This window comes from Rhinatrema bivittatum, chromosome 3 (assembly GCF_901001135.1).
Source record: "Rhinatrema bivittatum chromosome 3, aRhiBiv1.1, whole genome shotgun sequence".
NCBI lineage: Eukaryota > Metazoa > Chordata > Amphibia > Gymnophiona > Rhinatrematidae > Rhinatrema > Rhinatrema bivittatum.
The window spans coordinates 543763893-543908071 of record NC_042617.1 but is presented as its reverse complement, the minus strand read 5'-3'; positions in this window follow the sequence as shown (position 1 = coordinate 543908071).

Below are 144179 nucleotides of genomic sequence, written 5' to 3'. Positions count from 1 at the left end.
TTGTTCTGAACTCTCTCACTTCTATGTTTTCATTGTTCTGAATTCTTTCACTTTTATGGTAATCTGTTCTACTGTAAATGTATTACTTTCTATCATTTGGGATTTCTTGTGTAATATTCCTTTAATCCTATGTTCAGAGTAGCTAACCAGCCACAAAAGGCAGAATATAAATCTCAAATTATATTAAAAAGTCAAAGACTTAAGTTAATTGCATGCATAACATTTGCAGTACAATATCCTAAGCATGGCACTATTGGAAGAAAAAGGATTTCTTTGCACCGATTTTCAGCTTCATAATCCTCCAGTATATTTGTTTGTACAATTACAGGGGTTTCTTTTATTACATAAAACGATAGTGTAGCCCCTTCTGAAGTACACTCAATAACCTCACACAAGCAAAGCTTGCAGCTGTGCATTCCAATATATTGCAAGGAAGTGGAATTTCAGAAGGTTGTGGGTTCCAAGAGTTTATGAAGTCATTGGAACTCCTGTCCAAGAGAGGTATTACATATGATTAAATTCCAAAAGCCATCTTCCATGGTGAAGCGGCTTAATTGCAGCCTTGAAGGTTTTTATTTGGATACAGTTCCCACCGGATATCACCAGCACTGTGCAGTATCAATTCTTTACTTTCTGAAACATTTTGAAAGAAAGGATTGCTCTATCAGTTCAAGACAGTTTGGAAGCATTTTGCTTATGTAGATATATCCTCTGTGAGATCAGCATTTATTTTTATTTATTTATTTTATTTAAATTCTTTTACTATACCGATACTCAAGATGAGGTCTTATCGTACCGGTTTACAATAGAACAGGGGGAAACCAATTAACAATTAAGTAGAAGGTAAAGTTACATTAAACAGGGAGCGAGAACATGGGAGATGGAAGACAGGAAAGATTTTTAACGCGTTAACTGGAGAGTGATAAAATAATCAACGAAAAACAATATAGTAGCGAGACATAAACAGAGATTTATCCTAAGGAGATTATTAACATAATATATCCTGTGGGAGGAGGAGACATGGGAAGGTGAGCCGGGGGAGGGGGTGGTGATAGGGCAGGGACTGGAAATGGGGAGGGGGGGAGGGATTAGGGAAGAGGTCGAAGGGTGAGAGTCAATGTTGGTTGATAGAGGATTCCTTCATTCACAGAAAGCTATGGTCTTACAGTATAATCATGGCTTCAGTCTCTCATGATTCCACAGCTGCAAGAAAGGTCACAAAATCCAGGTCATCCCCTCCAATTTCTCAGATTGCATGGAACTGCTGCAGGTTGTCAGGGCCGGAGCATTGATGAAGGCCATAGCATGATTGCAGCATCAAGAGCAGTGTATCAGTCCATCTTTCTCTTGCTTCTGGCTCTCCCTACCCTGCCTCAATCTTAAAGCTACATTTACTAAACTGTGATAATACAGCCAAAAGAACAATTTACGCACATTAAATGCTATTTATCATACGATATCATATCATTATAATTTCAATATATTCCTCCCCCTATGGAAATAAGCTACTTTGCTTGCATTTGCAAGCATAAAATTGCCTAATCCATGCAAATCAACTTATGCATAGGCAATTCAATATAAATAAAATAACAGTTGACTTTAAAAAATAGTAAGCTCAGTGATTTTATTGCATTTCAGGGAGGTGTAGATAAACAAATGTAGGGACGTGGGGATGCTAATGCACCACCCAATGCCCTGGTGATGTTAGTTAAAGGGCCAAATGGTCCAAATCTACACCCCCTAAAAGGTAGCAAAAGCCCTATGGGTCTTTTATGATTCTCACCCAGCCATCCCCACCACCTATAGAGGCAGAAGCAACCTCCACCCCCACAAATAAAACAAAAACATGTTAAGTGTGCAATGATGCCCTGCCCCCTGCCCTAAATCCTCCCCTCTGAATGCAACCCACCTCTGCCTCACTTTGCACGTTAAAACTTTTTTAAAATGTAGTTGTGGGGGTTGCCGCTGCCGCCACAGGTGATCGGGGTAGCAAAAGACCGTTTAGCAAATTTGAGGGGGGGGGGTGGAATTTTTAGGCCTCAGGCCCTTTAAGCCATCGTGCCTTGGTCAAGGTAGGTCACCATCACATGCTTTGGCCTAGTTTCACTGCGATTTGTTTTTTTAGCATGCATGTCTCCCACAATAAAATATCATGCTGCATGAATGCCATAATATTTTGCTGGGGAGGGACAAACTATCATGGGATGGTTCCCCTCACAATAAATTGTGCCTCCCATGATAAAATACCGTGGCATAGTAAAAGATCCTGTTAGTTTGCAAGAGGAGGAGGAGAAGGAGCACAACTGCACTGCAGCACTTCAGGTTGCAACAGCCTCCTCTCTTGCCAGGAGCCAGTGTCATGCTTTGAAACGTGCAGAATTATGTTGTGCTGTATGGTTCAGAATACAACACTGGTCCTGGGCAGAAAAGGAGGAAGATGCAGCCTGAGGCACTGCCCTGAGACATGACCCCATTATGTGAGGCAGAGGAGATGGGAGGCAAAAGTGAGTGAGAGTGAAGAAAAATTGAGTGAGGGAGGTGAGTGAGTGAATGGATTGGAGGGCAGAGGGAGTGCAGGGGAGCAAAAATATGTAAGGGATGCAGATAGTGGAGGAAGAGTGAAATAGGGATTGTGGGAAGCATGAGTGAGGGTGTGGGGACTGGAGGAGAGTGAATGAGGGGGCAAGGAGGCAAGAGTGAATGAGGGTATTTGAGGGGTTGCAGGGAGAGGGCGTGAGAGAGAGTGAAAGAAGTGTGGGGGCAATACTGAGTGAGGAGTGGAGGTGGGAGTGGAGGAAGAGTGAGTGTGGGGATTTGATGGTTGTGAGGAAACAAAGCAAAGAGAGGAGTGCAGATGAGATTGGATGGGAGTGAGTTGAGACATGGAGGCAAGAGTGAGTGAGTGAGGGGATCGTTGGTGGGGTATTAATGAGGGAATCTAAGGGTCTGCTCTGTGTGAATGAGGAGATTAGAGGGGTGGGTGTATTTGAAGAGACAGTGAATAAGAAGCCTGGAAGGATTATGGGTAAAAGTGAGGGAATGAAGGATGTGTGAGTGAGAAGAAAGATGAGTAGGAGAGTGGTGTATCATTCCTTCCTCTCTGACCCTAGATCACTCTTCCCCCTTCTTGATTCCTCTTCCATCCCCTCATTTCCTTTCCCTCTAATTTTCCCATCCTCTCCACTGTCTGTGTCTTTACAATCTTTCATCCCTTTAGTCCCGCTAATCCTCCTGCTGAAGATCCCTTCTTCATTTCCCTCATTTGAGACCCCCCCTGTCTCCCCATCTCCAGATCCCTTTCTCTTCCTCCCCGGTACCAATCATTCAGATCCCTTTTCCTCTAATGAAGTAACACATACATTACCTGGACACAGAAATGCTGGAAAATTATTTTTTATAAAGCAAAACAAAATTACAATTATTTACATTTCAAATATATGTACAATTATGCAAATTAGCCACATAACTGTAGCAGAATTTTGAAAATTCTGCCATAGGTTTTGTTACCTCTTGCTACAGAAATTTGAAAAATTGGCCACAAGAAACCAGGGGCTCTGGATGTGTTTGCTGCAAAGGAGTGAATGTGGGAGAGCTGCGAGAAGTGTAGACTTAACAGAAGAATGCGTGTTTCAGCTTTGAGATATAATATCATATTAGACATAAAACAGAACCTGGATACAGTTGAGCAAAACAGCACTACACTTCATTTATTCCACTTCTTGATTTTAGTCCAAGTGCCTAGAAATAATTGTGCCAAATGGTCTGATCCATTACTCTACAGGGATTATTGATGATTGTCTGCAGGAGGACACCGATTTCAGCATTTATTCAGCTTTCACCTCAACTTGATTCAGAAGTATCACTCAAACCATGTCAGAGAAAACGATCCTATCAAAAACATTAGGTTATCCATAGACCACCGTTAATATTAAACAAACATAACAGATTACTTAAGTAAGAGCAGTAACAAACAGTGCAAAAATCATTATTGGACTTCTTAATGATCAATGATTATTTTGCTCACAGGTTAGTTAATTTTCAAAGCCATGTTGTCTGCAGATAAAACAAAGCTTTACTCACAAAAAATAGACTTTTACAAAATTACCCAGCTGACATAGGATTAAAAGTAGCATGTTGGAGCATACTTTTACCCCCAGCGAGCAGATGTGTTCCCAGGGACTGGGTTGGGGAGGGGTTTGGAATTACAGGCATGCTCTTATATTTTTAAAATATTATGCATGGGCTTTTCTTCCCAATAACTATTCACACATATTAGGAGGAATAAGTGTTTATGGTTGGATGATTTTCAGAAAGGGAAAAGTGCTCATATACCAGTGGTGTAATATCTGCAAGTTAAATGTACCCACAGACTTTACGCCAATGCTGGCAGTTACAAAATTACCCCTTAAGAAGACAATTTCCAAAAGCTATTTACTCAGGCAAAAAGCTTTTTGAAAATTGCCCATCCTGTCTATGCATAAAAGGTACATGTATTGTACCAAAATGTGCGTACAGTTACCCTCATTGAGTAGATGCAGGGATGGGACAAAGATTGCAACAACACTCCTAGGTTGGGTTTTTTTTTACCTTTTCAAAAGTAAGCATGTTGTTTTTTAGGGAAAAGTGTCCAGAGAAAATGCAGGTGCAATTCTTTGCAGATAGTTTTTCCCTAGACAATTTTCAGAGGTAATGTACATACGTATTTTCTCCATGAGAAATGGTGCAAAGCCCAAGGGTGAAAAGTACATGCAGACTTTGCAACAAAATACAGAAAGATCAATTTTAAAATGAATGCATGAGCAGAGTTACACAGCAATTTTATATTGTGCGTGCAAGTAAGTGCGTATCATTTAAAATACTCCTACTGCGCGCAATCTTAAGAGGCGGCTCCGGTAAATGTCTCACAAATTTCTGCTAGGGCTTTAGCGCCTTTTATGCGCATTATGGGGCGGATTTTAAAAGGCCTGCACGCGCCGGCGCGCCTATTTTGCATAGGCCGCCGGCGCGCGTAAAGCCCCGGGACGCGCGTAAGTCCCAGGGCTTTCGAAAAGGGGCGGGAGGGGGCGTATCCGGGGCATTCCCGAAACGACATGGCATTTCGGTGGCGGGCCACGGCGTTTTGGGGGCGGGCCCGGGGGCATGGCGCCGGCCCGGGGGCGTGGTCGAGGCCTCCGGACCAGCCCCCGGGACTGGAGGACGGAGCGGGGCTGCCGGCCGGCGCACGCAAATTTACGCCTGCTTTCAGCAGGCGTAACTTTGCCGACAAAGGTAGGGGGGGGTTTAGATAGGGCCGGGGGGGTGGGTTAGGTAGGGGAAGGGAGGGGAAGGTGGGGGGAGGGCGAAGGAAAGTTCCCTCCAAGGCCGCTCCGAAATCGGAGCGGCCTCGGAGGGAACAGGCAGCGCACGCTGGGCTCGGCGCACGCAGGTTGCACAAATGTGCACCCCCTTGCGCGCGCTGACCCCGGATTTTATAAGATACGCGCGGCTACGCGCGTATCTTATAAAATCCAGCGTACTTTTGTTCGCGCCTGGTGCGCGAACAAAAGTACGCGATCGCGTATTTTTTAAAGATCTACCCCTATGTAGGCAGATTTTAAAATATGCTCACGTGAGAGAAAAACCAGTTATTTAAATTAGTCCACCACTTTGCCCAGTTGATAGTGAGGTCTTCAAGACCCCTCCTGTTCTTCATCCTGTAAGCCCCCACTTGACCCTGTCACGCTGTGCTGAAAGCCCTATAACTTGAGATCTCCTGACTTGCTCCTCATCTGAGCCAGCAGTAAAGTTATGCGGATAATACACCGACATGTGCCATTTGAAATTATGCACACAAAAGTCTTGGCCATGCCCCTGAATGCCCATTCCCCACCCAAGCCCACCCTTTTCTGCCCCCTTATTCTTGACGCGCGCTTGGTTCTGTATGCACGTACTTCGCGGCTTCTTAAAATTTTGGTTGCTTGCGTGTGGCCTGCATATGCGCGTATGTAGCCATTTTTGCACAAGCAACACATTTTAAAATTGACCTTAGAGTTTTGAAAATTGCCCCCTAAAAATCTCTAAATGTCTTAAGTGTAATTTTTTCTCTAGTTTATCTAATATTCAAGGATATGGGACAGAGTGATTGAAATGACCTCATTAAATGTCAATTTTCATCCTGTTCACCCCTATTTGGCCTTCCATACAATTTCTGCTCAAGTTCTGAATAGCACATATTTGGATTCAGCAACTACCTGAATAGCTTTTTGCCTTAACCTCCTCTCCAGCTGCAAAATGGGTGAATCGACCAACTTAAGCTTTGGCAACTCTTTCAGGCCGATACAGTACAGTGTGCTCCGACAGAGCGCACTGTTAGCTGGCATTTGGACGAGTGTTTTCGACGCGCTAGCTTTACCCCTTATTCAGTAAGGGGTACTAGCGCGTTGAAAACGTGCGTCCAACCCCCCAAACCTAATAGCACCCGCAACATGCAAATGCATGTTGATGGCCCTATTAGGTATTCCCGTGCAATTAAGTAAAATGTGCAGCCAAGCCGCACATTTTACTTTAAGAAATTTGCGCCTACCCAAAGGTAGGCGTTAATTTCTCCGGGCACTGGGAAAGTGCACAGAAAAGCAGTAAAAACTGCTTTTCTGTGCACCCTCTGACTTAATATCATGGCGATATTAAGTCGGAGGTCCCAAAAGTTACAAAAAGTTAAAAAAAAAAAATTTGAAATCAGCCCGCAGCTCGCGGGTTGAAAACCGGATGCTCAATTTTTCCGGCGTCCGGTTTCTGAGTCCATGGCTGTCGGCGGGCTTGAGAACCAATGCTGGCAAAATTTAGCTTCGGCTGTCAAACCCGCTGACAGCCGCCACTCCTGTCTAAAAAGAGGCTCTAGGGACACACTAGTGTCCCTAGCGCCTCTTTTTTCCGCGGGCCCTAATTTAAATAAATTAACTTAGTGAATCGCGCGCACAGAAGAGTGGCCTGTGCGTTCACCGGGAGAGCGGGTGTTTGCCCGCTCTCCTGCGACTTTTACTGTATCGGCCTGTTTGTTATCTCAAATATTATATATACTGTATGTCTAAGGGCTACCCAAAGGCACACTGATACAACTCACCTGATATTAATCAACATAATCATTCTTCACGCTAAACACACCACCCATTCATTACCTGTGCGTCCCCACGCTCTCAGCGCATCAAGGGCTACCCACCAACATACGACGTATGTCATAACGTCCCCCTACGTAGTGCCTCTGATGCATCGTAACTATTTCATCTATGCACTAAATATTGACACACACGTCGGGAAACACCGATCTCATAATACCCGTGCATATTATTCAACCAATTCCATACACATACTATTCATACATAGAAGACACGGATTATTAAATACTATTTTTCCCAACCACATATCAGTCATCCATGATTATGACACGTTTTACCAAACATACCATCTTATCTCTACATTATAAACATTCAAACCTGCACATTAACTCTCACAACCTGACTCAAATCAACACCAAAGTCATTCAATAGAAGGCTTCCCACTCAATATCAACCAGGGACCCCCTTCAACATAGGCCAATACTTCAAAATAATATCATCCAGGAGTATGAACATTAGAGATATTATTTTGAAGTATTGGCCTATGTTGAAGGGGGTCCCTGGTTGTATTGAGAAACCAGTCTTTGCATTTGAGAAACGGAAAAATATACAGACACTAGTATCAGGACATTGGGTATCCCCCCAGAGTGCTGAGATACAGTATAAATGAAAGGGGTGTTCAGTAAATGAGAATTGGTTGGATATTCAATATTTCCAATTTTCAGAGGATAAGACCTCCTATGAGATTCGGGGCAGATATTCATGTGTAACTGATAAGGTTGTTAACGCGGTGATATGCCCTTGTAAGTTAATCTATATAGGCCATACTAAACGGAAAATACAGAAGAGGATTATCGAACATAAAAGTAACATACGTACTGGTAAGGAAGGGGTGCCTTTAGTTGGGCTTTGGAGGGAAGCCCACCATCAAGTTGAAGATGGGAAGTTTTTTGTGATTACCAAATTGAGAGACACCTTTGAGGGGAATGTGACCCAGGCATTGTGGAGATTAGAACAGAAATATATTTTTTGGTGCGGTCCTATAAACCATGAGGCTTAAATATTGATATTGAGTGGGAAGCCTTCTATTGAATTATTTTGGTGTTGATTTGAGTCAGGTTGTGAGAGTCAATGTGCAGGTTTGAATGTGTATAATGTACAGATAAGATGGTATGTTTGGTAAAACATGTCATAATCATGGATGACTGATATGTGGTTGGGAAAAATAGCATTTAATAATCCGTGTCTTCTATGTATCAATAGTATGTGTATGGAATTGGTTGAATAATATGCACGGGTATTATGAGATTGGTGTTTCCCGGCATGTGTGTCAATATTTAGTGCACAGATGAAATAGTTACAATGCATCAGAGACACTACATAGAGGGATGTTATGACATACGTCGTACTTTGCTGGGTAGCCCTTGATGCGTTGAGAGCATGGGGACACACAGGTAATGAATGAGTGGTGTGTTTAGCATGAACAATGATTATGTTGATTAATATCAGGTGAGTTGTATCAGTGTGTTGTTGGGTAGCCCTTTATATGCTGAGAGCGTGGGGAAGCACAGGTAATGAATGGGTGTTGCGCTTAGAGTGGTGAATGATTTAGGTCAGGTGAGTTGTATGGATGCGCATCTGGGTGTGGTATGAAAGATGAGCGGTGATTGGTGTTGAGATCTTTTAAGAAGGCAGTTGGAGTATGGTTAGAGTGCTCCTGGTTGGATCAGCCCGTGAGGAGAGATGGTTTGGAGAAATTCCCTACAAGTAAAGCTGTTTGCACATGGCTATTTGGTAAAGATTTGGAGGCTTGGGAAACATCGGGTTTAAGCTTTGCATGTTCTCGTGTTGAGAGTATAGAATCTTTGGAAATGTTAGATTGGTGGGAATTTGAGAGTAGATTTAAGTTAATTATGGTTATATGTTTTAGGATAAAGATACAGAAGCATTTCAAAAAATTGGTGATAAAGTTGGAATGGAGTTGGGTGAAGTGGTTTGAATAGGTGGGTAGCATGCCCTTCTATTATATCTGCGAGCAGTGGTTTGAAAGGTTAAAATGTATTAGATATATATACTAGAAATAGAGCCTTCTCGATAGCAGGACCCATAGAATGGAACTCTATTCCAATTACCTAAGCTCCATCAGAGATTCCAAAACTTTCAAAAAAGAATTAAAAACATGGTTGTTTAGACAATCATTCATAGACTGATTCGAATAACTTCATTCCTCATCTTGAACGCTAATACTTCTGTAATAAAATAAATATCTCCTAAATTAAGATGTAAACTGTAATTTTATATGTAAATTGTATACTGCTAACATGTTACACCCTGCCTCTGCTGAGTTGTTTTCATATTTCTATGTACTTACGTTACAAGTTTAAACATTGTTACTTGTATGAATTTGTTACAATGTAAACCGGGGTGAAGGCTTTCTGCTATACTTCGGTATATAAAAGAATTTAATAAAATAAATAAAATAAATAAATAAATATTGAGATGTAATGTGGATTTGTTATTTGTATGCATTTGTTTTAGTGAAATTATAAGAGACTGATTTGACGGGGATTTGTGGATATACACGGGATCTTTGAAGTTAGTAAGTATGATCTTAAAGGATACATTGGGAGAGGGGTGGTTTTGGAAATGAGTAAGGAGGTCATTTATATATGTGTATATTTTAGGTACTTGGTCATGAATAGGAATATCTTTCCCCGAGGAGATTAAGTGTGTTAAAGATTTCCCCTGAAGAAGCCCTGGTAGGGTGAAACAAGGCACCTTGTTGGGGTGAACATCGTTGGAACCTGGGGGGTGGGGGGGAGGTGAACATCATTGGAACGGGGTGAATGTTGAAAAAATATTTTGGTAATAGTGGAATGGTTAATGTATCAACATCTCTAAATAGTGAGTGAGTATTGAAATATATTTTGTATTTTATGGGGGGGAATTAGGTTTTTATGAGTATGAATGAAGTGTGAATGTATATGGGATATGGGATATTAAAGGGACAGGGTTAGGAGATGTTTGTATTGTAATATATAGGGATGCAAATCGTTTTTTGACGATTTAAAAAAATCATCAGATATTTTTTAAATCATCAAAAATCGTTAGAGTCGCGATACAATAGAAATTCCCCCGATTTATCGTGAAAAATCGTAAATCGGGGGAGGGGGGAGGGCAGGAAAACCGGCACTCCAAAACAACCCCTAAACCCACCCCGACCCTTTAAAACGAATCCCTTACCCTCCCCCACCCTCCCAAACCCCCCCCCAAATGTTTTAAATTACCTGGTGGTCCAGTGGGGGGGTCCCGACGCGATCTCCCGCTCTCGGGCCATCAGCGCCATTTTGGCTGCCACTAATAAAAATGGCACCGATGGCCTGATAAAAAACCCCCCACCTGACCCTTTAAACTGACCCCCCTTAGCCTCCCCCCCCCCCAAAAACCTTTTAAAATTACCTGGTGGTCCAGTGGGGGCGCCATTTGTAAAGATGGCCATCTTTAAACATGGCGCCGGCCATCCAGTGCTCCTGCCATGTGACAGGGGCCAGCCAATGGCACGGATACCCTGTCACATGGTAAGGGCAAAGGGCCATCGGCGCCATTTTTATTAACGCAGCCGATGGCCCGAGAGCGGGAGATCGCTCCCCGCGCCCCCACTGGACCACCAGGTAATTTTAAAACCTTTTTTGGGGGTTCGGGAGGGTGGGGGAGGGTTTTTGATTATCGGATCGGGAGCAGCCGATAATCAAAAATCCAATCGGCTGGGCGATAAAAATTTTAAGATTTGGATCGGAACCGATCAGATTCTGGTTCCGATTCACATCTCTAGTAATATATATGAACTGTGTAATTTGAATATGACATTTCCACAAACACAAGAAGGATGAGGATGTCCATTATGTCTGATTAAAGTGTATACTACATATATTGTGTGAACTGGAATAAGTGCAATATAAAAACAAAAAAATTTAAATAAATTATGTTTTTTGTATGGAATTATACATATGTTGCTGTATGCTGAATTATATTGTTTTAGAAATTTATCATAGTGACAAATATTGATTCCCATTGTGTGGTGATGTTGTAATTATTGGGGGGATCTGGGATTTCTCTCGTAGTATTGTCCTAGGTAGTACACTAATCAACTCACATGAGCTCCCACCTATATTAGTAGAACCCTTATATTTAGGGTGCCACAGTAGGCATCCTGTTTGTGAGCCCTGTGGCTGTACCCCAATGAAGCACAGAAGGAATGTAACCTTGATGTTCTCTCTTATGCTACAGGTGACAGAGGCAATCCACTGAAACCTGGCTCATGATTCCCATGGCCACCCCCATCACTGCAGCTGAGACTCGCTACAACAGGGCACACCGTAAGACTAGGGCTGTCATAGAGAGATCGTTTGGCATCCTGAAATCCCGCTTCCACTGTCTGGAAAGATCTGGGGGATGCCTTATGTACTCCCCCCCCCTAAAGAGATCTTCCTAGCCTGCTGTATGCTACATCATCTTGCACTTAACAGACACATCCCTTTACCAGAGAGGCCCCGGAAGAGAATGAGGAGGATGAGGAGGCCGTGCAGCTGACTCTGGAGGAATTGGCAGAAATCCATCGCTTGAGTCAAAGGCGGGCAATATAACAAAGGAACACTCTCATAGAAAGCCATTTCAGTAGGTGATAATGCATTTATTTACAAGTGTGTCACAAAAAGTTCAAATAAAAGAAAAGTGAAAAATAATAACAGAAATAAATATAGCAACAGTTCACTTCCTTGGCCGTCCTCTCTTTCGGCCATCAGGAAGCTTAGACTGCCCCAACCGGGCGCTCAGGCGCAGTGGACTCCTCCCACTGCTCACACTACCGTCAGAGGGCAGAGTGCAGAGGAGGTTGGGGCAGTTCCAGGTCATGGCTGCAGGAAGGTACAGCCAGGGGCAACAGCAGTTCTGGTGGTGGTGGGGGAAGCAGCACAGGAGGTGCAGGTGGGGGTGGTGGTGCCATCCACGGATAGCCTAGAACAGGCTGAGGCACAGGTGGCGGTTCCACACTGGGCTTCTCCGCACGGGCAGGTGCCATCCATGGGTATGGAGGCCCATAAGATGGAGGGTAATGCATCCAGGGCCCCATGAAAGCCCATGGAGCCGCTGGTGGCTGCGGCTGCACAGGAGGCAACCGCTGCAGCTTCTCCCTCCACACCTCAGTTTGATCCTCAGTAGCCCGGCAAAGGTCTTGGAAGCAAGCCTGAATCCCATGAGACTCCTCCCTGATGGTATCATGGAGGGCTTGTGACTCCTTCCTGATGGTATCACGGAGGGAACTAGCTTCCTGCCGCACCACATCAGGCAGGCCAGAGATAGCGTCCAAGAGGCTGGCGCCCTGCTGTAACAACAGTCTCTCAGCCTGACTGGCATCCAGGTCAGGTTCGGGCTGGTCCGACGCACTGCTGTCCTGCCACCGATCACATAGCAGTTCAGGCAGTGGGTCCTCCGGCTCCTCTTCCTGCCGCTGCTGCTCCTCCTCCACAGGCTGTTCCATGTGTTCACAGGCTCCCACTTCCTCCTCTTCCGAAGAGTCAGTGATCACCTGCAGACACTGGTAGAGCCTTTTGGGCTCTCAGATTGGGGTTTTCTAATAATTTCTAATGAAACTTGTGGGTAGATATCATCGGTAGGGAAAAGGCACTACAATTCATCAAGACTATGTTAACATGACACCAAAAGTAGCATGGACCTGTAATAAGCAAAATTATGCCAGCAGGGGCAGTAATTCTCCACGGCACTATCAGAGGAGACAAGCAGCTGCAAGAGTGGCCAGAATACCCCAAGGCTCCAAAAGTGGGACAAAGAGCATCAACAACAGTGGCATAAATCCCCCAAGGCTGCATGAAAGGAGCAAAATGGAACCGTGTAACAGCAGAGCAGTACAGCAAGAAAAGTGGCAGCAGGGCTCCAAGATTTTCAGCAAGGGCTGAGATGGGAAGATTGGCATCAAAAGTCCAAGACACCAAGAAAAGCAAAGTGATACCAGAAGTGGCACGAAGAATCCAAGGGTCCAATCCATGAGTTGTGAAGCAAGTGTGCAAATTATTGTATTGCCAGGGAAAGACCAAGATTTGGCAAGTATCATAAGGGAAGCTAATATGAAAAAAGCCTCAGGCGGAGTGACCCATAGGTACCAAGAGTGGCTTGGAGTAGTAGCAGCAGAGTTAGTGATTCTGGAGTTTAAAATCACAAATGGTAGTGTGGGAACAAACCTGGAGACAAACCTGTCTGATTCCAGCCTTTAATAAAACAGTATGGGCCGGATTTTAAAAAGGTTACGCGCGATGGGCCTATTTTCAAAAGTTACGGCGACACGTGTAAAGCCCTGGGACGCGTGTAAGTCCTGGGGCTTTACTAAAGGGGTGGGGGTGACAGCAGAGGCCTCTGACATAGCGGCCATTTGCCGCTGTGTCGGAGGATCACATGCTGGCAAGCTGCTGGTGCGCACAACTTGTGCCTGCCTGGAGGCAGGCGCAAAAGGTAAGACAAAGGTCGGGGGGGGGGGGGGGTTAGAGTAGAGCCGGGGGGGGGGGAAGGTTAGGGTAAGGGGTGGGAAGGTTAGGCTAGGGGGAAGGGAAGTCTCCACAGCACCACCCTCTGGGTTCTACATGGCATCTTTTGCTTGCCTTTCCATACCCTCTCTCTCTCTGGGCTTCTCATGGGAGTTGTCTTTGGAGTGCCAGTAGTGTTTGGGCACCCTACAGGATCTTCCCTGGGCCACCCTATAGTGCTAACTTCCAACGTCTCAATACTGCCTCCTCCTAGGAGGTCTGTGTTGCCCTCTCCAGGGATCTCTCTGACCTTTCTCTCAGGGTTCTTCACTATCCCCTTCTCAGAGCTTCTCATGGGAGCAGTCTCTGGACTCCATGTAGTATTTGGACACCCTAAAAGGTTTTCCCCAGACCACCTGTAGCACTATTCTTGGACCAAATGATGTTACAACCCACTGACCACTCTATGGTGCCCCCTCCTGGGCTCTCTGTGTCACCACTTCTTGACAAGGCTATGAGGCTCTACTCCAAATAGAAGTTGACCACAGCCCAGTGTGCTTCCTGGTTCCATTTTTGCACAACCCAGACCCGCTGACTCCTTGCAAGGCTCTCTTGTAACTTCCTATTTCCCTCCTGAAGTTTCTATGTGAAACTTTTAAACTTTGGGTTTTTTTTTTCTTTTACTGCAGCTTCTGAGGTACACCCTTTCACAAGTTACCATGCTCTGTGCACCACTTATTCTGTACTTTGTTTTAGAGCCACAGACCCCTGTGTTCTGTACTATGTTTAGAACCACTGGTCCTCTTTACAACTCTTTCTTTACTCAAATAGACACTTTTTTGGAAGCTTTTTTTTTCTGTGCAAATCTTTAGATAAAATCCCATGCATGACACCATATGTGGGAATGAGCAGTGATTCCCACAGGCCTGGGGACAAACTAGTCTGATTCCAACCTTTCTTAAAACAGTATATCTTTATTACAGCTTCACACATGCACAATAGACTGTCTTCCCTTTAGAAAAGTGTACTCTTTTTACTTACAGTTCAGTTCTGCTTCTCTCAGTACTCACAGTTCAACTTCGTCTCAGCTCAGTTTTTAGACAGTGTTACATTACAGGAAAATAAAATTCATCACTTAAAATGTAATTCCAAAGTTCTTTTAACTTTTGTGCAAAAGCTTATTTTGCCTCCAGTTGAGAATTGTTATGCGTGCCATCCACAGAAGACCTACGGCACAACCCCCTCACCTCTCTGCAGTAACTCCAGTACCTGGTTACTCAGCCCTGGCAGAGGTAGGCCACCAGCTGCATCCTTGGGCCACCCCTGGTGCCTCTGGTTCAGCCTCAGACCCTGGTGTTCCGGTTTAGCCACTACTTCCACTGATCCACATCAGGCCTCTCTGCGTGGCCCACGGAGAGACTCTGCTACTCGGCACCACGTGCATCACTAATCCTTAAGTAGAGCCCGTGGTGGGAACTGAGCCGCGGTCCCGGATGATGACATCAGGGAAGCACCGGTACTTAAGCCCGGGCTCTGCTCCCTAGCTTTGCCTTTGTAACAGGTACCCTCACTGGTCGAGTACTCGATGCCTCCTGAGAGTTTCATCTCACTCCCGTGTTCCTGTTCCTCACTAGCCCGCGACATTTTTTAAGATGGTACCAACCGTCCATTGCTCCTACCATGTGACAGAGGTCGGCCAATGGCACTGATAGCCCCTGTCACATGGTAAGGGCAAAGGGCCACCGGTGCCATTTTGTTTACTGGCAGCTGGCGGCCCGAGAGCGGGAGATGGCTCCCGGGACCCCTGCTGGACCACCAGGGACTTTAGGCAAGTTTTGGGGGGTTCGGGAGGGTGGGGGATTGTAATTCATTAAATCTTAAGGGTTGGGGTGTTTTTTATTTTTCGGTTCGGGACAGCCAAAAAACAAAATCGGCCCGAACCACGGGAAACGAAATTTCCTGCAGCGAGATGATAACAAAGGCCGAACCAAAAGGTCGGCCAAATCACATCTCTAGATCAGACCTCAGCCTTGCTTGCCACTGCTTCCAGATTGCCGCCAGCCCTGACTCAAGCTTGTTCCACGACGCCTCTTCAGCCTACGTCCTGGACTTGGTCTATTCAGGCTTCAGCCTGCTCTTGCTCGGGCATCCCCTGTCTTCATTCCTTTGGTGCCCGAGTCTCCGGGACACTACCTTGTCCATTGCAAGACTGTACCATCTCTCGCTTGCTGTCTCTGGGCTGACTTCGATCTCCTCATCGACAACATATGGAGGCCCACCTATGTCTAGCCACCACCAGCACCCAAAGGCTCAACCTGCGGGGAATGAGGGCTGGTATTGGTGAAGCTCCAGCTGGCCTCTGTTCATCAGCCCACTCCGCCTGCCAATGGTAGGGACCCGTAGGTCCCTACCTATGGGTTGCGTCAACCCCACCTTGGCCCAAGGGTTCACCTCCGGCACAACAAGAATCTAATCCTTAATTCAGAAAACCCTCAGAAGAAATGTGATTATCTTGCCAACTTTTTTAAGGAAAAAATTTCTAATCTTTTAAAAAGTTTTCCCATAAATGTAATGCAAAAGATTTCATTACCCAGAGATCCTACCAAGTCTTGGTCCTCTTTCGAACCTGTTAGTTCTTTAGAAATCCACTCAATGTTATCTAACCTTGGGATCCTTGGGATCCTATTTCGCTCAAATACTTTAAACCTTGTCTTGACTACATTACTCCGACCATCACTAAAATAGTAAACTTATCTCTCTAAGAAGGAAATGTTCCAGCCCCTTTGAAATGTGCTATTGTTAAGCCAATTTTAAAAAATAATAAAAAAAAGAAGTTACAGACTTCAGTAACTTCAGACCAATTTCAAATCTTCCTTTTCTTGCTAAAGTGGTGGAAAAATCTGTCCAGAAATAGCTCTCAGAATATCTAGACTCACATGAAATTTTATATCTTTCTCAATTCAGTTTTAGAACATTTTTTAGTACAGAATCCCTTTTATCAGCATTGTCCAATATTGTTCTTAGAGATTTTGACAAAGGCCAATCCTATTTATTAATTCTTTTAGATTTGTCTGCTGTCTTCAACACAGTTGATTTTGAAATTTTGACTCTAAGACTGGTTGAGATTGGCTTGAATGGAGAAGTTCTGACTTGGTTTAAACCATTCCTTTCAGATCATTCCTTTCAATTAAAATTAAATACTTGTCTATCTAAAAAAATTAGTATTGATTCAGAAGTTTCACAAGGATCTGTTCTGTCCGTCGGTCTTCGATGGCTTCACCCCGCCTTCCTCTCTCTACTTGCGGCTCCTCCCGTTCACCTTGGACTGATGGCCACCATGGCTTCTGTTTGCCAACCTCTCTGGTGTCCCCAGACTGGCTTTGGTGCTGCCTCCCGCCATGGTCCTTCAAGGTACCTCTAGGGCGCCCGCGCACACGCCGCCCTCATCTTTATTTCCAGGTTGGCGTGAACCTCAGGGGTGTCCCCCTGTTTTGACGTCACGACTCCAGGGTATATCTGCCTACTGCATTTACTAGCTCGTTCAGTTAGCAACCGGAACTTTACGGATGGGATTCACTCTCCATTCCTAAGCTACTCTGCCACTCCAGCTCTACTGGAACTCTTACTACCCTTTGGGGTCACTAATGGGGTACCCGCTCCTTGGGGGCCTCTCTGCTTCTTTCAGGTGCTATCAGGAAACTTGTACTCGCTCCTCCAGGGCCCATGTTCCCTGTGTCACTGCCTGTAACTTCCACTTGGAAGAACTAACCAGTCATCATCTGTGAGTACAAGAAACATCTCTCTCTACAGTACCGTTTCGCCGGAATCAGGTACTCACTCCACGAGTGCCTGCCCTTTGCTCCGGTGCCAGACCTCTCATCTAGTGGAATCTAGGCTACTGCTAGTGAGTACAATGCTACCGAGTCTCTCTGCTCTAAGGGATCAGGTACTTGCTCCTCGAGGGCCTGCTCTCCCTGTCTTGGAGCTCTCCTATTCTACTTGGGACTATGTATGCTAATTCTATTGTGTGTTCATAACTCTCAGTCTCTTTCCACTACAGCACTGCTTACAGAGGAACCGTTCCAGCATTCTGTGAGAGACGCGCCCAGCCAGGCTCTACAACTACTACTCACTACTGCCACCTCTGGTGGTTCCATATACTGTTTAATAAAAGATTCAAATCTGTGTTTGTCTGTCCGGAGTTTAGCCTGACACTGTGGTCCCTCACAGGACTGCCCCACGTGGGCGTGGTCAGCTGCCACAGTGTCCAAGGATCCACCCAAACACCAACAACCATAACAGGATCATCCCTATCAGTGACATTTTTTTACATTTATTTATTACCCCTCTGTAAACTGCTGTCTGGACTTGGTATTACTCACTTCATTTATGCCGATGATGTACAGCTTCTAATTCCAATTAAGGAATCTGTTGATAATACATTGAGAACAGTTGAGGTTTACTTATCCTCAGTCAGACAATTACCTTTACACATGAAGTTGATTTTAAATCATCAAAAAACAGAAATGATTTTACTGAATAGAAAATGGAACATTGACAGAACTTTCCTGTTCAAAACTGATTTCATGCAGATCAAATCAACAAGCCTGGTTCATAATTTAGGGGTCATCATTGATCAGGAATTTAAAATGAAATCTGATATAAAGCGGAAAATTAGGGATGGTTATCACAAATTGCATGTATTAAAATGCCTTAAACCATTATTAGAATTCAACAATTTCAGAACCACATCACTCCCACCTTGATCGACCTACATTGGCTTCCTTATTAAATCCAGAATTGGCTATAAAGTTCTATGTATAATACATAAATCATTAAACTGTGACAGAACCGAATGGCTAAATGCCACCCTCCATTTACATATACCTGAAAGGAACCTCAGGTCCGCAAATAAAGGTTTACTCACAATCCCTTCTATAAAAATAGTCCACGTGTCTGAAGTAAAGAGAGAGAGCAATCTCTGTTGTAGGCCCTAAACTGTGGAACTCATTACCAGAAGAGTTCAGGCTTCAAAAAGACCATGGAATATTCAAGAAAAACCTTAAAACTTGGCAATTTAAAAAAGCCCACGATGGTTGAAAATTATGGTCAAGCACCATGTAGTAGTCAAATGCACCTTTTTTTTAACAAAACTAATTTCAAGTTCAAATATTATTTATTATTTTATTTGACTTTTCAATATTATTTTATTCTATTATTTTACTTTCTTAATTTTTTTTAGTTTATTTTATCTCTCTACTATGTTTTATTGCAATGTATTATTTTACTTGATTATTTATTTATTGTATCCTAATTTGCATTTTAGCTATTGTATACCATTATGATTGACTACAGATTGATGGTATATAAAAGTAATAAATAAAAGTAAATAAATAATTACGAGGGAGAGCCTGTGAATGAGAGACCGTATGTGTGTATGTGTGTGTGTTTGTGTGAGAAAGAGAGAGAGAGTGTATATGAGACTGAGTGTATGTGGATGTGTGTGTGAAACCCTGTGGGTGTGAGCCTGGATGCATCTATGAGATAATGAACATGTAAGTGTATATATGTGTGTGTGTGTGTGTGTGTGTGTGTGTGTGTGAGAGAGAGAGAGGGAGACAGGATAAAATTAGTGCAGTTCCCCTCTCTGTTGCTTTGGACTTCACTTCCTCTTCTGGAAACAAAGTCTTCTTCTGCTGGGCTACCCTCCCCCTCTCCAGCTGTATGCTGTCTGGTGTGTGTGACAGAGTATGAATTGGCAAGTTCTCTATCTCCTCTTCTTCCTCCCTGACAGGGTGGCGATGCTCGGGTGATGGTTGATCATCAGCTGATCCCTCATCACCTGTGAATGCCACCTTGCCCATCAGCTGCCACTGGGTTTAGGAGGATCTGAGTCCTCACCTGTCTCCTTCCCTGAAAAAAAGGAAAAGTGTATGTATTTTCAATATACATGCATTATGGGCTTTTCTCTTCATAGTTACTGGACCTTCTTTTTTGGTTTCAACAAAAAGCAAGACCACTGAAGAAAAAAAATCCGATAAACCAATACAAACCATAAACATAAAGGTTACCTAATATTCACACCATGCCCAGCCTCAACCCAGTTGCCCCCAATACCTACTACCCCACTCCCAATTACTCAATTGCCCCCTAACACCTCTTAACCCATCTCCAATCCCCTACCCCACCTATGTTCCTAGTTCCCACAGTTTACCTGAAGGTAGGAAATCAGTCGATTAAACCTGGCCTAGAGCCTGCCTCATGCACCGGTTAGCACTTTGTACCCTCCCAGATTGGGAAGAGCTTGTTCTTATCACTCACCATCAGAGATGCCAGTATGCAGAGCCCTGGTGGTAAAGTTCAGCTGCCTTGCTGGTGGGACCATTTTGGAATGAGCTTGTCCTGGAAGAACCAGATGACTGTGTGCATGCAGAAAAACATACACACTTACATTCAAAATTTAGCAAAAATGTACGTGCTCATGAGTTCACTTACGTGCAAACATTTCCACAATTAGCAAATGTACGTGTATATGTTTTCTATAAAAGTTACACATATTTTATAATGTATGCAAATAAATATGCATAGATTATGAAATACAAGCATAGTCCCATATATGCATACATATGGGGTCGCGTAAAGTTCTTTGAAAGTTATCCTCAAAGTCTTTACTGAGCTGAAGGCAAGAAGAAAATTCCAAAAACAGTACACTCCTAGACAGTGCACCTCTGCAACACAAAGTCCAAAAATCACAACAGTCAAATCCAGTAACTTTTCACCTTCTCACACCTCTTCCCCATCAGTAAGTACCCATCTACTCTTGGCCCTCTCATTACCTGGTGGTTAGGAGAATTCCTTTCCTTAAATGTTCCTTGTCTCTTTCTGTCTCTGGTGTCTTGGGGTGATGGTGACTGAATCAGTCTTTGACTTGGTGAACTTTCCCAGCCACTTCCCAGTACACTTGTCTTCAGTTTCTAGAGATTCCCCTTCTCCTCAGGGTTCCAAGCTTGATCTGGCAGACTTTGTCAAGCAGAATCCTTCTCCTCTGACCCTTTCCAGTACACTGGTCTCCAGGCTTCAAAGAAGTCCTTTTCTCTTTTTCATACTCCGTACTCGCAGGAACCCCTTTTCTGTACTTTTCTGGTCTCTCTCTGCATTCAACAGGACTCTAGATCTTAGAATCCCACCTCAAAAATATCCTGCATCCTATGGGAGCAGGGAATTTATACCTTTACAATACCCCATCCAAAAGGGAGTGGTTCTCCTCCTTACCACAATGACATCACATGTAGGCAAGGTCTAGTGAGACTTCTGTCACAGTTAGGGGAATCAGACCAGTTGAAGCCTCAAAACGCATTTTTAAAAAGGGCAGTGATACCTTTCTAAAGGCAGAAAATGGGCATCCCCCTACAAATAATATAATTCAAAGTGGAATCCTAATAAATCCAATATTCAACTATGCAAACCCCTAACAATTCTATCCTGAGTGAGCCTGAGCCACTCAGATCATGGCTGCTAAGCAAGGTCAGGCTTAGCTAGTATTTATATGGGAGACCGCCTGAGAAGACTACATGCTGTGGGCTACAGAAGGCAATATCAAACCTCTGCAGTATCTTGCCAAGAAAATCAGTTGAGGCCCTGATTGCCAAAGTCTAACAAAACAGATATGCTTTACTATAGAACCACTATAAAAGCACGTTATGTTTTTCACAAATAAGGCCATCATGAAGTTCACTTAATCACATAAACTCAGTAAAATACTGACTTACTTATAACAGGCTCAAACAGAATCTCGCAAAAACTAAAATAATACTCTTATCCAGTAATAAAACAGAATCTTCCGTTCTCCCAAAGGACAATGCATCCCAATCACACACAAGGCCTGTAACTTAGAAGTAATACTTAACTGAGCTCAAACCTTTCCATACAAACTCACATATCTGCTGATGTTAAATCTTTTTATAAATTGCATTTTTGAAATGGTTAAAACTATTCCTCTAAACTTAAGACTTTCATACAGTTCTACAAGCACTAATCTTAACCAATCTAGACTACTGTAATTCTCTGAACCTAGGACTACCAACATATTCAATATGACCACTACAACTGATTCAAAATTCTGCAGCATGCATTCTAACTGGGGCACCATTAAGAGATCACATAACTCCTGTTCTGCGGTCTCTGCACTGACTTCCTGTTGCACTCCTTATAAAGTACAAGCTACTCTAATTTTCAGTTTGTAATATAATGAACCATCTGTATGATTAAGTACTTTCCTCCATATTTACAGACCTGCTAGGCAGGCACTTGTGATCCTCATAGTGGATAATACATTGAAACTGTCAGCTCAGTGTGCTGCGGCAGTCAAAAAAGCAAACAGAATGTTAGGAATTATTAGGAAGGGAATGGTGAATAAAGCAGATAATGTCATAATGCCTCTGTATCATTCCATGGTGAGACTGCACCTTGAGTACTATGTGCAATTCTGGTCGCTGCATCTCAAAAAAGAAATAGATTCAATGGAGATGGTAGCAAGAAAGGCAACCCAAATGATAAAGGGGATGGAACAGCTTCCCCATGAGGAAAGGCTAAATAGGTTAGGGCTGTTCAGTTTGGAGAAGAGACAGCTGAGGGGTATATGATAGAGGTCTTTGAAATCATGAGAGGTCTAGAATGGGTAAATATGAATCAATTACTCTTTCGGATAATAGAAGGACTAGGGGGCTCTCTATGAAGTTAGCAAGTAGCATATTTAAAACTAATCGGAGAAAATTATTTTTCACTCAATGCACAATTAAGCTCTAGAATTTAATTCCAGAGGATGTGGTTAGTGCAGTTAGTGTAGCTGGGTTTAAAAAAGTTTTGGATAAGTTCTTGGAGGAGAAGTCCATTAACTGCTATTAATCAACGAGACAAACACCAGTGATAAATGTGAAGAACTAGCATTGTATTTCAAGAATAAAATTGATAACATTCTACTTCACTTCCTCACCAACCCCTCCCCCCTCCCCCCTCCCCCCTTGCCCCGCTACCCAACGACAACAGGAACAACCTTAGAACTTTTGACCTCACCACCAACATTGAAGTCGAGGCCGTTCTAAAAAAGAAACCAGCCACTCACACCTCAGACACTATTCCCTCAAAAACCCTCCTCTCTATCACCTCCACCATTGCTAAACCCATTACTGACCTAATCAACTGCTCCATCACCTCTGGCAGCATCCCAGACCCACTTAAACTTGGCGTAGTAAGGCCACGCCTTAAAAAACCTACACTTGACCCCACAGACCCTGCTAACTTCCGACCAATCTCCAACCTGCCCTTCATATCTAAAATCCTAGAAAGGGTGGTTAACAAGCAACTGACTGACTTCTTAGAAGACCACAACATCCTCCACCCTTTACAATTCGGTTTCCGTAAAGCTCGTAGTACTGAAACCCTATTATTGGCAATGACAGACACCATACTCAAAGGTATGGACCATGGAAACTCGTAATTACTTGCCCTCCTAGACATTTCAGCAGCCTTTGACACCGTCAACCACCAAATTGTATTGGTGACACAGCCCTCTCCTGGTTCTCCTCCTATCTCACACACAGAGAGTACCTAGTGAAAATTGACAAATATGAATCCTCACACATCCCCATTACACAAGGTGTCCCCCAAGGATCCTCCCTATCCTCCACCCTTTTCAATATTTAACTCCTGCCACTATGCCACCTTCTCTCCAACCTAGGCCTGAAATTCTTCTTATATGCAGACGATGTGCAGATTCTCATCCCGATTCAAAAATCCATAAATGAATCCTTGCAATTCTGGGAATCAAGCCTTGCCTCTATAAACTCCTTGCTATCTAACATCCACCTAGCTCTAAATACATCAAAAGCTGAATTACTTGTCATCTCCAATCATCCTGACCGTTTCTCCCTCCCCACACTACAGAATACTCTCCAGAACACAGCTACAGCCCACTCCCAGCTACAATCCATAAGAGACCTAGGTGTCATTATAGACCGACACCTAAACTTTAAACCCCACATCAAATCTCTCCTAAAGGAGGGTTTCTATAAACTATATATCCTTAAAAAACTCAAACCCCTCCTCCACACCCAAGACTTCCGCACTGTTATACAGACTACTATGCTCACGAAACTAGACTACTGCAACTCCCTCCTACTAGGCCTTCCCGCCGCCACTATCAAACCCCTCCAGATTCTGCAAAACTCCATGGCCAGGGTCATAACCAATACATGTAAAAGGGACCACATCACCCCCATCTTAAAGGACCTGCATTGGCTGCCTATTTCCTTCCGCTCACAATATAAAACTCTTACCGTCCTTCACAGCTCATTACACAAATACAATCACACCTGGCTAGATGAAATGTCTCATTTCCGATCCACCGACCACCCTACAAGAACCGCCCATGCAGGCACTCCACACCCCATCCCTCAAATCTGTGCATCTATCCCTTACCAGGGAAAGGGCTTTCTCTATCGCTGGTACCACCCTCTGGAATTCCCTCCCCACCTTCCTCCGTCTAGAGCCATCCCTACACAACTTTAAGAAAGGAGTCAAGACATGGCTCTTCAAGTAGGCCTACCCTGATGCGAACCAAACATAGACTGTCTCCCTTAATCAGATCATCCATGCTCAGCTTCCTATTTCCATCCTTTATGCCCCTTCCTCCTATCTCTAGCTCCTCCCCTGCCCCACCTTTCCCCCTGCCTTCCACCTCTGAAATAATTATACTGATGATAGCAACCTTGACTGATAAGATGTTTACAGACATATATAGTGCTACATAAAATGTATGTAGATGTACATAATTCTATTGTATATAGTTCCTTTTTGTACGCAGTTCCTATGTATTCAGTCTTTATTGCCTTTCCATCTCCTTCCTTTCTCCACTCTCTTCTCTCATCCCTCTTCCCTTTCTTGCCTGCCCCACCTCCCCCTCCCCTGTTTTTTGTAATTTTCCTCCTTTCTGTTCATTGTAAACCGGCATGATGTGTTCCACGAATGTCGGTAAAGAAAAGTTCATAAATAAATAAATAAATAAAATAAATAAATAATCATGTTGACTTAGAGAATAGCCACTGCTAATACTGGCATCAGCAGCATGAGAGCTAATTAATATTTGGGTACTTGCCAGGTACTTGTAAATTGGATTGGCTACTGTTGGAAACAGGATGCTGGGCTTGATGGACCCTTGGTCTGACCCAGTATTACAATTTCTTATGTTCTTATGTTTTTAAATAAGAACTTGCTGGAAACTCCTACTGTAAAAGCAGCAAGACTTGACATTACTAGAAACCTTGCCTTTGTAGTTGCCGGTCCTAGATTCTGGATCGAGATTCCTGAGTCCCTGAGAGAAATCAGCAATATAAAAGATTTCAAACATAATCTGAAGGCCTTTAATGCCTGAAACAATAATGTTTTTGGTCAGTGAATTATCTATTATTCAATGCCTGGTGTCATGATTAGCAAATATTGGTAATAATTGGCATTAGTGAGTTACCCTGAATAGATGCTGTGTATGATTATATTATAATGCTATTAGTCATTGAATGTCCCTTGTTTTAACTGTGTATGCTCCCTTTAATATGTGAACCACATTCAGCAAATCATGTAGTGAGTGGGATATACAATTGTATAAACATATAATAAATACACCTTTTTTTGCCATTTGATAAAAATCACAGATATGGGGGGGAAAAAACAACTAACTGATAAGCCCTCATAAAGGACTTTTAGAAGAAACAATTGTAAATATCTAATTCTCTAACAAGGAAAATGTTTTCTGAACCACAGCCCCCCTGAGAACAACATAAGTTGTTATGTGGAAATCAAGTGACAGACTGTTTTAGCTGTTCCTGCTGATGCTGTAGAGGAAAATGCTCCAGTGACCACAAGGCCTACACGCAGACTTCCAGATGTTTACAGGGCCTCTGCATCGCTGCTGACCGACCTCTAATAAAATGCTCTCTGCCGGATATACCCTTGGGACTGGCATGCTACTAATTAAAACCAGCAGTTTCTGATTTGTACTTTTCTCAATTTTAGCACTGAACTTCACTGAACTCGTCAATTTTTGCTTCACTAGAATGCAATACTAGGATTCCCAAAGTAAATTAATAGAAATAATATTAATCGTCAGGATTTGTTAAGCCACCTGCTAGTACAGATCACAATGTTTTTTTTATTGGGTTAGTACTTTTTAAGGGTTATCATCCTATTTCTGCTTGAGTTAACTTTACAACTCAGTAAGAGGCTCTCTTAGTCTTACACAATAAAAAAAATCTCAGACCCTAAAGTTTCCTTGTTTTTCTGGCGCAAATGTGATAAGGAACATTCTAGTGCACAATGAAATGCTCATAGAAAGGAGAGCTGCGTCCCAAAACAGATACTGGGGTACTGGAGAAGCACCAGGGGAGGAGGATGCCTTCCCTGTAGAGCTTACCTGTCAAGGAGGAATAGCATGAGAGACTGAGATTTTTACTTGTACTTTATTTTCCTGAACTGTTTGGTGCACTATCCATTAGTATAAAATTTTGGACTTTTGTTTTTCTAACTTGTCATCAGTACGAGTACAGAATTATATTCTGGAACAACTGCTCTGGAGTCAGTGTGGTGATTTTTTTTTTTTCTGGACTAATATGCAGAGGAGACCCTGAGGCAGAAAACTATAAGGGAGGGAGTTGAAGAGGGTGACCTCCTAGCCCCTTCCCCCTCCCCCAAACCCATGTGGGAATCCTGGGATGTCATAGGGCCATGCGTGGTCTGTCGTGCTGCCATGTTCAAGAGCTGACTGGGACAGGGGATCAGTGAAACAGCAGGAAAAGTTTCCTATCAGCATCAATGAATGCCTTATGACTATTTGTATCCAGTTGCTTAGCAAAGTGCATGCCACTATCATAAGTGCACACATAATAGGTGTATGCACAGAATGTTTTTATTTCAGTTAATTTGTTTCTTTTTGTTTTGTTTCATTTATTTGTTTCATTTTATTTCAATTGAAAAAAATAATGACATTTGCAAAAAAGAAATGAAAAACAAACATACTTTTTTTAAATGTCAGGTCTGGCCCACCATGAAAAAAAATAACTCTCCTGGTCACTTTTCCAGTTTCCATAAGCCTCCCCCCAGCCTCTTACCTCATGTTAGCCATCTTCAAGAGATAGGAACAATCCCCACTCACGCCTGCCACACTAGTGCAGTCATAGACAATGACACTGGTCGACCGAGTCCAGTGCCTTTTTGGAATTCTGCTGCACAACAAAATAGTGCTGATCATTTGTTCATTTTTCTTTTATTTCATTTTAAAAATGAAATAAAACAAAATGGAAAATTTAGTTGCAATTTCCTGTTATGTTTTCAATGAAAGCATATCCCTAATATGAACACATTGTTACTTAGGCTGAATAAAATCAGAAATAATCCTTTTACGCTGAGCTTGATCAAATTTTGTTTTCTATCCCAAAATCAGACAAGATAATTCTTTTAGGGAATTTTAATGCTAGAGTTGACTGAAATGCAAATTTATGGAGAGGTATCATTGGAAAGAAGGGTGGGGGGATCGATGCAGGAGTTGAAGGAGAGGGTACATTTGTTCCTTTTGTGTTGCCCAAGGAGTTACTGCTCAATGTGTTCTCAGCCAGGGGGGTAGATGCTTTGACCCAGCCCAGATTCCATCATCCATCTGCGGCTGATCTTGCCACATAAGAATCATGGCTTGTCACCAAAGATTCATGCCAATGGGGCATGCCCATTTTAAGCCCCTTGGGGAGCACAGGAAAATCTTGAAGATTCACATATGACTGTGAGTGCAATTGTGCCCACCACATCCTTGTGGTATTCTTTAGGCTATGAGGGTTCTTTTTCCGGAGGGGGGCTAGGCTATTTATTGCCTGCATGGGCATGAAATCGAAAGGGTGTGTTCGGGCAATCCCTTCAAAGCCCGATCCATTCTCTCATCCTGTTCAGCCAATCTTAGATGGATTTATGGCTTTTTCTATTCAAGAAGGAAATTGCATGGCTGAAAGGGCTGGGCACTTGCTCTACTGCTTTCAGTGGGACTTCAGTTTCACCAACCCTGATAGCCTTACTCCCTCCAAGGACTTCTACAGGGTCTTTGGTTATAGAGTTCTTGCCCAAAGTTGTCAATAGCACTGTTTCAACTGATGAGAAGCTCCCTGCTGAATCTCTGGCCTAGGGCTGGAGGGTGACAATTTAGAAGCTGCCTCTCAGGGTACTCAGGGAGTGATTATTGGGCCTTTCCCTGTCAAAATCATCTGTGGTGACAGCTATTGTAAATATGGAAAACTCCCCAACTGCTAGTTGATAAAAAATTGTCATTCTTTCTTGAGCTACACATTCAGGTAAACTCCCAAGCACAGGTAATTGGAGAGTATGAACAAAAATTAATTCAGTTTGAGACTGCAAACTTATGATGTAGCTTTGATTAAAGATAAAGAGTGCTTTGCATAGTAAGTTGAAGATTCTCGGAAAATCAGTCCAGAAGGTTTAATTTGCAATTGTTAAAATTTTCCAAAGTTTTCATTGATATCTCCTTTAGATACATTGAAATAATTCTATCAAGAAATATTGAAAATTCCATTCAAATCTATTCCTCCTGTTGCTGAGGTATTTTATCTTCCTAGAGCACAACCTGCACTGAGTATACCTGAGAGGTCTGAGTTAGCTGTGCAAAGCTTAGATCTCACTGCTTTTCTGCAGGTCTCACAAGTAGAAGTGATTTCTAGGGTGATATTGTTCATTGCTTTTGCTCTAGAACAGGATAAAAACTGGACTATAAATTTTTTTTTTCCATATTAAACGAAATACTTTTCTTGGTCATGGAGTAACATTATTGCCTAATTTATCTAGGCCTATGCAACAAAAAGGTGCAAATTATTTTTGAGTAGAAAGCAGGAATTGCCACAATTATGCTAAGATTTCCTTGTAAATGAGAGATAAACAAGGGGAATATTAAATATTAGGGATGTGAATCGTTTTTCAACGATTAAAATTATCGTCCGATAATGTTTATATCGTCTTAAATCATTATAGAACACGATACAATAGAAATTCTAACGATTTATCGTTAAAAATCGTTAAATCGTGTTAGTGCGCACTAACTCCCCGTTAGTGCGCACTAACTCCCCGTTAGTGCGCACTAACTGAAAATGATACAAATAAACACTTTCCAGGTCACTGAAGGTCAGTTAGGAATGAATATGTGTTCCTATTGGCTGGCTGCCCTCTTATCTATTGATGTTACCAAGGTTACCACTGAGGTGATGGTTGGGGGGATGGGAAATGGAACTGGAAACTAACGAACACCAACAGAAAATGAAACAAAGTGTTCACACTTCCCAGGTCAGTAAAGGTCACTTAGGAATGAATATGTATGTATGTATTCCTATTGGCTGGCTGTGCTCTTATCTATTGATGTTACCAAGGCTAATACTGAGGTAATGGTTGGGGGGATGTGAAATGGAAACAGTTGGAAGCTTGACAAAAAAAGTAATGTAATGATCAGCACTCACGTGACTAGAACTTGTTTGTTTATTATTTTTGTTAGCAGGCACCTGAAATGCTAGTGCATGTTGAATTTGCCAATCACTGTGCATTTTAGAAAGGTGGTCCTGGCTGGAACTGTACACAGTTCAAATATATGTAATTGATTGTTGGTAAGTGTATTTTTTAAGTAGCCACACTGGCACAAGTATGTTTACTTTTCCTCCTACTTAACTCACTAGCTCAGCTTTGTAAGAAGGGCTTCTCTGCTTGTGTGTTGTTTTTGTTTGGTGTGAGGAGAGCAGAAACATCAGATCTTTATTCAATCTACTACAGTCATCTCTTACAGTGCCCTATCCCTATTAATACCAGGAGTGTTGTGATCTTCCTGCACACAGTGCCCTAACCCTGATACCAGTCTGAGACAGCTCCCTCCCTGCATTACTAGTGAGAGGCTGGCTTCACAGACAGGGGGGAGCTGCCCTGACCCTCACCCCTGACTTCCCCCATGTCCCAGCTAGTGAATGGTGTGTGGGTGAGGGGGGGGGAGGATGGTGAAGTCTGAGACAGCTCCCTCCCTGCATTACTAGTGAGAGGCTGGCTTCACAGACAGGGGGGAGCTGCCTGACCCTCACTCCTGACTTCCCCCATGTCCCAGCTAGTGAATGGTGTGTGGGTGAGGGGGGGGGGGAGGATGGTGAAGTCTGAGACAGCTCCCTCCCTGCATTACTAGTGAGAGGCTGGCTTCACAGACAGGGGGGAGCTGCCTGACCCTCACTCCTGACTTCCCCCATGTCCCAGCTAGTGAATGGTGTGTGGGTGAGGGGGGGGGGGGGGGAGGATGGTGAAGTCTGAGACAGCTCCCTCCCTGCATTACTAGTGAGAGGCTGGCTTCACAGACAGGGGGGAGCTGCCTGACCCTCCACTCCTGACTTCCCCCATGTCCCAGCTAGTGAATGGTGTGTGGGTGAGGGGGGGGGGAGGATGGTGAAGTCTGAGACAGCTCCCTCCCTGCATTACTAGTGAGAGGCTGGCTTCACAGACAGGGGGGAGCTGCCTGACCCTCACTCCTCCGGGGTATTGTGATCTTCCTGCACACAGTGCCCTATCCCTGATACCAGGGGTGTTGTGATCTTCCTGCATGCAGTGCCCTATCCCTATTAATACCAGGAGTGTTGTGATCTTCCTGCATGCAGTGCCCTATCCCTATTAATACCAGGAGTGTTGTGATCTTCCTGCATGCAGTGCCCTATCCCTGATATCGGGATGTGTGCAAGAAGATCACAACACCCCCCGGTATCAGGAATAGGGCACTGTGTGCAGGAAGATCACAACACCCCCAGTATCAGGAATAGGGCACTGTGTGCAGGAAGATCACAACACCCCTGGTATTAGGGATAGGGCACTGTGTGCAGGAAGATCACAACACTCCTGGTATTAATAGGGATAGGGCACTGTGTGCAGGAAGATCACAATACCCCTGGTATCAGGGTTAGGGCACAAGTTCTAGTCACATTGACTGATCACATTACTTGTTTTGTCAAGCTACCAACTGTTTCCATTTCCCATCCCCCATATACTGTCAGTAGGAAACTTGGTAACATGAATAAATAAGAGGGCAGCCAATAGGAATACATATTCATTCCTAAACTGACCTTAACTGACCTGAAAAGTGTCAAATTGTATCATTTTCAGTTAGTGCGCACTAACTCCCAGTTAGTGCGCACTAACTCCCAGTTAGTGCGCACTAACTCGAGTTAGTGCGCACTAATCGGAAAAAACGATTTTTAACAATTTTTTAACTAAAAAATCGTGCCTAAGACGATTTTCTTGCCCTGCCACACGATTTCTATCGTTAAGACGATATGGAAAACGATTCACATCCCTATTAAATATATTTCCTATGAACCAGATCAACTTGATGGTTTTTTGCTGTACAGTGGCAAACCTAACAGTAGTTTTGTTCAGATAGTCTTGAAAATTGCCCTGTTGAGATGTTTATAAGATGCATTTCCTTTATTTTGATCCCCTTCATGAGATCTAAAGACATGGTAAGAATTTATAATTCTGTTAATTTTTTTTGTAACTCTTTTTCATTTCTTTTTCTAGACCATAGTATTGCATTTTTCAAGAGTTGTCTTGATTTTGTTTGTATGAGTCTGAAAACTAAAACAAAAAAAAAGGAAAGAAGGGTGGAGTCAGGATAATTCCATTGATGCTCTTCTACTCAGCATCTGTGCAAAACCTTATATTGCGACAACAAAAATAATTCTCACAAAGAAATATAAAACAACTGGCAACATTCTCACTCAAGACAGTGGCATCTTTTGGACTATGTTATTGTAAGAACAGGGATCTAACAGATGTCCAAATTAACCACATCGTGGCAAGAGCTGACAACTCCTGGACTGAATTAACCAGTCTAGTAAGATCTGTCATGCTTGTAATGATGATATTTAAATATAGAATAAAATTGCCCTGTCTAAATGTTAGGATAACATTTAAAGGCTTCAATCTTCAGTGCCCCAGGAAAATTTCTCAACACATCACAGAAAGAAAATAACCAAATATATACCTGGGAAGGACAACACACATGTGGAAGAAAACTCAGAAGCCTCAAAAGGATTCATTTATGTAGCTAGTGAGGAATCTGTTGATCTCACTTCTCATTTTTTATCAGGACTGGTTTAATAACACTGGAATTATTGTTGTCCTGGATCAGAAGGCTTTTTGTGATTGGTAAAACCATCCATTGTCAAGCCAGAAACATAGTCACTGGCTTAAAGCAGAAGCTTAAAGAAGGATTTAAGAAATTAAGAATAAATGGTGGATGGATAAATATAAACTTCTGATGACCTACATGCTGTGGTGCTTCTTTTGTGAGATAAAAACTATGTATGAACCTAAATCATATAGCTCCACAGCTATAATTGAAAATGAAGATGGTTAGAGTCCTTCTTAAAGACAATGAATCTATTAAGGAGCCATGGTGAGAACATTATCAAAATCTCGTAATTAGAAAATCATTTATGACTGACTGGTGGAATCATTTCTATTGCTCAACATCCAGTCTGAGAAAATCTTACTAATCTACCACTGCTTGGGGTGGTTTATAAAGCAATTGAGCACCTGAAAAATAATAAAGCATCTAGACTTGATGGCATACCTGCTGAATTACTGAAAATGGGAGGAGAACACTGGCAAGCAAGCTTCGTATACTATTTCATAAAATTTGATGCACTGAAGAAATTCTCACTGACCGATAATGTCAACATCATGACCATTTTCAAAAAGGAGGATTGGGTAGTATTATGCAGTACTTACCAAGGAATTGACCTCTCTACTTAGTCAAATGCCTTCTGAAAATCCAGCTATATCTACTGGCTCCCCATTATCCACATGTTTATTAACCTCTTCAAGAAAATGTAGTAGACTGGTGAAGCAAAATTTCCCTTGTGTAAATCCTTGCTGGCTGTGTTCCATTAAACCATGTCTTTCTATATGTTCTGTGATTTTGTTCTTTACAATAGTTTCCATGATTTTTACCAGCACTGAAGTAGAGAGTGCATTGTACAAATCAACTCCTCTTGTACCTCTGATCAGTTTAAACAGCAGAAATTCTTCAGTAATGTCAACTTTGCTGTTTGTACCTCCAACTGTGTATGTAAAACTGCCTCCTCAAACCTACCCCACCCCCCAAACCCCACTCCGAATTAAAAGTGCCCCTCTTACAGTGGTATAAATAGTAGAGTGACATGGTGTTCTCTACAGTCTCTCTCTCTCTCTCTCTCACATTCACTCTCCTGCCTGAACGGCATATGCAATAAAAGCCTTTTCCCGGTAACGCACTCCGGTTCAGAGCAGGGCTACAGACTGTTTAACAGCACGCAATGCAATTCGTAAACGTTGTCACAGTGACATAGGAGCACCACATAAAATGTAAGTCTCTCTCCAATATTGGCGCCATTTTTTAGAAAATATATGTGGGTAATTTTGTACACTTATCTATCTCAAACTTACAGTCCTTGTACCGGCAAAAACTTCATCCGACTCCCTGACGAAGGAGGTTTCTCAGAAACACCGAGTGTCGGACAGCGTCGGACATCTTCACCTGGCCGGATTTCCAATTGGTGCACGGACTCTCCTTAGAACTTTAGCAGCAAAAATTACACTGGAAAGCCCACAACAAAAGATAAGTGTACTGTATGATAGCTCCATATAAGGAGCATCTCATAAACTATCTCTAACGTGACCAATGATTAAAAAAAGACTCCTGCTGCTGAAAGCTCTTTACTGAGCCTGCAGCTTCCGTAGCCTGTTTCTCCTAAGGCACGGTATATGAGTTCACATAGAGAAATATTATAGAATTTTTACCCACTATACACATATTCAGGATTTTCATATTGTGTGGGTTTAAATATCCTGCAGCATCTGACGTCATCTGAAGGCCGTCCTCCCGTTTTCCCGTGCTGGCCCCTTTAAGATTCGAGCCCCTGCACGTGCGCGTGCCTAAGGGGTGGGGCCCAGTGCGTTGGATCAGCGGCATCTCCCTCATGAAGGGAGAGCCGCAGCGGGAGCCATGTCAGGCCTGGATGGCCGAAGAGGAGTTCCTGCAGCCTGGGCCAGTCCCCCCCAGTCCCCCCTCTCCTACGCCTCCTTCCCGGGGGTCTGGGTTTAGCAGGGTGATCCACATGGAATTGGTGAAGGAGGTCTTTGCCCAGGATGTTGGAGGCCGGCTCCCAGGAATTCTCCTCCGGACCATAACCCTCCCAAGAGAGCAGGTATTCCCAGCGTCTGAGGTGGAATCGTACATCTAGTACCTCCTTGACTTGATAGACCATATCCTCTTGCGCCTCCGGTGCGGCCGGTGCAGGGGTATTCCTATGGAAGATGGACAGAACCTGTGGATTCAGCAGAGAGACGTGGAAGACATTGTGCACTCTGAGCATTGGCGGGAGGCAGAAGCAATAGTAAACTGCCCCGTCCGTTCCTCGATAGAGAATGGCCCAATGTACCTTGGGGCCAGGCACATTGAGGGAAGCCACAAGCAAAGGTGTTTGGTGCTTAACCATACCTTATCCCTGGGGAGAAATGATGGAGCTGGACGTCGTAGACGGTCTGCATACTTCTTGGCAATAACCGCAGTGCGTCGAACTTTCTCTTGGGTGGTTCTCCAGAGATGATGTAATTGTTGGGCCGTAAGTTGTACGGCTGGAGATGGCACTACCAACAGCAAGGGCAAAGAGGGTTGGAGCCTTTTCCCATATACCATATAGAAGGGAGAACTCCCGGTGGAGGAATGTTTGTGGTGGTTGTATGAGAATGCCCATGGAAGCAGGGCCACCCAATCATTCTGCAAGTCTCCCACGAAGGACCGGAGGAAGGTCTTTAATGTCTGGTTCGTATGTTCTACTTGACCATTAGCTTAAGGGTGGAAAGTGGTTGTGAAGTCTAGCTGGACCCCAAACCTTTTACAGAGTGCCCTACAGTATTTCACCGTAAATTGAGAGCCTCAATCCGAGGCGATGTGTCGGGGGAGTCCATGAAGGCGAAAGATGTGGTGGGTAAACAGGTTCACAAGTTCAGTTGCTGTAGGCAACTTGGCGAGGGGAACAAAGTGGGCCATCTTGGAGAACCTGTCAATCGTAACCCAGATTGCCATCTTTCCTTCAGAAGAGGGCAGATCGACAATGAAGTCCGTTGATAAGTGGGTCCACGGCTCAGTGGGGATAGGCAGTGGCTGAAGAAGCCCACAGGGGCAGCCAGTAGGAGTCTTCTGTCGAGCACAGGTTGGGCAAGAGCTGACATAGAGACGAACGTCCTTCTTAAACTGGGGCCACCAGTAGAACTCGGAAAGCAATTCCTGGTTTCTAGACACTCCTGGGTGACCTGCGGTCAGGGAATCATGGGCCCAAGATTCCCTTCTTCCGGAGGCACACTGGTACTACCGTCTTCCCCATAGGAACCACATCGGAAGCCGCGAGGAGCACCTTGACCGGGTCGAGGATGTACTGTGGCAGAGTAGGAGTGTCCTCCGTCTCGGCCATATGGGAAAGGGCATCCGCCTGGATGTTCTTGGCCGCTGGTCTGTAGCGGAGAAGAAAGTTGAAGCGACTAAAAAATAGGGACCACCGAGCCTGTCGGGGGTTGAGGCGCTTGGCGCGGCATAAACATTCTAGATTCTTGTGGTCTGTATACACAATCACTGGGTGCTGGGCTCCCTCCAACCACTGGCACCATTCCTCGAAGGCCATTTTGATGGCCAGAAATTCCTTGTCTCCATAATTTTTTTCTGCAGGTGAGAATTTCCAGTAAAAGTAGGAACCCGGCAGGGTTTTACCATTACTGGATATTTGACTCAGGACGGCTCCAACCGCCATGTTGGAGGCATCAACTTCCACAATGAACTGACGTTGGAGGTCCGGGTGATGGAGACAAGTTTCCTGAAGGAAGGTTGTCTTCAGCTCTTGGAAAGCTCATAGCGCTGCTGCAGGCCAGTTCCTGGTGTCGGCCCCTTTCTTGGTGGCTGTAAGCGATGCCACCATCGAGGAGTAGTGAGGTATAAATAGCCGGTAGAAATTGGTGAAACCAAGGAAGCATTGAAGCACCTTGATTCCCACAGGCGGAGGCCAATCCTTGATGACCATCACCTTCTCAGGATCCATATGGAACCCCGTGGGGGACACAATATACCCCAGGAAGGGTAAGGACTCCTGCTCAAATTGATACTTTTCCATCTTAACGAAGAGTCGATTATCCCGAAGCTTTTGCAGTACCCTGCGGACGTCTCGGCGGTGTGTGTTCAAGTCCTTAGAGTATATCAGCACGTCATCCAGGTAGACAATGACCGACGTGTGTAACATGTCCTTTAGTACCTCGTTCATGAGGTTCTGGAAAACTGCAGGGGCATTGCAGAGGCCAAAGGGCATGACCAAGTATTCGTAATGGCCATCCCTTGTGTTGAAGTCGGTCTTCCACTCGTCACCTGGCCAAATCCTCACCAGGTTATATGCCCCACGGAGATCCAACTTCATGAACACCTTGGCTCCTTGTAGTCAGTCCAGAAGTTCCGGAATCAAGGGCAAGGGGTAGTGGTCACGTCGGGTAATACTGTTCAGGCCGCGATAATCTATACAGGGTCAGAGGGACCCATCCTTCTTAGCCACGAATAAGAACCTGGCTCCAGTCGGGGAATTGGATGGTCAAATGAACCCTTGGTCTAGGTTCTCCTGGATATATGCGGATATGGCCCGTGTCTCTGGAAGTGACAATGGGTATACCCGTCCTCGTGGAGGCGTGGTACCCGGGATCAGGTTGATAGCACAGTCAAAAGGTCAGTGCTCCGGGAGAAGCTCAGCCTTCTCCTTGGAGAAGACATCAATGTAGTCTTGATAGTGAGGCGGTAGTGCTAAAGGAGCGGTCAGGAGAGGTATTGAAGGTCGAGGAACCGTGGTCAAGCAGGTGTCGAAGCACGACGAACCCCAGGACGCCACCTGGAGGGTGTCCCAACATATTATCGGTGAGTGCTTACGCAACCAGGGTAGCCCCAATATGAGTGGATGCATGGACTTTTCCAGGATGAGGAATGAAATCTCCTCCACATGCAAGAGGCCTGTGAATAGCATGATGGGTTTGGTACAAGTAGAGATGATCCCGGGAAGAGGGATCCCATGAATGGAAGACACCTGGACGGGTGGTCTTTGGGGATGGACCCCAATCTGAAGTTGTTGGACTAAGTCCCTGAGGATAAAATTCCCCCCAGCTCTGGAGTCAATCAAGGCTAGCGTATCAAAGTTCCCTTCGGGAAGGAGTATGGTTACTGGAACGGTACATGGGGAGGCAGAACTGGAGTTACCTAGGGTTTGCTCCCCGATTATCCCTAGGTCCGGGCGTTTTCCGGACGCTTGCCACACCGAGTAAGGAAGTATCCCTTGCCACCACAATACAGACACAGGCCCTGGGCATGACACCTTCTCCTCTCTTCTTAAGAGATGGGGCCCCGGCCCAACTGCATGGGTTCTGCATCTGGAGTCCCTGTAGAGACAGCCAGGGAAGGCACTGGTCGGGAAGGTGTTGTTCCTGAGTTCCCGGGTCTTTGAGCGGGCCTCCTCTCCCAGAACCAACGTTGGATGCAGTGGTCCACGCGGCCCACCAAATCGATGAGACTATTCAAATCCTGGAGGTCCCTGGCTGCCAACTCGTCTTGGTCTTGAGGAGAGGCCTTCCAGAAATATGCCGTGCAGGCTGTCACTCCCCCAGTTCAACTTGGCTGCCAGGGTCTGAAATTCTACGGCATACTCGGACAGAGGCCGGTTACCCTGGCATAGCTGTAGTAATTCTGAGGCGGCCGTAGACCCACGGGAGAGCTCATCGAAGATCCATTGGAAGGTGGTGACAAATTGCACCAGGTTGGCCAGGCGGGAGTCCTGGTGCTCCCATAGCGAAGAGGCCCATGCCAGAGGTTTCCCATCCAATAGTGAGATAATGTAGCTAGTCTTGATCCAGTCCGTGGGAAACTGGGCTGGCAATAGGTTAAACTGAATAAAACATTGATTAAGGAATTCACGGCAAAACTTCACATCCCCCGAGTACTTACATACATAGAAACATAGAAACATAGAAGTGACGGCAGAAGAAGACCAACGGCCCATCCAGTCTGCCCAGCAAGCTACGCAGTTTATCCTTTCCCCCCCCCCCCTTTTTCTCCCTCCCACCCGTCTCTATTGGCTTCCAGCACTTTCCAGCCCCAATTCCCTTCCACCCCTCCACCAATGCAGAGAGCAGCGCCATCCTAGTGAACATCCAGCTCAATCAGGGGTAGCAACCGCCGCAACCAGCAGGCCACACCCCTGTTTGCTTGTTTGTTTGTTTTTTTTATTTTTTGAGATGGCAACCCTCCATCCTTCCGCTCCGTGAAGGTGGAACACCAACCACTGGCCACTGGCATCCCGCTCCGTGAATGCCTCTGTGGCTACTGCCGCTCCGTGCAGTGTTTTGTTGCATGAAAGTGGAACACCAACTACTGGCCACTGGCATCCCGCTCCGTGAATGCCTCAGTGGCTACTGCCGCTCCGTGCAGTGTTTTGCTGCCTGAAGGTGGAACATCAACTGCTGGCCACTGGCATCCCGCTCAGTGAATGCCTCAATGGCTACTGCCGCTCCGTGCAGTGTTTGCTGCCTCCTCTCTATTTATGCCCACTAGACTTGATGGATCCACAGTGTTTATCCCACGCCCCTTTGAAGTCCTTCACAGTGGCGTGAGGGTGCTGGCAATTGTATGGGCGTGGTCGGTACGGCATCGGCTCCGGCTACCGGTACCGGAGGGCTAGGTGCAGTGGTTCCGTCAAACCGGTCAACTAACCTCTGCACGATCATCATCAGGGAGTTGATGCATGTTTGTTATAGTTGCAACATTTGAGCAATACCTGGAATGGCTTTCAGGGCCGAGAGATCTGCCAGGTCCATGGCCTTGCAAACTGTTATGGATGTGGACCCTTGGGCCGGCTGAGACTGATGGTGTTGCGCTGTGGGGGCCCACAGTGTACATCGCAGCCAGGAGGCGGCACTGAAGAGGTGTTCTGGAGAAGGCTTCACCACTGGAAGCCCGAAGTCCACCCAGGAAGAGCCCGTAGGGACCCGGGCCTCTTGGACTGAGGTGTGATCCTCTGCGACCAAGGACCAGAAGAGTAGCTCGAGTAGGTAATCCAAGGCAACGGCTGAGCCCAGGAGGCAAGAAGAGACTTCACCCTTGGAAGCCCGCGGCCCTCCCGAAAAGAACCCTTGAGGGCCCGAGTCACTGGGACTTAGGCGAAACCTCCAGGCAAGTGAAGAACCGGATACTTGCAGAAGGGAAGGAAGCTGAAGCCGGAGTCGTGGACGGAGCCGGGGTCTGAAGCCAGGAATCAGAAGACTGAGTCAGAAGCCAAGGGTCAAGCTGAAGCGGAGTCATGGATGGAGCCAGGGTCAGAAGCCAGGAATCAGAAGATGGAGTCAGAAGCCAAGGGTCAAGCTGAAGCAGAGTCGTGGATGGAGCTGGAGTCAGAAGCCAGGAATCAGAAGCTGGGGTTAGGAGATGCAGGTCAAAGCAGCAACTAGACACTCTTAGTTTTTGAGTACTTGCCAGGTTCTTATGGCCTGGATTGGCCACTGTTGGAAACAGGATGCTGGGCTTGAAGGACCCTTGGTCTGACCCAGTATGGCATTTTCTTATGTTCTTATGTTCTTATGTTCTTAGAGAGAGCTAACCTCGTTGCAAGGCAACGATTAGGCCGAGCTGCAGGGTTTAAATACCCTGCAGCATCTGACATCATCTGAAGGCCATCCTCCCGTTTTCCCACTCTTGCCCCCTTAAGGTTCGAGCCCCCACGCACGCGCGCCCGTGTGCCTAGGGGGCGGGGCCCAGCGCATCGGATCGGCGGCGTCTCCATAGTGAAGGAAGAGCCGCGGCAGGAGCCATGTCGGGCATGGACGGCCGAAGGGGTGTTCCTGCAGCCTGGGCCGGCTGCAGGAACAGCAGGTAGGCGGAGGTAGGCGGAGGGACCGGGGCACAACCCGGGACTGTAACACTAAATCAGTTATTTACTCTCTTAGATAATAGAAGGACCAGGGGGCACTCCATGAAGTTAGCAAGTAGCTCATTTAAAACAAATCGAAGAAATTATTTTTCACTCAGCACATAGTTAAACTCTGGAATTCATTGCCAGGGAATGTGGTTTCAGCTGTTAGTGTTACTGGGTTTAAAAAAGGTTTGGATAAGTTCCTCGAGGTTAAATCCATAAACTGCTATTATAGTAATTAATAAGCAATAGTAGCTTGTGATTTATCTAATGTTTGTGTACTTGCCAGGTACATGTGACTTGGATTGGCCACTGTTGGAAACAGGACTTGATGGACCCTTGGTCTGACCCAGTATGGCATATTAACAGCTAAACATGCTGGCACACCCTATCCCCATCCTCAAACACCACAGTTATAAACTCTGGAAACCACTCTTAAACATTCCCACCCCATACCCAAGATCCCTACTATCTATCATGCTATCCCCCTTCACTCAGCTCCTAGGACTCACTGCATTCTCCCTCTTACTCTTCAACTCACAATTGTAAAAAAGACTCCCATACACAATTGTAAAAAAGACTCCCATACTCAATGACATCCTACTAGATTCCAACCCTGACATTTGCACTATAATAGAAACCTGGCTCAAAGAAACTGATTCAGTCCTCCTGAACCAACTCCCCACGCACTGATACAACATCTTTTCCATACCTAGACCAAAAGAAAGAGGAGGAGGTCTCCTTCTTGCAGCTAAAAAAGAGCTCAAACTTTCACCTCAGCCAGCTAATACTGCACCCAAACTTGAAATTGGTCTCTTCAAATCACCCCATCTACAAATCTGCTTAGTCTACACCCCCCACCCCCCCAGGTCTCCTTGAAAACAATCCCTCCCCCCTTATCGAATTCATAACAGAAAACATAGAAATGGATAGCCCTGCTATTATTCTCGGGGACTTCAACCTCCATATAGACTCCATCCCCCTTTCCCCCTACATGCAATGCCTTCCTAGCCTCCTTCAATGATATGGGTTTCAATAAAATTAAAACAGACCCCACTCACAAAGCTGTCATTCCCAAGATTTAATATTCTTAAACTCCCACATCCTCTCTACCGTTGCTCCCTCCTGCACCCCTGTCTCTTGGTCTGACCACTCACTCATAAAAACCATCCTATCTATAAAGAAGAAACCCACTCCCCATCACACAAACAAAAAAACTATCCAATTCATAAAACCCTGCAGCAGAGACGACCTAAGTACTTCCCTTACTAACGCCCTTGAAAAACTTGATCTAACCGATACTGAATCCACACTCTCCTCCTGAAATGAGCTCACCATCAACATTGCCGACATCCTCTGCCCGCTAGCCACAAAAGAAATAAACCCCTCCCTCAACACTAAAAAACCTTGGTACTAAAGCATACTGAACTGAAAAAATGTGAACATGTATTGAGGGGCAACGAAAAGAAATAGCGCAAAGACCCCACCCAACTTGCAATTTACAAATCCTCCCTACACATCTACCAAATGACTATCCTTAAAACAAAACGAGATTTCTATGCCCTTAGAATCCACAACCTACAATACAATGCCAAAGCCCTTTTTGCATATGTCTCTGATCTCACAAAAACATCCACCCCTCCCATTCCTGATGATGACACCCAAACAAAATGTGATAACCTCGCACACTTCTTCAACGACAAAATCTCCAAAATTATGCTACATTTTCCTGCAATTACCCTACCCACCAAAACCCTCCCAATAAAACCTCACGCCTCCCTGAACTCCGAGTCCACCTCTTCCTCTGAGATAGAAGCAATATTAAAGAAAATAAAACCTACACTGCACCCATCCGATACTATCCCCACCAAATCCCTCTTGTCCATCCCAAATACAATAGCACAACCCCTAGCCGATATCAACTGCTCCCTCACCCTCAGAAATGTTCCTGCTCCCTTAAAACAAGCCACTGTCAAACCTTTACTTAAAAAACTGAATCTCGACCCAACTGACCCTGCTAACGTTTGGCCTATCTCAAACCTACCCTTCCTTGCAAAAGTACTCGAAAAAGTTGTAAACCTACAACTTTCTGACTACCTAGAAAAACATAATATTCTTTTCACATCCCAATTTGGCTTCCACAAATTCTTCAGTACACACAGACTCTATACTAAAAGGTTTAGACAAGGGCCATTCATATTTACTTGCTTTGCTAGACATATTCTCTGCCTTTGACACCATAAGCCACAACATCCTATTAAACTGTCTCACAGAAATTGGCATCTCAGGAACCCCCTTCACTGGTTTGAATCGTATCTAAACAACAGACACTACAAAGTCAGAAGAGCCAACAGGGAATCCAAAGCTATCAATCTATCCAGAGGTGTTCCCCAAGGCTCCACACTAACCTCTACCCTCTTCAATATCTACCTACTACCTCTCTGCCATCTACTTTCCGACCTAGGCCTCACCCACTTCATTTATGTGGGTGGTCTCTTGTGAAGATTTGATGGCCTTCAGAGTGAGGAAACTCACCCAAAGATGAGATTTGTGCAATCTTCTCTCCACCTAGCTTGATGGACTCTCTTCCTGGATAAAATCAAGCTAGGTGGAGAGAACATTGCACAAATCTCATCTCTGGGTGAGTTTCCTCACTCTGAAGGCCATCAAATCTTTACAAGAGACCACTGTTCTGTTCGTACATCTCACATTGACTGTCAAAGTGGCCCCTAACCCCCTACACTAATACCTAATACCTAATACTAATACCTAAATCTCACCTCGAGCTACTAGGTAGGCCTATCATAGGGATACAAATACCTATCTAAGAGAGAGGACACTATGGTTATATTATCTCTCTCTCTCTCTCTCTCTCTCTCTCTCAGTGGTTGCATGCAGGAAATACAACAGGTATGGCACTTATCACAAAATCTGAAAATGTTATTGCAATTTGTGCTAACTTAACTCTTTGCATAGGTAATTAGTGCAAATTGTGATAAACTGTATATTAGTATAATACATACCCCTTTTGCTATCACATGCGATACTTATCGCATTTTGATAACTCTGGGTTTCAGAGTACTGAGATTCAGAGTTAGCTGCATGCTTAGCCAGCTAAGTCTGATCAAGTCAAAGAGCTGCCTAAAGTTAGTTGGCTATAGTTAGCCAGCTAACTAATTAAGATAGCAGGCTATATTCAATAGTGTGCCTGCACTACTGAATATACATTCAAAGTTAGCTGGATAAGCTTATCCGGCTAACTTTGCTATCCAGACTGTGTCTGAATTTAGTCTTCTAGAAGTATTGGTAGCTGAAGTTGAAGACATGGGGGTTTTGGGCCACAACTGGAAGCACAGATCAGCTGGTTCGTGGATATCTGAGAGCCAAATTGGGGTATGTGGAGAATGGTTGACTGGTTCCTTCACTTGGCAAACAACAGATGGGACACAGCAGGAACATTTTTTACATCTCTGTGTCACCAAATTTTAGATTCCTTAATCTCTATTAGCAATTCATCGTCCTTCTGTTCATTTTGGCCAGATGGACAGTAGTATACCCCAACTGCTATACTCTTCCCAACCATACATGGAATTTCCACCTATAAAGATTCTACTATGCATTTAGTCTTCTGCAGGATCTTTATCCTGTTAGACTCTATGCCATCCCAAAAATAAAGTACACCCCACACCAAGTGGATCCATCCTATCATTGCAATATAATTTGTACCCTAGTGTAGCACTGTCCCATTGCTTATGCTCCTTCAACCAGGTTTCTGAGATGTAATTAAGTCTACAACTTCATTCAGTACTATACATTCTCACTCTCCCATCTTACTTTTTAAACTTTTGCCATTAGCATATAAGTATTTCAAGGTACATCTTATATTTGTATTAACACTCTGCTTATCAGCCAACAAGTGTAGTTTGGAATCTTTAAACTCAAGTAGCTTTTTACCTATAGGGCTACTTTTACTTTTATTGGAACCATTCTATTGGGATGCCCTAACTCCTCTGTTATTTTATTATCCTTCAAAGATACCTCATTCCTTACCATACACTGCTGAGCTACTGTTGACTTTCCCCCATGTTCTAGTTTTAAAGCTGTTTGAACTCCTATTTGAAGGTTAGTAGCAGCAGCATGGTTCCACCCTTGCTACGGTGGAACCAATCCTTTTGGAACAGGCTAAACTTCCCCAAACTATTACCAGGTTCCTAACAAACTTAAAGTCTTCTTTCCTGCACCAATGTTTCATCCATGCATTGAAACTACAAAGCTCTGCCTGCTTCTGGGATCCTGGACATGGAACAGGGAGCATTTCAGAGAATGCTACCTTGGATGTTCAACTTTCTACCTAAGAACTTAAATATGACTTTCAAAACCTCCCTTCCATACTTTCCTATGTTGTTGGTTCCCACATCTTCCATGACAACCAGCTTCTCCCCAGTATTGTCTAAAATTCTATCTAGGTGATGCATGAAGTCCACCATCTTCGCATCAAGCAGGCAAATTACAAATCGATCCTCGCAGCCATCAGTCACCCAGCTATCTATATTCCTAATAGTTGAATCACCAACTATGAGGCCATCCTAATCTTTCCCTCCTGGGCACTAGCTCTTGGAGATTCATCCTCAGTATGAGAAGATAATGCATCGCTCATAGAGCAGGTCCTTGCTACAGAATAATTTCCTGCTATACCAGGGTGATGCTCTCCAACACAGATGCTGAAAAAATTATCTGCCTTTCCTAGTTTGTTTTTTTTTATAATCAGGCACATACACAAGCTAAAATAAATATCCTCTCTTTCCTAGCCTTTTTTTTTTTTTTAAATCAAGAATGAAAGGAAGCCAGGAATTCAAAAGAAACACTTTAAAGATACATTGAAAGCAAATCATATCATTAGTCTTCTGCATTGTGAAATGTCAGTATAAGATAGAAGTAAGGGGCAAAAATTAACTAAGGGCAGTCCCGACTTTGAGGAAAATTGTATTGTCATGGTTGTGGAAAAAGCAGAAAAGGAAAGATAGACAATTTCTGTTCCACCACCATTGTTTAATATTTCTCTCTAGCACTATCTGTATCATTTGTCTGCGGGTTTGCAGTTGAAGAATTTAAATTTTCAGTCAGTTGCACACTCACTTAAAATAATTGCTTTCTGGAAGATGATCATCTGTATTTTCAGAGAATGCTATCAACTGGGTGGATTAAGAGAGAGAGAGAGAGAGAGAGAGAGAGACACGGTGAGTAGTTGCAACTACTCACCAGGCTTCTAGCTTCATTCCATGACTTCTTCTTGAAGGAATAGTCATAGAACACCTTCAAAATAAACAACTGATAACAAAGCATCACATACACCATTATGACATTCATCATGGCCTTTCACAGAAATTTACTGTGTACACTGAAATTCTTTAAGTTGTTTTAGGAGTAGAAACTAATCTGGTAGGTTAATGATGATAATGCATTCCAGTGACAGTATATCAAGGCCAGAGAAGTGATAGCCTTACAATTTTTCTGGGATAGGATGGTCATAAAACCATCAGTACATGTATCAAATTGCTTTTTGAAGACTATTAAAGTAAGCATGATGACCATGAACAATTTGTCCTAGTGAGAGAAGAAAAAATTATCCCATTGTTATTGTTTCTAAATCTGTGTTTCATTTTAGATCAGCTAGGAGCTGTATTCTTCCTGGTTGCAATATAATAGTAAGGGCTGTTTAGTTGCTTAACATTCTCTTCAAGGACTTCACTCCTGTCGTTTAAGAACATTATTTCCTTGGGATTTCAGCAAGTAAGTCTCTTGTAAAGGTTTTGTGACATCATTTCTCCTGTCTTTGAAATTTATATTGAATCTTACAGCAGGAAATAAAGATAACGAGGCTCATTTTCTGGGGCCTCTTTAGGGTTTGCATGTGCTGATTTTGTACCCATGCATTTAAGCCCTGTAGAAAAATGGAGCAAAAGGATTTGCTAAGTAGAATTTGTCAAAAATGTAGTTATTTTTTGGGGAGAAATCTGGACTGTGAAGAACATTTCATGCATAGTCTTATAATGCTCTAATAGTTAATGAGCTGCTTTGAATGAATTTTCATTGCAGCAACTCATTAATTATTAAAATAACATTTTTCATGCATAGAACAACATTCACATTTTTACTTTATGTGAAGAGAAAACATTTTGTTATGTCATCTTCACATGATAATATGGAAAATAGTGCATTCTATGGCACATAATGTATACTACCTGGTAATTTTGCATGCTAAGTCAACTTTGTGAAATTTAGTTTTCAACAAAATGTAACACTTCCAAGATATATATATATATACACACACACTTTTATATCTATATTGTGATGATATTATATACCCCTGGCCAATCCAAGGAGGCAGGCTGTAAGGAAAACCTGATCAATAGAGCCAGAAAGGACAATGAGTCAGAATCGGAGGAAGACTTCAATTCCCATAAGACACAGGGACTTTGTAGGGGGAGAAACTACATGGGTCTTACATCACCAAGGAAAAGAGGGAGCTCAGGTGGGTTGGGAGCAGTTTGAGAATTTTCCAGAAAGTGGGGTGGGACAAGAATAGGAAAGTGATCTACTAGAACCAGCAGAAGAGTTAGAGACTAATAGCAGTAACTATGATCCGGAGCACACACCTATCACAGATAAGAGATCACATATTCTCCCTAAACTATGGAATTCAATATCAGAGACAATTCAAATGATCCCAAAAAGAAAGACATTCAAACATGAACTAAAAACCTAGCTTATAACCTAACTTAAATTCTATCAGAATGCTGTGAAAAAAAGTACCTACAACCTTGTAAATTACTAAACAGATTCTCTATCCCTCTAACCTTTGTCCCCTTCCTCAGTTGAGACATATAAAAACATCACCCCAGATTCAGGTGATCCCATAAAGTTCTTCCAATGAATCTGTCATACCTAAATATGTATCTTACAAAAAGTGGGGTAGATTTTAAAAGGTGCATGCGGGAGTAGATTTGTTCGCCATGTTCTGGTCCGGGGGCTGGTCCAGAGGCCGTGACCACGCCCCTGGAACGCCTCTGGGCCGGAACCATGCCCATGGCCCTGCCCAGGAACGCCCCCTGATGACGCGCCCCCGTGACACGTCCCCGACACGACCCCCAGGAAAGCCCCAGGACTTACGCGCGTCCCGGGGCACGCGCAGGGTGTGGAAGGGGCAGCTTTTTGGGGGTTCCGCGTGTAATCCTTTGAAAATCTGCCCCTATTTGTAATACCATAGGGCCAGATTTTCAAAGGGGTACGCGTGTAAGATACGCGCGTACTCCCTGAAAACCTGGCGCAAACTCCCCCTGCGCGTGCCAAGCCTATGTTGAGTAGGCTCGGCGGCGCGCACAAGCCCCGGGACGTACACACGTCCCGGGGCTTTCCTGGGGGGGGGGGTGTCGGGGGACATGTCGCAGCTGGCGCATCATCGGGGGCATGTAGGGGGGCATGTAGGGGGGCGTGTTGTGGCCAGCGCGTCATCAGGGGCGTTCTGGGGGCATGGCCGCAGCCTCCAGACCAGCCCCCCGGACCAGACCATGATGCGCCGGCAGCCGGCCCAACACGCACAAGTTAACCCTGCTTCGAGAAGGCGTAACTTGTACAACAAATGTAGGGCGGGTTTAGATAAGGCCGGGAGGGGTGGGTTAGGTAGGGGAAGGGAGAGGAAGGTGGCGGGAGGCTGAAGGAAAGTTCCCTCCGAGGCCGCTCCGATTTCGGAGCGGCCTCGGAGGGAATGGAGGCAGGCTGCGCGGCTCAGCGCGCTCAGGCTGCCGATTTTGGGCAGCCTTGCGCGCCGACCCCGGATTTTAATGGATACGCGCAGCTACGCGCGTATCTATTGAAATCCCGCATACTCTTGTTCACGCCTGGTGAAAAACTTACCACACATTTAATCAACTTATTTTTGGACATTTTTGAAGCATCAAACATGGAACTTCATCAGTATAACATTTTCCCGATGAAGCACTTCACCTCTTGTCATTATATGCCAGCCTTTTAATTATACCATTAGTGATTTAGATTTCTTAAACATGAAACATGGATGCTCCAAGTATCAGTCAATGAAAGTCAATGAAAGATAATAACTTTACTTGATATTCTCTCAAGATTAGCGTTCATTCCAACAAAAATTTCTTTCAAAAAAACAATTAAATTGTGTTACAGGTTCCAATATTGATGTTTCAAGAATTCTTCATCAGGAGCCCTGCACCGGAAATGGCAAAAGCAAAATGAATATCAAGCCTTTATAACAAGAAAATTCAAAAAGATGACAACTAATATATGTGACCAAACAAAGCAATCTTGTCAAGGCACCACAATGATGTCATCCCATATATGATGTGCCCAGGACATAGGTTAATGCTCAATTTAATTAAAAACCGACCAATCAATCTCTTGATTTAATTCATGTGGAGAGAGAGTCTAAAGGGTATGGATCCATTTCTGCTCCAGACATAAGTTGTAAATCCAAATTACCCCCACATATTGACGGTAGGATGATATCCAAGATCCCCCATGTCAATGAATCACAAGAATGTTGTAAAGCTGTGCAATGTTCAACAATAGGAAACACTGAATAGAGAGACCCGGCCAGCATTGTAACATAATCTGGCAGATGGCATTTCCTTGGGTAGAAAATAGAATAACACACAACAATTTATCCAAGGGTTCCTTTTCCTTGGAACGCAACAACCAGTCCTGATTTGCAAATAGCCCACATTTATAGTCCTTTTTTAAACAAGAGACAGAATAGCCTCTGTCCAAAAAATTAGAAACAATTTTCTGGGCTTGATGTTTGCAATCGCTAACTATGGAGCAGAGTCTACGGAGCCTCAAAAATTGACTCATGAGCAAATTCCACATTTGATGCCTCAAAAAATGTATATGTTGTTCGATTAAATACATGGTTTTTCACTCATGTTACAATTTGGGTATTTATATTAATAAATACCTATAAAAAAATCTATTTTTATAGGTGTATTTTTATAGGAGTATTTTCTCGTTTTTGTATTACGTTATTGTTTTACTGACAGGGTCAGCTGAAGCACTGAAGGAACTAGGTTTGGGCATAGGGAGCCAACCATTAGGGGGCGCAAGCCATGTGGGACCATGATTTAAAGGGACCATGGCCCTCCTTAATGACTTATTTGCTGGAGCCGTTAAAATGCCACCTCTGCTGTTGCTCCACACCTCGGCAATAGGTGTTCTCATCTGAGAAGTACTTTGCCACCGCGTTCCTGCTGCCTGCTTCCTGCTCTTCATTCTTGTCTCCAGTTCCTGTTGTGTGTAGCTCCTGTGTCTCTTTGTCATGCTCCTGGGTTCCTGGTAGTCTGGTTGTTCATCTTCGTGGTCAGTTCTCTCTTGCCTGTCTTGAGCATCTTGTCTTGCCTCTATGGTCCTCTACTTGTTCTCCTTCCTGGATTTTACTTCTGGCTTGACCTCGGACTGGACCTCCATGCTTCTTGGCTTCTGCATGAACCTCATTACCAACCAGATTCCGCCTCTTTCTGACCTATGTCCATTGTTGACTCTGATGCCTGCTGCCTGCCCAACCTGACTCACTCTTCATCGCTAGCCTTCCACATCCTTTCTTCTTCGGATCTTCATCTTTACAGGGGCCTGTGCCTAAATTCAGTCCCTGCAGGTAGTGCCAGCTCCACTTTGGCTCACATTCTCTACAAATTGCCGAGACTATGGACCTGGCAGATTTATCTGTGTTGAAAGTCAATCCCGGTTTATCCCAGAAACTGCAGGCTTTCCAGTCAGCCTTAGAAATCGTCACAGATATGAACCATTTTGCTGCATGCCTAGACTCCTTGAACCTACCCACTGCCCAACCACCACCCGCCACAGTTTTAGCGCCGGTCCCAGGAACCTGTCAGCCAGTAATTCCATTACAAGCTCCACCCCGGTATGCTGGGGGATCCAAAATAGTGCCGGAGTTTTCTCAACCAATGCCACATGCATTTCTCCCTCCTGGTAGCATTGTTCCCAGGTGACATCACAAAAATGACATTCATTCTCTCCCTCCTCAATGATAAGGCTCTGGCCTGGACGTCCTCTCTGTGGAAGTGCTCAGGCCCTCTTTTCGCCAACCTCCAACAATTCATCTTGGCCTTCAAGCAAGTCTTTGTTCAGCCTAGCCGGCTGCCCATAATGGGCTTGGACTTCTTGCACCTGTGCCAAGGAAATGGACTGTTAATGGAATACATCCTCAAGTTCTGAACCCTGGCCACGGAACAGAGCTGGCAGGGAGAGTGTTTACCGCAATATTCCTGAAAGGTTTAGATCCCAAGATTAAAGATGAGTTTGCAGTGTGGGAACTTCCCACCTCTCTTGAAGGCCTCATCAGTCTCATGGGGAAGACTGAAAGATGGCTCCAGGAGACTACAGCAGAGAGCCTACTGGCAGGATTGGCTAGCAAAACGAGAAGGGGAGTAGGCCTTAGTTATTAATAACATTGAAGTTCATTATTCATATGGCAGGTTCAATATAATCACTGTCCCTGCAAGTAACTAATATTGCTTGTATTAGCTTTGATATGAAAATAGAGGGAAGCAAGAATTTATTTACATTTTGCTTTTATTTTAAGCTAAATTACTCTGTGTATCCATACTTGGAGATTTCCAAGTCTTTGCAAGTGGAAATGATAACAAAAACCTCTATATTTTAAAGGAAAAATAACTTCTACCTTATGATTTTTTTTTATAGGTTTTTATATGTTTGGAGGGATGGGGGCAGGAGTTGGGGAGGGAGGAAGGTGAAGGCGACAGATTAATTTGGTTTCCCTACCCACACAGTTCTTTTTTTTTTTTTGGGGGGGGGGGGGGAGGGAGGGCTTCTCTGCTGAGAATTATCACTGTGATAGTAGTTGCTATGATGTGAACACTTGTCCAAAAGAAAACTGGACTGAGATCACCAACAAATTTCATGCAGGTCACACATCGGTTTTCAGATGACTTTTATACCAAACCAGACTGAGTTTAAGAAAGGAAAAGCTCAGTATCTCCCTCGCAGCCCCCCAGCAGAGGTTCTTCAGCCCCCAAACATTTCTGGTCACCCTCGGGATGTTTGATGTTTATACCTAAGAGACTTTAAATTACCAGACACCTATTAATAATCAGCAAAAGTCTAATTACTGAGTACCTCCTAAATGGAGGTTTCATTTATAAATACAGTAATCAGTTTAATGTATAGAAACTACAGTTATTTAAACTCCACATTTGTCTTTAAACTACAGCTTTTGTTTGAATTCCAAGTGTTATCCATCCAATTCCCACCAACACACGGGGGGTCTAAAAGAAATGCCATTTAAGCAGTGCAAGTTTCTGCTTGAATGTCTGTGAGAGAGATGGTAATTGCAGTGAGAACAGCGAAAATGACTAAACTACAGGTTGGGGTTTTTTCTTTTCTATTTTTTTTTTTATAAATGTAATTGATGCTTTGGTGTCAATAATTACATACCAGCTGGGATTGTAGGACTTTTCATAATTCCTCTATTTTTTTTTTCTGTCTGCGGTAATTACCTTGATTCAAAAATAATTCTAATCACTATAAATACACTTGTGGCAACTGGCAAAAGTCAATACTTATTTTTGCTGATAACTGCACATACTAGCCATAGGTAGACATAACAGGGGTTGCTTTCCCACTTTCTGATCTACTGGTAAAATGGAAGGGGTATTTTAGTACATATACACTGCTCCCTCTGTAGTAGGTGGGGTAAAAAACGAATGACTTTATTAAAAAATGCAAAAGAACTGCTTTGTTGGACAAGAATTCAGTTTGCTATTATTAGGACTTTTGATTTTTGATTATAACAGAAATATACCATAAAAGCCCTTTGCTTCCCCCCTCACCCCGATGAGGAAATTATGCATTTTAGTTCAATCCAAAATATCCTGAAAACAGACCTGACTCAGAACTCCAGTGAGGTTATCCTGCCATTTCCTCCTGGATTTGTGAGCAGTGGCACACTCTTCCAGTGGCCAACTCTCCTGACATTGACATCATCAAGTAGCATCCACATCTGCCCCATGTGGACTGGTACCAAGCTTCCAATGAGGTAGGGTCAGCATCTGCATGATGCAGGCAGTAAGAGACAGAGGTGGCTGCCCAAGCAGCAGTGGCAGGGTCAGTAGCCCAGCAACAGGCCGGACATGTGCTCTGTAAGATGTCACTGGTCAGTACAAGACTAAGAAAGTCTTACAGGTAGATTTTTAAAAGGCTTTCGTTTGCCAAAGTCGGGAGATACACCCGTGTCTCCGGCCAGCATGGGCCACATGTATTTTAAAAGCAGTGGAGTATGCACATAACTCCCAGTAAGCATGTGTCTCCTGGTTAATGCATAAATCCAAAAAGCAAAAAATGGTTGGGGCATGGGTGGTTTGGGCATGAGATGCGTGATTCGGATCCGTAGGTAAAAATGTGCACATATGTACTTATGTGCAGAAGCATGCACCGGGGTCCCCTATCACGTAACTTTACTTCTGCTATGGAGGAAATGTAAGTAGATTAAAAAAAAACTAGGCTACTCAGCAAGGTTTTAAGGGTCAAGGATAAGGTCAAGGGTTAAGGGATAGAGTAAAGGAAAGGCTAGTTAGCTTGGGCAGGGGTAAGGAAGTCCTATTCTTTCTGGCTGAACTGGGAATAGACTGGGGAAATGAGTATTGAAATTGGCACGCGTATCTTACAAAATCCCCTCACTTATATGGTAGACATGGCATTTGGTGCACCCTTATAAAATTGTGCACACATGTACGTACATCCTGCTGATTTTATAACATGCACACATATACATGCATATGCAAACACGAGAACATGTGCGCTCACATTAGAATGAAAAGGAAAAGGAGGAAAAGAGAGGTTTTGAGAGAGAGATTGCAGCTGAGGACAGGATGAATGAAGACTAGAGAGAGAGAGAGAGAGAGAGATTGCTGTTGGAGACATGGTCAGGGATTAGAGAGAGACTGTTGGCTGGGGTGAAATGAGAGACTAGAAAGAGAGAGAGAGAGAGATACTACTGGCAATGCTGAGAATAGGGTGGAGAATGAGAAAGTCTGCTGGGAAGCAGGGGTGTTGAGAGATACTGGGGACAGGGTTGGGCATATGAGAGAGAAAGACATCGCTGAGGACAGGGTGAAGGAACAGTGTGTGTGTGTGTGTGTGGGTGGGTGGGTGGGGATGTATGTATGTATGTACTAGGGATGTGCATTAATTTTTCACGAATTAGACAATGTCAACGATATTGTCTAATTTGTCATGGTTTGGTAGCGCCGATATACAAAGCAATTTTTGCCGAAATTTCAGCAAAATTTGTATTTTGTGTTAGTGTGTAGTTACTGTGCACTGATATCTCTTAGTATGCAGTAATACCAATTAGTGCACACTGTTTTTCTAGCTAACGAACTCCTCTGAATTGATACTTTTTAATTTTTAAGTTGCATTTTTTAGTGCACACTAACATTAGTTACAGCGCACTACTACATACTTAGTGCGCTGTAAGTTCTATTAGGGCACACTAACTAACCTGTTAGTGCGCACTAACTAACCGGTTAGAGCACACTAATGGGCCTTAACGCGCATTAACATCTAGCTAGTGTGCACTATCTCGTTTGGTGTACTGCACACTAATGCTGAGATAGTGCGCACTAACTGGTTGCTAGTGCACAGTAAGGCCCATTAGTGCACATTAACACACTTCATCGAAAATTGCCAAAAAAACCCAAAAAAACGAACAGTGGGAAAATGAAATTTTCCACGGAGCACCCGATCCGAAGCCCGAATCGATATCTTTAAATGAAGCACATCTCTAGTATGTACATGTGTGAGAAAGTTCGTTCCCCTCACCCCCTGTTCTTTGTAGTGCCTGCTCATGTTCACCTTGTGCCCTGCAAAAACAAAAACAAAAAACTTCTAGCTAGGCCATAGGTAGAAACACTAAAGACAGCAGCATGGGCAGGATGAGGGACAGAAACAGAGCTTTGCATACTGTTCCCATGCCTGTTGTTCCTCTGCTGCTCCCTTCTCTGTGGCGCATGCTATCAGAGCAATGCAGGTAGCTGCCAGGATCACAGTACAAGTGTACTACAATCCCAGTACCGGAAAGAGAATTAAAATGATACCAAGTGGGAGGGAGGGAGAAGAGAGGGTATTGATATCCAATTTTGACTAACTGGGGAGGGGGCAGGTAGAGGACAATAAGCGGAGTTGTACCAGTTTTATTTTTAATGTGTACTTGGATGGGTGGGTGGGGGGTTGACCCAGCAGGGCCCATTTTTTAGAAATTGGATTGGGGGGGGGGGCGGGGTCTGAGAATCGGGCTGCCAGTCCTTACTCCACATTTTTGTTTCAACCTATTGCCACTTAACCAGTTACCATATATTCTTTAGACTTGCTCCTGAGGCCAGCTAGAGTTAGCCTTAAAACTTATTTGGCTAACTCCTAATAGTTAATTGGATAAATTTCCCGGCTATCTCATCCCTGCCCTGGAATGCCCCCAAAATGTTTATAACTTATTATGCTAATTTTTAGCCAGATCAGTGCCAGCAATATTGGAAAATCAGAATTTAATCCAATAATTTGTGAGTTATGGGGCTAAATCCCTTTGAATATTAGTCTCCTGGTGTTGTCCTGAAAATCCACTCATGTCAACACCTGGCAGACCAATGATATTTATTTATTTATTTAACTTTATTTCACAACCGTACACTCCAGAAGATTGTGGAGGCTTACAATATTAAAAAACAAAAAACATAAAAATATGGCAAAATCACACAAGAGCCAATCCAAATCTATGAAAATTAACTCCAGAAAATCATGGCAGCTTGCACAGAATCCATTACAAACCAATGAAAACAAACAGAAGATTGCTGAGCACACAAATAATAAGAAGGAGTGCCATCAGAAAACTAATTCCATTACTGCTGATCAACATCAGGGAAGAGCATGTTAACTGCTGATGCTGGAGGCTTGCTTAAAAAGCCAAGTTTTTAAGGCCTTTTTAAAAAGCACTGGTATTTGACATAGTTTGTAATTACTCAGGCATTGAATTCCAGAGTGTGGATCCTGCATCAGAGAATGCAAGCTTCCTGATCTCCATTAGAAGTGGCTAGTGAATAGCTGAAATTTTCAAGAGCCCATTATTGGCAGATTAAGGAGTCCACATAGGCATGTACATGGATAACAGAGAACCTGACGAAATACTGAAGAGTTGTTAAGTAAATTATGAATCAACATTAACATTTTACATTTTAATTGTCAAAGACACAGGCAGCCAAGGTAGAGAATATGGTGTTGGGGGTTATATGGTCATGAGTACTTTTAACAGTTAAAGTCCAGGGAGCAGAGTTGAGTTCTGAAATATTTGCAGAGATCTAAGAGTGTTTTCCAGAAGACCAAGCATCAGCACACTACAATATTCCATCCTTGAAAATAAAAGAGTTTAAAGGACAGTACTGGAAATCCTCTAATAGTAAAAGAGGCCTCAGACATCATAATATTCATAGCTTAAATAGCCAGCTTTTATCAAGCTTTTAAAGGTTGAATTTTAGAAGCCCAGCGTATGCCAAAATTGGGAGATGCAGGCACAAGTTGGTCCCACCGAATTTTAAAACCTGGCCAGGTGTGTGTGTATCTACCGCTGTGCGCGCACTTCTCACTTGATTTCAAAAAGGGGTGTGCTCTGGGCAGGGTGTGGGCATTTCAGGGCATGGCCAAGAGATGTGCGCATAATTACTTATGTGCCTAGGTCCGCTGCCATATAACGTTATTTCTGCTCTGGAGCAGATGCAACTTAAAAAATAAAAAAGAAATTCACCATTTCTGCTGGGTTTAAAGAGTCTGGCTGCTCACTTAAAGCGGCCAGGCTATTTTATAACAGGCACACAATTTATAAAAGGGCCGCCTATCTGAGTATGCGCCAACGCACACGTGCCAAATGCACTCACACACTGGTTGAAAATTACCATCCCTGTGTGTATCTTCACTGACAATTTTGAATCTAAAAGCACTCCAAAGTTCCGAACATAAAGGCTAGGTTTAGTATATGTCCTTCAAAGTTAAAAAAAATGGTAGAGTTTCAGGGACTCTCCCCGCCCCGCCTACTCTCTGCCCCTTTTTTCAAGCCCTGGGACATATGTGCGTTGCCGGGCCTATGCAAAATAGGCTCGGCGCGCGCATCAGCGGGTTTTAAAGGGTTACGTGTGTATATTACGCGCGTAACCCTTTTAAAATCCGCCCCTAACTGCATAACCTTGCAGAGGTTCCAAGTGCATATATTTTAGTAATTTGTCTCCTCAAGTAACACCTTCAATACCTGTGCTTCTCTTGGGCTTACAGTTGCCAACTGGCTCCAGATTTTCAGGACAGGTTGATCCAGTCCTGGTTTTATCCCATTTATACTGTGACTTAGTATGAGTTGCCCTATTGCATTCTTTAAGAAAAGCAAGACTATAAGTACCTGCATGCAGGGGAGTAAAACCAGGACTGGATTAACCTGTCTTGATAATCTGGAGCCAATTGGCAACCTTACTTGGGATGCAGCAAGATAAGCATAGGCTTTGTTTCTCTAATTGAGAAGAATAGCAGCAGGGAGACTACATCATCAATAGGAAAAGGTCATCCTCTAAACCAAACAGCAAGACGTTAACATTTCCTGCTGCATCACCTAAAATTGAGAAGGAGAGGGGCTATGAGGATTACCTGGATAGCTGGTAACCTGAATTAGTCAGTCTGAGTCTGCTCTTTCTCCCTGTTTTTGTCTGATCACACAAGGACAATCCCTATGAATAGAACCAGGGAACAGTGTATAGGGAGCCCAACGTTCAAAACTGTTCACATTTCACAATTTGTGTGCATAAAAGGGTCTGCAAAGATTTATGCTGGTATTTGCATAAATTGTGTGATGGCAGTCTCCCAGTTTATAAACTACTGTGTATTTCTACCCTGACATTATGCACCTATGTTTCAATACACGCATATACTTGTAAAGCAGGAATGCATTTACTTTATCCATTTTCTAAAAAATTGCACACATATATTTTAATTGTGAAATAATTGTAAAAATTCACACATAATATCCCATAATTAAACATGGAGGCAAATCTATTTTAAAATATGCACATATAACTTTCTGAAAATACTTAGCTGAGCATTTACTTGGAATCATCAGAACCCCTAAAGCTTCAGCTTTTCACATAAATCCTCTAGCACTTCACCCTGAACCCCTATCAGTTCACCTAGACCTTCTTCCCAAAATCTGCAGACAAAAAACAAGTCCAATTTCAATTGTGTGAGTCAATTAGCAGGTATAAAAGTGTACAAATAAGTTTGGTAATACATCTGTGCATATCTTTTATAAAAAAGCAACTTGTGCGTTCTTCAAAAATCTACCCCAGAATGCCACATAGACAGCTCTCTTTCTTCCTCAAGCCCCAAGGACAGACTGGAAACTTCTTCTTTATTCCAAACACAGTATAGCTCCAGACACCCCAGCGGATGTCCCTGTGGGTAAGAGATCCTTTTCTTTCCAGAGAAACACTCTCCCCTAGCAGATCAACAAAACCCATGGCCATGCATCACATCTTATGCTCAAATCATTCTATTTGAAGCTCCTCCCCAGTGCCAATTGAAAGCACCATATATAGTACCCCACACTGCTCATCCCTTTTAGGGGAAGAACCCTCCTATTACTTACTCTCCAATGAATGCCCCTGAACATCCCATTGATGGAGATTTATTCATTGTAAAGTATAGTAAACTCTAGAGAATCCAGATACAGATCACACATAGACTATGACAGCCCATCAAATCTGCCCATCCACATCTACTGCTAAGCAGCATAGTTCCTTCTTCTCCCTTAGAGATGATCTGAGCTTGTCCCATGTTCACTTAAATTCTGATCTTATTTTTGTCTCCATCCCAACCACCATAGGGAGGCTCTTCATTTACCTTTTCTGTAAAGAAATATTTAGATTACTTCTAAGTATACCTCCTTTCACACTCATTCCATGACCCCACAATCTAGGCTTCCTTTCCATTGAAAGAGATCATTTCTTGGAGCAATGTGTTTCTATCATATTTTCCCTTTCCCTCCTTTCCTCCAGAGTATATACATGGTTAGTTATTGAAGAATGTCCCAAAATGCTTTATGATGAAGAACACTGACCATTTTAGTAGCTATCCTCTGGACCGACTCCATTTTGTTTATTTATTTTATTTATTTATTTGAAGATTTTTTTATACCGACGTTAGTGGTAGCCTGTTTATATCCTTTTGAAGGTGTGATCTCCAGAATGCTACATAATAGGGATGTGCTACATAGTAGGGATGTGCAAAACTTGACAAATAAGGCTAATTCATTTCATTTGGGGATCCATGAACTGAATCAGGGGCCCCCTGAATGAAACAAAATGTATTTGTTTGTTTCATTTTAAACAAATGCATCAGGCCTGGGTCTAGGCCAGAAGCCAGGGCCTCATCTAGGACATAGACTGAGGCCTAAAGTAGGGGCCATGGCCTATGCTGAAACCCCCCCAAAATTAAACGAAAAGAAACTTAACTGATCGTTTGGGTATCCGTTAAAGGCCAGGTCCGGATGCCAGGGCCCAAATCCAGGCCTGATGCAAGAAACCAACCTGAAGGCTGGCTTCTGAAGCCAGGACCTCGGCTCAGACCCAGGCCCAATACCACTACCCAACCCAGAAGCTGGTCTTGAAACCTAGGCCTCAGTCAAGGCAGAAGCCTGAGCCCAGGCCCGACACCACTACTGGACCCGGAAGCAGGTCCTGGCATCTAGATCTTGGCCTAGGTCAGAGCCTAAGCAGTGGCCCAACACCGCAACCCAACTCATAGGTCAGATACCAGCGCTGGGGCCTTGGACTGGATCCGGGTCTAACACCACAACCTGATGTGGAAGCCGAATCCCGGTGCCGGGGCCTCGGTCAAGACCCAAGCCCAACACTGTGATCTGACCCAGAGGCAGAATCCAGGTACCTGGGCCTCAGACTAGGCCAAAGCCCAAGCCCAGGCCCGATTGTATGACCTGTACCAGAGGCCAGATCCCAGTACCGGGGCCTCAGCCTGGACCCTGGCTGGATGCTATGACCCGACCCGGAGGCCAGATTCAAGTACTTGGGCATCAGCCTAGGCTGGAGACAGAGCACAGGTCTAATGTCATGATCCGACCTGGAGGCTGGGTCCAGGTGCCAGAGCCGCCACAACTTGACCTGGAAGTCAGGTCCCAGTGACTGGGACTAGGCTGGAGCCTGAGCCCAGGCCCAATGCCACAGCCCTTCCCAGAGGCCAGGTCCCAATGCCTAGGCTTCAGCCTAGGCTGGAGCCTGAGCCCAAGTCTGATGCTGCAACCTAACTTAGAGGCCGGGTTCTAGCTCCAGGGCCTCAGTCCATACCCAAGCCCATCTCCTTGACCCGACCAGCCACCAGCCTTGGCCTTGACCTAGACCAGAGCCTGAGCCCAGGCCTGACACCATGACACAATCAGGCCTCCAAGCTTGGCCTAGGACTGAGGGCAGGCCTGGGTCTGAGATGAGGCTCACACATTGGAATCTGGCCTCTGGGTCCAGTCACAGTTTCAGGCCTGGTTCCGGGCCTAGGCCCTAGCGCCAGGCCTGGCCTCCAAGTTGGGTTGCTTCTTCTGGCCTGGGCCTGGCCTAGCCTAGGCCAAGGCCCTCGTGCTAGGACTCATATTCTGGGTTGGTGTTGTAAACTGTGAGGTTTGGGTGGTCCCTTGGACACTGTGGCAGCTGACCACACCCATGGGGGGAAGTCCCGTGAGGGGCCACCGGTCAGGCTTAGCTCAGGACACACAAACACAGAGTTTGATCTTTTATTAGGCTGTGTAAGGAAGCCACCAGAGGTGGCAGTAGTGAGCAGCTGGAATAGCCCAACAGGGCTGGTATCCCTCAAGCACTGGAACAGTGACTCCTCCAGTAGCAGTGCTGTAGTGGAAAGAACTGAGAGAATGAGTACAGTGGACAATATACAAGACCCCAGTATGGAGAACCCTAGGGTAGGGAGAGCAGACCCTCGAGGAGCGAGTATCTGAACCCTGAGAGCTGGGAGGCTTGTAGATGATGTACTCACACAGCGGTTCCACGGAGATGGCACTGGGGCTGGAATGGAGGCAGGCCCTTGAGGAGCGAGTGCCTGGTTCCAGGTAACAGCTCTGAGGTGAAGATGGTAGTACTCACTGATGTTGAAGATTAGCGAATCCCTCCAGGCAGAAGAGAAGGTAGGAGTAGGCAGCGAGTCAGGGAACATGGACCCTCGAGGAGCAAGTACCAGTTTCCTGATAGCGACCTGGAAAGCAAGTGAGGCCCCCGAGGAGCGAGTACCCCGTTAGCATTAGAGAGTCCAATAGAGATTGGAGAGGCAGAGTAGCTGGGTACGGAGAGCGAATTCCATCTGTAGAATTCCCGTAGGATTACCCCCTTGCTAACTCAAAGGCTAGCAAACATTGTAGGCTTTAAATATCCGGGCAACATGACGTCATTACGGGGGGACGCCCTGGAGGTTCGCGCCAAGTAGAAAATAGGAAGAAGGGCTGCACGGCGGGCGTACTCTAGGGTACAAGCGGAGCATGGCGGGAGGCAGTGCCCAAGCCAGTCCGGGGACGCCGGAGAGGATGGCAGGCAGACGCCGCGGCAGCCAGGTGCCCATCCGCAGCATGAGGAGGAGCAAACAAAGAGAGGTAGGCGGAGTGAAGCCGTCAGAAAGGGATGGTTACAACAGTTGGATCGCAGCGTCAGGCCTGGGCTCTGGCTCCAGCCTAGGCTGAGGCCCAGGTTGCGGAATCTGGCTGGTAACAGAGACTATTATCCCTTTTTAGCATAGGAGATCCATGCATAAATTTCAGTAATGCACTATCTTGCAGATTCTAGCGAGGACATGGTCTCAGACCTATTGGCATGCTGGGCACTCAAGGCCATCGCTTAATAAGACCCATGCCAAAATGGCCTTGCATTTCCTTTTCTGTCTACCAGCCAGCTTGCCTAGTAAAAGGGTGTTCTCATTGGCAGGGGACTTCATTAGTCCACATCATAGATAGCTGGTACCAGAAGCTGGTGGGAAAATCGGTCTTCATAAAAATAAAACTCCCTATGCTAGGTTTCCCTGAAATTCCAAGCAAGTGGAAGGAGGTCTGATTGTACAGCTACAGTGGACAGATTTTGTCCTCATTGTGTCATTATTTGCTACCCTTGCTGCTACAATCTGGCTCACTCCGCATGCCCTGCTGCTCTCTTGATTATACTAGTGTGTTTTGACATAAAAAAAAACCATGTAAAAAATTCTTCTCTTCTCCTGCCCCTCACTGAATGCCTTGTCATCCTGCATCATTGTTTCTGCAGTTGCCTGGCCTGCTTCTGCTGTCCTTCTTGTTTCTCATGCCCTGCCTCTCTCCTGGTTCAATCCCTGCCTCACTTTTGGTTATATTGAAATATTTTGTCTCCAAAATCATAAAAGAAAAAAAAAAGAGAATCCACTAATTCTCTGTCCTGGCTCAGCACCTTGCTAGGTTGTTCTGCCACTCTTACTGCCAGGCCTATTTCTGCTTCTCTTATGATGCCTTGGTGTTCTTCCCATTGTTGGTGCTGCTTTATCACTTTCACAGTGGCTTGGGCTGTTCATGTTACTGTTGTTGTTTCCCTTTGCTCCTCTTTTGCCTTTCTTTGCTTCTCTTTCATTCCACTTTTCTTGCTGAGCTCATTGCGAGCTCTGCTCCTGGGGATGGTGATGCTATGCTTCTTGAGGTCTACCCCTCACTTAGGCCAGGGGCACCGAGGAGTGGACTTTTATGTTATTCCGACAATGACCGTTTTCCAAATCCTCCTGGTGCACTGCTCATGTATCTACTTGTCCATTTTTTCCAAACCCTTCATACATCTGTAGCAGTCAGCTTGAAGTCAATCTGTTCTTCAATGTGGATCTCATTTTGAGTAACCCTCTCCTTTAGGCTTTTGATCTCAACTTTAAGGTCATTGATGGCACAGCTCACATTTAAGGTATAAACACTGGGTGAATAGAACTAATTCCTCTATAGATACAATATCATTTAATTCAAAAAGAGGATAGCATACATCTTTTAATCATTTATTTATACAAAACTTTATTAACAAAAATGTGTCCAATTTAAAACAACACACATCCATACATACACACTCACACCTTAAAAATGTACATTTCAAGGAAGGTACACGTAAAAGCCCACTTATTACCCGTATTTACTTAATTCAAAAATTATTATTCCCTGTGGGAAAATCCCACTTACAATCTATCTTCACACTTTATATTTTTATACAATATTCATCTACGACGGGCTGACTTCTCCCATGTGTCCTCCCTTCTTGACGCTTGTTCTTAAATTTATGTCTGGCTTGTCTCGATGTAATCAACCCCAACAAGCGGCCCCTGTTTCGCAATCGTTTGCTTCCTCAGGGGGATGAAAACCTCTGAGAGAACCAAACGAAACATAAAATTAAAAAACCTAGGACACATCCCCGTATTGCAAATTGCCTCTATATTATTACAAAAAATCAAATGACACCAAACCATTTCCACCCTAACACTTACCAAACCAGTACTCTTCTGTGCTCAATTTCAAAACCTCTCCAACGCGATCTTCTTCATATCAAACGTAATGTCGTGACAAGGGTATTCCATCTATAACATATCCATACATATCGCTATAAGATACTATTGTTTCAATCCTCCTATACAATTTAACTATACCCCTATTGAAACTCACATACCTTACAAACACTTTTTCAATTGTCCTTAAACGTCCAAAAACGCCCAGAGGCGTACCACCATCTTGCACTGCGTCAATGTTTGTTAACCCTATACTGACAACTCCAAACTTTATTGTCCCGCGTCGACAACCACTCCCATCTACGTCCTCAAATTTAAAATCACGTGATTACGCAACCATGCGCCCCGCTGGATCAAAAACAGCAAACAGACACACACCGTCTCCTACCTATTCAAACAGCATAGTAGAGGGCAGAACGCTTAATACCAATGACAAAATTATATATCAACCCTAATGCATCCCAAAAAGAATACTTCACTAAATGAACCCACTTCCAACCTCCTTACTCCACCACCTACTCCTCAGATATAAACAAAAATCACCCCTACCTTGAAAATCTATCGCCTCGATTTTTTACCATGACTGGGATACACTCTAAAAGCAAGCCTGCCATTCGATTTCAGCATTCAAACCAGTCGGCATCAAAGTCTGCCACTTAAATATACATTGTTGCTCCCATTTAATCAGTAATCGATGAACATCGCCCTCTTTACTAACACATTGTCTTATAACAAAGTATTTAACATCCTCCACAGTATGTTCCATCTGCAACCAATGTGTTACCAATGGGGCAAATTCCTTTTTTGTTCTGATGCAACTTTTATGTTCTATTATCCTCTGTCTGATAGTTCTGGTCGTATGGCCAATGTATATCATGTCACAAGGGCAAATTATTGCATAAACCACTTGCTCCGAAGAGCATGTGTAATGACCTCGCAATTCATATGGAGCTGGCAACATTTTACATCGGTATTGCTTAATTAGTAAAACATTGTTGCATACAGAACAATGTCCACATTGGAACTGACCCATGGCGGCAATATCTATATCCACTGGTTTTCTATGCTTCAATCGTTGTCTTAAGTTTCTACCCTTCTTGGTGGCAAATATGGGTAACTCTGAGTTACCCATATTTGCCACCATATGGTGGCAAATATGGGTAACTCAGAGAAACCCGGTAATGACGATATAATTCTCCATTGTCTCTTGATACTCTGTTTGATAGCTGTAGTTTTCGTGGAGTATGGAAGGGTACAAACTACTCTGGAAATTTTATCCTTAGGCTGCACTGATAACAAATTATCACGGTTGGCAAACAAACCCCTTTTGTACGCTTTCTTGATAATCCTTTTGCTGTAACCTCTCTCCATAAAGCGATTAGATAATTCCTGAGCCTTGACTTTGTACTCCTCCACTGAAGAGCATAACCGTCTATATCTAAGAAATTGGCCAGCTGGAATATTATCTTTTAACCTGCGGGGATGAAAACTCTTCGCATGGAGCAAGGTATTCCTATCTGTGGGTTTCTTAAAGACTGATGTCTCAAAGTTGTTCCTGTGTCTAGTTATGGCTATGTCCAAAAATGCTGCTTTCGTTCTATCTTTCACAAATGTGAACTGTAGATTAACATCACACATATTCATGTAATGACAAAATTCAGCTAATGTCTCCTCATCTCCGATCCATATAAAAAAAAGGTCGTCAATATACCGCTTCCAGGTTGTGATGTGTATGAAGAGGTCAGAGGAGTATATATGAAGATCTTCATATCGGGCTACATAAAGTCCCGCTACAGTTGGTGCCAAAGGGGATCCCATAGGGATACCCCTCACCTGTTTATAATAAACCCCCTCAAAACGGAAATAACTCTCAGTTAACACAAGTTTGACTAATTGCATTAACAATTTATGTTTCCGATAAGAAAAACCCATATCTTCCAATATAGTTCTCACTATCAGAACCGCCTCTGACTGGGGTATGTTGGTATAAAGTGATGAAATATCGGCTGTAACCAACCATTGTGCTGAGAATGCCAATGTGTCAGTTAAACTGGATAAAAAATCCATAGAGTCCCTCACATAAGACTGTACCTGAACTATTCTTCCTTGAAGTAGGCTATCAATATATTTAGCAATGGGCTCAAAGATGGACCCAATACCCGACACTATAGGCCTACCCGGAGGCCGCTCCAAAGATTTATGAATCTTCGGGACCGTGTAAAAATACGGAACAGAAGGATGTGCTTGAAACAACCATTTAAATTCCTGTTTAGAAATGACATGCTCTTTTAAGGCCTGATCTAATAATTCCTTTATTCTAGTACATAACATGCCAGTAGGATCCTGCCTCAAAACGATGGACACATCTACGTACATCGTTTTGAGGCAGGATCCTACTGGCATGTTATGTACTAGAATAAAGGAATTATTAGATCAGGCCTTAAAAGAGCATGTCATTTCTAAACAGGAATTTAAATGGTTGTTTCAAGCACATCCTTCTGTTCCGTATTTTTACACGGTCCCGAAGATTCATAAATCTTTGGAGCGGCCTCCGGGTAGGCCTATAGTGTCGGGTATTGGGTCCATCTTTGAGCCCATTGCTAAATATATTGATAGCCTACTTCAAGGAAGAATAGTTCAGGTACAGTCTTATGTGAGGGACTCTATGGATTTTTTATCCAGTTTAACTGACACATTGGCATTCTCAGCACAATGGTTGGTTATAGCCGATATTTCATCACTTTATACCAACATACCCCAGTCAGAGGCGGTTCTGATAGTGAGAACTATATTGGAAGATATGGGTTTTTCTTATCGGAAACATAAATTGTTAATGCAATTAGTCAAACTTGTGTTAACTGAGAGTTATTTCCGTTTTGAGGGGGTTTATTATAAACAGGTGAGGGGTATCCCTATGGGATCCCCTTTGGCACCAACTGTAGCGGGACTTTATGTAGCCCGATATGAAGATCTTCATATATACTCCTCTGACCTCTTCATACACATCACAACCTGGAAGCGGTATATTGACGACCTTTTTTTTATATGGATCGGAGATGAGGAGACATTAGCTGAATTTTGTCATTACATGAATATGTGTGATGTTAATCTACAGTTCACATTTGTGAAAGATAGAACGAAAGCAGCATTTTTGGACATAGCCATAACTAGACACAGGAACAACTTTGAGACATCAGTCTTTAAGAAACCCACAGATAGGAATACCTTGCTCCATGCGAAGAGTTTTCATCCCCGCAGGTTAAAAGATAATATTCCAGCTGGCCAATTTCTTAGATATAGACGGTTATGCTCTTCAGTGGAGGAGTACAAAGTCAAGGCTCAGGAATTATCTAATCGCTTTATGGAGAGAGGTTACAGCAAAAGGATTATCAAGAAAGCGTACAAAAGGGGTTTGTTTGCCAACCGTGATAATTTGTTATCAGTGCAGCCTAAGGATAAAATTTCCAGAGTAGTTTGTACCCTTCCATACTCCACGAAAACTACAGCTATCAAACAGAGTATCAAGAGACAATGGAGAATTATATCGTCATTACCGGGTTTCTCTGAGTTACCCATATTTGCCACCATATGGTGGCAAATATGGGTAACTCAGAGTTACCCATATTTGCCACCAAGAAGGGTAGAAACTTAAGACAACGATTGAAGCATAGAAAACCAGTGGATATAGATATTGCCGCCATGGGTCAGTTCCAATGTGGACATTGTTCTGTATGCAACAATGTTTTACTAATTAAGCAATACCGATGTAAAATGTTGCCAGCTCCATATGAATTGCGAGGTCATTACACATGCTCTTCGGAGCAAGTGGTTTATGCAATAATTTGCCCTTGTGACATGATATACATTGGCCATACGACCAGAACTATCAGACAGAGGATAATAGAACATAAAAGTTGCATCAGAACAAAAAAGGAATTTGCCCCATTGGTAACACATTGGTTGCAGATGGAACATACTGTGGAGGATGTTAAATACTTTGTTATAAGACAATGTGTTAGTAAAGAGGCCGATGTTCATCGATTACTGATTAAATGGGAGCAACAATGTATATTTAAGTGGCAGACTTTGATGCCGACTGGTTTGAATGCTGAAATCGAATGGCAGGCTTGCTTTTAGAGTGTATCCCAGTCATGGTAAAAAATCGAGGCGATAGATTTTCAAGGTAGGGGTGATTTTTGTTTATATCTGAGGAGTAGGTGGTGGAGTAAGGGAGGTTGGAAGTGGGTTCATTTAGTGAAGTATTCTTTTTGGGATGCATTAGGGTTGATATATAATTTTGTCATTGGTATTAAGCGTTCTGCCCTCTACTATGCTGTTTGAATAGGTAGGAGACGGTGTGTGTCTGTTTGCTGTTTTTGATCCAGCGGGGCGCATGGTTGCGTAATCACGTGATTTTAAATTTGAGGACGTAGATGGGAGTGGTTGTCGACGCGGGACAATAAAGTTTGGAGTTGTCAGTATAGGGTTAACAAACATTGACGCAGTGCAAGATGGTGGTACGCCTCTGGGCGTTTTTGGACGTTTAAGGACAATTGAAAAAGTGTTTGTAAGGTATGTGAGTTTCAAGAGGGGTATAGTTAAATTGTATAGGAGGATTGAAACAATAGTATCTTATAGCGATATGTATGGATATGTTATAGATGGAATACCCTTGTCACGACATTACGTTTGATATGAAGAAGATCGCGTTGGAGAGGTTTTGAAATTGAGCACAGAAGAGTACTGGTTTGGTAAGTGTTAGGGTGGAAATGGTTTGGTGTCATTTGATTTTTTGTAATAATATAGAGGCAATTTGCAATACGGGGATGTGTCCTAGGTTTTTTAATTTTATGTTTCGTTTGGTTCTCTCAGAGGTTTTCATCCCCCTGAGGAAGCAAACGATTGCGAAACAGGGGCCGCTTGTTGGGGTTGATTACATCGAGACAAGCCAGACATAAATTTAAGAACAAGCGTCAAGAAGGGAGGACACATGGGAGAAGTCAGCCCGTCGTAGATGAATATTGTATAAAAATATAAAGTGTGAAGATAGATTGTAAGTGGGATTTTCCCACAGGGAATAATAATTTTTGAATTAAGTAAATACGGGTAATAAGTGGGCTTTTACGTGTACCTTCCTTGAAATGTACATTTTTAAGGTGTGAGTGTGTATGTATGGATGTGTGTTGTTTTAAATTGGACAGCTCACATTTAAACAGAGCAACTTGATTTCCCTGACAAAATCTGCAATAACAGATTCCACTACTGTAATATCTAGGCTCAGCTGAGGCCTTAACCGCTGGATCTTCCAGGGATAAATCATCATGGTCCGACTGACTAGTATTTATTTATTTATTTATTTATTTTTAATTTTTATATACCGGAATTCCTGTATGCAATACAAATCAATCCGGTTTACAAGTAACGAAAGGTTGCCCTGGTCTGGGAGGTTAGACTGGGGTTTTTTACATAGAACATTGAACAATAACAATCAACCATTGAACATAATTACAAGGAACAGTGAAAGTAACAATAGTATTTAACAAATAAATAATATTATTATAAAATTAACATTATTCGTGTTTTTAGCTGAGTGTGTGTGTTTGTGATCTGCTAAACTTTGTGATCTGCTAAACTTTGCAAGAGTTGCCACATATGAGGGTGTCTGATTCATGGTGTCAGTCTCAAGGGACACTGATTAAGAGAACATTCTAAGAAAAAACAGGAAGATAGCAATGACAAAAGAGAAGAGAAGTTGTGGACTAAAACACAAAACTCTGTTCACTGTAGTCCCTAAGTCAGGGGAAAAATGTAAGATATGCAGAAATAAAAGGGCACTCAAACACAGATGAAGGAGAAGTCTTTCAAATTTAATAGATCATAAAAAGGAAGAACAAAAAACAAAGTATACAGTCTCTGGAGCTACCAAAAACTGTCCTCCAGCTGAGGATCTCTGAATACAACAATTTCACAGCTTTGCACTAATCTTAATGTGGATGCACTAAGCTCCCTCTGCTACCCAGACAACAGGCACTGTAACTGTCACTCTGAGGTCTCCTCTAATGCTCTCTCACCAGACTATAGATTTTCCAGCAGTAACAGCACTGAGCACATGCAGCATTCCCCGGCTTGGTCTACAGGAACAATCTACCTGCTCCCCACTGCCACTCTGCACAGTGGATTTGCTGACCTGCTGGATACATACTCAGGTGACTTCACACTAGGGTTGACAACTGGCTCCAGATTTTCAGGACAGGTTGAGCCAGTCCTGGTTTTACCCCATTGCATGCTGGGATTTATTCTGATTTCCCTAAGCATTCCCTAAGAAAAGCAAGACTATAAGTACCTACATGCTGATTCAGTTTGCCTCCAACAAGAAGATTCCACAACATATTCCGGGTAAGGGCAGGATGCAAGGGACACCACTTTTCCTAGAAAAACAGCAGGATGTGACATTGAAAAAACTTAAAACACCCCAGGGAGCCAGAAAGAAAAGGGAACACACTGTCATCTTTGGCACAGTGCTCTAGTGCCCCCCTCATCCCTAGTTTTAGTGTCTTTTTTCATTTTAGGTGTTTGTTTTTGACTTGTGTATCAGTTTGTTTAATATTTATTGCAGTTTTTTTTCACTTACTGCACCAAAATAAACATTACATAAAATAAAATAAAACCAGAAAGAAAAATAAAACAAACTGCCTCCCTACCTACCACCCTTGGTGGCAAAACCTCAAAATTATCCCGCCCCCCCCCCCCCCCACTTCCCCCATAAGCTCCCCTCATAAGTCTCTTACGCTCTTCCTGAGATCTGTGATGTAGAAAGCAGCAGAACAGAATGTTGCGCAGGAGATGGACCCTTGGGCCGAGGTGGGGTTGACGCGACCTGTAGGAGAGATCCTATGGGTCCCCATCATCGGCAGGCAGAGTGGGCTGACTGACGGATGCCGGCTGGAGCTTCATCAATACCAGTCCTCGCTCCCCGTGGGTTGAGCCTTTGGGTACCAGGGCCAGCTGGAGTTAGGTGGGCCTCCGTGTGTAGTCAGCCCAGAGATGGAGTTGACTACACACAGAGATGGAGAGGTCAGCCCAGAGGCAGCAACAGTGAAACTGAAGAGTCTGTACTGGACGAGGCAAAGTCCCGGAGAACCGGGCACCAATAGGAACCAAAGTCTGACAGGGGCGCCTGAGCAAGAACAGGCTGAAGCCTGAAAGGCCAAGTTCAGGACGAAGACAGTGGAGGCACCGTAGAACAAGCTGAAGTCAGGGCAGGCAGCAATCAAGGAGTGGTGGCAAGGCAAGACTGAAGTCAAGTCCATGAGAGAGGCAATAGCGTGGTCAGGCAAAGCAGAGGTCTGGACTAGGAGACGATCAGTAGTGTGTTCAGGCAAAGCAGAGGTCTAGACTAGGAGATGATCAGTAGCTTAGTCAGGCAAAGCAGTGGTCAGGTCAGGAGAAGACCAATAGCGTAGTCAGGCAAAGCAGTGGTAGGGTCCAGGAGAAGATCAGTCCGTAAGGTAAGCTGGGTAGCACAAACACAAGAAAGAAGAAGACAAACCAGGAACAGGAACTAGAAGGGATCAGGAACCAGGAACACGAAGGAATTACCAGGAGGCAACAAAGTACATGACCAGTGTAGAAACCTATTGCAAAGGCGACTAACAGGAACTGAGCTCAGCCTTATACACCAGATCCTCAGTGACATCATCATCTGGGGCCGCGGCCAAGTTCCCGCCGCGGGCCCTTTAAAGGAAGCAGAGATGCACACGCGCATGCCTAGGGAGGGGCGCAGCACTGGATGGCAGCGTCTCTCTGCGGACCACAGGAGTCCGTCGTAGAACCAGGAGCGCTGGAGATGGCCCAGGGAAGGAGCCGGCGGCCTACAGCCGCAAGGGAAGTGGAGTCAGATGCTGGAATAGGCAGCAGAGGGTAAGAGGGCCTGGCCGCGGGCCTGCTGTGGCCAGCACACGCAACACAGAAACCTAATCAGATTCCTGATTTTAAAATATTGCCAGTAGACCTTAAGACTGGCATCATTTTTTGTACAATGCTGTACAGCTGCATAACAAAATGGTTTCAGCCTCAAAGCTTGCCGGTTCCATTTTCAAACCAGGACCTGATGGGGGAGTTTGGACTGAGGATTATTCCTGCCCTTTCTAATTTGCAGACCCCAGAAAGAGGGTCAGAGACCACTGAAGGTGGTGAGGGGTCTTATGAAACTGTTTCTCAACCCGGGGCACACCTAGCCAGTCAGGTTTTCAGGATATCTACAAGGAATATGCATGAGAAAGGTTTGTACACACTGTCTCATGCATATTCATTGTGAATAACCTGACTGACTAGGTGTGCCCCAAGGGCGGGGTTGAGAAGCATTGGCTTATGGGAAAGACCTGGGGGGCTAATTTTGCAGTTTTGGCTGCTTTCAGTTTTCCTTTTGTTGACTTTCTGAAACAAAAATCAATAAAAAAAAATACCAAAGGTCTTTTATCACATTTTTTTGTTTTTCACCTCCAACCCCTCCCCCCCCCCCCTTCACCCCAGTCAGCAGGAGAAGGCGGACACAGATAAGTGTGCTCTCCTCCTGCTGGCTGGGGAGTGAGATGAGAGAGAGGACCAGTGGTGGTGACCAATCAGGTCATGAGGAGTGGGGCTCGTAAGAGTGCTCTGACAGCAAGTTTATCATTGTACATTTCCGGTGTTGCTGTCAATGCAATACTGAAGGTGTCTGGGAGCGGGTAAGACACTACCATGCTCCTTGCTTGTGCTTCTGGGGGAATCTGGGGTAGGGGAGGGAGTCTGGAGGGTACATTAGAAGTTGCAGATGAGTGGGGAGAGTAGGGCTCAGTAATTTCTCAAAAGATATTCTGGAAGGATGCGGGCCGGGAGCTGGCACTGGGGCATTATGTTTTTTGTTTTTTAAATATTTGATAGTTTAGTGGAGGTGAGGGGTAGGAATCAGGTGCTAGCTCACAATTATTTCTAAGTGTTTTGTGTGTTGGGGGAGCCTGTGGAATTGGGCCTAAAGGCACACTGACTTTTTTTTTTCATTTTCCAGCCACTTCACTCGTTATATATTGAATATAATCAGCTAAGGCTAAGGTCATCCGGATACACAATCCCAGATAATTTTGAACTGAACAGGTTATATTCAAACACATCAAGTTAGGTTTAAAGTTATCCAGCTATATGTAACCAGATATTTTTAGGCAAGTATTTTCAGCAGAATATCTGAGACCTGTTATCTGGCTAAATGTAGCCCAATAGCTTGTTTGATAGCTGGCTTTCTGATTATGGACTGCTTTAAGTGTCTTCATAAAGATTACACATAACCAAGCATAAAGCCTCTACTATTAACATAGATACCCTACTTTTAAAACTTTCCAGTCTCTAATTTTTTAAAATACAGTAAAAATAATTTTATAGAAATTATTTATTTTTATAGGTCTACCAGCATCATAATATATGTACAGTATATCTGTCTATCTCTCTCTCTCTCTCTCTATCTATATATATGAAGTGAGTCATGTGATAGAGTAGCACATAATACATCAGGTCAATCTCACCAATCTCAAAGAATATGCAATAGCTGATCAAGGTAATGAGCAAAACAGATTGCTAGCGACTTTCCTTCTTTCTTGGCTCAGAAGAAGTCAAATAACATTCTGTAACCTCCCCCACTAGCCTGGAGCACCAGACTAATTGCCTCAGATTGGCCAGTTACTCAAATATAGTGAATGGGTGAAAGCAGATACCATTATTCTCCAAAAGTAACATTTTACAGGCATATTTACTAACAGGTGCTATCATACATTAGAGTGTGTTAAAGTGCATTGGCAGAAAATAGAGCCCATTGATATTAATGGGGCTTGATCCTAAACAATGTACATTAATGCATGGTGCATTTTAGTTAATAATGGCCCTAAGTAAATAGTCCATCTCAAAAATGTAAAAATGCAACTAGCAATATATACATTATCACAAGAGCATTCACAATTCAGCTGGGATTAATGCATAAAAATTATGTACCAATCAAAAGGGGTGATTAGTTGATCCCTGTCAGAAACACACAGGAGTTAGGTTGAGTTAATCCAAAATTCCTCCCATGTTGGGATTAAGAGTTAGTCCCAGACAAAACCTACAAATCTCAAACATTCTCAAAAGAGTAATATTTCCTCTGAGGTGGCCATATAGCCATCTACATGCCTAGGAGAGGAGTTAATCAGTCAAGAAAAAGCATTAAACAAAATCAAAAGAGCTCAGGTATATACAATTCAGATGAAGTCCCCAGTTCTGAGCACTTTTAGATCCCCTTGTGTCCACAGGAAATGTTCTCTGTCTGAAGGGTGATAGTGGCAGACCTCTTCATCTTAATTCACATCAATAAACATGCTTCAACCAAGATAACTATCTGTCTCTAAAAATGAAACACAATTACAAAAGCAAAACAATTATCTATCTATGTTTTGCTCTTGTAATTGTGTTTCAATTTTATTGTTTTATTTTATGTATGTTTTTAATGATGTAAACCATCCTGATCATATCTGGAAGGCCAGTATACAAATATTGTAAAGAGAGGCAGCCATCTGGAGAGTTCTGCCCTAAATTCTCAAAGCTCTATCTAAGCTAGCTTGACCTCTCGGGATGTCAAGGCCATCGTGGTTACTTATATCATTCCAAATGTGTTTCTTTGATCAAATTCAGTAACAGTGAAAAAGTTCTGCTGCACTTCTTTTTCTTTTTCTGGAATTAGTCTTTGCTTTTATACCTCTAAATACTAGAGCCCTCTGCTGGCCAGTTGCCCACAAAGTTAACAAAACCTCCTAATACATTGGTTTAACATTTCTCCAACACTAATATATTTGCAACACAGTTCTGCAACAGGGCCATACAATTACTCTGTCACTCTGAGAAGTGTGCTGAATCAATCCATACTTAAGGACTGCTAAACTTTCTTAGAAATAACCCATCTCAACAAAATGGAAGCCTCAATACTGGACTATTAGTGGGCAACAATTACCACTATAAATACAGATCCATAACACAAGAAGATTTTATTTAAAAAAAAACAAACAAACTGATTCAGAAGCCCCAGTCCAAACTGCCCCCACCAGTGAAAAAGATTTCAGACAGACATCTTAACATCTTAAATTGCAAACCTACTCCTCAAGTGGTAACATTACACTTCGCTCATTCTACCAACAGGGTATCAGGGAGGAAGGACTACTTTTCCAATCAGGAATCAATAGGGATGTGAATCGTGTCCTCGATCGTCTTAACGATCGATTTCGGCTGGGAGGGGGAGGGAATCGTATTGTTGCCGTTTGGGGGGGTAAAATATCGTGAAAAATCATTAAAAATCGTTAAAAATCGAAAAATCGAAAAAACCGGCACATTAAAACCCCCTAAAAACCCCCCCCCCGACCCTTTAAATTAAATCCCCCACCCTCCCGAACCCCCCCCAAATAACTTAAATAACCTGCGGGTCCAGCGGCGGTCCGGAACGGGCTCCTGCTCCTGAATCTTGTCGTCTTCAGCCGGCACCATTTTCCAAAATGGCGCCGAAAAATGGCGGCGGCCATAGACGAAAAAGATTGGACGGCAGGAGGTCCTTCCGGACCCCCGCTGGACTTTTGGCAAGTCTCGTGGGGGTCAGGAGGCCCCCCACAAGCTGGCCAAAAGTTCCTGGAGGTCCAGCGGGGGTCAGGGAGCGATTTCCCGCCGCGAATCGTTTTCGTACGGAAAATGGCGCCGGCAGGAGATCGACTGCAGGAGGTCGTTCAGCGAGGCGCCGGAACCCTCGCTGAACGACCTCCTGCAGTCGATCTCCTGCCGGCGCCATTTTCCGTACGAAAATGATTCGCGGCGGGAAATCGCTCCCTGACCCCCGCTGGACCTCCAGGAACTTTTGGCCAGCTTGTGGGGGGCCTCCTGACCCCCACGAGACTTGCCAAAAGTCCAGCGGGGGACCGGAAGGACCTCCTGCCGTCCAATCTTTTTCGTCTATGGCCGCCGCCATTTTTCGGCGCCATTTTGGAAAATGGCGCCGGCTGAAGACGACAAGATTGAGGAGCAAGAGCCCGTTCCGGACCGCTGCCGTTCCGGACCGCCGCTGGACCCGCAGGTTATTTAAGTTATTTGGGGGGGGGCTCGGGGGGGTGGGGGGATTTAATTTAAAGGGTCGGGGGTGGGTTTTAGGGGGTTTTAGTGTGCCGGCTCACGATTCTAACGATTTATAACGATAAATCGTTAGAATCTGTATTGTATTGTGTTCCATAACGGTTTAAGACGATATTAAAATTATCGGACGATAATTTTAATCGTCCTAAAACGATTCACATCCCTAGGAATCAATAATCCAGCACCACTTTATATAATTAAAATAAAACAGTAGAAAGTATGACATTTTGGATAGCCTCAGTTTCATTTTTATAAAATATTCCCAATGGATGTAAAAATCGATCTAGCAAGACATATTCAGATTTTCCATATACAATATAACCAATTTGGAAAAATATTCTGGAATACAAAACAGCACAGTTAGTCAATCACTCAGAAACATGACATATCCCTTCATACTTCTAATCGTTTTCATATACTCAATTTACACCAAGCTTCCACTGTGCATGATCAATACTAATCAGGCTTAGGCTGGTGATAATTTCAAATTGATTCACAAGGAAAAATATGGAGAACAACTTCATTTAAAAAATGATATACAATAGAAGCAATAATGATTGAAACCATTGTATGCTCATGTAAATGACTGGTATCTAAGGAGTTACCAATATTCCAATTAATGACAATTGCACTGGATGGCCGGATATAACATTTCATAAGAATCAGACCAACAGTTCTCAAGATATTTTGTATTGAAGTTAACTCCTATGCATTTCTTATGATCACATTTTCAATTTTGTCAGCCCTTCTCTTTCATGCTTCCTTCCCCCAATTTCGCTCACCAACTTGGAAAGATACATTAGTCAATATTCCCCTAAGAGTCTAACAATGCACACAAAGTTTGATCCAACTCAGTCTAGCTCTTCAGAAATTGAAAGAGGGGACCCATCCACACAGACATACTCATCCATCTAATAAGCCCCTTTTCCTTAAGGAACTCATGCTAAAGAGAAAAAAGTACATTTAATACTGGACAAGGCAGCAGATGTCATAGGTGTTGAAATGTAGGGATGTGAATCATTTTTTGACGATTAAAAAAAATTGTCCAATATTTTTTTAAATCATCAAAAATTGTTAGAGTGCGCGATACAATAGAAATTCCCCCGATTTATCGTGAAAAATCGTTAATGGGTTAGTGTCCATTAACGGGAGTTATTTGGGGGGAGGGTGGGAAAACCGGCACACCAAAACAACCCCTAAACCCACCCCGACCCTTTAAAACTAAACCCTTACCTTTCCCCACCCTCCCGAACCCCCCCCCCCCCAAACCTTTTACCTGGTGGTCCAGTGGATGCCCCGGGACTGATCTCCTGCTCTTGAGCCATCGGCGCCATTTTGGCTGCCACTAATAAAAATGGCGGCGATGGCCCGATAAAAAAAAAAATCACCGACCCTTTAAAAATTACCCCTTTGCTTCCCCCACCCTCCTGAACCCCCCAAAACTGTTTAAAATTACCTGGTGGTCCAGTGGGGGCGCGGGGAGCGATCTCCCGCTCTCGGGCCGTCGGCTGCCACTAATAAAAATGGCGCCGATGGCCCTTTGCCCTTACCATGTGACAGGGTATCTGTGCCATTGGCTGGCCCCTGTCACATGGTAGGAACACTGGATGGCCGGCGCCATCTTTAAAGATGGCGCCGACCATCTTTAAAATGGCCAGTGCCACCAGATCTCTTAAGTGACATTACTCTACAATCCTTCGAACCCATCACTAATTCTGAAATACTGTCTACACTGAAGAAAATGAAACCTTCATCTCACCCTTTAGACCACATCCCATCCAAACTTCTCCTGCTAATACCAGACACAATCTCCAATGCTCTGACAGACATTACTAACTGTTCTCTAGCACAAGGAATCTACCCGGACAACCTGAAAATTGCATCCATCAAACCGCTCTTAAAAAAACCCAACTTAAATCCTAATGATCCTACCAATTTCCGTCCTATATCCAATCTCCCTTTCATAGCTAAGGTAATGGAAAAATTAGTTAACTCCAGACTCTCCGACTACCTCGAAGAACATAAAATTCTGTTCCCATCTCAATATGGCTTCAGAAAAGCTTTAAGCACCGAATCACTACTAATTTCACTGACCGACTACCTCATCATGGGCCTGGACAAAGGTCACACTTATCTACTGATCCTCCTGGACCTCTCAGCCACCTTTGACACGGTTAACCACTCCACCCTACTAATCCAATTAGCAAACATCGGAATAACAGGAACAGCACTATCATGGTTCTAATCGTTCTTAGGGAACAGAAAATACAAAGTCAAAATTCACAACAAAGAATCTCAACACTACTCTTCATCTACGGGAGTTCCACAGGGCTCCTCCCTTTCACCAACGCTCTTCAATATCTACCTGCTCCCTCTTTGCCAACTGCTAACCAACTTAAACCTTAAACACTTTCTGTATGCAGATGACGTCCAGATAGTCATCCCCGTCAAGGAATCATACACCAAAACTCTAGAATTCTGGGAAACCTGTCTTCAAAAAATTGATGGACTCCTCTCAAACCTTAATCTAATACTAAACTCTTCAAAAAGCGAACTCCTCCTAATTTCATCTGAAAACAGTAACATCGACACAAACCCTCCACCCAATTTACAAACTCCACAAGTAAGAAACTTGGGAGCTATCATGGATAACAGGTTAAACCTAAAAGCATTCATAAATCAAACTACTAAGGACTGCTTCTATAAAATCCAAGTCTTAAAAAGAATAAGACCACTCTTCCATTTTCATGACTACAGAACTATTCTACAATCAATAATTTTTTCGAAACTAGATTACTGCAACTCTTTGCTATTAGGTCTTCCATCATCTCACACCAAACCCCTTCAGATGGTCCAAAACACGGCTGCTAGAATATTAACTAACACACGGAGAAGAGACCACATATCACCAATCCTCAAAGATCTGCACTGGCTGCCAATTCATTACAGAATCATATATAAGTCCATAACCATTATTTACAAAGCTATACATCAACACTCTCAGCTCACCCTTCAAATTCCTCTCAAAAAATTCACGTCCAAAAGACCAATCAGAGAATCCTATAGAGAAACCCTACAAGTACCACCCTCCAAATCTATGAGGCACATAACCGCCAGAGACAGGGCTTTCTCCACTGCAGGACCAACATTGTGGAACTCCATCCCACCAGATTTGCGACAGGAACCCTGCCTTCCTACATTTAGGAAAAGACTTAAAACGTGGCTATTCACGAAAGCCTTTCCTGAACTAAACTAAACCTATTCCATTATTACCTATTCGCTCAGACTTTGCCTTAATCATAATAATTAATATCCCTACCTCATAAGGGCAATTCTTCAATGCTATAAGCACATTGACTGACATATATGTTATATATATTTAAACCCCTGCTTCTTTTCTCTGATCCAAGTTATATTACTCCCTTGTTTTATTGTAACTGCATTCCTTAGCCTTCTCTTGTTTAACGTTTTTTACTACTATTACTATTATTTTATTATTATTATTACTTAGATCAATGTTATTTATTGCCTTTTGTTCCCTATCTACTTGTTAATTGTAAACCGACATGATGCGATTTTTATCGCGAATGCCGGTATAGAAAAACTTAAATAAATAAAAAAAAAAAAAAGTGGTGTGTCCAGAAAATGTTGAACTATAATATTCTGCCTTTTACAGTATACTGCCACTACACCATTTTGGATATGCTCTCTCACAATTCCTTGAAAAGAAAATGAATTAAATAATGTATCAAATTTCTGACATTATACAAAAACATATCAATAACTATTTATAATTTATTTATCTATCACTTCAGAATAAATAAGCTGGAAATCTTATTAGATGTTCATTTAATATAGAGTACTCTTTTTTACTTATTATATTCCATATTTCCTCTGAGATACATTTGCAAGGATGTACCCATTAAAAATATAGGTAATCAATATATTATAGATTTTATGTTTATATAATCACTTTTCCATATAAACAAATCCATGCATTTCAAGAGGGTTGCTCTGGAGAAAATGAGGAGCACCCTATAAGAAGTACTTGCTGCCTTCCTTCCTGCTTTGCTTCTGCCACTTGCTAATTTATATGGGAGGTATCCAAAGCTGCTGCTTTTTTATTTTTTCATTCTTTTAGTCTCTGACAGCATAGCATGGAGGAAATGGTCCCCAGGAGGCATGATCTTTGTCCTTGACTGGAGGTTCCTGGCTGTCATGATGTTTATTATGGAAAAAAAAGCACAGCTCCTGCTTACAAATTCTTCTTTTTGTACTGTGTGGCATGTTCCTAATTAATTTGCTCTCTTATCTCATACTCAACGCTAAAGTACAAGACACAAAATGTTTTGATATGATTAGTTTCCAGATGAGTCAGCACCCCATGGCTACAGCATTTCGTGTTCCCCTGACAAAGTATTCAATCGCAGCATTTCATGTTTCCCTGATGCAATATGTCCTCGGCTGAAATATGCATCAAATCATTATACAATTGGGAATTACTTTATGTGTAAATGTATCTTTATATGATATGATATTCATGTGTATTTGCTATCATTCTCTGTAAAAAAAAAAAAAGTTATTTGTATGTATATTATTAAATGATTTTTGCAATGCCTTTCAAATATATTTTATCATTGTTACAGTAAATTTCCCTAAATTGTTTGTTTTATTTATTTAAAAATATTTATCCCCCATCCTTCCTACGTTCAATTTTTATAGTCCGGCACGATTGGTTTTTTGTTTATCTTCTGCGCCCAAGCCGATAAACAATATGGTTCATGATGTCTCCTGATTCAGTATGATGCAGGCTCAAGAGAGAGAGAGAGAGAGAGAGAACCTTACTGTAGTGCATCCTCCCTAGACAAGTATTTGTATCCCTATGGGAGGCCCACCTAGTAACACGAGGTGAGGGTTAAGTATTAGTGTAGAGGGTTAGGGGCCACTTTCACATTCAACATGAGACGTACGAACAGAACAGTGGTCTCTTGTGAAGATTTGATGACCTACGGAGTGAGGAAACTCACTCCAAGTTGAGATTTGTGCAATGTTCTCTTCACCTAGCTTGTTGTTACCCAGGTAGAGAGTCCATCAAGCTAGGTGGAGAGAACATTGCACAAATCTCATCACAACTTGTCACTGTACAGCCTCGGACACACCTTGATGACTCTATCTCTGACGTCCGAATGGAGCAGGCTACTGCAAACAGTGCTGTGTTAGAAGCTGACCCACTTCTAACCCACTTAGAGAAGATGTCACGGAGGCCTGCATTGTTTCCTATGGTAATTTTTCTTCTGTTACTTCTGATGGTTTAGTTGGGCTTTCTCGATCTACAGGTGAGTCAGCTGTTTCTCAGACTGTTTCTTCTAATGTTAAACTGGAGGTGGTAACACTTGATGCTGTATGGTACTTGGTGGATAATTTCTCTCAGTCCTATATTGACCATTCTCAAAGGGCCAGATTTTTAAACCTACGCAAGGGCGTATATTTGTGCACGCAACCCGGCAGGCACAAATCTACGCTCGATTTTATAACATGTGCGCGCAGCCGTGTGCATGTTATAAAATCTGGGGTCGGCAAGGGGATGCACACTTGTGCACCTTGCGCACCGAGCCACGCAGCCTTCCTCCGTTCCCTCCGAGGCCTCTCCAAAATCAGAGGAGTCTCAGAGGGAACTTTCCTTCTACCCCCACCTTCCCCTCTCTTCCCCTACCTAATCCGCCCCCCCAGCCCTACCTAAACCCCCCCTTACTGTTATCTGCTGTCGTAATCCACTATGTTGATGGGAGGAGCAATCAGATAGGAGTAGCAATCTGATGTATTCCATAGGCAGAGTAGCAATCTGTTGTTATAGACTGCTGGAGAGTAGTGGGTGGATCCTTGGGCCAGTTGCAGATGACCACGCCCCCGGGGAAAGATCCCGAGAGGGACCACCAGCTAAGCTTAGAGAATGGAGACAGAGACACACTAGTTCTTTTATTAAACAGGTCTTGAAACCAAGATACTTGAATATCACCAACAAGATGGTTCCGTGGTCATTGGTAAGCTGTAAAGAAATAAATAGTTAAGTACAATAGTACAATTAGGCAGTCACAATCAGTAGTCAATACAACTGAAATAAAAAGTGATAGTATATATTAAAAATGAATTAGACCAAGCAGTAAGTTGGAAACTTTTTTTCTAGTATTTTATTATTTTTATAGCAAGGATTTTATTCATTAGTTTTCTTTTCAAACACATTGGATTCACATCATCATCAAAATAAAGCATGAGCATTTTGCATGAAAACTGTTGTGTCCCGCGGCTGTGGCAGGCCACGACCGTGGTCCCCTACCTCATCCGCGGTGGCGACCCGCCGCGGCAACCTCAGGGAAAACCCCTGACCGGGTGCTCGGTGCCCCGGCGTGGATCCCCGGCCTGACCATCGGGGAGAGAGCCGTCCCTGCTCTGCCCCCACGCCATTCCTGCAGCCGTTCCTCCACGGAGGAAATCAAAGATGGCCACTGCCATTTTTAGGCATGAGGCCGCACCCCCTTCACAAATTTAAAGGGACGATCCCTTTAACAAGCCTCACCTGTCCTGGATCAGCCTGAGCAGAGGAAGTATAAAAGGGAGCTTCCTCTGCTCATTCTCTGACTTGCCACTCTGCAGCTGTCCTAAAGTTATCCGCATAATTTAACCATATAATTCTGAATGTATGCATTATCTGGCTAACTTAGGGCTACTGCCAGCGATAATGTTTTGAACATTATCGCTGGCAGTAGCATGGGTAATGGCACCACCTTTTACGGTGGTGCTATGCCTGAGATAGTCTGCAGCGGGCTGCACCGCGGCTGGTGAAACCGCACCACCATGGTGCGGTCGGCTGCAGGCTATTGCCAAACCACCTCCCTGTAGCGCAGGGTCCAACATTCTGCACGGAATGATGAATCCTGACCTTAACCAGATAAATCCGTGCCACTTGGGAATACCCTGCCAGAATGCCCCTGATTTATTCGTCTCTTCTCCAAGCTGAAAAGTCCTAACCTCTTTAGTCTTTCCTCGTCCGGCAGCAGGCCGGATGGAGGCCAGGGCAATGAAGACCGGAACATGGAGATTCAGACGAAGACTCAGGAACAAGGTACTTGGACAAGGTTCGCTAAATAGGGTAGAGATGGGAGATGAGAGTCCTCCTTCTTAGCTGAATGTAACCTTTTGTTTGTGTAGTATGTGCAGGAGGATTACATGACAATGGAGACAAATGGTTTCAACAATGTAATAAATGTTCAATATGAGTGGTTTTATAATATGTTTTGTCTTTTAAAGAGGTATATAAATCTGCGTCAGTGAATGCCTATACCACGTGTAGAGCCTGTTGTGTCTAATGCGCATAGCCACAGTACAAATGGCTTTCCTTTTTATTCTCTTTATATGCTTGATTGTATGTCTTTTTATAATTGTATTGTAAATTTGAGATTCCATCCCAAATTTAAAAAAATCCAGGGGAGAGTTTAGGGATCCTGTTAGTTCCCTACTAGGATTCAGTCAGGATGCATCATTGGTATAGGAAGGAGATATAGTAGTAGCCTTGGGGGTGTAGAGCTCCCCCATGTGGAAGCTAGCAAATAGTAAGCTCCTCTGACATTTAAAGCTTTGCCACCATTTCAATGTGGGGATTTCCCATCTGTAGCGAGTCTTAGCTGTCCTCTGATTTCTATTAATTGAATTGTTACATCCATGGAGCATTTTAGTTGGATGGGAGTTTCCCTTCCACCCTCACAATCCATTTTGTGTTTGTGCATTGATTTATATAAGTTTGGAGTACCCATTACTTTGGGACTCAGTTAAACTAATTTAATTTCTGCTTTACCATCATCTGGGAGAAGTTTCCTTCATGCAAGAGGAACTTGTGATTATCGAGATCCAAGGTGAAGATGACTTTTAGCCATCCTAAGGACAGTACAGAGGAAGGGAAGAGAGGAGAGTATCCCATCCAGTGCACAAGGTATATCTGTTGGAGTTAAGTCAAAGGGGAGCTTCAGGTATCGTCATGATACTAGAAAGGAGATGAGGAGAAGGATGTGTGGCATCATGTGCTGTGACAAAACTAACATGTTCAGAAGAGAAAACTACATGGAGAGGTAGGAGATAAAAGGCTGTATAATATGAAATCCATCTTTGATTCCTCACCTACATTGAAAGAGAAGCCACCAATTTGCCTTATGGCAATGGGAGGGAAGAAACTACTAACTTAAAGAGTAAATCAATTGCGCTTTACCATCTTAAACATTCACAAGACTATGAGAAGTCACAAATGTAACTTGTATCATCTAAATCAATCAGCTGTAATGAACTTTATTCCTTCTTCTTACAATCTATCATTAAAATATTATTGGAAACCCCAAAAGCCATCAGAGTGTTTCATTGGTTAATGACCTTAATGACCATTTATGCTGTTATCATCATTGCTGAATACAATAATGAAGACTGAAATTTAAATAGTGTAGTGCAAAGGGACTTGAAAGAGATCTTTCCTCCACTCACGGAACCCTGTGATAATGTCTTTAATCATCTGAAAGAGAACTGCTTAAACTGTGATTTGAGATATGGCCTCTGGTACCTCTATCCAGGTCCCACCCACACTTATAAACATAAAATCACATTTCATGAGCAGTGAAAAAATACCTAGGTGCACAAGCTCCTGAAAACATATGGCATGAATGCACATCCCTACAAGGTTTTAGGGTTTTTGTTACATATGAACATATGCTGGTCTTGTATGCCAGCCGTTCCTTCTGCCCTGCAACTTGCTAAAACATGATGGTTTCTTCTGAAACTTCAATAATGAAAACAGAGGATCATTTAATTGCATTTTGTGATATAACTGCTATGCTAGACCTGACAATGGATCCGATATCTGAAGATTAGAAGTAACTTTGATTCTCTTCATGTTCAGAAGTAAGGAAGGGACATTTCTTAGAAGACACATGTAACAAGACACAATCTTCCTGCTCATTAAAATTCAATGCTCAGCTATTATAATATGACGACTATCATACAAGCTGAGCAATAGTACTGTTAGGGAAGCACTAGGAGAGCGGATCCACTTTCCAGGGGTTTGGGTGTCCTTGGGCCACGGCTCGATCCCAGAGGAACTCTGAAGAGGTGATGAGGCAGGCAAAGCATGCCCGAGCATGGGCTGAACAGGGGCGAGGCTGGATTGAAGACAGCGATGGAATCCGGAGCATGAACAAGACTGGAGGGAAGACAAGGATGACTGAAGAGACTGACCCTCCACTGGACCTGCACGCTTCAGCAAGACCATCAATGCAATGGTGGTCTTATGAACAGTCCTCCGACCGTTCCAAGCCCTTTTGGACCTGCCGCTGGGTAATGGCAAGAAGCAGCAGGCCGGATGGAGGCCAGGGCAATGAAGACCGGAACATGGAGATTCAGACTCAGGAACAAGGTACTTGGACAAGGTTCAAGGTAATCAGACAGGTCAAGCAAGGTTCAAGATATTCAGGAGACTCAAGCAAGGTTCAAGGTATTTAGGAGAGTCAAGCAAGTACTGGGTTGAGACTGAGACGCAGCATGCCCTACAGAGCCCACCTGCAGGACTGGTCGCGGACCATGCTGGACTCAAAGTAGCCTCTAGATGAAAAGTGAAGTGAATGAGAGGAACATGTCTCAGAAGCTGGAGAGACCTGCACCGGGGCACGCCCTACACAGCCGCCAGGGCTGGTCGTGGACCATGCTGGAACAGCACAGGTTCTGGCAGAGTCTTTGGCATGGGTGGAACAGGCGCAAGGAACTCTGTAGACCAGGGACAAGAATTCAACAGAAGTCTCCCGGAGGCTTGTGCTGCGGTAGTGAGGAAGGCAATGTGTCACGAGGCACCCTACTCAGCCTGCCCAAGGGGCTGGTCGTGGACCACGACATGGCACGCCAGGAAGGGTGGCGATGAGGAACCAGGGGTTTAGAACAACTGGACTGGATCATGGACATCAGGAACTGGATCACGGACATCAGGAACTGGAAGACAGACAAGATTAATCGTGGACATCAGGAGCGGAAGACGGACATCTGGACTGGAACAGATCACGGACTTCAAGACAAGACATGGAGCTCCAACAGAAACAAAGAACACAGGACCTTGAAAAAGAGCTGGAAACAGAGAAGACTCCTGGAGCGAAGGACAGGAACATCCAGGAGCATCTAACTCCTTGCGAAGGCAAAGCTGGAATGAATGCTGGGCCCTTTGTAGGGCTGAAGAGGACAACACCCAGGGAGGAGCTTGCAGGGGGCCACACCTGGCTGGCCCTTGAAATACAGAAGAGAGGCGCGGGCCCGTGCCTAGGGAAATCTAGGAAGGGCAGAATCGTTGCTGGCGTTCTCCCAGCCACGTGGAAGGCCCGAAGAACAAGGCAGGCAGCTGGAGCAGCCCTGCCATGGAGCTGCAGGAAGGCAGGCTGCAGGAGCGGCTTCCAGCTGCGAAGAAAGCAAGCAGGGAGAGCAGGAGGGCTGCAGGCACCGGCAGGGATGGCTTCCCTGCTGGGCAAGGACCCCGGCATCAGCGAGGATGGCTCTCTGCCATCCAAGGACCTCAGGGGCAGCAGCGAGGAAGCAGGAGAGGCTCCAGCCATGTCGAGGAGAGCAGGAGTGGCAGCAGCGGTCCCAGCCACATGGGAAGCCTCCCAGCGGCTCAGCCCTGCCACGCAGGGCAGAAGACTGCCGCGTTCGGGGGAGGAGCGTCAGCGGCCCGACTGGCTACGAAGAGGTAGGGAGCCTGCCTGCGCTTGTCGTGGGCAGGTTCACAACAAGTACATGGACTTGTAAACCATATCACTTCTCATCATACAATATAATCATGGGGCTTGGAACAGCTACATACAAATGCTTCTTCATTGGGCCAGGAGTTTGATTCTGAATGACTGACTGTTGACTGACTGTTGTGGGTTCCTGAGTAGGCGAACTGTGGGTGGCGATGACACCATTCCATTGTTGTTCTGGGAAGGAGTGGTTTTAGGAGAGGCAGGGGGATCAGGGAGGGGTAGAGGATGGAGGGAGGGTAACGGCAACGCACTGAACTCAGCAGTTTGATGGCTTGTTGTATTTCTTTATTATAAAATTAAGGTCATGTATTGTTATTCCCTGCAAAAGACTCAGAGCGTAAGTCTCGCAGGATGATGTTATTTAGTATTGCAAATAAAAACTGTTGAAACATAAAGTAGTTTCAATGTTTTTTTTAAGGTTTTGTATGAAATAAAATGAACATTTAATGAAGGCATGCTTATACGAAAAATTGCTTGAACACTGTCCTCAGACCTCCCAAACATCCCACACAAACCCTTCATCAGAGGCACTGCAAAATTCTTATGTTTAAATATTAACTGGGATCTATTGTAGATGTTTAATATTAATTAAACAATAGAAACGAAGCTTCCATTTTATAAAAATTCAGGAGCTGATGAAAACACCAATCGTATTGCACCACTTGAATCCTTTAATTAGATAATTGTATTCATGGAAACATCAATAAAGAACTTCTCCAAAAGCTAAATTCCATGAATACAATTACCCAATCAAAGGATTCACATGGGGTGATATGATTATTGATTGCTGTTTTCGTCAGCTCCTGGATTTTTATAAAATGGTGGCATGGTTTCCATTATGCAAATAACAGTGTCGGCATGTTTGGGAGGTCTGAGGACAGTGTTCAAGCAATTTTTTGTTTATCTTCATTAATTGTTCATTTTATTGCATACAAAAAACAAAAAAAAACAAAACAATTGAGACTCATTTAGAGATTAATGATTATGTTATACACTGAGATGTTATATAGTTTACAGATCCATGCAATATTGCTCAGCTTGTATGATGGTCTCCATATTATAATAGCTGCATATTGAATGACAACAAGTAGGAGGATTGAGTTTTGTTGAATATTTGCTTTTTCCACCTACAAGGGTTCCTTTGGGTTATTTGGAAGTGTGCACCTGCCAGGGGCAGCAGAATGCCTTTTTGTTTGAGGGGTGCCAAGCCAACAAATTGATAATACTAATCAGGCTTAGGCTGGTTTAGCTGCTCCCCCCCTAACTTGTCTCTCTCTCTCCCCCCTCTGCCCACACACTCTTTCTCTCTGACTCCTACACTCTCTCTTTTCCCCTGCTTCATCTCCCTCTCTCTTTCTCTTCTTAGGATCCCCTTTTCCGCTGATCAGAAACAGAAGAGAGAGTGGTGGTGCCTCTGCCACATCCTCCTCCTCTTCTTCTGCCAGACCTGGTGCTACTTTGAACTGCGCAGCTGTACAGAGTCCCATGTAGTTGAAAGCATCAGAGAGGTCCAGAACTGCAAAGGTGGAGGATGCAGCCCATGCATGGTTCCTCTCCTTTCAATGCAGCCAAACAGCTGCTGTCTCTCTGACCTGGGCCCAGAACTCCGTCAATGATTCTGAAGGAAGAACCAGATTTTGGTGGGGCCATTGCCCCTGTAGCCCACCCCATTTCAATAGAGATGTGAATCGGAACAAGAAAACACACATAATACAATTACATAAAATTACATAAGAATCAATTGACAATGACGAAAATCAAACAAAATCACAGACATTGACAGCACTGATAGACCCAACTATTGTCAAAATAGATGAACGTTTTAGTGCTCAGATGGAAAATGCCTTTTGAAATAAATGGATTTTAGGAGCTTTCCGGAAACCCTTTGGTTCTGCTATTGTTCTTATCACTTTTGGGAGAGAGTTCTAAAAAAAAAAAAGGCCACCAATGGTGAAAACATTTTCCCTAGTCTCTTCAAGATGGACTGTTTGAGGAGAGAGTACCTAGATGGCACCGAGAGTAATGAAAAATTGGAAATCCAAATTAACACATATATCTTTCAACTACTTGTCAGCACAAGACGTCTCCACTGGAATCAGTAGGGGTGTGCATTCGGATTGACCGCATTAGTAAAACGCAACTCATATTTTTTTTTTACTTAAAAAATTGATTCGACATAAACGATCGGATTTCCCACATATCGAACATAGATATGTTCGATATGTGGGAAATCGCGATTGTTGAGCCAAAATAAAATATAAACCCCCTCACCCTCCTTAATCCCCCCCCCCCCCCGACTTACCACAACTCCCTGGTGATGGAGCGAGGAGTGAGGACGCCATTTCTGCAATCCTTGGCGAGAAGCAATGTGACGTCGGCGGCACGTCGAGTGACGCCGGCGTCACGTGATTCCCGGCTCGTTCGCGCCGGACGGCTCGTTCGGCCCAAAAAGAACTTTTGGCCAGCTTGGGGGGGTCAGGAGGCCCCCCCAAGCTGGCCAAAAGTTCTTTTTGGGCCGATCGAGCCGTCCGGCGCAAACTTGCCGGGAATCACGTGACGCCGCGTCACTCGACGTGCCACCGACGTCACGTGATTCCCGGCAAGTTCGGCCTCCTGACCCCCCCAGCTTGGGGGGGTCAGGAGGCCCCCCAAGCTGGCCAAAAGTTCTTTTTGGGCCGAACGAGCCGTCCGGCGCGAACTTGCCGGGAATCACGTGACGCCGCGTCACTCGACGTGCCACCGACGTCACATGCTTCTCGCCAAGGATTGCAGAAATGACGTCCTCACTCCTCGCTCGATCACCAGGGAGTTGTGGTAAGTCTGGGGGGGGGATTAAGGAGGGTGAGGGGGTTTAAATTTTTTTTTTGCACATATGTACATATACCCAACTCATTGGATTTTTTTTATGTCCATATTGGCCGCAAGTGGGACCCCCTTTCGGACATAAAAAATATGAACATAAAATTTTGCTCTGCACATCCCTAGGAATCAGTTCAGATTTCCAATTTTTCATTACTCTCATATTTAAGCCCCTGAGGCAGCCACTAATTGTGGCGAAACTCGGCCAGAGTCGGGCAACTTTTAAATAATTTTACACGTCTCCTTTATTAAAGAATTGAAAAAGACTTCTCTGTGGCATCCACTTCTTTGTTGTTTCCTCACGGCTTTATTGGATCACCTACCTTGTTGCTTTTTGGGCCCAAGAAACAGCCTGGACACTTTGAGGTGGATATTTTGCATAGGCTCAGCGACAGGCGCAAGCCCCGGGACGAGCGTATGTCCCGGGGTTTGAAAAAGGGGGCGTGGAGTGGGCGGGGCTGGAGCCTCAGGGGCACAGAGGCCATTTGCTGCTGTGCCTGGGATCACGGGCCGGCTGTCAGCCGGCGCGCGTAACCTACTCCTGCCCAAAGGCAGGCACAACTTAGCAGATGTTGCGACCGTCGCTGCCCGATGTGTCCACTCCGCCCTCTTTACCTCTGTGGCAACTCCCTCCAGGTCTGAAGGATGGCTGGCTGCCGCAGCGTCCTCCTGTCTCCGGCATCCCTGGACCGGCTCGACGCTGCAGATCCGCCATGTTGTCTGAAGCCTAGGGTGCGCGCTCCGAGTGAAGTACCAGGAAGGGCGCGAACCTCGGGGGTATCCCCTGAGATGACATTATCCGCTTCCGATATTTAAAGGTCTCTGATATCGCTAACAAACCGAGTTAGCAAGGGTTCGGGTTAGGACAAGGTTTACTCACGTTACCCTGCCTAAGCTACTCTGCCTGCTCGGACTTAACAGAGGTACCCGCTCCTTGGGGGCCTCGCTCTCTTTTTGCTTTTCAGGTTACAGACAGGAACTGGTACTCGCTCCTCAAGGGCCCTCGTTCCTGACTCTATGCTGATTCTCTTCTGCCTGGAAGCCATCACTGTCTACATCATTGTGAGTTACCATCGCTCTCTCAGAGCTTTCCCTGGAACCAGTACTCGCTCCTCGAGGGCCTATCCTTTCCAGCTCCTGAGCTCCCTGAGACCAATATGTGAGTGTTGTCATCTAAGTTCTGTTCATGAACTCTGCATACCCTGTCTACTCACTGTCTATAGTTTCTCAACAGCTCAGCCATCGAGGGATCACTGTTCCATTATCTGAGGGACTTCAGCCCTGCTGGGCACTTCAGCTCACTACTGCCACCTCTGGTGGTTTCAAGACCTGTTTAATAAAAGAACTAGTGTGTGTCTGTCTCCATTCTCTAAGCTTAGCTGGTGGTCCCTCTTGGGACCTTTCCCCGGGGGCGTGGTCATCTGCCACTGGCCCAAGGATCCATCCACTACTCTCCAGAAGTCTATAACAACAGATTGCTACTCTGCCTACGGAATACATCAGATTGCTACTCCTATCTGATTGCTCCTCCCATCAACATAGTGGATTACGACAGCAGATAACAGTAAGGGGGGGTTTAGGTAGGGCTGGGGGGGTGGATTAGGTAGGGGAAGAGAGGGGAAGGTGGGGGGTAGAAGGAAAGTTCCCTCTGAGACTCCTCCGATTTTGGAGAGGCCTCGGAGGGAACGGAGGAAGGCTGCGTGGCTCGGTGCGCAAGGTGCACAAGTGTGCATCCCCTTGCGCTTGCCGACCCCAGATTTTATAACATGCACACGGCTGCGCGCACATGTTATAAAATCGAGCGTAGATTTGTGCCTGCCGGGTTGCGCGCACAAATATACGCCCTTGCGTAGGTTTAAAAATCGGGCCCTTTGAGAATGGTCAATATAGGACTGAGAGAAATTATCCACCAAGTACCATACAGCATCAAGTGTTACCACCTCCAGATTAACATTAGAAGAAACAGTCTGAGAAACAGCTGATTCACCTGTAGATCGAGAAAGCCCAACTAAACCATCAGAAATAACAGAAGAAAAATAACCATAGGAAACAATGCAGGCCTCCGTGACATCTTCTCTAAGTGGGTTAGAAGTGGGTCAGCATCTAACACAGCACTGTTTGCAGTAGCCTGCTCCATTCAGACGTCAGAGATAGAGTCATCAAGGTGCGTCCGAGGCTGTACAGTGACAAGTTGTGATGTAGGCGGTGGTGGTGTGCGACTGTCAAGTGGGCAATGTGATGTTTCCCCAGGAGGTAGTGCTTCTCCACTTACAACTTTACTAATGGGGTTCAGTGTCCATCCTTTGGAGGATATGGGAGATGAAAACTCACAGATGGAATGCTGGTTGGGAAGAGAAGAGCCCACAGCAAGAAAGACTCTCACTCATCCTTTTCTCTTGGAAGCAAATATCATCAAAAACCATGAAAAACAGGAGGAAACAAGTAACCAGCATGAAAGCTATGGCTAAGCTTGTGCCTCCATCTTCATCCTCTTGTTTTAAAATTATTAATAGTTGTCTCTTTTCTAAGCTGAAGAGGCCTAACCTGTATAGTTTCTCATCATAGGAGACATGTCCCATCTCTTTTATCATCTTCCACTGCACCTTTTCTAGTTCTGCTATGTCTTTCTTGAGATATACACAATACTCAAGGTTTGGTTGCTCCATTGCTCAATATATTCCATTTTAGATCATTCCTAGCCTTGCTTTTTTGATTGCTGCCTTATATTGAGCCAAAGATTTCCTGGGTAGTGATTCACAGTACAGAACCCAGTTGGAATTATCTTTCTGTATGTGCATCACTTTTCAACATTATATTTCATTTACCCAGGAGGGAGGGGGAGAGAGGGGAGAGGGAGAGGGGGAGGGGGAGGGAGGGAGAGGGGGGAGAGGGAGTAGGGAGAGAGAGGAGAACCTAACCATGGTGGCCTCTCCCTAGACAGGTATTTGTATCCCTATGGGAGGCCCACCTAGTAACTCGAGGTGAGGGTTAAGTATTAGTGTAGGGGGTTAGGGGCCACTTTCACATTCAACATGAGACGTACGAACAGAACAGTGGTCTCTTGTGAAGATTTGATGACCTACGGAGTGAGGAAACTCACTCCAAGATGAGATTTGTGCAATGTTCTCTCCACCTAGCTTGATTGAATCTCTACCTGGGGTAACAAACAGCTAGGTGGAGAGAACATTGCACAAATCTCAACTTGGAGTGAGTTTTCCTCACTCCGTAGGTCTCAAATCTTCACAAGAGACCACTGTTCTGTTCGTACGTCTCATGTTGAATGTGAAAGTGGCCCCTAACCCCCTACACTAATACTTAACCCTCACCTCGGGTTACTAGGTGGGCCTCCCATAGGGATACAAATACTTGTCTAGGGAGGAGGTACTACAGTAAGGTTCTCTCGCTCTCCTCTTCGTCTCGTCTCTCCATCTCTCTCCTCTCCTCGTTCTCTCTCTCTCTCTCTCTCTCTCGAGCCTGCATCATACTGAATCAGGAGACATCATGAACCAAATTGGGCTAATAGTGCAACTTGCAATAGCAGCCTTTTGCATAGCTGCAATTTGTGATACACATGCTTATTAGCATAAGGTACACCCCTTTTTTGTATCGCATGCGATACCAATACGATATTGGAAAATGAGGCCCTATGTTTCCTGCACATTGGCTTTGTAAATGCAATAGTAATATTTGTTTGTATAGCTAGAAAGAACTGATGTAATTCCCTTTCCTCCTTTCAAATTTCCTGCAACATATTTTTGCATTTAAGAAATATTGCAGGGGTGGCCAACTTTGGTCCTCAGAGCCACAAACAGACCTGATTGCCAGGATACCCATGATGAATATGCATGAGCTAGATTTGCATGTGCTGCCTCAAATATATCTCAATGTGACACACCAAGAAAAAGCAGTACCTCCACTCAAAAGTTGACACATTCTTACCATAAAAATCTAAAAAAAAATCATACAAAAAAGTTTCAAGGCTCTAATGATTTAAACAGCTTAATTTTTATTATTAAACTATTTCAAAAATGGACAATGATAGTTTCATATTCAAACATGCACTGGTACCATCCAGGTTACCTCAACTATAATAATGTAATCATTAACTGGCCACCTTTAATTTTAAAAGCAGTACCAAAACAGCATGATTATTTCATTTAATTGTTCACTTTTAAAACTATTTTTATTGCAAATAAAATTAATTTAAAATGTTTCAAGTATATCTCAGGTATATTGCTTATGGATATCCTGAAAACCAAGCCTATTTGTGGCTCTTAAGGACTGCAGTTGGACACCCCTGAACTATTGTAAGCCATGCTGGCTACACTGAAATAATATATTGAGACTGGATTAAGTTCAAAGTAGTGATTGTGCACTCCAGGAGGCACTTTGCGTTCTTCAGACTTTATCCTTGGGAAAGTATTCTTTGTTGTCTTTCACTGATAATTTTGTATATTGCACACTTGCAGTTAAAATAAATCTTTTAACTCTGAAAATGGACTTTTGTGTTTGGGACTTGGACCCATGATTATTTCTTTAGGTAAATTAGTCTAGGATTTTACAACCTAATTATTATATTATAGTGCAAAAATCCTGAGTATCTTCACATACCAGAATTTCATTATGATTTGTCAATTTTTATGAGTCATCTCCCTTTTTGTTGCTTTTTTGTTATTGATGGTAAAGTAACCAATATTCTGTATTGAATATTGCAAAATATATTAAGGATATGTGGTAAACTATACATTTTTAAGGTTACATTTTCTCAAAAATGTATATAATAGAGACCATAATCACAGATGTGGTACAGAAATTTGTATTTATTTTTGTAACAAACATAATTTTTTTCCTTAAAATTCCATCCCCTTTAACTGGCAGCCACAGCTAGTTTTAACCACAATACATTGCAGGGAACATTTTTGTAGCCCCTTTCATGTATGTATTTCAAAGCCCTTTGCACAATGTTAAAATGTAAAAAATGCATACAAAAAATACATCCAATTCACCAGAGAGCTAAAATCTCAGTGAAAGGCATACAGAAAAATATAGGTCTTCAAAGAAGACAGATGCAAAGATTGTAACATACAGAGGAGAGGAGGTAATGAAATCCAGAGCATAGCAGCATGATTGGAAAAATCTCTAATGCCAATTGTTTAAAAAAAAAGCCATTATTAGGATGCCTAATAAAAACTCAGAAAAATAGCAAGAAACCCAGTAGGGAGTAAACTGTATAATAAAGATAGTTCAACACAACTGTTGTGATTTGGGTTCTTTGTGCCTAATGATTTGGGATTTTAATCTTCAGCCTTTGGATTGTAAACTGTGATTCATATTTAAGTGCCAGCATTGTGGGGAGGTAGGTCACTGATGAGCAATTACACAGACCTATATTCTTGTTCAGTGTCTTACACAGAACACACATGCTGAGTGGAATTGTGGCCAAAAAATAACTCAGAATGGAGAGTGGAGACCCTCTTGTGTAGAATTAGATAAGCTGTTTAAAGAATGTGTGTAACTGTGATTTTTAGAATGTCTTTTTCACACTTTCCAAATCTCCCTGCTGAATGTCTGCCTACTAGATCAAACTGTCTACAAGATCATATTGTACAGAATTTGTTTTGCTATTTCTGCACCAGTGTTTGCCTGCTACTTATGTTGAATCATATGTATTATACAACACAGATGACACTAGTTAATACTGTTTTTGTTATGAAAAAGAGTGCATGTAAGATACCACTAGTGGCCCAGTAGAAGGTTTACTGTAGCTAATGGCTATAACTATGTAATACTGAGGTGGTGTGCACTGATGGATGTTTTATTAATATGGCGTACTATGAACTTTGCCTGCCTTGTGCAACCATTGGCTATTCCAGCCAGTGTCACTTTGCTACTGTTGCTGCTGCCAAGTTATGTATGAATACAGGGCCAGTGGAAGCACTAGGCAAGTTAGGCCTGGGCCTAGGGTGGTGACCTTTAGGGGGCATGAGCCATGTGGGGTAACAAGCGGCAGCGGCAAAGAAGAGTGGAGATTCGGTGGGCTGCTCGCTGTTCGCGGCCCAGAATACTGAGAGATAGGAATCAGGGTTGCAACTAGGGGAGGAGGGGGTGTTGGTGTAACCCGTGGGGGGGGGGGGGGGGGGGGGGGGGGGAGGTGTCAGCATGACCAGGGAGGGGGTCTAGGCAGAAGGTGCCTAGGTTGCCTAATCCCTTTGCACTGGCCCCGCATGAATATATGACATGGCTGTTCAACAGTAACACTCTTTCTGTTCTTATGGAGAGATTGTGTGTAATGTACCCTCCTGCGGTTGCTGATGTTTCTGCTCAGTTGTGTATGTGTGCACAACACAGCTGTTGAACAGTAACATACTTTGTGTTATGACAGAAAAATTACACATGATGCATCCTCCTGCTGTTGTTGCTGCCACCAAGTTGTATAAAGTGGGGTAGATTTTCAAATAGCGCGAATTGGCCTACTTTTGCTGGCGCATCAGGCGCAAGCAAAAGTAAGCTGGATTTTAGTAGATACGCGCTGAGCCGCGCATATCTGCTAAAAACCTGGATTGGCGCGCGCAAGGCTATTGATTTTGTATAGCCGGCGCGCGCCGAGCCGCGCAGCCTACCCCCGTTCCCTCCGAGGCCGCTCCGAAATCGGAGCGGCCTCGGAGGGAACTTCCTTTTGCCCTCCCCTCACCTTCCCCTCCCTTCCCCTACCTAACCCACCCACCCGGCCCTGTCTAAGCCCCCCCCTTACCTTTGTCGGGGGATTTACGCCTCCCTCTGGGAGGCGTAAATCCCCGCGCGCCAGCGGGCCTCTTGCGCGCCGGGACGCGACCTGGGGGCGGGTACGGAGGGCGCGGCCACGCCCCTGGACCGCCCCGGGCCGTAGCCACGCCCCCGTACCCGCCCCCAAAACGCTGCCGACACGACCCCTAAACGCCGCGACGACCGGGCCCGCCCCCCCGATACGCCCCCGACACGCCCCCCTCGGAGAACCCCGGGACTTACGCGAGTCCCGGGGCTCTGCGCACGCCGGTAGGCCTATGTAAAATAGGCTCACCGGCGCGCAGGGCCCTGCTCGCCTAAATCCGCCCGGATTTGGGCGGATTTAGGTGAGCAGGGCTCTGAAAATCTGCCCCAGTGTGTGCAGGTGACACAAATATTGTACAGTAATATTCATATTCTTGCACTTTAGACAACAGCTTCTTTTTCCAGTAAGTCATAGCATTGGATTAGAGGATAATACTCCATGGATCACACAAGGTGGCAATCAGAGAATAATCCAGCTGGGTAAGAGGTCTGAATGGATTTTGCAGTTACAGTTGAAAGCATTCCACTACCATCAACACCTTTAGTGCCATTCCCTTTAATTTCTTCTCCAGGAGCTTGAGTATGAGAAGACTTCTCCCAGGATGGTCATGAATGCACTCAGAGCCTTTGTGGCATCCTTGTACACCAGCTGCATCATCTGAAAACAATCCTGATGAACAAGAGGCTGTTCCAAATCTATGTAAGCCTCCATAGACAACTCATGAAGGATATCTGCTTCTACTTTAATTCTAGCAACCGCGACTGTAGTGTCATCCTATGTCCCTCCCTCTTCCCAATCTCTTTCGCCCCTGTAACCTCTGATTGACCCATAGCCATATATAGGTACATTATTTAATACAAAGAAATAACAACAAACATGGATATTGGATAAAAGGGCTACAGATTTATTAAACATTAACTCCTCAGACCTTGCCTTGGTATTGAGGCTCTGTGCTTGGTTTCCTGTGCTCCGTATTCCTGGATTGCTCTGTTCGTTGTCCCGCTTCTGCTTCTCCTTTCCGTTGGATTGATTCTTTGGCTCCTGACCCTCAGACTGGCTGAGGTATTCTCTGGCATTGACTTTGGATTGGCTTTGGACCCTTCTCCTGTGTTGCTCCTGGACTGGCTTCGGACCTCTCTCCCGTCTGTTCCAGGACCGGCTCTCGACCTCTCTCTGGACTTCGACCCTTGGACCGGTTTTGGACTATCCTTCGACTTCTACTCCCGGAATATCTACGACCAGCTGGAGGTGCCAGCCATCTGGAATCCATGGCCTGCAGCAGGTGCCTGCATCCAGACCTTCATTAGTCTTCAGGGAGTTTCTTAAGTCCCAGCGGCCGGATCCCTATGGGCTCCTTCTGGGGGGATCACGAGCTTCCAGGGTGAAGTCTTCTTTCAACACTTACCCCATCGAGCCTTACCCTCCGACGGTAGGGACCTAATGGATTATCTGTCCGTTTGGGTAGCGCCAACTCTACCTCGGAACAGGGGTCCACCTTCTGACTTCGTTACAGAATACCAAGACCATGGACCCGGCAGAGGCTTCCGCTCACCAGACCATTCCTGGACTAGCCCAGAAAGTCATGGAACAGCAACATATTCTCGAATCTATGGCATCTTCCCTGGAATGACTCAACGCCCGTATGGATTGTATGGCCGCGGCTCAGGCTGTCTCTCCACCTGTACCAGCATTACCAGGGATACAGAGCAACACTTGGGCCATGATTCCATTTCCTATTCCTCCATGTTATGCGGGCGAACCTAGGTTATGCCAAGGATTCCTTGATCAATGCAGTATGCGTTTCCACCTTCAAGCTTCCTTGTTTTCGGGCGACCTTACAAAAACCACCTATATCCTGTCTCTTTTAGAAGGTAAAGCCCTGGCCTGGGCTTCTCCTTTCTGGCAATGGTAAGACCCAGTCTTACAAGACCTTCTTAAGTTTTTGGAATTATTTCGAGCAGTATTTAATGATCCAGGGAGACAAGTGGTCGCTGGCTCCAAGTTTCTACAACTTCGACAAGGAAATCAGCCGCTGGCTGATTACACTATTGAATTTAGAATTCTTGCATCCGAACTCCATTGGGAGGAGAATTGTCTCCGGTCTATATATTTGGAGGGTCTGTCATCCTGAATAAAGGATGAAACGGCAGCCCGGGAGTTACCACATTCATTGGACTCTATCGTGGACTTAGTAACTCATATTGACCACCGGCTACAGGAAAGAGCATGGGAAGGATCAAGCAAGAGAAGGCACATGGAGGTTACTACTTCTTCTCGCTCCTCTGCTCCGGTCTCTCGAGCTGCATCTACCACAGAAGGGATTATGGAGGAACCCATGCAATTGGGCCGTGGGCCCTTCTCTCCAGAGGAAAGGCAAAGTTGTCGCAAGACAGGCCTCTGCCTATATTGGGGAGGAGCGGGTCATCTCATCGCTCTTTGCCCAATACTTCCGGGAAACTCCCAAGCCCAGGCTCCATTGGGGGAGTAATCCTAGGCATCACTTCCCCGGCTCCCCCACTAACTCTGCATGTCACTCTGTGTTCCGGAGAGCACCAGTTCTCCATGCTGGCTTTAGTTGATTCTGGAGCTAGAGAAAACTTTATACTGTTCAGCTTGGAGAAGAGACGGCTGAGGGGGGATATCATAGAGGTCTTTAAGATCATGAGAGGTCTTGAACGAGTAGATGTGACTCGGTTATTTACACTTTCGAATAATAGAAGGACTAGGGGGCATTCCATGAAGTTAGCAAGTAGCACATTTAAGACTAATCGGAGAAAATTCTTTTTCACTCAACGCACAATAAATCTCTGGAATTTGTTGCCAGAGGATGTGGTTAGTGCAGTTAGTGTAGCTGGGTTCAAAAAAGGTTTGGATAAGTTCTTGGAAGAGAAGTCCATTAACTGCTATTAATCAAGTTTACTTAGGGAATAGTCACTGCTATTAATTGCATCAGTAGCATGGGATCTTCTAGGTGTTTGGGTAATTGCCAGGTTCTTGTGGCCTGGTTTGGCCTCTGTTGGAAACAGGATGCTGGGCTTGATGGACCCTTGGTCTGACCCAGCATGGCAATTTCTTATGTTCTTATGTTCTTACTGCAGGATGTGGTAGAATGACTGCAGATTTTCTACTCGCCTGTGTCCTAAGCCATTAATTATATCTTCAATTCAACAGCACAATCCCCAGTTTGACTGGACATCTTTAAAACTTCTCCACTGGGGTCCAGCATGCCCTGAGACCTGCATTAAAGGATCCAATTCTTCCTGTAGATTTATTTGCAGGAATAAGTCCCTCAAGGTGAGACTTCTCTCAAGGTGAGAGAAGTCTCACCTTGAGGGACTTCTGTCACAGTACAGATAGTATGCGGATGTTTTTTCAAAAAAGGCTGCTGACACTTTACCTCCACACCGAGATTTTGACTGTTGTATCAAACTTGGGACCCTGCGCCTCGTGGTAGAATCTATCCTCTATCTGCCTTGGAGACCCATGCTATGTCTGAATATGTCAAGACAATTTACAGAAGGGATTTATTAGGAACTCCACATCTGCAGCTGGGCTTCTTCTTTGTCGGGAAGAAAGATGGGACCCTGCGCCCATGTATTGACTTCCGCGGACTGAACGCCATTACTATCAAAGACCGATACCTATTACCATTAATAGCTGAACTTTTTCACCGTTTACAGTGGACCAAAGGGTTTTTGAAGTTGGCTCTGCGTGGAGCATATAATCTCATCAGAATTCGGGAAGGGGACGAATGGAAGATGGCTTTCAACACCAGATATGGACATTATGAGTATCTTGTTATGCCTTTCGATTTGACTAACGCTCCGGCAGTATTTCAGCACTTCATTAATGAGATATTCCGAGACTTGCTTTATGTTTGTGTGATAGTCTACCTGGATGACATTTTGATCTTCTCTTCTAATCTAAAAGCACATCGACAACACATTGTTTTAGTTTTACAATGTCTAAGAGAGAATTGTCTCTATGCTAAGATTGAAAAATGTATCTTCAAACAAGAATCCCTCCCGTCCAATTCTCACTTGGCCCAATTATTCATGCTCCATATCTTCCACCTCCATGGTCTTCCACAACACATTCCATCTGATCGCGGACCTCAGTTCACGGCCCGTTATTGGCTCAATCTCTGTAAGAAGTTTCACATTTCCCTGGATTATACCACGGCGTTTCATCCACAAGATAAAGGTCAGGCAAAATGTACTAATCGTACTTTAAAGCAATTTCTTTGGATGTATGTCAACTCCCGTCAGGACGATTGGGTGACACTTCTCTCATGGGCCGAGTTTTCACAACTCACATGCCTGTACCTCTATGGGTCCTCCCCATTCCAGATTATATTCGGCCGACAACCCAGGCCGCCATTGCCTATGCCCTTGCCGGTGCCATCACACGCAGTCCAATTTATTGCTGTACAGTTGCGGCAGCTCTGGATTCATACTCAACACATGCTTTGTAAGGCGGCTCACACCGCCAAGACGTTTGCTGACAAACATTGACGGCCAGCGCCACAGTTTCATCCAGGAGAAAAAGTGTGGCTTAGCACCAGCATATCCGGTTGAGAGTTCCTTACATGCTCCTGGCCCCAATTTATATAGGGCCTTTTCCGGTGCTGCGACAGCTTGGTCCTGTGACTTACCAGCTTCGTTTGCCGGCCACATTGTGTATCCATAATTCCTTCCACACATCACTCCTGAAGCCATTGATCCTCTCTTGGCCTGCTCGGAAGGTCCCCAACGTTCCCCAACCCAGGGCAGAAGAGGAGACTATATATCAAGAGCGTGAAGTACTAGATGTCTGGAAACAAGGCAACATATGGGAATACCTCCTAGTGTGGGAAGGATTCAGACCTGAGGAGAATTCCTGGGAGCCAGCTAAAAACATCCTGGATAAGACCCTTCTCAAGAACTTTCACAATGAACATCCAGGTAAACCCAAGCCTTCTAGAGGGAGGCCTAAAGGAGGGGGTACTGTTATGGCCGTTGGCTGCGGCAGGCCGCAACCGGGGCCGACTGTCATGGCCGCCGGCCATGGCGGTCTGCGGCTGGGACCAAGCACTCACCCGAGGTGTCGGGTTGGCTCCGAGGCTCCTGCTGGAGCAGGTAGCCTACTCCGGCGTTCTCCCCGTGGCCATGGCTGCTGCTAGGCCGGCCGCAGGGCCCAGTACAGCTGGGATGACTCCTCCCCCTTCCTGGCTGTCATAGAGCCGCGTGTGCGGCTGAAGATAAGATTTAAAGGGGTCACGACAGGAAGCTGTCGTGGCTCCCTCCTGAGACTCCTCCCTCACTTTTGGTATTTAAGGCAAGGTCTGCTCCTCAGACCTTGCCTTGGTATTGAGGCTCTGTGCTTGGTTTCCTGTGCTTCATATTCCTGGAGTGCGCTGTTCTTTGTCCCGCTTCTGCTTCTCCTCTCCGTTGGATTGATTCTTTGGCTCCTGACCCTCGGACCGGCTGAGGTATCCTCTGGCATTGACTTCAGATTGGCGTTGGACCCTTCTCCTGTGTTGCTCCTGGACTGGCTTCAGACCTCTCTCCCATCTTGTTCCAGGACCGGCTCTCGACCTCTCTCTGGACTTCGACCCTTGGACCGGCTTTGGACTATCCTTCGACTTCTACTCCTAGACTATCTATGACCAGCTGGAGGCACCAGCCATCTAGAATCCATGACCTTCAGGAGGTGCCTGTATCCAGATCCTCATTAGTCTTCAGGGAGTTTCTTATGTTTCAGTGGCCAGATCCCTATGGGCTCCTCCTGGGGGATCACGAGCTTCCAGGGTGAAGTCTTCTTTCAACACTTACCTCATTGAGCCTTGCCCTCTGATGGTAGGGACCTAACGGGTTATCTCTCCATTTGGGTAGTGCCAACTCTACCTCAGAACAGGGGTCCACCTTCTGATTTCATTACAATTATGTTTCACCTAACATTTATCTTATCCAACTTCCATAAAGGAGGTAATTAGGAATGAGAATGTAAGTCTAAATAGGAACGAAATTGCTCAGGGTAATTAAATACATATTTTGAATCTTTGTAAAATATCATGCATCTACAAGGGAAATGCAACATAAATTTTGCCCCTCTATCAATTACCTCCCCCCTCATTGCTATCAACTTTTTTCTTCTAAACTGTGGGATTCTTACAATATCCGGAAATATTTGTATTGGATGTCCATAGAAATTTAACTTTTGAAATCTAAAATAAGTTCTCAAATCAGTGTCTCTTTCTGTAATGAATGAAAACTGGACAAGCAGAGTTGATCTTGTGTTTATATCTATATCAAAGAATTTCTCCAAAAAATTAGGTTTAGATTTGTATCCACCTGGTTTGCCTGCTGAGAAGTAATTTCTTCTGAGGATGATTGTTGGGGCAAATAATAAATTCTTGATATAACTGGCATAGTTTCTTCTGGGTATTTTAGAATATTTATAAGATAACTCAATTGCTGGTAACATTTTCATTTTGGGAAAATTTAATATTCTTAAATTTGCTCTTTTTGATTTTCGAATATCTCCAATTTATTCTCATGCATTTTTTCGGATTTGATTAGATTTACTTGGACCTTCTCAATATCTTTTATTTTCCCTTCCATTGCATTCAAATGATTTCCATGTTTCTCGTCTTCTCTTCTGTAATTTGTGTCTTTGTAATCGCCTCTTGTACTGTAACAGTCAATGTATTTATTGATTGTTGCATAGAAATCAATATGTTTCTTATTTCCTCCAAAGATGGTGCAAGAGTAGGGGTGGAACAAACTACATATATATTATCATTCTCTGTTCTCCCTCCATAAGGCCTTCTCCATGGTGGTCCGGGCATTGTTGTGCCTTTTCCCCTTGGCTCCTGGAACCCAGTACTTCCAGGTTTTCCGAAGAGTTAGATATTCCCTCAGCTCACTCAACCCTGTTGGATCCGGAATCATTGGCACACCCGGGCTTAGAGATGTTTCAAAGGTCAGGGGACTCTGTAACTGCTCTTTACCAACCCAGCGCCCTCCGCCTACAGGGTGTATTGTCGGCGTTTTTGCAAAAGCCGCTTCTATCCTCGGTCGTCGAAGGTCCGTATCGGGCGTTGATGAAATCTCTCTTAGGCGAGCTTTTCTCTTAGTATGGGGCATATTTAAGCAATTTACCAAGAAATTATTAAGAAAAAGCTCTAAGAAACAGCAAGTAACCGGGAGCTGCTGCTTTCACCACCTCACAGCTCGGCGGCCATCTTGGTCTGTACATTCTGATAAATCTATTCAAATATCGAATACAAAGGTTCACTAAGGGTGATATCCAAATATAACATTCCTTGTCATCTGTAATAGATTAATATTCATATAGAAATGGTGTCCTACTGGGTCAGATGTTACCAAGCCCCAACAAGGCCCTTGTTTCACCAAGGGGGCTTTCTCAGGGGGAATCCCTGATATTTTAGACACCCAAAAAGATTGTTGAAAAAACATTATTTAGCATTTTTTTTTTTATATACCGATAACCGTTTGCACATCGTATCGGTTTACAATTAACTTCGAACTAATAGGCAAAGGCCTTTACATCTCCGTCCCATCTCCAATCTCCCTTTCCTCTCCAAAATCATTGAGAAACTAGTTAATTCCCGCCTCTCTGACCACATAGAACAATCCAACATACTCCCACCTACACAACATGGCTTTCGTAAACACCTCAGTACCGAATCCCTACTCCTTTCCCTCACAGACACCATCATCAAAGGAATGGATGCCGGTAAATCCTATCTCATTGCCATGCTAGATATTTCCGCCGCCTTCGATACTGTAAATCATAACATCCTTATCAACACTCTCACCAGTATAGGAATCTCAGGTACTGCCCTCTCCTGGATAAAGTCCTTCCTCCAAAACCGCACCTACACAATCCTCATTGATAATTTCACATCCCCCCCTGTTAATCTCGACTGTGGCGTCCCCCAAGGATCCTCCCTCTCTTCCACGCTATTCAACATTTACATGCTCCCCCTCACAAACCTCCTTTCTAACCTTGGTATTACACACTTCATCTATGCAGATGATGTGCAAATACTCATTCCTTTCACAGATACTGTACTCACTGCTCTACATAGATGGGACACCATTCTCACTTCCATTAACCAACTTCTCACCGACATGCACTTAGCCCTCAACCCTCAGAAAACTGAACTCCTCCTCATCTCCTCCAAACATGCACCCATACCCTGTCCCTCCACGCTTCAGACTCCTAACTTTATCTCCGACACAAGAAACTTGGGTGTTATACTTGACAACCAACTAACCTTCAAACCATATATCAAATCTATCGTTAGCAGTTGCTATTTCAAACTCCAAACCCTCAAAAAACTCAAACCCCTCCTCTACTTCCATGGACTTCCGCACAGTACCTCCAATCACTAATTTTTTTCAAAAATCGATTACTGTAACGCACTCCTTACTTGGACTCCCTGCCACCCACCTCAGACCTCTCCAACTCCTTCAAAACGCTACTGCACGCATCCTCTCTAATGTCAAGAGAAAGACCACATTACCCCCACCCTCATCAATCTCCATTGGCTGCCCATCCACTCAAGCATCTTATACAAGACCCTTACCCTCATCCACAAAAGTATTACTAATGAACACTACAACTGGTTAGCCCACCCTTCCTCCCCTCGTACCTCCACAAGACCTACCCCCGCCTCCTCCCTTCGTGAACTCTTATCCCCCCATCTATAAAATCCACAAGACTCATCTCCACCACCAATAGGGGCCCTTTCCCTCGCAGGCCCTTCCCTGTGGAACTCCATGCACTTGACCTTCGCACCGAAACCTTCCACACCCACCTTTAAAAAGAAACTCAAAACCTGGCTCTTTCCTCCAAGCATACCCCCAATCACCTTCACCACCTATAAACACCTTAACCCAAACCTCCATCTAGTACTAGTACTAACAACCCCCCACCACAGGACCTACACCCATCCCCTCAAGACAACCACAAACCCTCACTTATCATGCACACAATAATTTATCTCTTAGTAGCACCGTACATATCTTCTTACCCCTTTCACTGTTGCCCTTGCGCATTTTCAAATATTGCACACAACCTATGTACATACCACTTGTTCATTGTTTCCCTGTACATATTTTCTCCTCACGTTTCCGTCTTCACCCCCCCCCCCTGGCCCCCCCTTTGTCTCGACCACCCCCCTCCCCTCCCTCCCCTATTTATTTAGTTATTGATCTGTTACTATGTTCTAGGTTACACAATGTTCCTTGTAAAGGCTTTGCCTATATATATCCTTGTTTTAAGTTATCTGCAAACCGGCACGATGTGCAAACGGTTGCCGGTATATAAAATTAAATAAATAAAAAATAAAAATGGAACAGTAACTGAAAATAAACAAGGGAAAACAGGAAACAGTAATCAAAATGAGGAAAACTAGTTTACAGAAATTAGGTTTACATAAATTTACAAGTATTTACAAAAATAATCAGAGACTAAATGCATATGGGGTTCTCATAGCAATCATGAGGAAGGATTGGCAGATGGGTAGGCTTGTAGAAAAAGCCATGTTTTGAGTTTCTTTTTGAATTTAGTGATGGATGTCTCTGTGCGCAGGTCTGGTGGGAGGGAATTCCAAATAGTAGGGCCGGCGAGGGAGAGCAGTTTGTAGGGTTTGATAGAGGGAGTGCGGAGGGTTCCTTGAAGGGCAGGACGGGTGGGTCTTGTGGAGGAGTGAGGAAGGAGAGGGGGGGGGCAGAGCCAGTGGAGGTTATCGTTGGCAATGCTCTTGTGGATGAGGGATAATGTTTTGTACAGGATGCGTAATTGAATTGGTAGCCAGTGGAGCTTGATGAGGGTAGGTGTAATGTGGTCTCTTTTTCTTGTGTTACAAAGGATACGGGCTGCAGCATTCTGTAGAAGTTACAAAGGTTTGGTGTGGTTGAATGGGAGGCCGAGAAAGAGGAGACTGGAGAACTGTGCGAAAATCTGAGAAGTGTTGGAGGGGCCTGAGCTTTTTGATAGTTTGTAGTTTAAAGTAGCAGTCACGTAGGAGGGATTTGATGTAGGGTTTGTAGGAGAGTTGGTTATCAAGGAGAAAACCAAGGTTGCGGGTGTGTGAATGGAAGGTAAAGGAGGAGTGAGATGTGGGGCAGGTGGAAGAGGGAGTTTAGAGGAAATAATGAGAAGTTCTGTTTTTTGAGGGTTGAGGGCAAGATGCATGTCGGTGAGGAGTTTGTTGATGGCGGTAAGGCATGAGTCCCAGGTATGGAGAGCGGACTGGAGGGAGTCAGAGAAGGGGAGGAGAATTTGCACATCATCTGCGTAGATGAAATGTTTGATGCTAAGGTTAGTTAGGAGGGTGGTGAGGGGAAGCATGTAAATGTTGAATAAGGTTGAAGATAGAGAAGAGCCCTGGGGGACACCTTGGTCTAAACTGATAGGGTCAGATTGATTGTTATCAGAGAGGACTGTGAATTGGCGATTTTGTAGGACATGTAAAAAATAGGTAAAGAATAGGTAAAGAAAAACCTCCATGAAACTCTAATTCTAAAAACTTTAATAAGGAACTACTGTATGTGTGTGTGTGTGTGTGTGTGTGTGTGTGTGTGTGTGTGTGTGTAATATGTATATTTTGGGCCTGAGAGGGAGCACTTTTCAGGTGGAAGTCCTTGTGCAATGATTCCTTTCCCACCCCCCACCCCAACCTCCACTCTCACTTGTTTAAATAGTAGCTTGGTAAGCCCCTAATTCCTGCCCTGGAGGAGGATTTGAACACATATCGCTCAGGCTTAGTACATAAGTTTAGCAATGAGCTTCTATGTCTGTGCTGTGCAACTGCTCAGCGTATGTGTCTGCATAAACCTTTAATGCACTAAAATAGCACTGGTTCTGCACTGCATTAAAGCTAAGGATAACACAGCACTAGTACTTCATTTAAGCTTATTGTAGAACACTTATAGCCCAAAATAATGAATCCTTTTGGCTTCTAAGAAAAATATACCGCTGCTTCTTAGTGATAACGAGACATTAAAACACATGGACATAATTCGCTGCTATTCTATGAAGTTCAGATTCCATGCCTCAGCTTCGAGAAAAAGACTCAAAACATGGTTGTTTAAGCAAGCCTTTCCGGACCCTAACTGACTCTTAAGTCTCCAACAACCATAGTCAGGCATCACTAGATTACTGTAACTTACTGCTATATATGTTAAATTGCTATCGTCTTCTTCTTCTAATCCCAGTTTGGAACATCCCTGTTTTATTGTAACTTCAGTTTTTCCTTGCACATGTTAAAGTTTTTTACTGTATCTTATTATTGTTCACCCCCTGTTTAATGTAAACTGGCATGATGCGATCCTATCGTGAATGCCGGTATAGAAAAGCACTAAATAAATAAATTATATATATATATATATATATATATATATATATATATATATATATATATATATATATATATATATATATATATATATATATATATATACCCCCCCAAAAAAACAAAACAAATCAAAAGAATACAACTAAATATTAATAAAAGGAAAATGGTATTTACCTTATGGGGCTCCACTCATGCCGAAGCAAGGGGAGCTGAAACCAAAAACTATGTTTAAAATGCTATGTGGCTCAATAAACCAGTTCACACGAAAAAGCAGTTTTGGTTCCAGGAAAGCCCCGGGGAATGGGACAGGCAGAGTTCCAGGCATCAGGCCCTCCAAGGAGCGGATAGCCAGGACAAGAGAGAGGCCCCCGAGGAGCGAGTACCTGAGATGTCCACGTCGGAACAGGAACTGGAACGCAGGGTCCTCAGGAAGCGAGGCAGAATTAACTAGAGATGTGCATTCGTTTATCATGAATTAGGCAATTTCAATGAAATTGCATAATTCGTCATGGGTCAGGGGTCCCGAACCCCGAAACTGATTTTCCCCGAACTATGAGGAAAATTAGTTTTTCGGGTTTGTATGGGGGGAGGGGCACATTTTATTTTTTTAAATAAAAAACCACCCCAAGCATTAAAATTCACTGTAAAACAACCCCCCCCCCCCCCACCACCACCATCCCGATCCCTCCCCAAGACTTTCTAACATCCCTGGTGGTCCAGCGGGGTCCCGCGAGGGATTTCTCCCTCCGTGCTGTCTGGACTGCCTCGATCAAAATGGCACCGATAGCCTTTGACCATGCCACAGGGGCTACCGGTGCCATTGGTCAGCCCCTGTCACATGGCCACCGGTGCCATCTTGTGCTCCTACCATGTGACAGGGGCTGACCAATGGCACCGGTTGGCCCCTGTGACATAGTGAGGGCAAATGCGATTGACGCCATTTTGAATACTGGCAACTGATGGCCCGAGTGCAGGAGGTCGCTCCTGGACCCCCGCTGGACTTTTGGCAAGTCTTGTGGGGGTCAAGAGGGTCCCCCAAGACTTGCCAAAAGTCCCTGGTGGTCCAGCGGGGGTCCGGGAGCAACCTCCTGCACTCGGACTGTCGGCTGCCAGTAATCAAAATGGCGCTGATAGCCTTTGCCCATACTATGTCACAGGGGCTACCAGTGCCATTGGTCAGACCCTGTCACATGGTAGGAGCACAAGATGGCACCGATGGCCATGTGACAGGGGCTGACCAATGGCACCGGTACCCCCTGTCACATAATAGGCCAAAGGCTATTGGCGCCATTTTGATCGAGGCAGGCCAGACAGCATGACAGCACGGAGGGAGAAATCCCTCACAGGACCCCGCTGGACCACCAGGGATGTTAGTAAGTCTTTGGGAGGGATCGGGATGGTGGGGGGGGGTGGTTGTATTTAATGTATTAAAGTGAATTTTAATGCTTGGGGTGGGTTTTTTTGAGCTTCGTTTTCCCGCGTCGTTTCTTGGGCCAGTTTCATTTTTCCCTGTTTAGTTTTTGTTCGTTTTTCCAAAAAACTAACCGAGGAAAAACAAACTTTACCCCAAAGCGTCCGACTCAAAAAACGACCCGGTAGCAAAAAACGAAGCTCATCTCTCGAATTACCAAGGATAAGACTCTTTGCCAAATCGTCTTAGAGCAAGGCCAGCAGGTTTAAATATCCAAAGGGAATTATTTATTTATTTATTTATTTATTTATTTATTTAACATTTTTATATACCGACTTTCCAATAACAGAATTACTGATCAATTCGGTTTACATTTTAACAGTAACAATAACATTGACAAGTAAATGTCTTACAATGAACAGGTCGATATAACTTGGATAAGTATATATGGGGTTAACATGTAAAAGATACATTGCCTAATGTAGGCATAAGTAAAAGATACAGTGCCTAATGTAGGTTAAATAAACAGTTGCTAATTATAAGACTAGGTTATGATCTTCGACTGCCAAAGTTTACATGAGTTCTATAGATGATCTAAATAGCTCTCAAGTGGATTACCACCGAAAGGATCATTGGCAGGGATGTTCCGCAGGTTGCTGTTATGGGAAAGCTTGGTTGAATAACCAATGAGGTCATCTGGAGGGGACGCCCCCGAGGTTCCCACCATAACGTGGATAAGACTGGCCCATGTGTGCGCGCGCGGGCCTAGAGGGACCTGATGGCAAGATGGTGAACGGCGGCATCCATGCCGACTTAGGAGGCTTAGGAGTGGTAGGCAGGTCGTCGGTAGCTAGCGGAGGCTGTCAATATACCCCATGGAGTCAGGGAAGAAAAGAAGGAGGTGAGTAGTAGTTGTGATGAGAAGATACAGAGAATGATGACCAAAATGATAAATGGGATGGTACAGCTCCCCTATGAGGAAAGACTAAAGTGTTTAGGACTGTTCAGCTTGGAAAGGAGATGGCTGAAGGGGGATATGATAGAGGTCTTTAAAATCATGAGAGATCTAGAATGGGTAAATGTGAATCAATTATTTACTCTTTTGGATAATAGAAAGACTAGGGGGCACTCCAAGAAATTAGCATGAGCACATTTAAAACTAATCAGAGAAATTTTTTTTTCACTCAACGCTCAATTAAATTTTGGAATTTGTTGCCAGGGGATGTGGTTAGTGCAGTTAGTATAGCTGGGTGTAAAACAAGTTTGGATAAGTTCTTGGAGGATAAGTCCATTACCTGCTATTAATCAAGTTGACTTAGAAAATAGCCATTGCTATTAATAGCATCAGTAGTATGAGATATTCTTAAGTTTTTGGGTACTTGCCAGGTACTTATAGCCTGTGTTGGCCACTGTTGGAAACAGGATGCTAGGCTTGAGGGACCCTTGGTCTGACCCAGTATGACATGTTCTTATGTTCTTATGTGGAACATACTGAGGTAAATTAACTCTTCAGTTGAGGATGCTATTTTGCTATACGGTAATACCATATAGTTCCGTTGTTGTATTTGTGGCTTTGTGTGGACCCTTAGTCACAGTGGAGATTACTCCTCCTACGGGGAGGGGCCCCGTGGGGAACCACAGCGATAGTCTAGATGCAGAGCATGGTCACTTGTAGGTGGAAAGCTTTATTGTACTGCTATAGATAGATGGTATGAGGCAGGAAGGAAAGGCACTGGAGTCCGGTAAGGTGCCAATACGTTCTGATAGTCTCAGATGTGGAAGTCTCACCCAGATGTTCAAGGTAGATAGGAACCAGTGGTGCGGGATAAGCTGAGCCTGGTGGGTGGAGTTGGAGAACCGGATCATAAAGGTACTCACTGTAACGTAGTGCAAGCGTCTTCCTGTTAGTGAAGATGGTGGGACCGAAGGTCCGAGGTGCAGGACACTTAGACTGGTAGGCCCTCGAGGAGCAAGTGCTTGATAGTCCGGAGATCCTGAAATGGAATAAGAGATCTAGACCCCTGAGGAGCGGTTGTCTAATTAGTAGAGGCCCCGAAGGGTGAATGGAAGCAATAAACCCCCGAGGAGCGGGTGCCTAGAGCTTCTAACGGAGCGAGGCCCTGGAGAATAGAGCAGCATCTAAGCATGTAGCTTAGAGCAGTCAGAGGAGCTAAACCATAGTCTTTTCTAACTCAAAGGTGGAAGCGTAGCGGAGGCTTTAAATACTTGGAGGTATTGATGTCATGCGGTGGGGCGCCCCCGAGGTTCCCGCCATGACGTGTATTTGAGCGTAGGAGATGTGCGCGTGCGCACCCTAGGAGGCCATGGGAATGAGCATGGCAGACTGGGACACCCATGATGAGCTGGAGACGCCGAGGCCTTCGGCACTCAGCACCGAAAGCAGCCATCTTGCCCAAGGAGGAGGAAAAGGGAAGAAAAGAGGTAAGACAGAGCGGTCTCAGCTGTCTGCGACCGACGGACGCAACAGCCGTACAGCAAAATGGCACCCTCTGCTGAGGGGGATGCACCAAAGTTAATTTTCTCCGGCATGTCCCCAGCATATGCCATTATTTGTGAAGAAAGAAGAAAATAAAAGGACCTACTGGCCAACACTCTGCCTTCGGGCCTGGGCCTGAACCTGGGCCAAGGCCCAGGCATCAGGATCCAGCCTCCAGGCTGGGCCCTGGTGTCTGGTCTGGGCCTGGGCCAAAGTCCAGGCAGCAGGACTTGGTCTCCAGACCGGGCCTCAGCTTTGGGCTGAGGTCTTGTCTCTTGCTGAGGCTGAAGCCCAGGCTTCAGGAACCAGCTTCTGGGCCGGGCCGCTGGGCCTGGTCCTAGGTCCAGGTGACAGGATCTGGCCTCCAGACCGAGCCCAGGCTCCAACCTAGGCTGAGGACCAGAAGTCACTACCAGGCTAAGGCTGAGGCCAAGGCCCCGCATCCAGCGTAAATCTTGGTGTTGGATCTAGGCCAAGATATCAGAACCAGGCCTCCAAGCTTCAGCCTTGAGTGGAGCCTAGGCCAAGGTCATGGCGACATACTGTGGCTTCAGTCTATGCAAGTCTGAGGCTTTGGCCTGGGCCTAGGCCTCGCCAGGAGATCCCCACCAAACTGGGTAAGTGGGAGCCATGGAAGATCCTGGCCCCAGCATTTTTCCAGGTGGGAGGGATGGGTAGTGGGGAAGGCTGGTTTTAAGAGGCCCCATTCTTTTTCTTTTCTTTTCTTTTTTCATTTTTGGGGTTTCTTTTTTTAATGTTTGATTCATTTTTTTAAATGAGAGAAGCAAATTAAACATTAAAGGAAATGAAATATGAAACACATTTTTTACCCTGCTGTAAATCCCTATCTTCTATGTGATACTGCAGCACCTGAAATGCCAACAATTTCTATGGATATCCTACAGCTTCTGTATATTCTTGCAATATTTCAGAACTGAATGCATGATTTCTCTGGGTGTCTATTGTCGTGGAAATTTGGCAAGCCTGAATAATTCCAGGCAAGTCAGTCAGAAAAACTTTATTATTGATAAGGCAAAACACATGTAAGTCATATGGGTCCCCTCACTCTGGTGCTCTGAACAGCGAGTAAAATGAGGTGAGCCCCGATTGTCATGTGGGTTTGCGTTTTATAATATTTGAAAGGAATGTTCCAGTAAGTTCTACACTTTACAAGCTTTGCCAGTTCTGCTTTTTGCAGTTCACTGCCTAATGGAGATAAGGCTGAAACTGCTAATTTATTGTTTAAAGGGAACACTGCAAAACTGTCTTATCTATACAGCCCACAACTGCCATATCTATGTAGCCCACAGTTTGTTCCTTGTCCTTGTACATGTTGTTTAATTCTTAGCTCCAGATCTGCAATTGCCCCTTTATCTTCAAAGCATCATTCATTATTAGCTTTGATGCCTGGTTCATTTAGCCTACCAAGCAAACCTATGGGAGTATTAATTCCCCTAAAATATCCCCCCCCCTCCCTTTTTCAGGATTACAAAATCCCAATAATTATTTCCACAATCCTGTAATCCTTTGTTCTTGTGCTTTATCCTGGCTGCTTATTTCAACATACATATTATACGCTTCTTTTCTCTGGATACATTTCAAAGCATTCTTCATTCCTTTAGTATGAGCGCTTGCAGTGCAGTTTAAACAACATTTCATAAGAATGAACGTGACAAATAAGGCCAGTAAGAAATGGATAAGGGGTTTTATATAGAGTGTTGAATTGTCTGGTTAGGTATTCCAATCGCATTCACAACCTGAGAAGTGTGTAATTTTATCTGGATATTCACTGGGACTTACCTGGATACGTCTGCCACTGAACGTACTCAGATAAAGTTGCACATATAACTTTACCCAAATAATTTTAGGACAGGTATTTCTCCAACCAGACTTGGAAGGCATAACTTTAGCTGGACAGCACCTCCATGTCTGCACATACCACTTAAAGTTTAGCCTCATCCATAAAACTCCTGCAGTGCCCACCTCTTTTTATCTACATCAGTTTTTCCACTCAGAAGCACACATTTTGTGCAGCTAAACCTTACTGCTGATGCAAGAAGGAGTTTTTATGTTCACAAAATGTGGGTTCAAAAATGTGCAGTCAGATTAGCACCCTTGCATGGAAATTCCATGTCAAAGGAGGTCATTAGGTGTTACACCCCAATGCAGTGAGGTCATTAAGTGATAAGTATTACACCCCAATGCAGTGAGGTCATTAGGTATTACACCCCAATGCAGTGAGGTCATTAAGTAATAAGTATTACACCCCAATGCAGTGAAATCATTAGGTATTACACCCCAATGCAGTGAGGTCATTAAGTATTACACCCCAATGCAGTGAGGTCATTAAGTAATAAGTATTACACCCCAATGCAGTGAGATCATTAGGTATTACACCCCAATGCAGTGAGGTCATTAAGTTTTACACCACAATGCAGTGAGATCATTAGGTATTACACCCCAATGCAGTGAGGTCATTAAATATTACACCCCAATACAGTGAGGTCATTAGGTAATAAGTATTACACCCCAATGCAGTGAGATCATTAGGTATTACACCCCAATGCAGTGAGGTCATTAAGTATTACACCCCAATGCAGTGAGATCATTAGGTATTACACCCCAATGCAGTGAGGTCATTAAGTATTACACCCCAATGCAGTGAGGTCATTAGGTATTACACCCCAATGCAGTGAGGTGTGTTGGCTGAACGCGCATTTTCTTAACACAGGAAACTTTATTTCTGGTCAGAGGTGGAGAAACGTTTCCAGGTTAGGGGCAGAAGTGGCTGGACCAGTTCCAGAGCTGTCAAATGAGGGGGGGGGGGAGGGGAGAGGTTTCTGCTGCCCAGGTTGATCTGTGAGTTTTTTGAAATATTTTTTAATTCAATTATTCCACTGCCTTGAAAACCTTTTCCGAGGCTGCAAAACCCAGAGAAATGAAAAGATTCCAAACTCTAGCAGGTAAAATCTTTTTAAATCTAGGAGGGGGGGGGGGGATTTGTAAAATTGCAGAAGTTTTTAATTTTATTTTTCTGCTGCTGGTGAGACTTGGGTCTACAAATTCTTGAGCTGAGGTTGCCTTTTCCTGCCTAGGCTGGAAGAACTTTCAGCCAAGAGGGGCGCAAATGCCCCTGGCAGTCCCAAATCATCTTCCCCTATAGCCTGGTGAGGTCCAATAATGCACTCGGGCAGCTCCGATGTTTTTAGTTTACAGATTCTGTGCCAGTTCCTGGCATCTTAATGTGCTGAATGCACATTTTAAATCGTCATACACACATTTTAATTACCGATGCATTACTATAGCAATATCTTATTTCATCGGGAGTTCAACAACTTTTAATCTGAGCATTAAGAAACTGGGCACTGGATTTCAGTGCAGTTTTAATGTACAAATTATTGCATCGACCTAAGAATAAGTTGTATTCACATATTCTCTTCACTCGGTGGGATGAAGTATTCAAACCTTGGCTTTTGTCCAGCTAACTCCAAAAATTATGCAAAGGCTTTGAATATTGACCTCCTTGTGCCTTAAATGTTGTTATTCTTGATGTTGATGAAGCACTAACCAACCATCCCAGCTGACCATTGGTGAAAAATAATTTCTCATTTTTCTCAGTTGTCTACATATATCAGTGGTTAAAACAATGTATGGTATTTTATTCTCCGTCAGGACATTGAAAACTTTGACAGACACTGTAAAGGAACTTTATAACTTCTTAGAAAGAAATAAATATCATCTCTGAAATATATATATCCAGATCTCAGAGAGTCATCATACTCTTCTTTAAAAATGAAGTTGCTGTAGTGGACTTCAGGTATGAAGAAAACAAGCATAATTCACCCTCCTCAGGAAAGAGTGACATGCTAATCTTGCTAGATTTTCTCATAAAGCTAGATTACAGAGTGTTGTGATGGTGTTCTGACTTGACTGTCTTTATTTATAATAAAGCTCTTAACATCATTCATTTATAAACTATTTTCTATTCTTCTTCCATAGAATATCACTTGCAGTCATATCACCTTGTTACCAAGTTGCATATTTATTTTATTTGTTTATTTGTTTACTTACAGGTTTTATAGACCGTTCTTCCAGAAAATGGAGCAAAATGGTTTACAAAAAATATACACATAATTCGACATTTTCATTGCTGCCCAGGTGGTCAATTCTCATACTTTGTTTTCATTGCTGCTAAGCTGTTCAATGAGTCACAAATGTCAATGTAGGGAGCCAGGTTTTTAAGCCCTATTTAAAACATTTTAAGCCTAGATTTTCTAAAATACTGCGGCGTCATGAATCGCACGATGCAGGGGGGCGGGGGGGGGGGCGAAGTGGGGGGCGGGCCGGCTTTCGCACCCAATAGCGCCATCGTAAAAGGTGGTACTATTGAGCGTGAAATTGGAAGCGAAAAGGCTCCTTACCTTTTCGTCGTCCACGCTGTCTTTGCGGCGTCCTCCCCGACTCCTCCTCTTCCGGGGCAGACGCCGCCCCCCGACTCCGCCCCTTTTTAGCTATCGCATGCAAAACGTCCCTTTTCGCATGCACTAGCTTTAGAAAATGACCCCCTTAGGCATCATGTTCCAGAGTTTGGTGCCTGCTATAGAAATCTATCTTTCCCATACCTCACTAACAGGCCGATGTAATACCATGTGCTGCGGCCAGCACATGGCTCAAGAAGCAATTGGACGTGTGTCTTGGATGCACGTCCATAACCCTGATACAAAACGGGGGTTAGTGCATCTAAAAACATGCATCCAATCGAGCACATAGCTAATAGTGCTTTTCACATGTAAATTCTTGCTGATGAGCACTGTTAGCTATTACCCTCCCGATGCAAAAAAAAAAAAAAGTGCTCCCGATGTGCACATTTTTACTCTTGAAAATTAACTCCTGTCCTGGAGCAGGCATTAATTCTTGAGGAGCCCCAAAAGTTTACAGAAAAGCAGAAAATACTGCTTTTCTGTAGTTCCTCTGACTTAATATTGTGGCAATATTAAGTTGAAGGAACCGAAAAAGGAAAACCGTAAAAAAATAAAAATAAGAAACAAAAAATTTGTAACAGTGGTCAGGTTAGGAAAACAGACACTCAATTAACTAATGTGCATCAGTTTTCCTAACTTGTGGCTGTGCACAGGTTAGGAAAATGGACACTTGTAAAATTGAGCGTCCGTTTTCCTAACCCACTGATAGCCACCTGACAGCCACGTCTCCTGGGCACTCGATGCAGAGGAGGTGCTAGGAACACAAACTTTTCTCTAGTGCCTTCTTTTTACTATGGCAGCCCATTTAAATATTAAATCAGGCACTCAGGAGAGGTGGATCAGCGTGCGTTAAGAGTGCTCTAATATTACTTCTAGGTTGCATACTGAACTGGCCATTTAAATTGTCTTCAAGTCAAAGTTAAAATCTAGTATTTTCTTAATACTAGATTTTTTGGGCAATTGAATTATTTCAGGTTTTTTTTGGCAGAGCCTATTATAGGTTAACCATTTTTGTATTGCTGTGAGGTAAATGTTCAAGCATAATAACATATGTGAAACAGAATTTTCAATAGGGATCCAAAACAGTATGTCATCAGCATAGATTTGAAAATTAAGTTGAATCTGTTGCAGTCTGGGAAGCTGCAGTCCAAGTGTGAACCCTTAAGCCGAACTACCCTGAAGGCAGAGTAGGTCGGGAGGCGGAGCCACAGGCAAAGGTCTTCACCCGGGAACCAGGAACCCCCCAGGAGGAGCCCGTAGGGTCCTAGAACCTTGGGACTTAGGAGCGCAGTAACAGTCTCTATAGGAAGAAGGCCTGGGCAAGGAGTAAACCACAGAGTCCAGTAAACAGGGAGCAGGAAGGCCCGGCGAGAGCGGGGCGGTCAGATAGAGTCTCTAGGTTGCTGAATAGAAGCAGTCTGCGAGCAGGCCCGGGGTCCGTAGTATGCCGTGGAGCGGAGCAGATAGATAACAGGAACAGAGTCTGTAGCGTATAGTAGACTGTGACCAGCTGAAGGCAGGACTGGAGTCGGTAGCATGCAATAGAGCTGGAACAGGTGGTGTGTAGGAACGGAGACGAACCCAAGTCAGGCTGGCAGCCAGTAGAAGCAGACTCAGGAACAGGCAAAGGTCGGAGGCTGGCGGCAAGCAGGAGCGGAGTCGGGCACAAGCTGAGGTCAATGGCGGGCGGCAGGCAGAAGCGGAGTCAGGAACAAGCTGAGGTCAACCGGAATGCAGAACAGAAGAAGCGCAACTAAGAACTACTAACAGTAGCGACCCTCGTTGCAAGGCAGGCGAACGCCAGTTAAATCAGGCTTGGGGTGTGGCGTCGTTAACCCAGGCGGGGCCAGACTTCCGGCGGCCATGCGTCCATAACGCGCGTCCTTGCGCGCACGCGTGGCAGCAGCGAGATGATCTGGCAATGGCGGACTCCCTGAAGGCCTAGCGGAGCCGCGGGAGCAGCGTTACCCCCATTGGAGGTGAGCACCAAGCACAGCAGACAGAGGGGAAGCGGTGGAGACCGCAACAGAATCTGATTTTTTTTAAATTGGTCAAAGGGGAATTCCTAGACACTATCACTCTTTCTGTAGTTTACACCATAAGTTCCATTAAAGATGTCTAGTAGTTTTTGAGCCTTTAGCTAATCTCCCTAACCTTTTCCATAAACCATCTCTTTTGCCCTCAAGGGATTCTTGGTATACACCCTGAGAGTAATCAGGGATTCAGCTACCTAACTTTTGCCTTCCCAAAGTTCCAGAGGATCTCCTTGTTCAAATATCCTCTCTCTTAAACATGTGCTATGCTTTAATGGACATAGAATTATTTTCTAGGGGGTGCTATTTTACTATCTTGAGACAATTATCAACTTTACCAGGAATTAGTCACGCGAGACCTGCTCCATACTGACTTTTCTCTTCCTTTCCTTCTTTAGGGTTCCTTTTTTTTTTGGCTTTAATCTCTCTCTGTCTCTCTCTCATGCATTCTCAATCACAATCTTGGATGAACAACTGAGAGTCTCCCCACAGGGGTACTCCTGAGCATACCATTATCTAACCGTAGGCAGAGATGTGCTGTGCAAAAGTTTGCCAAACATTTTCCCATGCTTTATTTTTCATGGAAAATATTCAATTTTTAAAAGTTCATTGTTTAATAAAATCCATTAGAAAAAATATTTGTTTCTCGTAGCAATCAATTTATTACATGCTTAAATAAATGGTACAAAAAAATTAACCATGTGCAAACATATAAATCAAAGTAATACAATCTTGTAAAAAAAGAAAAATCTAATAGCATAATATCTAGGCTAATCCTCTTAAACAATTTGAAACCAGCTTATAATCATTCAAATAACATTATTTAAATAATATCAAAGTCATTATACTTCTATCAAAACAATTTAAAAGAAGATATAAACATTAAAATAATATTTATAGTCTGATTTTATCAGGCATTTACAATACAAACATGCAAGTTATACCCTAAAGGCTGGCTTAAATAGCCATGTTTACTCGCTGCTACTGGAAGCATATTCCAAACCTTTGGCAGAAAGCACAAAAATGTCTGCTGTCTAGTTGACAACAAATTAGAACTCTTAAAAGAAGGCATTGAAAGAAAGGTAGTCTGGGACAAATTTAGTTGTCTGATTCAAAAATAAGGCATCAATAAGGTTTGCTGATAAATTGGGACATTTAAGTACAGGGCTTTAAAGGATAATAAAATATTACTAAACTGTACACACCACAAATAAGTAACTGGTGTAGCTTATAAAGGAAAGGAGTAACATGATTTTTGTGACTTGTATTTAAAATAAGTATGGCAGCTGTATTATAGGGATGTGCATTCATTTAAACAAATGAGTAAAAAGTAACAATTTAGTCCAATTTTGGTTCAGTCATTGGCTCCCAAAAATGAATCGAGGATGCCCATGATTTTAAACAAGAATTTTTGACTGATTTTTTTGTTACCTATTCAAGTCTATGGCCCATTCACATCTATGATTGTGCTCAGCATACAAATAAGAAGTGCAGAGTCTAAATGATAACTATAGAAACCAACTCTTGTCTGTGTGACATGGCAGCTTCTTGGGAGCCTAGGCTGGACAAGTTGGCAAGGAGATCAGATGGAGGATAAATCGTGCTGAGCTGAAGCCTCTGTTTAACTAGCTTATAGATTTCATCAGGATCAAGTAAGTCTGATGTCCTCTCATTCAAATGTCTGAGCACTTTCAAGAATCTCTATTTGCTTCCTTGCATTTTGCAGATAGGATTTGTGCATTCAGAGTAGAAGAAAAGCTTTGAAAAAAGAAAGCATTGGTATTGGCAAATGGCTTTCTCTGATCTTTATTGCTGCAGTCAGTGGTCTCTTACTCACTGTAACAGAATGAAGGAGGCAGTGGCAATGCTTTCTGAGTTCACTGGAGGGCAGGGAAGAAGTGGAATGGAGACTAAAGCAGTGCCAGTGCCAATAAAAGTGAAGAATTATATTAGTTTTGCTGCAGACAGACTGAAGTGAAGAGGAGCAGAGCCTTGCTATCCATCTTGGTTCTGTTTCTTACAGTTTGTGTATGTAAAAGTAGTCAGTCAGCAATGCACAAACATACACTATATATGTGTGAATGTGTATGTGTGTATGTGACATGCAAGTTTTGCACACATTAGAGTGGTATTGTGAGTGGTGGTACAGTATCAATAAATTGTTTTGTGATACCAAAACCTCCAGTAGACACTTCAAATTCTATCATACCACTGTGAAGAAATAGCAGAGGAGGGGATGGCAGGGGCAGAGGATTGGATTTTGCTGCAGAGCCAGCCCAGCTTGACATAAGTACAACAAGCAGTATTAGTAGCAGCCCAAAAAAAGAGATTCCTGCCTATAAATTTGAAAGAGGCTTTTTAAATCATAGATTGTCAAGAGTGGAAGCCAGCTTAAGCCAGAAGAAATTTAAATTTGGACAGCATATGCCATCACTGCTTGTTGTGCTCCCTCTTGTTTTGGAGCAGGGCAAAAGGCAGGCAAACCATCTAAGGTTGACATTAGAAGGGCAGGATTATGGCAGGGGCAGCAGTAGTGCAACATCCAAATCTAGCAGTGAACTCCTTTATAGTTACTGCTTCTGAGGTAATGGAGACAGTATTTTCAAAAACTGGCTCTGAGGAAGAATCATGTTTGTGAGTCCCTAAATCAGAAATTAACAAACTAATAGCTGAAGAAAATATAGGGGGTTTAGTGAGTGACATCTTGGCCTCCAGAGAGATCATACTGACTCTATTCACAGCAATCCCCAGGAAGGGCAGTGCAGGTAGAGAATGTGAGTATGCCTCTGGCATGGTCCACTCTCAACCTCCAGTGCTATCAGAAGACCCCAAGGATGAAGAAAAGAAATTGGGCAAGACATGCTTGATAAGAAATCTCTTTAAATTGAGGGAGAACATGTGTTTTGCTCAGTGTATTCACTACTGTAAGGCCATCAGTTGAGGGAAGGTACTGGAGAATCTGACAAATGTTGGTATGCAGCATCATCTGCAGAAATACTGCTAGTATTGGCATCATGGAAGAGTGGCAGTACTAGCCTAAAGACCCTCTCTGCCACTTAAAGCAAGAGACAGACAGCATTGCAAGTAGTAATGAGCTGCACTGAGGAAGTGATAGCCCTGGATAACCAGCCACTTCAGGAAGAGGAAAACCTGGGCTTTAAGTATATGCTGAAACTGTTAGGTTATTAACACCCTGTACAACCAATGCAATAGTCACACTTAGGCATGGCTGGCAAATACAGAGAGGGGCATTTTGTCAGCAATATCTGGACCAGAACAAATGCTATATATGCTTATCTATCCCTGACAGCACATTGGTGGGACCTGGCTGAGGCAGGGGAAGGCAGCAGCTATTGCAAGGACCAGGCATTAGGGTGCAGGTGGGCTGCGCTGCATGTCCAGGTGATGGACAGTCCTTGGCTATGTTCTGTCAACCATAAGAAAGATGCTGGAGATTCGGTAACTAGACTGGAAAGGCAGGAGTCTTCATACAAGGTTCTTTGTGACAGACAGTGGGAAAACATGATAACTGCAGTAGAAGACGGGGTCTATCAAGAAATCCATTGCTATACACTGATAGTGAGGGATGTCCGGGGGCTAGGGCCCAAAGAACATGGGATTACAGTCTGCATAAAAATAATGGGGCATTTCCTTGAAGCGTGAAGGGGGACATCTTCTTCATGTGAAGCGAGAAGAATTTATGATGCCTTATAAATATTTGATTCAAGATGTTGGCACCAGGTGGAATTCCACCTGTCTGTTGCTCCAGAGATTAGTGGAACAGAAGACATCCTTTCAAAATCTGTCTCTGGAAATAGAGATAGCATGGATCACTCCACGAAGCATTATGATTGCGTAGTGCTGAGGCAGCTCATACAAATCCTGAAGAATGCCATTGAAGATCTGAGTTCCAGAATGGCCACCTTGGGTGGGGTCATCAGTATAGTAAATATTTTTGAGAGAAATTTAGAGGGTTTCTGTGAGCAAGTAGAAATGAATAAAGAGTTTATGAGCTCCTTGCAACAGCAGGAGCAAGTGAGACTGAAACTTCTGACATAAAACAATATATATATATGCTTGCCACTGCGATTAATGTGCGTGTTACATTCAGCAGGTCACAGGATGTCCTCTTACCCCAATACCACCAACAAGTAGTGCCGCCAACCATGGCCCAAAACGACACCAACACTTCTGGCCTGTCTTGCTCCCACTGGGTCCTTAGGCATACACGCGTGCACTGCACACTTATTTGAAGACCCCCTCTGTGAGAAACACGGAGAAGACACATGAAGAAGATGTCAGCATGGTTGAGTACTTAAGCCCCATCTACATGCCCTACCTTTTCCTCAGCAATGGATCTCCTGCCTAGAGCATTGCATGTTGATCCTGCATTCCTGATTGTTCCTGCATTCCTGTGTCCTGCCTTGCCTTGTCCAGCCTACCTTGTCCAACCTTGTCTTTTCCAGCCTGCCTCATGCAGCCTTGCCTTGCCCAGCCTACCTTGCTCAACTTTGTCTTGCCAGCCTGCCTCATCCAGCCTTGCCTTGTCTATCTGTCTTGTCCAGGCTCATCTCCTCATCCCAGTATTGTCCAGTGTTTCTTTGTGTGTCTTCATCGCCTGTGGCCTGATCTCCAGAACCTGACCTCTTGCATTGGACCTGAGCATGCTTGCCTGCTGCCTAGACCTAACCTAATTTGGCTTGGACTTGTATACACTTGCTTGCCACCTTCCCCGACACTTGACCTGTCTCTGGTATCTCCAGTCTACTGTCTGTCCTGACCCTGGTGTGCCCTTGGACCCTTTTTCTCTCTGTCATCCTAGGGACACACCTTAGCCTTGCTGGCTGCCAGAACCCAAGGGCTCAACCTGCTGGGGTGCATCAACCTTTCATTAAGAACATCATACTAATATTACAAATAGTCCTGCCAGCTGATCTATGGATAGAATGGATGTTGTCAATAGAGTATCTACTGTACGTAGAGCCTCCTACTGCATGCTTTAGATATGTTGATTTTTTTCAAACCTATGAACAATATTTCCTTTTTTTATTTGTGGAATATCCCATAAATATCAATTTCACTTGACATGTTTCACTATTTGCTCTTCAAAGGTCAAAAAGAACTTGGATAAATTAACCCAAAAACTCATTAGGTGATATTAGTGATTATTTCATCCATAGGAAAGTTTTCCATGATTTCATGTCATCCTCTGCACCTTCAAGTCCAAGCTGATCTTGGGGAAATAAAGCTACTGTACCATACAAATCTGGGTCTCCATGTGAGTCCAGACAGAAATGATCAGAATCGGTACATAAATTGTACTATAGCTAGTCTAATGAAATGAAATTTGTCTAGAACCAACCTTCCACAAAACAAAATGAATCAAATATATATATATATTTTTTTTTTTGCTAAGCTAGTCCAGGTTTTATTCTCACAGCATCTATGAACTGGTAATTTCAGTATCATTAACATTGTAAAACAGCTCACATAGGAAATAATGTGACAGGACTCCTGCCCAGACTTCTGTCAAACTCAAAAAGGAAGAATAATATTCTAGTCAAAGAGTTCCTGGAAGCAATTAAAAGTGGCTCTACTGAATATATTTGGGTGAGACAATTTTAATAGGCATTTCAGTAGGCAAAGTGGGAGACAGTATGGAGTGTCCTTTGTGTCCAGGTGATCATTTGTCAGGCAACACTTAGTATTTCTAAATTTTTTAGGAAATCTGATTTTATGACACTGGCTTTTTGTTTTTGATGGTGATGGTGACAATGGTGTTGGGGGCCCAGCTGGCATGCAGGCAGCCATGGCAGAGGAGATTCAGGAAGCATAACTTTTCTCCACAAACATCCTTGCTGGGCATGCCAGAGGAACATAAGAACATAAAAACATGCCATACTGGGTCAGACCAAGGGTCCATCAAGCCCAGCATCCTGTTTCCAATTCAGGCCATAAGAACCTGGCAAGTACCCAAAACCTAAGTCTATCCCATGCTACTATTGCTAATAATAGCAGTGGCTATTCTCTAAGTCAAATCAATTAATAGCAGGTAATGGACTTCTCCTCCAGGAACTTATCCAATCCTTTTTTAAACACAGCCACACTAACTGCACTAACCACATTCGCTGGCAACAAATTCCAGAGTTTAATTGTGAGTTGAGTGAAAAAAAGCTTTCTCCGATTAGTTTTAAATGTGCCACATGCTAACTTCAAGGAGTGCGCCCTAGTCTTTCTATTATCCGAAAGAATAAATAACTGATTCACATCTACCCGTTCTAGACCTCTCATGATTTTAAACACCTCTATCATATCCCCCCTCAGTCGTTTCTTCTCCAAGCTGAAAAGTCCTAACCTCTTTAGTCTTTCCTCATAGGGGAGCTGTTCCATTCCCTTTATCATTTTGGTCGCCCTTCTCTGTACCTTCTCCATTGCAATTATATCTTTTTTGAGATGCGGCTGTTGTGGTTCTGGCCGCGAGCACCGCTTCGAGAGGCCTGAGTTGCGGCCTGTTTGGCGGCGTCCCTGCTGGGGCTGCGCCGCTGCGAGGACTCCCTTGGACGCCCGGCTCCTAGGCACGCGCACGTGCCACTTGGGCCCTTTTCTAGGCCGTTTCCCGCCAGGGGTGACTCCGCCCAACTCCTGACATCAGACGCCGCGGCCGGCTTATGAAGGCTTCAGCTCAGCATGATTTATCCTCCATCTGATCTCCTTGCCAACTTGTCCAGCCTAGGCTCCCAAGAAGCTGCCATGTCACATTATTTTCCAATGACCTCTGAGATGTCACTGTCACAGTAGTTTCTAAGCACTCTTAGAGCACCCACATCTCTCCTGAGCAAAGGTTGATGTCATAGAAGCCAACGGTAAGGTTTGTTTGAACCTCCTGGCTTCAACTCAGCTGGCACAGGTAGCCTTACTCCGATATGGAGACGTCAGGGTGCTGCAAGGTCCTTGGCCGTTAAGGCTCAATAATAGGCATGTGGTGCAGCTGTATGGACATACATATGTGCCAGAATATATGCAGAGTATTTTCCTTTTAGCTATAGCTAGGATCTCTTACTGTCCTAGTGTGATCTGTGACCACCCTTAAAGCACATAGGCTGATCACTCCTGCACAAAACAGCTTGCAGAGAGTTCTGTTTCCAGTGTCACTCCACACATTTCTGTGCTTTCATGCTTGCAGGCCCTTGCTGATCAACATGCCTGTCATGACCTGTGGGGAATCAGGAAGAGCTGCTGTTCTCTAGGATGTGCCTCATGTGGTGTAAGTCACTATTACAGTTAATGGTGAGCAGGGCAGGTATGGTCCTACCCAGTGAATGATTTGCTCTGTGTATAGCATTATGGCTAGAGAAACTGTTGTCAGCTGATGACTTAATGAGCCTGCTTCCAGAGATCTCATGTGGTTGCCATGATGGTTGATGGCATTTCTGTGTTGCTCACTTGCAAGATACCCATTTAGTGCCACCTAAGCCCTTGAGTGGCTCATGTCAGTATCTCAACAAAGATGGTGTCATATATGCCTCTGACAGATGTGTTTAATGTGACCAGGTATAGATAATCTGTGCTGAGGAAGGACTCAGACTACCTCATTAGCAGTTAGGAACAAGAAGCCACAAACATCAATATTGTTTGATGACAAACATTCCAGGAACATTCGCATTGGTCATGTGAAGGTGCAGGAAGTGCTGCAGGTGGTGCGTAAGCAAAAGATAAGTGTGTGTGAGTGGGCGACTCCGTGAGTGACATGCTGTGTTAATCTCTGTCAATCTCTGTGACTAGGGGTGCTGTTGCACTCAGAGGTCCTTTCCTTGCCACAGCAATCCATACCCCAGAGCAGGCAGTGTGTGTGCATTCATTTTGCACACACAGCTTTTGGTCAACAGTGATCGACTGCTTGCACTCTTGAAATTGGACGCCTAAAACAGTTGAGCATATGGGCTACAGTATGTATAGATTCACACCTTCCTAATAATTCCCAACATTCTGTTTGCTTTTTTGACTGCCGCAGCACACTGAACTGACGATTTCAATGTGTTATCCACTATGACACCTAGATTCTCTCCTCCTGAGAATCATTAATAGACTCTAGATGCATTTCTCCACCCCCACCCACCAATAGGCATCTCATAACAGAGATTAAGTACCCTTAGCAGCATCATTCACTGCTATGGGCTGGAGAGCTCTCTCATCTTCATGCCCATGAAGATATAACCCCTCTTGAATGGTAAGATATGTTTCTAAAGGGGTGGGGGAGGGTTCTTTGGCCATTTGGAGAAGACTATTGCCTAATCAGGGTGCCAGTGCTTATTGGGTGGGATGCATTGCTGCAGGGAGTTCTTTGCAAGGGATAATTTTGAAGGGGGTGGAGTGGCTTGATTGCAATTGGATGGGGAACAGTAGGGGCACCTTTTTGTCACCAGGTTTCAGATGAGAAAGTGAATATTCCCTGTACTAACCAACCAAAACTGAAAGGGATGATTAGCAAAGGAGATTTTGGGATTTAGCTAATGTGTGTTAAACGTTTTTGTGTTAACACCCATGTTAGTTCTGAGGCCATGGTACTAAGAGCAAGTTTTTAATTGATAACATTTTTTTGCATAGCTCATTAAGCTCTGCTTTAATATTAACATTAAAATAATTTTTAGGTGCATGGAGTTCACATCATTTGTATATTTATTTTGAGTATTTATTGGAGGTTCAATATTTAGGGTGCTAATATCTTAAATATGCATATTTTTGCATGAACCTGAAGAAATCAATGTAACTTGAAAAATACCTACATGTAAGCCATAGTGCCAAAGTATCAACAGACATCCAAAAAAAGTCATATGTGATCATAGATTCCAAACAGTTTACAGATACCCCAAAATGACCATGTGGCAATGAACAACGCCAAAATATCACATCTCCAACAAGATTTTTTTGTGTTATAAATTCATCTGTAAAAATGATCTATTTATTGTTCATTTCATCTTTATAAAAGAAGTATTTCAGTGTCTTGTTAGTTTTCCAAATAAGTTAACATTAAGGATGTGTATTTGTTTAAAAACAAATGCACATTTCATACTGAAAAAGTACATTTTTGTTTTTTTCAAATGGAATGAACCAAAAATTAACTTACCCAAAAATATCCGAAAATTTTCAGATATTTTTAGTTTGGTACAAATAAAGGTGAGGGGAGCCTCCCTGGACCTCCTCCCCTTGAGCTGAAATGGGACATCTCCAGCCCCCACGTACCCTTTCCATGGTGGTCTTCAGTGTAAAAGGGGCAGTAGTGATCCTCAGTTGTGCCTGCCCTGCCAACTTCTGATGCAGAATGTCACTGGCCAGACATAGAAAAGAAAGTGGGGGCCAGGGAGACCCCAGCCGCTGTTCTGGCTCGCTTGTGCTGGATGGGTGTGGCACAGGTGACAGTGGAAGCCATTTGCAGGGTGGCAGGTGGAGGGAGCAGAGGGACCTGGGCTTACTTGTGACAGTAGCAGTGACTGAAGTGCCCAGGAAGGTCCTGCTTCAGTACTTTTTCTTCTTTCTAAATTTTTGCATTCATCTTTTATTTTCATTCTGTAAGGAGACATACAATTATGCAAATGAATTAAATACGATTCCCAACAGAAAGGCACCATAGAATTCTTTTTCATGCTGAAATAGCACTTTGATACAGCAGTATGCTATTAAGTATAGACTTCTGAGCTGTGAACTGTGTAGCTGCTATGTCATTGTCTCATGATGCCATTAGTATATACATATCCGAAAACCAAAATGAAACAGAAAAAATATTGAGGTACACAGGCTTATTCTTATGGTACTATTAAATAGGGAAATTATGAATGCCAATCAACTTAGTGAGTTTCTTCAATATAATTTCAGCTTACAGCTTCTCCCAATATATAAAGTTGCTAAATAATACTATCGTATTTACTCTATGTGAGAATTTTTCTTTTTAAAAAATAAAGAAAAACATTACCAAAAATGTTGCTTTTTCATATTTTTCTAGTTCAGCCTGCCTTTATGATACAAAACACTTGGAGGAGAGCAACATACTCTGATTGATCCAACAGAAAATAAGAAAGTCACTGATGTGGAAAAACATGACAAAGTTCTTGCCACATTAGTTTTAAGCACATCTTTATTTTGTGTTTGGAAAATAATGTATCTTGTACTAGGAATATGCATTTGTTGACATTTGTGTGTCCATTTCTTTCATTTGTTTCACCCCTAAGCATGTATCTAACGAATGGACGAATAATCGCACAATGAATATGAGGGCACACAATAGATATAGGTGCACATTCATCCATTTATTATATATACCCAGACTAGACCCTTTCTTTACACCATCCGGCCACTTTCCCACTTCCCTTAGCTCCATTCCCCTATACTTTCCTCCCCACCCGCTTGATGAGTCTGCTCATGTATAATATGTTATAATTGTTCATATACAATATGTCATTATGTATTATAGGTTAATAGGTTAATAGGTTCATTAGTTACAGAATGTTACTCAAATTCCTCTTTAATCTGTAACCACACAGTTATTCTCTGCTCCCCCTTCAGCCTTGCCTTTTAATTGTAATATCCCCTGCCCCTACCCTGTTCTATGTAATTTCCACCTTTTGTTGATGTAAACCGATATGATGTGCCTATTAATACTGGTATAGAAAAGCTGTTAAATAAATAAATAAATATACATTTCGTGGTGAAACAAATGGATGCACAAATGTGAACAAATGCACATCCCTATCCTGTACAAGGACTGCATTGCTATTGAATTCTGGTGATACAGAAGCAGCAATCGAAAGTTTACCAAAAGACTGAGCCTGTCAAACAGAGGGGTTTTCAAAGGAGGCCTCTGAAACTTACAATGAATTTAGAGTGGAGGAGTGGATGGCTAAGAACCAGGGAAGCCAGGTGAATTCCCCATAAACACAGAATGGGAGAAAACCTTTAGAATTAAGCCCCTTAGATAGTAAGCCCTTTACTGTATCTGAATATAAGTTGCATTACGCTGCCATGAAAAGGTATGATCTGCCTCTTGATTCTATTTAATTAAAAGAATACTATGTACTTAAATGAAGTCAGAAAAGATAACATGAGCTTTGTGATTAAAATAACTGTACTCAAAAAAGGACCTTGCAAGGACTGAATGCTGAGAGATGATAATCTCCAAAATATTTCCTTTTGCTGTCAGCTGCTGTTTTCATGGGTAAGTTAACAGTATGCAGAAACTTGCTTGCAAACCTGTAACTCTGTAGTCATAATACAATCCTTGAAGAAAATGGTCTGAATGAGAGAGCACATAAATCAGCACTGAGAAATCAAAAGAGCCTCTTATGCTGATCATGCTATATTGGAGCTTGCTGAGCTCATTCAGAATAATCTTCTAAATCCTGTTAAATGTTATTTGGTTTATATATTTCAGACAGCTAAAGGAAAAGATATTTCACATTGATTTGGAACGCCACTACATTTCAAAATTGTTAAATTACTTTGCTGTCATGTTTTCTTGTTTAATGCCAGCTGATTATAGAGGATTTATGTAAATAAGGGGCTTCTGCCCTGGACACAGAAGTATGCAATGTACCTATGCCTCACCTGGAGTTGGTAATGCCCATGCTGCAAATCAGATGGATGATGCAGATAAATTGACAATGATGTCATTGGAGTTGGTTGATCAATTTTCTGCTGAGTGGTGTGGATCACATTATGCTCTTCTTCATGCAGAGGCATCCATTTCTAAGTAAAACTGTAATTAATGAATTATCTGGTGAGTAGTATTACCATGTCATCAGTAATTCAAGAACAACACTATCCTTTGGCACTCAGGGATTCCCTTTAAATATATTTTGAGAGCTAGCCAAGATAAAGTGATCAGCCACAAGTAATTTGAACTGAAGCTGACTGGTGATGTGACCTGCCAAATAACAAGCTGTAATTTAATCAGCCTTTTCTTTTGAATAATGTTATTACTTTTCCTGGTTTGCAAAACTATATTAGGATTGTAATCCTAATAGCTCACTGTTCACTATTTAAAGATTTCATCTTCCTCAAATTATCTCTCTCCCCAAAAGATTGAAGGTGATGTGACAGAGGGGTTAATTGATTTTGCCATCAGATTACTTTTAATTTTGCTGACACTATTAAAGCTGCTGTACTTTCTCATGTGAAATGTAAAATTTAAAGTACAACAGATAATGTTCAATAATAGGTCTGGAAAGTTCTGGTGTCTCAAAATCCAGGGCTGTAGTGACTTTCAGATGAACCTGGTAAGGCAAGACATCGCTCTTTTTTTTTTTTTTTTGAAAGCTATTGCTCCCCCTTCAACTGCTGGCACAGGTAGAGAATGGTTTCCTTATTAAATGAAAACTGGTGTATAACTTGCTCTTCTGACAAGTCCAAAAAACTGGGTCCTGGGCCTATATACCAAGGGGTATCTCTTCCTCTTCTATTGCCTTTCCCTCTGCCATTGCCTCTTTCACAAAATCCACCCGTTCACAGCTCTCATAGCTCTGCTGTTTCCCATCGTCTGCAACGCAAACCCACCATCTAAACAGCAAGCACTCACAAAACTGACAAACAGCTGACACACACAGAAAAGACAGAGAAGCAAAACACTGACAATGAAATGAACCGCAGCTCTCTAAAAACCTCCAGGACTAGTCAGCAAGCCAGCCACCAAGTCCCAGTAAGTGAGGTTTAAATTCAAAGCATTAAAATAATGGTAGATGTAAAAGGATCTGCACATGTTTAATGGCTTGAGAGTGTACCTTGAAACAGTGTCTTTCCACATGCATCCATTTCTGCATGAAGGCAGCAATACATGCGCACTTCAGGTCTTATGAAAATTTGCATGGTCTGCACAAACCATACTAATGTACATATATCCTAATTTTACATACATTGATCCCACATAAGTCTTTTTTTAAGTTCAAAATGTTTTATTCATTCAAAAACAGAGTATAACTCTCTCTCTCTAAAACATTCTGCATAATCATAAAAGACTGACAACAAACTGGCTACCTCAAAGCAAATGTGAGTATACATGACACTTTTTTTAAACAAGTTGCAAGCACATTTAGCCACTACTGTTTCATATTTAGAGTATATACAATGTTCCACAATATATTCATATGCAAAATGTTGTTCTTCCAATGATTAAAAAATTAATTCCATTGCAATTGAAAACAAAAAAAATCAAGTCATTTCTGTTTACTAACAGACAAAGGTTTATTGAAAACTAAAGATGTTCACATAACCACTTTATAAAATAGTATCTGTTGTGAATATTAAGTACTGCACATATCTATTCCCATGGAGTAGATTTTAAAAGGTGCATGTGAGCATCCATGTGCGCGTGCTTCCCGGCGCACACACGTGCACATGCCGATTTTATAACATGCGTGCTGGCACGCGCACATTATAAAATCCATGGGCAGCATGCAGGGGGGGCCTAATTTTGTAAAAAAATGTGCAGCGACGAAATCGGGCTTTCCCCCGTTCCCTCTCCCCCTACCTAAACCCCCCTCCCTCTTCCTTTCTCCTCTCCTCCCCACCCCCTAATTCCTACCTTTTTTTTTTGTTTTTCTTCCCCGGTACAGTGACTAATGGCGCAGGGCCCGGCTACGCGCGTGTAAGTGACAATATTTGCACGTGTGGCCGATTTAAAATTTGGCCAATAACTTGTCCCAAAACCATCTTAGATTAGGGCTAGAATAAAGCAAATGGGAAAGAGTACCTAATAAAGTGTGTTTTCTTGTACCCCCGCCCTGAATATAGAAAGGGCAGGTAATAAAATATTTCAAAATATGTAAATACGGAACTAAATAAATGAATAAATATTTGTTTAGAACAGAACCAACATTTATTTTTATTATTATCCATAGCTTTCAGAACCTTCATCGGGACCATACAGCTCAATGGTGCAAAAAACAAAAACTGGGTAACAAAAGCAGATAAATACATATATAAGTATTTTTCCAAAACCTAGACCAGTCAGTGGGATGTAATTCCTTATCAAGATCCTTCTCTCAGACTTTCTGTACCTACACAACTGGTACTAACTGTGTTCCTCAGAAACCTATAAAAGCCAGAGACTTGTTTGGGAAGGTAAGTTAGAACATACACATTCAGACAGGGTAATTTGCTAGCCAATACTGCATGCCTCAGCTAAACGTACATTAAGTTCAACAAACCAAACTCTCGCTGCTCTTTAGCAAAAGATTTGAATTTGGACTCATTTAATAACTGATCAAATACCCAAATGCCTTTACCATATCAAGATTTCCTATTAATAGTGTCTTTATTCATTTTAAACTTTGAATTATTCAAAATGGGCACTCTCTTGGAAAAAAAAACCAACTTTAAGCCATTGGTGTTTTTATCCTAAATCAGTAAAACCTGAAAAGTTGTTTAAATACAAGACGGTATTCCCACACGAAAGGTAAATAAACAGTCCTGAAAACAGGCTTAGTGGAACAGGGTCCACCATGGCCTCTTCCAGGGACAACCAAATGGGCCTATTAGGCACCTCTAGAGTTTGCAACCAAAAACTATTTTGTTGCAAGGAAACACAGAGTGATATACAGCAAAATCTGGGATCCCATATAAGTCACTGAAAATGACTCCCTAAAAGATACAGCTGCCCATGTATAACGGAAACCTTTCTCAAAGACCCTTGTGAATGTTGTTTCCAGTATAATCTTATTAAATGGCACGATGTTCTACATAATTAAAATAAATATTCCAAGTTACAAAATAACTGATCTCAATGTATTTTATATCCTACTGCTACCCAACATGCTATATTTATTATTTTAAAAAGTGTTTCATTGGAATCTCATGAGTTAATTAGCAGGATATCCTGCATACTATAATGTGACATCTCATGAAACAAAAACAGATGAATTCATTGTTCTCAGAGGGACTTCTGGCCAACTGACATGACTTATGCTGTATAAATCTTGTTACAAAATGTAACAATTCCCCAGTTTTCTATCTTACTACTGTAATGTAACTGCTGAAGAATTTAAAGCCTCATGCACTAAAAAGCATACGTTCGAAATACAGAAAGAGAAAACCTGGAAAGAGTGTGAGCTAAAGGAAATTAAATGATTTTAGTTCACTGTTGCGTTCATGCCTATTCTCACCCTTGCTCCACCCTCTCTACCTTTGTGGCAACTCCCTTTGGCTCGGATGGACAGATGCAGCCGTGGCTTCTCTCCACTTCTTGGTCCCGGTTATCCCCGGGCTGGCCTGACGCTACGAATCCGCCATGTTCCTGATGACGTAAGGGCACACGCATGCGCGCACTCCAGACTTTGTACCAGCAAGGGTGCAAACCTCGGGGGCGTCCCCCTTGGTGACGTCATCCGTTTTCAATTTAAAAGGTCTTTGTTTGCTAACTGCAATCGAGTTAGCAAGGAACTCCAACGGGACTTGCTTCGGCAGTCCACACTACTTGCAACTACGATCCGAGTCAGCAAGGGGAAGTCTTTCTCCACTGCTCGGCCTTTTCAAACTTACCAGGAGTACCCACTCATCGGGGGCTCCGCTCTCTCTCTTCTTGATTTCAGATTGTTGGACGGGATCCGGTACTCGCACCTCGAGGGCCTACATTCCCGAAGACTCCTATTGCCTGGAGGCGATCGCAGATGTGAACACAGTGAGTCCTGTTACAGAAAGGAACTGGCACTCGCTCCATGAGGGCCCTTGTTCCTAATCGCTAAGGCTTCCTTCAGTCTAAGACGTTATCGCAGGTACAGAGATCGTGAGTTACCATTGCAGATTGCAGATAGGAACCGGTACTCGCTCCACAAGGGCCTATGTTCCTAATACCTTTCTCATACTCTCTTCTTCCTCAGAAGATATCACATACCTATATCTTATGGATTACTATTACAGATTAACAGATAGGAACCGGTACTCACTCCATGAGGGCCTATGTTCCTAAATCTCTTCTAGCCTCTCTTCTATTCCAGAAGCCATCCCATACACAGTTATTGTGAGTTCTATTTCAGACTGCCTATAGGAACCAATACTCGCATGCGGCTCCTGTTCCTGAATACTGAAGACTCTCTGTTGCATAAGAAGACATTACAGATATCTAAAAACCTATCTATTTCAGAAAGCCTATAGTTTAGTCTCTAATTCATAAAATTAACATTCACTTATCTTCCACATTGTTATTATCTTTCTTCAAACAGACAATATTCAAAGAAAATACTACTTACATTCATTCCAATTTTGCTGTTTAAAGTTGTAGGGCATGGTTGTTTATGGTGCTATTATTTTTATTGTTAGTTTTAATTTGTTTTTTATTTTTTTAAGTTTATTCATTATGTATGTCTGGTTGTAAACCGTTTTGATTAATTCTTTTGAATTGTAAAGGAGGTATATAAACATGTTTAAATAAATAAATAAATAAAATAAATCTACAATTGTGAGTTTATCATCTACCACTGGTTATGCCCTGCATACCCTAGCTACTCACTACCTGTAGTCTCTCCTTACAGCTCAGCAACTCAGAGATCGTAGTTCTAGTATCTGGTATCAGAGGGACTTCTGTCCTGCTGGGCACATCAACTCACTACTGCCACCTTTGGTGGTTCTACTTCCAGTCTAATAAAGAACTATCTGTGTTTGTCTCAATACTCCAGCCTAGCCAGTGGTCCCTCTCAGGATCTCCACTTGAGGGCGCTGTCATCTGCCATTGGTCCAGGGATTCACTATTCTAATAAGTGTTACTCCTTACACTAATAGAGCGTATTATCATCTGCCACTCTGTGGAAGCCAACCCACATCAGACCATTACTCCTCTCTCTGCGGAAGCTGATCCATATCAGATAGCTATCTCCCCGTGGGGATCATACAGGTTGCTGGCTCATCTTTCTACAGGAACAAAGCATACAGTTGCTACTCCTTCCCTCTGGGGGAGCAGAACACTACCAGATTGCTACTCCTTGGCAAGATCCGTAACAAATTGCTAAACTCTTCCTCCTACAGGAGCCAAGTCTATCAGACTGCTATCTCCTTCCCTTGGGAGGAGCTGATCGTTACCGGATCGCTCACTCCACTCTCCTGGCGGGGTAAGCGCAATCAGATTGCTAACTCCTCCTTCAACGGGAGTATCCAGCAGCCAAATTCATAACAGATTGCTAACTCTGCCCTCCTGGCGGGGTGATTGCTAATAGTTGCTAACTCCTCCCTCTCCTGGAGGAGATCTATAACAGACACAAAGAAGTTGACAAGGGTGAGACTGTAGGGGAAAGAGGATGATCTCAGGTTTCACTGCTGTGTGTTCTCTTGACAGTGGTTTTTCAGCAGTCCTTGCCATCTCCTCACCTCTCCTCACCCCTCCATTTCAGCCCTAATTTGCTCATTCTCTTCTGACAGGCCCCTCATTTACACATTCCCCTCTGGCATGCCTCTTAGCAGAAGCCAGTCCTGCATCTGTTAGTGGCTTAGCAGGATGGTTCATGCTAGACTGCAGAATCTCCTCCTATTCTCACCTGCTAGCAAGATAGGATCTGCCTCCCACACTGTACCATTATTTCAGTCTGAGATTTCAATGACCAATAAAGTCTATACTATTAGTTGCAAAAGCAGATCTTTGATCTTCTCCGTGACAGTGGTTCCTCCTTCATAATATACAAGAGCTTAAAATTTCACTGTGTGCCTATGTATGAGAAAGTATTTAATGAAATAGCTGCAGCTGGCAAAATGAATGCAGTAGTCGCTCTTCTCCTGAAGCCTTCTGTACCATTCGCTCTTCTCTTCTTCAACCATGACATTAAGCATTTACTCCAACAAAGCAAACCACAAATTTTACAAAACATTATATCAACTAAATTAATCTATCTCTGGAGTGGCCATGCCCTCGCCTATACACTCAACTATCCTGCCAAATTTTACAAGCATCATTTCTTAATAGGCAACAATAACTTACCATACACTTGCCTGTAGAAGCCAACCTCCTTTTACTATTGTTGCCATGTGGTACACAGAGTCATCAAAGCCTTGTCACTAATACTTTTTGATCCATGATTGCCGAGTAAACATTCACTCTGTGAGTTGATACCCAGGTTCATAAAAGAGCAGGAGTCTCTTCATATATCTGTAGTAAAATTGTGGAGTAGACCTATCCAGGCTGTCAAAACCAAAATTTCGCTGGCAACCAGTTACAATTCTCCCAAACCAGTGTAAACCTGTTTCTTGGTAGTCCCTGACCACCCAGCCATAAACATTACTTTCTGTTTGTTCAAGATGTGGCCGATTATGCTTTAACTGAGGGGCAGAACTGCTCCTACCCCCCTGATTTTAACTGCATGCAAGCTGTTCTCTGAATGGCTGGAATTGGTAGGAAAAGCATCCAGAAAGAAGAGGCCAGTGGGGTGGCTAACAGCCACAAACAGCTGCAGCTGCCAGCCCCTATTCCTCTCTTCCCCTCTCCCCATTCCCTGGTCACTCCTCATGCATCAGCAGGTAAGCCTGCCTCATTGGCTTTGGCCTCTGGCAACAATATCTGCACACCCCCTACCTGTATCCCAAGTAAGAGATGGTGAGGAAAGAGTAGGGGCTATCTCGCTACACCCAAACAACCCTACCAGGATCCAGGGTGTTGGACAGACAGCTGTCCAGGTTATGGCCTTCTCACTTTGACATTGGATAGCTCAGATCCGGATCAAGAGCAGACTCTGGTCTTGAGATGCTGGACCAGCAGCTTGAAAATGCAATAATCATTGAAGTTTAGTCAGTAATTTTCCATTGCTATTTCTTTTGCTGTTGGTAAAAGTTTCTTTACAAATGAAATATAGTGTTATTGAGTTCACGGAAGTTGTAAAAGAAAGGTTGAATTGAAATATGGATCTGACACTGAAAATGTACACAAGTATTTACAGTAGCACTGAAGAGACTGGATAATCTTTAATTTAGCAAAGCAACTTGTAATAGAAATCTGAACAGTTTTTTGGAAATGGTAACTACAGTAAACAAAGCAGCTGTCAGCCAAAATTCCCTGGCATGGAAGTGCATATCTTTTGTAATGATAAGCTGTATGGGTATAGAGATTTGCACTCAAAGTATTGTGAACCACTGGAACTGAAACTGCATAATATTCTGCTATGGTGGGGACAGCTTGTTGAGATAGAAAGGAAGCAAAGCCTCACTGAGGCACCATTCAGGAAATAATTAGGAAAAGCACTGCCACTCACACATTTATTCTACAGCTGCTTATTTAACCATATTTAATTAATGTATTCCAGCACTGGTTAATTGGAAATTCCAGTACAAATACAAGAAGGCCACCACACTCTCAATCACTTGGTTTCCTATTCCTACAGTGCTAACTGATAATTAAAATAATTCTAATAATTTACAATAAAGTAGGCGCTGAAATGTACAAACTCATAATGTAGTAATCAAGTTTGTTTTAATGCAAAATTGATTTGGCAGCCCTTCATGAAAACCTCTGTTTCTAGGAAAGTGTTTGAGTTGAATAAGTGGGAAAACTGTTTATGCTTCTGAGCCAGCCCTTACCTAGAAAACCTTCTTCATGCCCTGAAACGTCAACCATGCCAAGGTTTGGGATACATTTTACAAGGAAAACTGCTTTTGTCAGAGTAAGCAGCACACAAAGAAAAATGGCTGAACTGGCACAGGTTTGAAACTCATGAGCAGTAATGCCGCTCGTCAAGGAGGGTGAGCAGGGAGCTTTAGAGCCATTACAGAAACACAGGGAGCGTTCTGTAAACTATGGGGGTCATTTTGTAGCTGACAACATTGGTGTAAGTTTTGCAAATTCTTTTCATCCACAGACTTTACACCAGTTTTCTAAGGGAAATTGCATCCCACAAAAAAAAAATACGACCACACATATTATACCTGATAACGTGTGTGTGTAGACTTTTTGAGCGAAAAGTATGCACTTAAGGGTAGATTTTAAAATGTGCGCCCGTCCATGTGCACGCGCTACCCGGCGCGCGCACATGGACGCGCAGATTTTATAACATGCGCGCATCAGCGCGTGCATGCTATAAAATACGTGGGCCGCGTGTACATATGTGCTGGATTTTTTAATCCACGTACGTATGTGCGGGCGGTGCGCGCAAGGGGGGGGGGGGGGGGGGGTTTAAAAATATGCAAATTAGCACGGCGACGAGATCAGGGCTCTCCCAGTTCCCTCCCAGTCCGCTCCAATTAAGGAGCGGACTGGGAGGGAACTTTCCTACCCCCTATCCTAACCTCCCTTCCCCTTCCCCTTCCCCTCGCCTCCCCACTCTCTAAATCGCCTTATTTTTTGTTTTACCTTTTCTACAAGTTCCTTCAGGGCCCGACCTGAGGTAACTTGCATGCGCAGGCAACTGGCCTTTTCTTGCACACAGAGAACACTTCAATTATTTTTTATATCAAATATCTCATAAATCGTCCACTCACATACACACACATATACCATTCTAAAATCAATATCACTGCATGTCCCTGTGCCTCTTTATGCTATTTTGGAGAGACATGCAACTGGACCATGTATTACATAATACCATATATTAAGCACAGCTATTTCTCTTATTTATTTTCTTACATGCTCATTTTCTGAACAAATGTTCTCTATTTTATCCAGACTGAATTTTATTTCCTTAACATCTCATCTCAAGGCTTATTCATAAAGCTAATAATTAGAATATTATGCCCGTCGGTCGCAGATGGCTGAGATCGCGAGTGCTCACCTCCTGCACCGCCTTCCTGGCCTCCCCGGGGCTGCTTGCTGCCAGGGCAACGCCGTGCCAGGGCAACGCCATGTTCCGCAGGACTCTCCTCGGCAGCATGGATGCTGCAGCTCCATGCTCCAATGCTGGGCCCTCCTAGGCGTGTGCGCACGTCACAGGCCCCACCTATGAAGCCACTTCGGCAGGAACCTCGGGGGCGTCCCGCTGTGATGACATCATCAGCCTGTCCTTCTTAAGCGCCGCTGATGCTCCAGGAAACTGACTTGGCAACAAGTTCCGTCCTGAGAATCTACTGCTGCAGATTCTGCAGTTCGGCTGCTGTCTCCCTTAGACCCTGTCTGGCACCCACTCCTCGGGGGTCAGTGTGCGCTACCGGGGACTTGCTCCCCTGGCCTTCCCCACTTCTCGGGCTGGCCCTGTGTCTCTTGGGTTCCATCCTTCCTGGCTCCAGCTACCTGTGTCTCATTTGGATTCGCTGTCTTTTGTGTTCCTCTTCGGGCTACCTCGCTCTTCGGGGCTGTGCCTGCATTCATGCTATAGAGTAGACTGGCAGCGCTTGACCGCTCCTCGGGCTGTGCTTACTCTACACTATCCTAGTCCTGCCCTGCTCCTTGGGGTTGGATCCCTGCTTGTACCAGCTTGTCTCCTGTCCCAATCCTCAGGCCAGCTCCAGCCTGCTCTCTGACCACACCTCCGCTCTCCGGGATTCTACCACCTTCAGCTGCCTGGGCCTGGACCAGACTACCTCAACCCATGGGTGGTCTATGCTCCTGGTCTCTTCCTCCATGCTGCAGCTGCGCCCCCTTGGGGCCGACCTTCCAAAACCTCCTACAGCACACCACCCTGCGGGGGTTAGCTACAGGACCTTGGTACCTCGCCATTACCTGCCAAGAATTTCCTCTTGTGCCAGTATCCCACCTCCCAATGGTGCGGACCTGTGGGGCTCCTCCCCACAGGCAGTAACAACTCGCACCGCGGGCCAAGGGTCCACCAACCCACAGATTTTAACATAGAACAAGTGTGCCACTATGAATAAATAAAAAATATATATATTTCAGCACAAAGTGCTTACCTAAATAATACAAAATTTATAACATGCATAGAATATTGCAACAGGACAAGCACTTAAACATACTATGTCAAATATTTACTATCTATTATAGGTTTACAACATTCACTCCATTACAGTACTGCATGATAACCCTGCAGCAGTATACATGTTAGAATTTGCTTACACAACTTTAACCAACCAACTCAGCCTACCATTCATAAAAAACTATTCCCTTACACTTTAAAACTGTCTAGTACCCCTAATGTTACCTTATCTGATGATCAGTTAGTCAAGACAGAGATTCATTCCTTGACGATACGAAACCTCTTGTAAAAGCACAAACAAGAAGTACCTCCATTTATAATTTGCAGGGCTTGAATGTCACAACTTTATTGCTACTTCAAAAAAAGGACTCCCATTCAATAGCCTGATTTAATCCTATGGGGCTGATATGGTTCTATTTGAAAATATATGCTTGCTCCTTACGTTGCAGACGTAATGTAATATCTCAACCCCTAATCATGGGTAAATGTTGAATTCTAAAAAACAAACTGATCAATAGTGTGCCCATGCTAGATCCAAAGGAGCATCCACTTTCCGTGTTCTAATACAACTTTTGTGTTGTATAATATGTGTTTTGATGGATCTCTTGCTGTGTCCTATATATAAATTTAAACACGGGCATTGCACTGTGTAAACAACTTGTGAAGTATCACATGTGTAATGGCCCTAAAGAGTGTTTTTAATTGGAAGTTGGATGCTGGAAACAGCTTATCTGCATTACGTTAGAGCACACCACACATTTACCACATCTGCACTGTCCACATGTCTCAGCATAAAGTGTTTCATAACTTGAAGTGTTCACCAAATAATCTCTAAGATTATGCCCACAAGTTTTTGCAAATATAGGGCTGGATTCAGAATGATGAATCCTGCGAAAAAGGGGGAGGGGGCGAAGGGGGGAGCGGGCCTGCGAAGGGCCGCTGCCATTTGCACATGGTGGTACAATTTTTCCGGCTGCGGTGCGGCCGGCTGCAGCCTTTCATACAAGTAGCGTCACCGTAAAAGGTTATGCTATTCACCGCGCTACTGCCAGCGATAATGTTCCTCACATTATTGCCGGCAGCGGTGCCGCAGCTGGCTCCTCCCCCTCCCCACCCCGACTCCTCCCCTCCAGCTAATTTGCATCCTATCACACGCGAAAAGGCCCTAACGCACGCGATAAACGTTTAGAAAATACCCCCCCCCCCCATAGGTGGCTCACAAAATGAATCATGTACTGTCAAAACATTCCAGTGTTTCAAAATAATATGTTGTATCTCTTCTGTTCTACTAGAGAATGGGATGGTTTATATCAGGCAATCAATAGGAGCCTTCTTAATTGGACTCAACAACAAATCCCTGTTAGCAAACAAGGCCCTCTTAAAGGCTCTCCTAATAACTTTATGAGGTTTTCCTCTCTGTGTAAATCGTGCCTGCATGTAGAGGGCCAGAGGCTTGAATTCTTCTACACTGGAACATAAGCAACGCAATTGCAAGAATTTCCCTATAGGTATATTTTCCCAAAGTCTCTGAGGATGATGACTGAAAAAATATAACAATGAGTTCCTGTCTGTGGTTTTATAATGAATTGTGGTATTGAAAATTTCTTCTTGTTTGTAGACAACTAAGTCTAAGAAGGATATTTTCCTCATGTCAAACTGAAATTTAAATTGAAGATTGGTGTCCCTCGAGTTTAACCATGCTGTAAACTAATCAAACATAGGCCTAGATTTATAATTTTTCTATAAAACTTGCATGAATAGTGCCCATGATAAAACAAAAAAGGGGGCATGTTTACCACAACATTGCTATTTTCACAGAGAGAAAAAGAGAGGGAGAGAGAGATAGAGAGAGAGAGAGATTCTTTATAACTTATATTAGTCAACTATTTATACCACTGTAAGAGGTTCAACTAGTAACTGGAGGTGAGGTTTTGGTGGTAGTCTACGGTTTGGGGGCCAGTTTTATAATCACAGTCAGATGTACAAACATCACAGTAAATATCAGTGAACATTTGATGGGATTTGGAATGAGGAAAAGAACACAAAGATGAGATTTCAACAATGTAAATCTGCAGTACAACAAGGTGGTGGGTGGTTAGTTAATGATTATAAATGAAAAATTTGGCAACCAAGTTGGCGCTTGGACTGGTTAACATATGAAACTACCACCTATCCACTTTATTATTATTATTTGTGGTTATTTTTAAATTTTCAAGCAGAGTTTCACGCATTAGATTGGGCAAACTATTTTAGGGCAGAAAAGACTAAACTCTATTGGCTGCAGCATGACATACAGCCCAAGTCTGCACTGCTGATTTCCAGGATTAAGTTCCTACTTCCACCCCTAAAAAAACATACTACAGTTTTATACATAAAATTTAAAAAATTATGTATACTACATTGAAAAAAAACTGCATCTTCTATCTTTGCTCTTCAGTTTTTTCCATATAAGAACATAAGTATTGCCATGCTGGGTCAGACTAAGGTCCATTGAGCCCAGCATCCTGTCTCTGACAGAGACCAGTACAAGTTGTGAGTACCTGGTAGATCCCATAAAGTATAGTCTAATTCCTGTTACTCCCATGGACAGCAATAGCTTTCTTTAGTCTACCTGGCTAGTAACGTCTTATGGGCTTTTCCTCTAGGAATTTGTCGAAACTTGCTAAGCTAGTTGCCTTGATCATGTCACCTGGCAACAGATTCCACAGCTTGATAGTGCGCTGAGTCAAAAACTTTCTATAATTTGTTTTGAATCTGCTGGTTGCTAATTTCATGGAGTGCCCCCTTGTTTTAGTTTTATTTGAAAGGGTAAAAAACTGCCCTTTATTTACACGTTCTACCCAACTTATGATTCTATAAACTTCTGTCATGTCCCTTCTTGACTGTTTCTTTTCCAAGCTGAGGAGCCCTACCTTGCATAGCCTCTCATCATAGGACAGATGTTCCATCCCCTTTGTCATTTTTCTTGCCTTCCTCTGCACCTTTTCTAGTTCTGCTATGTCTTTCTTGAGATGGGGCAACCAGAACTGCACACAATACTCAAGGTGCCATTGTACAATGGATCAACACTGAGGCAATAAGATATTTTTCATTTTATTTTTCATTCCTTTTTAGGTCATTCCTAATAATCTGTTTGATTTTTTAGGTCATTCCTAATAATCTGTTTGATTTTTTAACCACCACCTCGCACTGAACCGAGGATTTCAGCATACTGTCCACAAGGACTCCAAAGTCCTTTTCCTGGGTGGTGATTCCCAATACAGAAACCAGCATTGTTTTGCTTTCTGGCCGCGTACACTCCGCAGCCGGGCCTGCTCACCTCTCTCGGCCATCCACGAGCGCAGGCCTCCCTTCCGCTGTCTGTCCCGGCTGTCCCCGTCGCTCTCCTCTACCCGCGGTGGCTCCGACAGCATCACAGGCCTCACAGTGGAGCTCCCGCTGGGGCACCGCATCCAGCGTCTCCTTGGTCCCGCCCCTAGGCGTGGCCAGCGTCACGACATTTAAAGGGCCAAGCATGGGAAACCAGGACCTGACACTCCCCAATGATGTATCCATTCCACAGTATATAAGGCAGGGCTCAGACCCATGATCCCTGCCTTGGCAATTGGGTCGATCACGTTGTTATAGCAAGTTTGCCTTAGTGTCTTGTTCCAATCTCCTGTTCAAGTATCTTGTTCCAGTCTTCTGTTCCAGTGTCCTCCTGTTCCAGCATCCTCCTGTTCCTTTGTCTCCCCAGGTAGTACCATCCGGACTGTTTTCTCAATACTGACCTTTGCCTGTTACTTTGACTACGTTTGATCACCACCTGGAATTGACCTTTGCCTGTTTCCTCGACCACGTCTGAATGCTGCTCAGAACTGACCTCTGCTTGTCCATTGATCATGTCTGCATGCTGCCTGGAACTGACCTCTGCCTGTCTACTGACCATGTTTGCACGCTGCCTGGAACTGACCTCTGCCTGACCACTGACCATGTCTGACCGCTGCCTGGAACCTGACTGACCATCCACGGACTGACCACTGGTATTGACCCCTGCTTTGGCTAACCACGCTATTTTTGACTCTGGCCTTGATCCTCGCTCTTCATTCAGAGACTCTGTTCTGGCCTTCTCTGGTTCCTGGACTCCCTGACCTGAACATCGACCATGCACCCTTGTTTGTGGTGGGCACACTCCTGAACTTTATCTCTCAGAGATCCTGCGAGGCCCACCTAAGATCAGGTGGCCCCGGATAAAAAAAGAAAAATGGATTTTATTACTCATAATTAAATATTAAATTAAAAACAGTATACACATATATGATTATCCAAACAATCATATAAATGAAACCCAACCCACTTATCAATTAGAGTATATTACTGTACTATGTAACCGTAAATATTGGCACACCATGGCTAACTTATAAACCAAACCTATTTCGTGCCTTAATGTTGTGATGGTACATTACTAAACGACGGTATAGAAAAGCTTTTTAATAAATAATAATAATAATAACCAAGGGCTCAACCCAAGGGAACCCCGGGTTGCTATTGGTGAAGCTCCAGCTAGCCTCTGTCTCCTCCTGTACTCCACCTCCTGGTGGCAGGCGCTCTCTGGGTCCGACCAGGGAGCCTTCCAATCCTGCACCAGGTCAAGTGTCCACCTCCCGGCGCAACAAACATCATGTACCTGTAGTTCAAATTTATTTTCCCTATGTGCATCACTTGTACTTTTCAACATTAAATTTCATCTGCCATTCAGTTGCCAGTCTCCTAGCCTTACAATGTCCTTCTACAGTTCCCCGCAATCTGCTGGTGTTTTAACAAATTAGAATAATTTTGTGTCATCCTTGTGGTACGCCTATATTGACTTTTCTCCATTTGGAAAACTGACCATTTAGTAGGGGTGTGCATTTGTGTGTTTGAATGTATGGTTTTTGTTTTATGTCATATTTTGCTTGATTTTGTTTTCTAAATGGTTTTTTCATTTTTCCTTAATTTTGTGGTTAGTGTGTACTATCACAAGACTAAAAAAAATAAAAACATTTTAGTGTTTTTTCCCTTTAGTTTTGTGGTTCCAGCAAAATGAAACAACATAGGCAATGTCATTCACATTGTCTATTTCATTTTAAATGAATGCACATCCCTACCATTTAGTCCTACCTGCTGTTTCCATCCTTTTAACCAATTATTTTTCTCTTCTGCTTTCCTCTTCTCTATTTCCTCTTGACTTCTTTTCCTGGTTTTCTTTTCCATTTTATCATTCCTTCTATACTTTCTCTTCTCTTCATCTCTCCCTCCTCTTCATGTCTCCTATATCTATTTTTTATGTAATCCCTGAGCAGGGCAGTTCCTTTTACTTGTACCCAGGGGCACATAAAAAGAGAGACAGACCCTTTCTGCACACAGTTGTCTCAGTTTCTCCATGGATAGCATTTACACTCTGAGTTTCAGGGCTCCCTGTTAGAGGGAAACAATAGGTCTAAGGCCCTTTTGCATTATTCCCAGCACAAGTCCTTTTTCCTTCTCTGAACACAACACTAATGACATAAACAGTCTCTTTGCATCCAAAAAGCAGACTGAGAAGAAATGTGGTTTTCAGC